We start from the raw sequence: 144,179 nt of genomic DNA on the forward strand, positions 1-144,179 counted from the left end.
AAATAAGCAGCCTTCTTTTTTCCAGGTTTCTAAGGAGGACTACAATATTTGAACCTGAACCATAAGTAAAAGTGATAGTAGAAAAGGGGTTCTTAATCTAAAGGTCAGTGACCACCAATGGGCAAATGGATAAATTTCAGGAGATCCTATGAACTTTGCTGAAAAGAAAAAAAAATTACTAAACTTCAGTTTCTAAAATAATCCCATTTATTTTATAATTTTCATTTGAAAAAAATTCTGTTAAGGAGTTCTTAGGCTTTACTAGAATGTCTAAAATATCCATGACACAAAATATAAAAGTCTTGTACAAGATTAATAGGATTGATAGTTACTTTGTGGGTATTTTTGGTTCAATCAGATTAATACAATTATACCCACTCTCCTTGCTTGATTACGTTTTACTATACATTAATTATAGATCCACAGAATCATAGCTGTGGAAAAGATCTCCATAGCCACCTAGTCCACCATGTTCTCCCACAAATAACCAACTTCAACAGATATAATAAGTGGCATGGTAACTTTCCTTGTTATCTTCCAGTGAAAAGAAATCCATTTTCTTAATTTTTCCATAATTTGATAACATTTGTCTTCATTTAATGCCTAGATTTCTTAAATTCACAAACAAATTTTAGAGTTCATTTTCATTTGTTTTCCTTTCTAGAAATATAGTTCTAGCCTGCTGCTTGGAAAGTAGATGGAAATATTTGCTTTCCTACTCAACTGCTTGTCTTACTACATTGACTAAATCTAATGATTGCTGAATGACATGTTGTTCCAGTCTAACTCATCAAACTTTTATTTTTGAAGGTTGATAGCATGAAAATGTTCACTGTTTTACATTCTTAAAACCCTTTGCTTTTTCTGGTCTGGGTCAGTCACTCCCTAGAGTTTTGTTTCTTTGCCTTAAGTAATTTGTAGAGGAAATGACTGAGAGGCTGGAGGGAAAGAACTAAGGGACATTGGTCCTTGCTCACAAACCTACAGGGTCATTTTGCTGTCTCACTACTGATAATAGCTATTCAAGCTCAATCTCTGGGTTCTTTCCATTCCAAGCTTTCATATATAAATCTATTTCAGAGAAGGAAGTGGCAGTCTCAATGTGAGAGAAATATTAGAAAGTATGATCTTGGTCTGTAGACACCACTAATATTTCATCTTGTTGGACAAGTATCTGGCCTATGAATAATGCAAAAATCACTGGTTGGCAAATAAAGGAAGAGTAAAACCACTGGGAAATAAAATGCATGTGTGGATTGGTGAAGGAATCTTTTTTTTTAAATATTGGCTGAGAAAAATTCAAATGAAAAATGACTTTTTAAAAATTCTTAGAAAATCACATGAAATTCTACTTGAAAGAGTAGGAAGAAGGAGGATTTATAGTATTAGTGTGAAAAAGAATATCAGATAAAGTTTTTGTTTGAAGAATAGAAACCAGTTAAAATTCCTCATTGCCTGGAATACTTAAAACTATGTCTAGAGTTCTCCCAACTATCCATATACTCTGTATTGTGTGTTGCTAAAATTTATGCATAAGACATTTGTGCTTAAGATGGAAAAAACCTAAATAGGAAAACTTAATAATGATAATTAAGTTTCCAAAACATATTTTATTTCATGCTATTAGTGGAGAGTATGCTTAAAAAAAGTTTGACTGACTGTAACCAGGCAGAAAAATGATCAACTTTTGGTTCAACTCCACAGTTTAATTGTATCCTTTTAAACCCCAAATCTTTATTTACTCTTAAACTTATATTTTTAATAAAATACACATGAATGAATAGGGATTTTAGAATTCCTTCATGCTGGGAAAATGGAAATGTTGGCTATAGAAATAAGACCATTAATGACCAGGGTTGAGATCTAACAAGAGTTGTGATGTTGCTGCTAATGCTCACATGATTCATTCTTCTTGGAGAGGATTTGGCAATCACTATTTGTGGCCCAGGGATTGTTGAGAAGCAGGATAGTTTGGTAGAAAGCTTTGGAGTCTAGAGACATAGATCTGCCTCTGGAGCTTCCACCCTGATGGTAGGTCATCATTGTGAGATTCAGTTTCTTTATCTGTAAAATGAGAATGAGAATAATAATGGTAATTCTTATAGGGTATATTTGTTTTTAGTAACATTCTTTGTAAACTTTAAATTCTTCAGTGGATATAGTCAATGGATAGATGATTTCATCATCTCTTGAAATGTTGAAGATCAAAACCTATCAACAATATCTCATCTTGTGTGATTTCTGTCCATGTTTTCTCGTATATACTAAAGAAGATCAATGAAATGCATTGAAGTACATTCCTCTCAATCTTTTACCTTTCCACAAGCATCAATATAACACTAAGTTATATTCTTTTTTCACACCACATGATTGGCCTATCTTCTTTTCATGATTATTGTTTCCTGAATTTTATTTTTATATAAAAGTGTGGATGGAATAATTTAACAATAACTTTTCATAATGATGCATTCAACTGTTAAACAATACCAAAAATCTTTGATATATTTACATAGGGAATTGATAGTCTCATATTGAAAATGCCTTAGTAGTTCCCAACCCCTCATTTTACATATGAAGAGAATTAGTTCCAGGAAAGTTAAGGCAATTTACCTAATTCACACAGGTAGGAAAAGTCATAAATGCAGTTTGAATGATGCTCCTTTGCCTCCATAGTCAACTATATTTTCATTGTTTCATTGCCTTCCTTCTTGTAGTATTGGTTATGAGCTGTAGGCAATGCAATAATTTCAATAAATCTCTAAAATTATTATCATTTATACATGATAGCATCAGCAATAGACTTGTGGTATTAAAAATACAGGTGTTTGTGTCAGGTTGCCATTGTTGAAAGTACTATCAGTTATATCACCCCACCAATTTTATTTAAGTCAGGCCTAGTGCAATGACTAACTGCAGAACCTGGGCAAGATCCTCTTCCAGTTGCTTTGTTATCAGATGGATGGGGACTTTTCAGTCATGCAGTTGTCCCAATGTAGATTCTTAACTGCATAATCTCCCTTTGTTTAACTTAGTCTGACTCTGTCTCCTTGCCCTATCATTAGCATGCTTTGGATCTCATTAAGGAAGTTTTAAAATATTGAGTTAGATTGATCTGAAGAAATTGCTCTTTCATTGATTACAAGGTGCACATGAAACAAATTCATTCTTTCATATGAATATTTCAATTTTTTGCAATAGGGTAATGTGTGAAACATATGAAGAATTTAAGATAAATACCTCAGAGAAAATCAATGAAAATGCACAATTTGGAAGTGAGCAGGCTATAATTTTATAACTAACAAAGAATTCTGAAGAAGAGAAGTAAAGGATGTCACCAAGAAATAATGGCTAGACTAACAAAAATGGACTGCTCACAAAGAAAAAAAAGTAAAAATAGCAAATAAATAGCCAAGAGTGCTCCAATGATATTTTTATATTATCTGGATAAAGTGATTAAAGGCTTCCAACATTTTTGGGTGGACTTTCTGTGGAATTTGTGGAAGGACAAAGATGAAAGTCATACAAGATGGACAGGTGCAGATGGATCCCTAACTGTATAGTAAGAGAGAATTCTTGAATCAATAATATCATGGTTTGACTTTAACATATCTCAGGGCTTGAGGGACTAGACATAGCATTATCAAGAAGCAGTGATTAATAGAGAATTTTTCAACTACATTGGCAAATATCTATGGTGAACCTGACTTCCTATTTTATACTTGATGATATTGATAATTAGAGTACTATTGAGCAGAATGGTTCTAATTATTTCAAAGATTCATAAATGATATTTAATCTATCAAAGGGCCATCTTCAAAGAGAGCTTTAACTTTCCATTTTTTATACAAGTTCATTTTTTATAATTTAAAATATTCATTATGAAACAGCAATGTGTAATACAACACCCATTCCTACTAAAAATAACAGAATATAGGAATAAATGAACTGTTCCTTAGAATGATAAGCAGTATCTATCTGAAAGTATCAACAGGCATTGTGCAGTGGGGATAAGCTAGAGGCATTTCCAATAAGATCAGGGGTGTGAAAAAGGATGCCCATTATCACCCCTATTATTCAATATTGTATTAGAAATGTTAGTTCCAGCAATAAGAAAAGAAAAAGAAATTGAATGAATTAGAACTGGGAAGGAAGAAGCAAAACTTTCACTCTTTGCAGATGACATGATGGTTTCCTAGAGAACCCTAAAAATCATCTTAAAAATTACTAGAAACAATTAGTAATTTTAGCAAAGTCATAGGATCGAAAATAAACTCACATAAATCCTCAGCATTTCCATATATTACTAGCAAGATACAACAGCAAGAGCTAAAAAGAGAAATCTCATTTAAAATAACTTCAGAGAATATAAAATGGGTATCTACCTGCCAAGGTGAACTCAGAAACTTTATGAAAAAAATTTCTTTTTTCACAGAAATTAAATCAGATTTAAATAACTGGGCATATATCAGCTGTTTGTGGATAGGCTGAGCTAATATAGTAAAAATGACAATTCTGCCTAAATTAACCTCCTTATTTAGTCCCTTACCAAACTTCTAAAAAATTAATGAGCTAGACAAATTAACTAAATTCATATGGAGAAACAAAAAGTCAAGAGAATCAAGGGATTTAATGAAAAAAATGCAAAAGAAAGTGACTTAGCCTTACCAGACCTAAAATTATATTATAAAGAATCAGTCATCAAAACTGTTTAATACCAGCTAGGAAATAGAATGGTGGATCAGTGGAATAGATTAGGTGCAAAAGGGACAGCAGGAAATGATTATACTAACCTGTTGTTTGATAAACCCAAAGAGTCCGGTTTCTGGGATAAGAACTCTTTGATAAAAAACAGACAAAAAAACTGTTGGGAAAATTGAAATTCAGTGGCAGAAACTTGGATTAGACCAACATCTCACAGCCTATACCAAGATAAGATCAAAATGGGTGCAGGATTTAGACATAAAAGACAATATTATAATAAAACTGGGAGAACAAGGAACAATTTACCTGTCAGGTCTATGGAAAGGGAAGCAGTTTTTGACCAAGGAAGATATGGAGAACATCTTTAAAAACAAACTAGATCATTTTGATTACGTTAAGTTAAAAGGCTTTGGCATAAACAAAATCACTGTAACCAAAATCAAAAGAAATGTTTAGTAAATTGGGAAACATTTTTACAACTAACATTTCTCACAAAAGACTCATTTCTAAAATATATAGAGAACTGAGTCAAATTTATAAAAACATGAGCCATTCCCCAATTGACAAATTGTCAAATGATATGCAAAGGTGATTTGCAGATGAGGAAATCAAAACTATCCATAGTCATATGAAAAATTTCCTTAATTATTGATAAGATAAATGCAAATTAAAGCATCTCTGAGGTATCATCTCACACCTCTCAGATTGGCCAATATGACCAGAAAGGACAATGATCATTGTTGGAAGGGATGTGGAAAATCTGAGACACTGATGCATTGTTGGTGGAGCTCTGAATTCATCCAACCTTTCTGGAGAGCAATTTGGAATTATGCCCAATGGGCAATAAAAATGTGGATCCCTTTTGATTCAACAATACCTCTACCACCTACTTTTGCACTTTTTTCATTAAATCCCTTGATATTCTTTTTGTTTCTCTATTATGAATTTATTTGCAATTTTTTTCCTATCTCATTAAAGTAATTTCTTGTAAGTTTGATTGGTAAAGCACTATTAGCTCAAACTATCCATGAGCAGTCGATACTTGCCCTGTTGTGATACCCTGAAGAGATCATGAAAAAGGGTAAAAACATCACTTGGACAAAAATATTCATAGCAGCCCTGTTTGTGGTAGCAAAGAATTGTAAATTGAGGGGATGTCCATCAAATGGGGAATGGCTGAACAAATTGAGGTATATGTATGTGATGGAACACTACTGTTTTATTAGAAACCAAGAGGGATGGGTTTTCAGAGAAACCTGCAAAGACCTTCATGAACTGATGCTGAGTGAGATGAGCAGAACCAGAAGAACACTGTACACCCTAACAGCAACATGAGCATGATGATCAACCTTAATGGACTTGCTCATTCCATCAGTGCAATGTAAAAATTACAGGCAATTTTAGGGTATCTGCCATGGAGAATAATACCCTCTATATCTGGAGAAAGAACAGTGGAGTTTAAATAAAGACCAAAGACTATTACCTTCAATTAAAAATTAAGTCTTATGTACTATATACCTTTGTTATATCTAATATTTTATTTTTTCCTCAAGAGTATGATTTTTTTTTCTCTTAACGCATTCAATTTTGATTCATGCATATCATCAAACAATGCAAAGACTATCAGATTGACTTCTCGGTGGGTAGGGGGGAAAGGAATGGAGAGTGGAGGCAAAAGTTTAAAATTAAAAAACCAAAAAATGATAGATAGAAACTTCTATTGTATATAATTGGAAAACAAAATATTTATATAATAAAAAATAATTTGATTTTTGCAAGTTGGTAAATATGTGTTGGGTATTGATGTTGCTTCATTCTCTATGGTGCCTTTTGGCAAAATATCGCTTTCCTGCTTATGATATTTGATTAATCTGTTTAATCTTTTGCATAGTCTGATATCATGGTTGCCCCCACAGCTTTTTTAAAAAAACTTCAGCTGAAGTATAATAAATTCTGCTCTTAAAAAAACAGAAATGTTCTGCTTTGCACATTTTGAGTATTTTTTCTATTTATACAATTATTTTTCTGTTATAGAAAATAATTCGTAAAAGTTGCCTATTCTCTCCTCATATTTTTTTCCTCTAAGGCATTCTTGATACATGAATAGATCATTCTCATCAAATCATCACAATAATGAAAAGTTAGCAACTTGGATCAATAGTTAATATTTATGTTCCCTTAATCATCTTGCTTCTAGAAAGAACCCATATGTGGGTTCTTTCCCCTCCAGTTGCATAGTATCTTCTCTCTCATACAAGTATGAATTATAGTAGATAATTTCAAAGGTTACATCAAACTAAAACTGCATTTTAATTTACAACTGCAAAAGTTCTTCAAATCCCCTACAGAATTGTATTATGTAAAGGTGACTGAATTTCACAATTGACTCATGATGATGCAGCCAAGTGTTAAACAATAGCAAATGTCTACACTGCTCTTTGATAAATTTACATAGGGAATTGATAATCCCATATTGAAAATGCCTTGGAAGTATATGTTGAATAAAAATAATTAGCTCAGGATCTTTTAATGTGATTTTCTTATGAAATCCTAGAATCAATTTACCTTGCTGCCATTTTTAGATAAATTTCAATCCTCATGCAGATCATTTTTAGTTTATTTAGTTTTGTGGGGTAGATTACATATCAAATGGAAAGCCATAGAAATACTGTGGAATTACTAGCTAAAATCTACTATCCTAGAGATTTATGATGAAATCTTTGTGCATCACAATGGAAAGATTTAGAAAGAATTTAAATTGTCACATTGTCTGCTCCTCAAAAGAAGTAAACTAACAAATAACTAGCTCCGCTTTGAACTTAGCCTGTAGGAAGATGCCAGAAATTTTTTTTTTTCCTGCGATCAGAGGGAAGAAAAATGTGTCCGAGTACTTAATTTGGAAATAAACTGGTTTCAGTTTTTGACTGTTAATTATAATCAGTATTTCTTTGGATAAATTGAATACTGTCTATGACTCCAGTTACTTTATAAAATTAGGAATTTGTATATGATAATCTGCAAGATCTCTTATTCAAATACTCAATGAATCTATGGTCATATCACAATAATATGAGTGTTACCTTCAGTAATGTAAATAACAACTTATTCTGCTTGCTTCTCCTGTAAGATTTGCTCTTACCATCAACTAAAGATTTAGAGTCCTCTAGTTCAGTCATATCTTTTTCAGAAGTGAAGATGATAGGTTCAGAGAGATACTATAATTTGCTGAATTCACACTGATAATACTTAAGCAACAAAAGAAAGTTTTGAACTAACATCCTCCATCTCCAAATCTATTTCTTTTTTTTTCCTTTACTTGGTTCTGTCTTGTTTGCACTTCTGTTTTATAAATTACCTCCTGGTCCTAGAAAAGTACAACACACATATTCATTATTTAAATAATATTTTTCAAAACCTTTTGTCACCTTGCATAATGTCTCTAATAAAAGGGAGATCATTTTATATTTAATTTTAAGTGTTATATTCATGGGTTGATTAAGACATGTTCTTACCTTATTATAATATCAGAACATATTATCATTTCCTTTCAATGGGATGGGTACTGATTTAAATGGAAGATGATTTGAGATGATCAAGGAAACATATCCATACTCTCTGGGTCTTCTTTTAAAAAGTATCATACTTTAAAAGTATTCTATTCAAGGATTTTGTAGAAATTCATATTATATTGAATTTTGTATTCTGATTGATAATATAAAGTAGCAAATGAGAATAGTGCATTCTAGCTACCTGGATCTAGAAAGATGGAAGCATTTTTATCTCTCTATATTCCATCATACCTCCATCATCTTTGGACTTTGGACTTGGCTAGAGGGGGGGACCATGTGTACTTCAGAATTTTCATGAATATTCCTCCTTTTCATCAACATTCTAGGCAGTTTTCCAGGAATAACTGTCAGTCTGTCTGCATAGGAGCTAAAGGTCAGCACAGATATTCATCAGTTAGACCATGGCTAAATGGTACTTTCTGAGTAACTCCCAAAGGAGAACTAAAGATTTACAAGAAATGAATTAGTTATCCCTTTGCCATATGCTTTATTGAGACTGGAATTTTTCTTGTCTTTGTGTGTGAATGTCCATGGACTTCTTTTTGGGGGGGGGGTGAGGGATTTTTTTTTTATTTAAGGCAATGGAGTTAAGTGACTGCTGAAAGTCATGCAGCTGGACAATTATTAAATGTTTGAGGTCAGATTTGAACTTGTGGGCCTCATGACTCCAAGGCCGTTGCTTTATCCACTGAGCCATGTAGCTGCCCCAGGGAGAGGTATTTTTTTCATTATAACTTTAGAAAATAACTTTTTCCAAGAGATATTTAAGAATGATTGATTAAATGATTCTCAACTTGTGGGGACACAACACAGGTAGAAACCAGTGAGATATAGCACTTGAAAAAAGATCTCTCAACTTCAAATGAAGGCATGATGATGATAGTGATATTTGTATGTCATTCTTAAAACCATGCTATCAGGGAGATGATGCCATGATAAAAACATGAATTTGAGTGGGGGGGGGTGCTGTACTAAATCACCACCCTCACTTTCTTCTCTGGAGCCATCTGAGTCAAGTGACCAGATATGAAACTGGATGTGAGCAAATCAAGGTTAAATGATTTGCCCAAGGTCACACAGCTAGTAAGTGTCTGAAGCTGGATTTCAGCCCAAGTCCTCTTGACTTTGGGATCAGTACTGAATCCAAATCATTAAAGCAATAAGAGTCTCAGATCACGAACTGAAAAGAAAAGGAAGTAGTGCTATAATAAAAATGTCCTAAAAATTATTAAAGGTTGGACATATGGATTCAATTAAAACATAAATGAATTCATGTCAATCTAATTCATATTAGACATATGTGGAATACAAAACCATTTAGGAAAATTATACCATGACATAAACATTACTGCAATGCCATTATAAAAATAGGATATGTCAGGGAATGGTCTACAATTTTGACTGTGTTGCATCTCTTACTTTTTCCTCAATTGTCCTTGTCAATACAGTGGCAGAAAAATGACAAAGCTTCATGTGACTATGAATTCTCAGATTTCTTAGAATATTTTAGTGAGCTCTAGAGGCTGGAAGCCCACAAGCTGAGTATACCTTTCATAACAATTTATTTTTAGTATTATCTTTTTTTATAAGTTTTGAGTTTTAAGTTATCATCTTCCCTCCCCTGCTGTATCCCCTGAGAAGGCAAAAAATCAATTACACATATGAAATCTTATAAAACAATCCTTTGGAATTGTCTTGGAGGTGTTTAGAGGAGTTAAGTTGTTCAAAGTTGATCAGCATTATAACATTGCTGGTACTGTGTACAATGATCTTAGTTCTTATTTCAGTTTTCATCCCTTCATATATGTCATGCACTTTTTTTCTGAAATCACCCCATCATTTTTTATAGCACAATAAACTCTGTCAGAATCATATGACATACTTTTTAAATCATTCTCCATCAATAAATATCCCCTCAATTTCCAGTTCTTTGATACCACAGCTGTTATAAATATTTTATATGTAAAGGTCCTTTTCCTTTTTCTTCTGATCTATTTAGGATAATAGAATCATAGAAATATTTCTGGGTTAAGGGATATACAGAGTTTTGCATCCCTATGAGTATAGTTCAAAATTGTTCCCCAGAATAGCTGGATCAGTTCACTATTTCATTAACAATTCATTTGTATACCTCTTTTTTCTTAGTCCCTCCAGATTTTGTCATTTTTGATAGGTGTGAGGTAGTAACTGAGTTATTTTAATGTACTGAATTCCTTCCGATTTCTCTTTGTTATCTTGTGATGCTTTTCTTGAGTTTTGTATTTGAAAGTAATTTTGTAAAAAATCAGCTCTAGTCTTTTCATTAGGATTGCCTCATTAAATGTATATTTTTCTTCTGAAGGATTAATTCTCAGTTTATCTAGATAGGTAATTCTTGGTTTGTTATTCCAACTTCTTTGCCTTTCAGAATATCATATTTCAAGACCTCCAGTCCCCTAATGTGGAAGCTGCTTTATCTTTTGTTATCCTGACTGTATCTTCAATATATTTAAATTACTTCTTTCTGACTTCTGACATATTTTCTTCTTGACCTGGAAGTTCAGGAAATTTGACTATAATATTCTAATGAATTTTCATTTTTGAATTCCTTTCAGGAGGTGATTGGTAGATTTTTTTCAATTTCTATTTTGCCTATGATATCAGGATAATTTTTTCTGTGAGTATTTCTTGGAAAATGAAGTCTAAACACTGTTTTAAAATAATTTTCAAGTAGTCTAATAATTATCAAGTTGTTTTGCCATGATCTATATTCCAGTTTTATCAAGGAATTATTTTACATTTTCTTCTGTAATTGTGTCATTCATTCTATCATATCTTCATGGTTCATTAAATCATTATCTTCTAGTTGTCCAATTAGGGTCTTATTGTCAGCTCTGAATTTTTGTAGCTCTTCTTTCCATTTGTTCACTTCTTTTTAAAGAATTCTTCAATTCAGTTGATCTTCATGTGTCTTTAACCATTTGGTCAGCTGTTTTTAAAGTGTTTTTTTTTCTCAGGGATTTTGCGTGTCTTTTAGAACTGCTTTCATTTTCTTTTCATAATTTCATATATTTTCTTGTATTACTTTCCCCATTTTTTCGATTCTTATATCTATTTTTTAAAATCATTTCCAGGAATTTTGTTGGCTTTGTGTCCAAAGAGCATTTTTTCCTTTAAGATTTTGGTTGCAGCTGTTTTCACTTTAATACCTTCTCAGTGTGTGTCTTTCTCATCTCTTTGACAGAAGTAGCTTTTTTATCAGAAGATTTTTTTTTGTATTTGCTTATTTTTCAAGTCTATATCTTGACTTTGAACTTTATGCTAAACTTGGTCTCTGCTCACCTGAGTGTCCCAAGGTTTAAGTTTTATTTTGTTTGTTTTGCTGCTTTCAGAGCTAGTTCTGAGGGTATGAAAGTTTTGGGAGTTTACAATGTGGGGTGGTTTTGGAAAAAAAAACTCACCACTGTTCTCCTGGTCTGCACTCTTAAACAGGAAGGGCTTCTGTTTTGTTGTAGCCACAAACACTGAAGGTCATCGTGGTCCTGGATCTGACTCAGAATTACTATGGCCAATAGGGTTTACAGTTGGTGTTAGTTCCACTCTGTGCCAGGAAAAAAAAAAAGCAATTACTATTTTGACCATTGTCAAATTTTTACCATTTAATGCCTCTAGACTGAGATCCTCGAAAAGTACTTTTGTTGCTGCTATCATGTACCTATGTCACAGACAGACCTTCACCCCATTGTTAACAGTTTCCATAATCCTTCTAATTCTTCTTAGGCTGAAAAAAATGTCTCATCATGATCTTTTGTTGACTTTGATACTGCAAACTCTAATTTTGGGCATTAATTTAAAATTATTTGGAGGGAAATGTGAGAATTCAGCCGAGTTACTTCATTTAATCCAATATCTTGACTGTATTTCTGACTTATATTTCAAGCAAGTGTCTTCATACATTAGTTAGCATTCTATGAGTCAATGGAGAGAGAGAGAGAGAGAGAGAGAGAGAGAGAGAGAGAGAGAGAGAGAGAGAGAGAGAAATGGGGCTTTCCTCAAAGTCAAAATTCAAACATGAAATATAATCAAAATTATCTGTGAGAATATAGAAAGAGAAAAAAAATTATAAATAGTGATAACCATAGTCCAAGTTCTGAAACAGGTGATATATTAAAATAAAGTAACATATAATTAAAATCAAGAACTGAGCCAACAGTAAATTAGTATTTTAATGATATTTCAAAATCTTTAATTTTATTGGTGTGAGTTCAGTAAGCACTACCACAACAATATAGATTGAAACTCCTGTATGCCTTCTTATATGAACTTCAAGAACTGTTGTGATTTAAAGAAAATAAAATATTACCTTTGTTCAACCTAGTTAAAACACTCTTTGAATTTAACCAAACTGACCTTCAGACAACAGTCAAACTAACCACAAATAGAACCATAATTAAAACCTTCCCAACTTGGTTGAAGATGTTCTAGGTCCTCTACAAGTATCAATGACAAAATATGAAAGTAGGACTTTTGTTCAACTTATCAACAATACTTAATCAGTAATAGCAACAGAAGGAACAATTGCAATAAATAATATTAATAACTCATTTATTATACTATATTCAATTATAGATTCATTGTCTACAAAATGTTTTTCATTTTCATTATTTCATTTGTCACATTGTTTCTTTTTTATATTTTATATACCCTCTATTTAGAGTTTCATATTGGTCAGATTAACTTTCATATAGTCATAGTAAATTGTATTAATCATTATTTATAAACTTCAGGGACTTGTAATTGCCAAAAGACTAACGTCCAAACTCTTTATCTTTGCATTAAAAGCATCAACAGCTTATCTTCAAAGTTCCATTTTGCTTATTGTACAATCAGCATGATGCTGTCAAGAGAATACTGCTCTAACACTCAGAATACTGTGGCCAAAATTCCCACTCCTAATCCTACTAGCCTTTTTTAAACCATTGCTAAGTCATTTATCCTCTTCCATCCTTACTTTACTCATGAGTAATGATGTATGAGTAATATATATGAGTAATAATTATGTATGATGTATGAAGTAATATACATATACATACATAATAATTATCTGTAATTCAAGTTACAATTGGGAGCAAAAGAATTTTTGTAACTATTGCACCAGTTCCCATAATGTATTTTATGATCCAGTCAAAATTACCTGACTCCAAGAATTACCTTTCCAGCCTTTGTTCCTTTGTTTATAATATTCCTTGCGCCCGGAATGATCTATAACATTCTAGACAAGGAGAAATACTATTCCATCTTCACAATTTAAATCAGACTATTACATACAGGACACATACACTCACATAATTTGTTAACTCTAGATTAGGAATTCCAGAAAGAAAATGCTTTTCATAGGACTAAGAGACTGAGAACTGGAAGGAAACTTAGATTATATAGTTTATCCATACCATTTCATTTTATAGATGAGAAGACAGAGATTTATAAGGAAAACTGTCCAAAGGTCATGTGTTCACATGAGTAGGAAAATCTCTTTCTCCTCACAACTATTCAAGTAATTCATAGTACTCATTTTAAAGATGAAGTGGGGAGTGAGGCTTGTACTTTCACAAATTTAAAGAATTCTGGTTATGGACATTTATACCCCTGATGAAAATTAGCAACTGATCTGTAATTTATATTTTTAGCTGGATAGAGACCTGACTTCACCACCTAAACAGTGAAACTATGTGAGAAGCTGTGCTTACTCCTAGTACTTAAAAATTCCAAGCCTGACAGAGATTCTATCTCCCATACCATGCCTTCTCTTTTTTTTCTTTAATTTTTGAATGTATAGATTAATGTATATTTTGTATTTGTATAGCTGTCTTATTTCCCAAGATCATTCTACTAACAGAATAGATATGAGATCTGGAGAACAGACTCTAATTTATCTTTGCTCTCACTATACTAAGGGATCCTTACCTATGATTGAGGGCAGAAAAATTTTAATTTTCAGTGAGGTAATTATTCTAAGGCAGATAGTTTAATTCAAAGTAAATTTGAAATAGCAGGTCCTGGTAAATAAAGGGAGAAGAAATGGAAGTAGTATGAGATTTGATAGTCTTGTGTTTAAAGGTAAGAACAGAGAGCATATACAGCCATGAAATTAAAAGGCACATGATCCTTGGAATGAAAATTATGAAAATCTGGGTAGCATACTAAAAAGCAGAAATATACCTGTCAATAAATGTCAACAGTCAAAACTATGCTTGTTATGACTGTGAAATTTGAAAAGTAAGGAAAACTAAGCTCTCAAAATTAGTACTTTCAAACTGTGGTGATTTTTTTCTTTTTTCTTTTTTAAAATTAATTTGTTTTCATCTTTATGCACATGTATATTTTTAAATTACAAAATTTCCTTCCACCCTCAGATGCAAATAGTCAAGTTAACATTGTATATACATATTTTGATAAACATGTTTGCAAATTGGTAATTTTCGGTATGAGGAATAAGGATTAAGAGAAGGAGATATATGATATAATTTTTATAAAGTGTTCATCAGATTCTGAAGGGTTGTTTTATGTTTGTTTCTTTTGTTTTTTATCCTCTGAATGGGGACAACATAATCCATAGCCTGACCAATACACTTGTCCTAGCTCTCTGGATTGCTGAAAGGGGCTGCTCCTTTCAAGGTTGCTCATCTCACAATGTTGTTGTTGATGTGTACAATGTCCTCTTGGTTCTATTTCCTTTGTTCAGTATCAGCTCCTGAAAGTCATTCCATGATTCTCTAGAATCCCACCATTTATGGTTTCTTCTAGCACAATAGTATTCCATAGTATTCATGAACTATAACTTGTTTAGCCATTCCCCAATTGATGGGCATCCCCTCAATTTCCAATTCTTTGACACTACAAAAAGAACTTCTATTAATATTTTGGCATATGTAGGACTTTTCCCATTTTTTATAATTTCTTCTGGATATCAACCTAGAATCGGAATTGCTGGGTCAAAGCATATTAATTGTTTTGTTGTTCTTTGGCCATAGCTCCATATTGCTCTCCAGAAAGGCTGGACCCATTCATGACTCCACCAGCAATGAATTAATGTCCAATCTTCCCACAACCTCTCCAACATTGATCATCTTCCCATTTTCTCATCTTGGTAAATGTAATAGGTATGAGATGGTACCTCATCATTGTTTTAATTTGCATTTCTCTAATCAATAATGATTTGGAGCATTTTTCTTCATTTGAAAGCTGTCCATATCTTTTGACCATTTATTGATTGGAAAATCACTTGTGACCTTATAAATTTGATGCAATTCTCTTTATATGTTAGAAATGAAACCTTTATCAGAACTCCCGTTGTGAAGATTGTTTACCAGCTTTCTGCTTTTCTTCTAATTTTGGCAGCATTGATTTTACTAGTGTAAAACCTTTTTAATTTAATATAGTCAAAATCATACATTTTGTAATTTATAATGTGCTCTGATTCCTGTTTGATCATAAATTTATCCCCTTTCCATAGATCTGATAGAGTATTTCTTGATCTATTAATTTATCTATGGTATCATTCTTTATGTCTAAAGGCAGTACCCATTTTAACCTTACAGGGTGTGAGATGTTGATCTATTATATGCCTAGTTTTTGCCATATTACTCTCCGATTTTCCCAACAATTTTTGTCAAATAGTGAGTTCTTATCTCAGAAAGTGATGTCTTTGGGTTCTTCAAATACTGGATTTCTGTAGTCATTTCCTGCAATTTCCTTTGGACCTATCCTAGTCCACTGATCCATTACTATTTCTTAATCAGTACCAGGTAGTTTTGATGACTGCTGCTTTATAGTATAGTTTGACATCTGGTGTGGTGAAAATTCTTGACAGTCCTTTTCCATAGCAAGGAAATAGATCAGTCATATTTAAAGAAAACATACTCAGACTTCAATTTGGAAACTCAAATACCAAAGCTGAAGTTTAAACACTGAGGGACAATTGTAAAAGACATTCATGTTGAGAAAGATTGAAAGCAAGAGGTGGAAGGGGTGGAAGGAGGATGAGATGAGTTGTTATTGAACATGGTGTAGGAAAGACTTTGGAAGATAGTAGAGTATAAAATGGTCTGGAATACTTTGATCAGTGGGGTTATGAATCATCAGACACTACTGCATGAATGAAAACCAAAATGTGGATAATAGAACAAAGTGAATAATTATGAGTCTGCTTTTGAAATTCTTTGTAAAACTATAAGCAGATGACAAATGAACCCAAGAGCCAAATTTTATCCCTTACCCCTTACTTTCTATTCCCAAGTTTTTGATGGGTTATATTGAATGGGAAATCAGATAAAGTTTGATTGAAATAATTATGATAGTTTTTTGTTTTATTGATATGTTTAATTTTATATCACAAAAAAATTTATAGATAAGCCTTACACAGGAAGAATTATAGCATGGTAAATTAAAAAAAGACTTATAATATAGTGACTTCATTCTGCTCCCTAAACCGATTACTGCTCTGTCAGGAGTGAAGTATTTCACTGATTCATCTATTCATGAATTTCATTCATTTGGGTTCCTGGATGATTATTATTTAACTTACATGTCTCTAATAAATAATGAATTAGAGTATTTTTATATGACTCTTCATAGATTTGGGACAATTAGATGGAGCAGTGGACAGACACCTGGCCTGGAGTTAAAAAGACTCTTCTTCCTGAGATATTTATTAGCTGTGTGCCTATGGTCAAGTCACTTAATTTTGGTTACCTTGGTTTCTTCATTTGTAAAATTAGTTGAATAAGAAAATGGAAAACTCACTCTATTATCCCTTATCAAGATAACTTCAAATAGTCACAAATAATCAGACATAACAAAAAATCTGAACAACAACATCAAAGGCTTGATTTATTCTTCTGAAAATTGACTGTTCTTATCCTTTGATAATTTTTCACTGGGAAATGGGTTAGGTCTTTTAATATAAATTTGGCTAAGTTCTCTATATATTTGAGAAATGAGATCTTTATCAGGTAAATTACTGTATTTTTTTCTATTTCCAGTTTTTCTTTGAATTTCAATTTTGTTTGTACAAAAGTTTTTTAATTTGCATAATCAAACATCCATTTTACCCACAATTTTCTCTTGTTTTCTAATAAACTATTCCATTATTAAAATATTTGACATACTTTTTTCATGCTCCTCTAGTTTACTTACTAATTATTTTTTTCCTAATTAATTTATCCATTTTGACCTTAACATGGCAAATATTGTGAAATGTTCTTTATGGCTAGTCTCTTCCAAGTTGTTTTCCAAATTTACCAGTAATTTTTACCAGTCAGTTCTTATGACAAATCCTTGTATTTTGAAGTTTTTCAACTATTAGAATATTATGATCATTTACTACCTTTCATTGTGTCCCTAATTTAGTCCACTGATCTACCACTCCATTCCTTAGGTAGCATTAAACTATTTTCATAATTACTATTTGGAATATAGTTTGACATTTGATACTTCCAAGCTACCTTCCATACTATACTATTTATCTATACTATAAACTTAATGACTTTGGCTTGAAAAACAGACTCCTGAATTTTATAGTCTCCAGTTATTTTAAATGGAATTTTATTTTGTTCTTACTTAATTTGTTGACAATATAAAAAAGTTAATAATTTTTTTCTGTTTATTTTGTATGGTGTAATTTTTTTCACGATTTTAGTCATTTTGACTATTTTTTTAGTTGATTCTTTAAGGTTTTCTAAGCACACCATAATACCATATACAAAGACATATACAAAAATCCATTCATTGCATATTCTTATTCCAGCAACTGCTATAGCTAAAATTTTTCATTATAATATTGAATAATCATGAACTCCAAGGCTATAATTATTGCAGCAAAGTTAAGTTAAAGGAAGCACTTAGGTGAATTCTCAAAACTTTCCCCTTTAATTAGGTCAAAAGAAAAACAAACATTTTAGTGGAGAAATGAAAGACGAGAGAGAGAGAGAGAGAGAGAGAGAGAGAGAGAGAGAGAGAGAGGAAGGAGAAGAAGAAGAAGGAGGAAGAGGAAGAGAAGGAGGAGGAGGAAGAGGTGAAAGTGGAGGAGAGGGGAGAGAATGGAGTAAAATATATAGAGTTAGCAATCTGAACTGTGAATGTAAATGGGATGCATTTACCAATTAAAATGGAGGCAAATAGCAAAATAGATTAGAAAACAGAATCCAACAATTCATTCTTTGCAAAAAAAATTCTTGAAACAGAGAGATAGAAGTAAGAGATTAAGTAAGAGATCAAATAAAAAAACTGCAATCAATCATGATCTCTGACAAAGCAAAAGCAAAAATAGTTCTAATTTAAAGGGATTAATGGAAAAACTACATTTTGCCAAATATAATTATGGGCACTGAAATAATATTAATATTAGCATTAAATTAATTAAATTAATATTAGCACTAATCATTAATTAATATAAACACTAAATGGCATAGCATCCAAATTATTTTTCTTTTGTTTGTTTGTTTTTTTTGCAAGACAATGGGGTTAAGTGGCTTGCCCAAGGCCACACAGCTAGGTAATTATTAAGTGTCTTGAGGCCAGATTTGAATTCAGGTACTCCTGACTCCAAGGCCAATGCTCTATTCACTGTGCCACCTAGTTGCTAACCATAGTTTCCAAATTCTTAAAAGAAAAGATGAATTACAAGAAAGCAAAAATCAATACTGTTCAGGAGTCTCAACTTTCTCCTCTCAGAACTAAAATCTAATAAAAAATAAGAAGTTAACAAAATAAATAGAATCTTGAAAAAGTTAAATGCGATAGAACACTGGAAAAAAAATGAAAATAGATAAACACTTTTTTTCTCAAGTTTACGTAGCATCTGCATAAAAACTTTTCATGTGTGTCCTAGCTTAATAACCTCAAAAATGTAAAGAAATAGGAAAATTCAGTGCACCATAATGCGATGAAATTACTTTTAATGTAGGATTGTTAAAACATAGATTAGAAATTAACTGGAGAGGCAGCTAGGTGGCGCAATGGATAGAGGACTGGCCCTGGAGTCAGGAGGACTTGAATTAAAATCGGGCCTCAGACACTTAATAATTGCCTAGCTGTGTGACCTTGGGCAAGTCACTTAATCCCATTGCCTTAAATAAAAAAAAAAACTGGAATCTAATTTCACTAAGGAATGAATGATTCAAAGAACAAATAATAGATAATTTTAAATTATTTTTTTCTTCTTCCACCCTCTCTTCCCACTCCCCTCCCCTCAACAATGAATAGTTAGATTAGTGTTGTACATACATATTTTTGATAAACATTTTTTCAGATTAGTTTTTTCTGAATGGGGAATTAGGATTAAGAGAAAGATATACGAAAGATAATTGTTATAAAGTGTTCATCAGATTCTGAAAGGTTTTTGTTTTTTTTTTTTTTTTTGCTTTGATTTGTTATGTTTTTCTACCTCTGGTTGGGGATAACATTGTTCTTAACCAGTCTAATAGGGTTGTCCTAGCTCTCTGAACTGCTGAGAGGAGCTGCATCCATCAAAATTGATCATCTCACAATGTTATTGATGTGTACATTGTTCTCTTGGTTCTGTTCCCTTCATTCAGCATCAGATCGCATAAGTCATTCCATGCTTATCTGGAATCCGACCATTTATGGTTTCTTATAGAACAATGATATTTCATAGTATTTTCATGTAGCATAACTTATTTAATCATTCCCCAATTGATGGGCATCCCCTCAATTTCCAATTCTTTGCCACTACAAAAAGAGCTGCTATGAATATTTTGGAATTATTTCTTCTGGATATAGGCCTAGAATTGGAATTGCTGTATCAAAGGGAATGAACAAATAGATATTCAATAATGTCATTAAAGAAAATGACAAAATGAGAAAGCATACCAAAATTTGTGATTTGAAGTTGGAGCAAAAATAGAGAAAAATTTATATTTTTATATCAAAGGTGAAATGAAGATGTTCATTATCAGTAAAATTATTCAATTTTTAGGCTAGAAATATCAACCATTCTAAGTCTTTTAAATTCGTTAAAATCTCTTTTCTCTTTCACTTCCACCCTGTTTGGAGTAAAAAGAAAAAAATTTTGCCAGAATTCCAGCCCAGATGGTGGAGAGAAGACAGCAACAGTTCTAAAATCTCCTAATCTTCCCCTATATATGATATGACACAAATCTCTTAAGAGAAACATAATCAACAAAACCCAGAAAAAAAGTAAGGAGAAAGAACATCTACCTCAGGATTTGTCTTCTGCAATCATGGGTGAGTCCAGGCACAAAGGGTGGACTCTGTGGGGAGCAGGGACCAGGGAGAGCCTGTGAGCCTGGATTAGCCACAGATTAGCCTGATTAGCTGCAGGGCTGGAGCCTGGAAGCCTGAGGGCCCTGCAGTGTGCTTGATCAGCAGTGGGGCTAGAGCCTGGTTGGAAGCAGGGGCTCAGGCCAACTAGGGAGCAGAGATATTGGTTGTGGTACTGAACTTCTGGAGCTTGCCGGCAGGGCTAGAGGGAGGGTTCTAGTGCAGGAGAGCTGAAGACATCATCCCTGGGTTCCTCTGGTGGAATGAACTCTTGAGTCCATGCTTCCATTTTCACTGAAACCTCTCCCCAGAACAAACACAATTAGAGACTACCTCTGCCCCAGGCTAAGGCCAAGCAGCAGAACCAGCTCAACTGTGAATAGGGAGAGTGATCACCTCATCCCAGGGTTTAGCCCACCATTGATCAAAGACAAAAGTATTTAACAGCTTTAACAACTCCTTCCAGGCCAAGGGAAATGGCTGCACTCAAGGGCACAGACACTCCAGAGAAAGCAACCAGCACCCCCATACTGGCCAGCTGGAGATATTACACTTGGTGAGAAAATCATCTAGAATCACTGCCTGGCCAGTGGGAGATATTGTACTCAGTGAGTAAAGTCTCTAGGGATCCCAACTTCAAACCTCTGTGAACCAGACACTTCCCAACATGAAGTCTTAGGATAATGAAGAAAGGCCAGTGAAAATCCAGAAAAACCAGACACTAACTCAGAGAGATGGAGAACCTCTGAGGAGAATATGACCTGCTCTCCAGCATAAAAGACTTCTTTGAAGATATATGGAAGGACTTTAAAAATCAACTGGATAATTTGCAAGAGAAAATTAACACCTTGCAACAAGAAAACAATTCTCTCAAAACCTCAATTGGTTAAATGGAAAACTCTTATAAAAAAAGAATTGACCAATTGGAAAAGGAGTTGTAAAAGGTAAATGAAGAAAATTCTCTTCTAAAAAAATAATGGAGTTTGTGGAAACTAATGACTTCATAAGACAGTAAGAGTCCATTAAAACCAAAAAATAAAAAAAAAATAGAAGAAAATGTAAAATACCTCATCAGCAAAACCACTGACATGAAGAATAGATCAAGAAGGGAAAACCTGAGAATTATAGGACATCCTGAAAACATGGAAGAGGAAAAAAGCCTGGACTTAATATTACAGTATTTAATGATGGAAAATTTCCCTGATATCATGGAACCAGAGAGCAAAATAGTTATTGAAAGAATACATCCATCACCTCTGGAAAGAGATCTTAAAATGAAAACACCAAGGAATGTTGTGGCCAAATTCCAGAACTATCAGATAAAAAAGAAAATCCTGTAAGCAGCCAGAAAGAAACAATTCAAATACCAAGGAGCCACAGTAAGGATTTTGGAGGACCTGACTGAATCAACATTAAGGGATCAAAGGGCCTGGAATGAGATATTCCAAAGAGCAAGGTAACTTGGAATTCAGCTAGGAACCCTGGCAAAGTTGAGCCTTGTCTTCCAGGGAAAAGATGGTCATTTAATAAATGGGAAACTTCCAATAATTCCTGATGAAAAGACCAAAACTAGAGAAAATTTGAACATAAAACAGGAGACTCAAGAGGCACATAAAAAGGTTAAAAAGGAGGGGGAGTAAAGGAAAAAACCTGCTATCCAATAAGATGAAACTGGCTTTATCCCAGCATGGGAAAAATATTCTCATAACTATTGAGAATTGTAACTCTATCAGAGAGAATATATTTAGACAGTAGTGATGGATACTCATGATTTTATGTGACCCAGATAAAATGATTTAAAAACACACCCTCTTTAAAAAGGGGGACAGGAAGGAGATGGGAGGATGGAGGGGATTGAATAGGATAATGCTCATTACAGTAAGAGGTACAAAAAACCTGTGGTAATAGAGGGGAAGAAAGGAGGAGATGAGAAACACCTGCCTCTTCCTCTCATTAGGCTTAAAATTTACTTACACACACACACACACACACACACACACACAGACACATAACGCAGCTTAAGAAACATTTTACCTTTCAAGAACTAAAGGGGAAAGGGGAGGGGAGGACAGAGAAAGGGAGAGGTAGAAAAACGGGGAAAGAAAAGGAAAGGCAAAGGAAAAAGGCAAAAAAAGAAAGGGAAAAGAAAGGGGAGAGGGGTGGATATAGGAGGGCAAACACTGAAAGTGGTGGTATTCAGAAACAAAATACTGGGGAATGTGGACAATGTGAAAAATGGGGAAAATACAATCAGAGGGGAAGATAGCATGGGAGACAAATAAAGAGTTAGTAATTATAATTCTGAATGCAAATGGGATAAATTCTCCCTTAAAACAAAAGAGAATAGCAGAGGGAATAAAAACCATAAAACTACAATATGCTGCTTACAAGAAACTCATTTGAAACAGAGAGATACATATAGAGTAAAGGTATAAGGTTGGCACAAAATATATTTTGTTTCAGCTGAAGTGAAATAACCAGGAGTAGCAATCCTTATCTCTGACAAAGCAGCTGTATAAATAGATAATGTCAAAAGACATAAGGAAGGAAACTATATCTTGCTAAATGGTATCATAGTCCATAAAGTGATTTCAATACTGATTATGTATGTAAGAGGAGAAGCTAAAAGAAGTACAGGAAGACAGAGACAGCAAAATTCTACTAGTGGGAGACCTCAACCTCCTGCTTCCAGATTTAGATAAATCAAATCATAAAATAAACAAGAAAGAAATTAAGGAGGTAAATAGATTTTTAGAAAACCTAGATATGATAGACTTATAGAAGAAAATGAATGGGGAGAGAAAGGAATATACATTTTTTTTCTTGCAGTCCATGGCACTTACACAAAAATTGACCATGTATTAGGGCATTAAAAACCTAAGGATCAATTGCAGAAAGATGGAAATAGTGAATACATTTTTTCTCAGATCATAATGCACTAAAAGTCATATACAATATTGGGCCAGAGAGATATAGACCCCAAACTAATTGGAAACTAAATAAACTCATCTTTAAAAATGAGTGGATCAAGCAACAAATTACAAATTATAGAAAGAATTGTTTCATCCTAGATAATGACAATAATGAAACTATACTAAAACCTATGGGATCCACTCAAAGCAGCTGTCAGAGGTCATATCTTTAAATGCTTACATGAATAAATTAGAAAAAGAGAAAATCAATGTACTAAATATGCAAGTAAAAAAAGAGAAATAACATTAAAAAGCCCCAATTAAATAACAAATTAGAAATTCTAAAATTAAAGGAGTAATTAATAAAAGCAAAAGCAAAAAAAAACTATTGAATTAATAACCAAGAATTGGTATTATGAAAAAATAAATAAAATTGAAAAATAAAGAAAAAACCAAATTGCTTGTATCATAAATGAAAAGGTAAACTCACCACTAATGAGGAGGAAATTAATAATTTGGAATTATTTTGCCCAACTCTACACCAATAAATTTGACAATCTAAGTGAAATAGATGAATATTTACAAAAAATAATTTGCCCAGGTTAAATGAAGAGGAGATTAAATACCTAAACAACCCTATCCTGGAAAAAGAAATTCAACAAGCCATCATGGAACTGCCTAAGAAAAAAACTCCAGGGCCTGATGGATTCACAAGTGAATTCTATCAAACATTTATGGAACAATTGTTTCCAATTCTATATAAACTCTTTGGAAAAATAGGAGAAGACGGAACTCAGCCTAACTCTTTCTATGACATCAATATGGTGCTGATACCTAAACTAGGAAGAGTTAAAACAGAGAAAGAAAATTATAGACTTAGATCACTAATTAATATAGATGCAAAAATCTTAAATAAAATCTTAGCAAAATGATTACAACAAATTCTCACTAGGATAATACATTATGATCAAGAAGGATTTATCCTAGGAAGGCAGGGTTGATTAAATAATATGAAAACTGTTAGAGTTACCTATCAGAAATCATATGATTATATCAAAAGAGTTTGAAAAAGTTTTTGAAAAAATACAGCACCCATTCCTACTAAAAAACACTAAAGAATGTAGGAATAAATGGACTATTCCTTAGAATAATAAGGAGCATCTATCTGAAACCATAAATAAGAATTATATTCAATGGAGAGAGGCTAGGGGCATTCCCAATAAGATCATGAGTGAAACAAGGATGCCCATTAATACCACTACTATTCAATATTATGTTAGAAATGTTCACTTCAGCAATAAGAGAAGAAAAAGAAATTGAAATAATTAGAATTAGGAAGGAAGAGACAGATGAGATGATGGTACACATAGAGAATCCCCCAAAACATGTAAAAAACTACTGGAAACAACAACTTTAGCAAAATGGCAGGATATAAGATAAATCCTCATAAATCCTCAACATTTCTATATATGACTAGCAAGATACAGCAGGAAGAGCTAGAAAGGTAAATTCCATTTAAAGTAACCTCAGACTATATAAAATACCTGGGAGTCTATTTACCAAAGCAGACTCAGAAACTCTTTGAAAACAATTACAAAACACTTCTTACACAAATAAAATCAGATTTAAATAATTGGGCAAATATCAACTCTCATGGATAGGTCAAGCTAATATAATAAAAATGACAATTCTACCAAAAATAAATTATCTATTTAGTGCCCTGCCAATCAAAATTCCAAAAAATTAATGAGTTAGGAAAGGTAAGTAAATTAATAAGGAGAAATAAAAAGTCAAGTATTTCCAGGGATTCGATGAAAAGTACAAAAGAAGGTGGCTTAGCCTTACCTGATCTAAAATTATAAGGCATCAGTCATAAAAGTGTCTGGTATTGGCTAAGAAATAGAGTGGTGGACCAGTGGAATAGACTAGGTGCAATAGAGGGGAAACAATTATAGTAATCTCCTGTTTGATAAACCCAAAGAGTCCAGCTCTTGAGATAAAAATTCTCTCTCCTACAAAAACTGCTGGGAAAATTGGAAGTTAGTATGGAAGAAACTTAGATTAGACCAACACCTCACACCCTTTACCAAGATAAGATCCAAATGGATACAGGATTTAGACATAAAAAAACAATATTATAAGCAAACTAGATGATCAAGGAGTAGTTTACCTGTCAGATCTATGGAAAGGGAAGCAGTTTATGATCAAGGAAGAGAGGGAGAACATCACTAAAAACAAACTAGATGATTTTGATTACATTAAATTTAAAAGGTCTTGCACAGCCAAAACCCACTGCAAACAACATCAAAAGAAATGTATTAAACTGGGAAACAATCTTTACAACTAGTATTTCTGACAAAGGACTCATTTTTAAAGTATACAGAGAACTGAGTCAAATTAAAAAAAAAAACAAGCCATTCCCCAATTAATAAACAGTCAAAAGATATGCAAGGGCAATTTACAGATGAGGAAATCAAAGTGAGCCATAGTGATATCAATGTTGGAAGGGATGTGGGAAATCTGGTACACTAATACATTGTTGGTGGAGCTGTGAACTCATCCAACCTTTCTGGAGAACAATATGGAATTATGCCCAAAGGGCAACAAAAATGTGCATACCCTTTGATCCAGCAATACTACTACCCTGAAGAGATGATGATGTCTTTTTTTGTCTCTGAAATCATCTCATTTCTTGTCATGTGGTAGTATTCTATTTCTAAATTCATTGACCACAACTTATTCAACTCCACCTCAACTGATGGACTACCTGATGATTTCCAGGTTATTTCCTAACAGTCACAAAAAGTTGTTTTAAATATTTTTGTACATATGGCTCTTTTTCCTGCTCATTTTTTTCTGTTTTATGTATAATTCTAGACATGACAACAATTTTTAGTAGCAATAATAATGACTGTAACTTAATGTAAAATTATAGATAGTATTTTTATAGTTCTTAAATTTTGCTAAGCACTTTACAACTATTGTCTCATTTTTATGCTTGCAGCACTCTTGGGAGGTAGGTGCTATTCTAAGTTCCATTTTACGATGAATAAAATTAAGCAGAGGTTTATCCTAAACCAGATGTTTTAGAAGTGTCTGAGATTTTGTATGAATTCATGTCTTCTTTGCATCCTGTTTTTCACAGAAACAGATGAAAGGTTCATTATTCTTTTTATTTGTATAAGTCCCAATTTCTTTCCAGAATGATCTCACATATTCATAGGCTCACCAGCATGGTATACATGTATCTGTTTTCTCACAGCAAGTCTAATATTAAATAATTTCCTTTCTTTGTCCCCTTTGACAGTCTGATGTGTTTGAGATGGAATTTCAGAACTGACCTAATTTATATTGTAGAATAATTTTTCTTCTCACTATCCATTAAACTCTAAAAAAAATCTCAAATTTTTTTTTGCCAGTAGAAGCAAGTAAGAAAGTCATTGGCAGGTGGACAGGGAAATATTGACAAGAGAAAATAAGACTAGTTCAGATTATGTATGTATAGGATAGAAAATACATGAAATCATGTGAAAGTCATTGGGTGCTTTCTGATTACTGAGATGATTTTTATTTTTCTGTTGTTTTAATTTATTCCTTTTCAAACATCAAGTTAAATTAGCATTTACTTACATAAAGAAGAAAGAAAAAAAGATTGTACTTAAAACAGCACATCTCTACTAAGTGCAATTTTACTTTTCATGATACAGTAGACATACATACATGCATTTGTACATGTTTTGTACATTCACATATGTATGTATGTACATCTATCCATTTATATATTTAGATCTATCAATATTTTCATCTCTCTCTCTCTCTCTCTCTCTCTCTCTCTCTCTCTCTCTCTCTCTCTTTCTCTCTTTCTTTGTTTCTTTCCACTTGAATTTAGGACTAATACTCTATCCAATATGCCATCTAAATTCATTGAGGGAAGGATTCGTGACTCATTCAAAGTCATAAATCCAGACTGTGTCAGATGAAGAATATGTATTCTTATATTCCTTACTCTTAAGTTTTATACTCACTATGATGTCTTTATGGTAAGGATAAATGTAGGAAAATATGCTTGAAGAATATATGGAATGGGAATTAGAATCAATATGGCATTCAATATCAGAGAATTTACATAGATGATTGAGGGAGGAACAATCTACTTATGTCCAAAATGGTTCCAAAAAATAGATTAAAAAGGAATACATGTCCCTTGTGTGGAAAATCTTTTTTATCCAGGAAAAATATAATGGGGAGGGAGAAGGAAAAATGATAGATTTAAAAACAACTGTGAATCTCTGAACTTCTAACTCCAAGCATCTTTATACAGACAAGATGTATATGATAGTAAATGGGAAAATTGGACAAAGAACCGTGAATATTTGCTCTGCGAATTCCACTACCAAATTCATTTCTGAGTCACCAAAAAGATTATAGAGTCAGGTGAGAAGAAAAGATGAATCAATTTTGTATTTCTAAAACTGTGCTGTGAATTGTAATAGGGTAGACAACTCAAGCAAATGATGTATGAGAACAACTGTGGAAATTTTTTTAAAAATGGGGGAAAAAGTCTCATGAGAATCATTCCATGTTGGCATTTTATTCATAAAACAAATCAGATCCCTCCATTGCTGGGTGTTTTTAATCAATGTAACACTGGGGACTTGAATGAATAATCAAACTATAGTTTGTCTATTTATCCAACCAGAGGACCCAAATAGTTTTCATATAATTTTGTTTTATTTTAATATCTTGCTGGATCATGTCAACTCACATAGAAGCAATCACAAATGAAATTATCCTTGAACCACATCTAACTAATATTATTTATTTACAATGTGATTGCTATTCTATTGGAATTTATTAATTCTCAGAATACAATATGGTAATTTTATTGGAGGGAATATGCATAAAATTAAATTTTCAAGTCATGCTAGAGATTCAGTTAGCAAATGGGCTTTGTAACTGGATGTACAGCTACAAATCTGTCTTACTCTGACTTTAACTGGGGACATCTCTAGGGCAGTTAAGAATGATGATGGTTTATGATATCTATCATCTATATTGAATTAGATTGCTCATTCTGCTTATTTTGCCTGTGAATTCTGACTTTAGGCTTAAATGTTTGAAACCCAGGTACATTTAAACTTTAGAACAGGAAACAATCTTAGAATACATTTATATAAACTTCCTGATTTTAGAAAAGAATGTACCAAGGCTCAGAAGATAGATATAGCTGATTAACTTTATACCTAGAAGTCAAACTCAAGACTCTTGACTCAGTCAATGCCCTTTCCTGTTAAAATGTACTGCCTTGAAAAGGGGAAAAAAGAAAAAAAACTTTCTGCTATCCTCAAGTTAAAACTTTTCTGATGATTGGCATATATAGCCCACATCAATTACATAGTTCAATTCACTTATTTAATTCTTTGTACCTAAGTCTGATAAATTTAGAGAACATTGGAGCTGAAAGGGTCATTATCAATGACCTCTATTCCTCCCACATGAGGAAATTTTACTAAAGATAAAAGCAAGGGCATGGAACAGAGTATGAATACAAAAATATAGCACAGTTATAAAGGATTGTGTTGGAATTACTGAAACTCGGTGAGCCAAGGATAGCTAGGGACAATATTTTAAGCAAAAAGTCATATGAAAGTGAAAAAAGAAAGAGCATAAATAAAAGCCTTGGTATGCTGCTGGAGATCCATGGGACAATGATATCTGAGAACATTGAAAAGGCAAAGTTGCTGAATACTTATTTTTTTTTCCTGTTAAGAAGAATGAACTTTGGATTGATGAGGAATGAGGAATGGTTAATAGAGGGATAATCCCTAAAGTAATAAGAAGTTAATAAGAGGATATTTATCTTTCCTTGATTTAAGTGACTGAAATCAGCTAAATCAGCTCAAATAACTGAGCCCAAATGAACTTTTTTTTTTGGTCTTTAAAGAACTCACAAATGTGATTTCTAGGCACTGAAATCTTGCAGAATAGGAGAGAAATGTAAGAATAGTAAGAAACAAATAGAAGAAAAATGGGAGGAAAAAAAAGTGATTTTCCAAAGTATACTATGTGTTAACTTTATTTTCTGGCAAAATGGTAGAAAGTATTATTAAAAAGATAGGGGACAACTTTAAAATGAAATGAAAATCATAATAATCTTCCATTAGGCTGTTAGCTCCTTAAGGGTAGAGATGGTGTTTTTATCTTTTTTTTTTAATCTTCTCCCCACCCAATAAAAACAGTACACAATACCTTATATATAAGTTCTTAATATTTGCTGACTAATGAGTTAACATGGTATCAACAAGAATCAGTAAGGCTAGAATAACTTTCTTTCCCTTTTAAAGTGGGTTATTAAAGTCATAGGTCAGGTAAACTCAGTAGATAAGTTTATCTAAATTTAAGCATCATATCTGAAAAAAAAAGTCTCTGAGTCTATTTGTTGTGGAGAAGGTAGAGAAGCATCAGCTAGATTGTCAGAATATTGCTTTCCTCTGCCATTTCTTCACAGTGTTCAAGCACTACAGACTCTTGGAGATTGCCATACCCCATCCAGGCACTCTCCATATCTCCTCCTTCCCTTTTCCATTGTTAATGTTGTCATTTCAGTCATGTCTGAATCTTTGTGACTCCATCTGGGATTGCTTAGCAAAGAAATTGAAGTGATTTACCATTTCCTTCTCCAGTTCATTTTTAAAGATGATGAAGTTGAGGTAAACAGGGTTGAATGACTTGACCAAGGTCATATAGCTAGTAAGTGCTTAAGGACAGATGTGAACTCAATTGATTCCAGGACCAATCTTATATCTACTGTGATTCCTAACTGCCCTTGCCTGCAATTCTGGATTGAATACATTGCACCATAAACAAACAAATGAAGAACCAACTGAATTTATTTCCTAATGATTGACATAGTTCCATCCAATCATGCTTATTGATCAAAGTGAGGCTGAAATCTTAGTTACCATTGTTCAAACTTAATTCTTCATCTGTTATTGATCTTCTGAACTCACCATTCTATTCCAATTTTTTTGTTATTAAAATAATCCAACCCTTGTCTTCTGCTTTCTAGAGTACCTTTTCAAAAGATAATTAATCTTTGGATTTTAAATCTTTTTCTACATTAAATCTCCAATTATATTTCACTCTGAAACCCATATCTCTAAACCCACTTTTTAGAGTCCCTCCTTCCTTCCTTGCTTCCTTCCTTCCTTCCTTCCTTCCTTCCTTCCTTCCTTCCTTCCTTCCTTCCTTCCTTCCTTCTTTCCTTCCTTCCTCTCTTCTGTTCATATGACATCAACATGTGTATTCATACTCTCTCAAATACCCTGACCTCCCAATTTCTTCACTTGCTCATTTTATTTTTCTTTTATTTATTATTATTATTTGAGTTTTACAATTTTCCCCCAAATCTTACTCCCCCCCCAGAAAGCAATCTGTCAGTTTTTACTTTGTTTCCATGTTGTACATTGATCCCTGTTTGTGGTGGCAAAGAATTGGAAATCAAGTAAATGTCCTTCAATGGGGGGATAGCTTAGCAAACTGTGGTATATGTATGTCATGGAACACTATTGTTCTATTAGAAACCAGAAGGGATGGGAATTCAGGGAAGCCTGGAGGGATTTGCATGAGCTGATGCTGAGTGAGATGAGCAGAACCAGGAAAAACACTCACTCATTTTCTATGACTGACTCCTTCAGTCTATCACAACTAAACATAAAGGTTTGTATTCTTGACCTTTTCATAACTCACAAGTAATAAACTTTCATGAATTCCAAAATGCTTATGGTTTAACCTCTTTGCATTCTACCTCTTCCTCTGCGTTGCCACTCCAACATTGCCCTCTAATTTCTTCTGTGTCCCTAAATTGTTTCCAAGGCCATAATTCTTGTATTAGCTACACTGCTTTTTTTCTCATCTTGGTTCCTTCTATGAAGGAACACTTTTGTCTCTGCTCAACTCTCCAGGCCCTTGGCTTTTTACCCCTTCAAGGATCTTGCCCTGCCATTACATTTGTGAGCTCTTTGAGAGCAAGGACATTTTTAAACCTTTTTTTAGCATCCCGAGCACTTCACATATTGTTTGGAACATAATAGATATTCAATAAATGCCAACTGACTGAATGATAGAAACAAAAAATTTGAATGACTTAACCATACCATGGATAGATAGAGGTCTTCAGAACTAAGCTCTGTGAATCTGATGTTGTATCAATGATGTGTGGCATAGATACAGTCTTCTGGTTCCACACTTGAGACTCTTGAATTTAAAAATAAAAGACCCATTAGCAGAACATGTGTGGAGTTGTTCCTTTCTTTTTCATTGAACAAATGTTCACTGACTGCCTAATATATATTGGATCTTGATCACTTCAGTTTTCTTTTCAGGTTTTCTTTCACTCTGTGTATATGTCTGTCTTTAGACCAATATGGTATTTAAATAATTATTTTGAAAATTCTATCAAATAGTTGTGCAACCATCCAAGTGATATTACTTAATTTAGGTATCCTGACACAGCAGGAATCTGCAGACACTATTATAAAAATAGCAAGAATGATTGATGTATTTTCTTTTAAAAACATGGTCATCCATATGTTCAAAGTGTTCTACCACATACGGTTTATCATTCTATATATTCTTAGATGTTTCTTTAAAGCAAATACAATAGAATTTTATTGCATTGAGAACCCTAAAGTCTGCCTTGGAGAAATCTTGCCATATTACTCTAGGTATCATGAAAAATTAATATGGTTTTCAGGTTAAAAGAATAAAAGTATGTATCACTAGAGATGAACTGAAAATAAGGAATTTTATCAAGTCAAAATGATAATCAGCTTTCAGTGCACTGAGAAGAACAAGGATTGTCATTTTCCATTTAATGAAGGGTATTTCTACTTGTGGATTTATGAGGATGAAATGCAAATACTCATTTAACTTCATTAAATTTGATTATTTAATAATAGAATGAAAGGAAGGAGATAAGTTGATTGGGGAGGGCAGGTTCATGCCACATTACTTAAGAAAAAATCTATTCAGCCTATGCCTTACAAAATCTATATCATTGCATGATACATCTAATATGGAGAGACAAGGATGATAGCTAGCAGATACATGATATTTTTAGTTTTCACAGCCCTTTAAAATATTATCTCAGGGAAAAAGCAAAAGAACCTATATGTTCAATAATATTTATAGAAGCTCTCTTTGTGGTAGTAAAGACTGGAAATTGCAGGGATGCCAATTGCTTGGGGAATGGCTGAACAAGTTGTGGTACATGAATGTCATGTAATACCACTCTGCGATAAGAGATGATAAGCTCAATGATTTTAGAAAAGTATGGAAAGACTTAAGAGTGAAGTGGTCAGAGACAGGAGAACATTATATACAGCAATAGCAATATTGTTTTAAGAACAATTTTAAGCAATTAAGTTATTTTGCCAACTATAAATGCCATTAACTATAAAAGGTATATGAAAAAAACACTATCTGCATTTGATTTTCATAAAAAACCTAAAGATAAATACTGTTAGTATCCCCATTTTATAGATAAGGAAACTGAGGCATACAGGGGTTAATGACTTAGCCAGAGTTAAATAGCTAATAGTGTCTGTTTTAATTAGGACTTTCTTGGTTGCAATTCCAATGCCATTTACACTGCTTCTGAACAGGGAGAAATACTTTGTTCTGGAAAGCTACATTAGTGATGAATGGAATAGACGAACACATCCTTTCTAGAAGCATTGACAAAGTTAAGCTGATCATGATTTCAGGAATAGAACAGGGAGGAGTACAAGGATATTTGTAAGGAAGAAAGATGACTAGCAAGAAGGATGGTAGCATGTTGGAATGAAGTGACATAAAGCATTACTGTGATCTGCCCCAAATAGTGGTTCAGGTGAAGCATTCACCTCTCCAGACAGGTGAAGGATAAGGCTAATTTTCTCTTCACTGTTATTTGTGTCCATCTATTCACAACTCCATAGACCATAGTATTCCGAGTCCAACTAGTCTCTACTATCTCTCAAAGTCTGTCCAAAATCATATCGTGTCATGTCAAATTTTCCATGATATTCTCTATCCATCTCATCCTCTGACATACTATTTTCCTTTTGCCTTCAATCTTTCCCATTATCAGGGGCTTTTCCAAAGTATTCTGTCTTCTCATCATGAGGCCAAAGCATTTAAATTTGTTTCATATTTGACCGAGTGAATAGTCTGAATTATCTTAAATATTGACTAATGTGATTTCCTTATTGTTCAAGCAACTCTCAAAAATCTTTTCCAAATACAATTTGAAAATCTTATTTCTGCAGCACTCTGCTTTCCTTAGAATTCAACTCTGGAATTTTGACTATGAGGAACTTGGTCAGCAAGGTAATGATTCTGCCTTTTTAATATGTTGTCCAAATTTGCTATAGTTATCCTTTCAGGAAGTAATCTTTTAATTTCATGTCTGTAATCACTGTCTACTGTGATCTTTGATCCCCCAAATATGAAATTTGACACTGCTTTTTCATTTCTTCTCTCTTTGTTTTCCAGGAAGTGTTAGATCTATTGCCACAATCTTAGTTTTTTGGGTTTTTTGTATTAAGTTTCAAACTAGCTTTTACAATGTCTTTTTCCCTCCTTCATCACAATATTGCTTACATCTTTGTTACTGCCATCAAAGTGGTAGCATCTGCATATGTGAGACTATTGATATTTCTCCTGGCCACCTAAATTCTGGTTTTTGATTCATCCATCCTGGAATTTTGCATGATGAATTTTGAATATGTTAAATAAATAAGGTGAAAAGATGCAAAGTGACAAGATCATTTTAAACCAATCAATGTTTGATTCTAACTGCTGCTACTTAGCTACAAACAGGCTCTTCAGAAGATGAGCAAGATGATCTGATACTGACATCTTCTATCTCTTTAATTTCTTCTTTATTTCTTTGATTATAGTGCATTTTGGTCCTTTATATATTTTTTCCTTTTACTCACAACTAAAACCAAATAAGCAAAAAAAAAAATCTAATGCTTGTGTTATACTAGAGAAACCTGCAGTAATTGATTTATTTTTTAAATATTTTCTTTCTTATTTTTACTGATTTATCTATCTTGTGTTATTTATTTGGAGCTTTTTGTAATTTCAAGTATCTATTTCCTAGAATATCTAAGAAACCCTAAAAGCTCTTTCTAAGCAAAGTTTTTTGTTGATCACTATATTCAAACCTTTTAGTCCATGTGTCTGTGTAGTAACTTAGACTTGTCTTTTGATAGATTATATCATATTATACATTCTTCACTAATTTCTTATAGTTACATAGTAGGTTATTTGAATTAATTACTGTTTATTAGAGAGGAAGGCCTTTCTCTGTGATACATGTCAAATTTGTTTGCCATTGCAATAATCTTGCAACAAAACTTTTTCCCCATCCTGGTCCATGTTTCTCAGTTATCAAGTTGATCTTTCTTTCTATCCTGAGGTTACTGAGTAAGGTGAAAAACTCAAGAACCATAATAGGACTCTGTTTTTGTTTGTTTTGTTTTGTTTTTGTTTTTTTCAAGGTGATTGGGTTAAGTGACTTACCAATATCACACAACTAGGGAATTAAGTGTCTGAAGCTGGATTTGAACTCAGGTCCTTCTGACCCCAAGGCCAGTGCTCTTTCCACTGTGCCACCTAACTGCCCCCATAATAGGACTCTAAAACGGGCATGTTTGTCTGCTTTTTCAATTGGAACTGAGATCTGAGGTCATGTGGAATTGAGATTTGAATGCTGCCTCAGAGATATTGAATAATGGTATAACCAGGATTTTTTTCTGAATTTCTGCTTCCTCATTCATAAAGTGAGGCTAATAAAGTCAAAAGGTATTACCTCATAACTTCATAAGATTGTGTGTGTATATATTAAATTACATATAATTCACATGCTATATGTAAAATGCAATGTACATTATGCTCTTCACATATATTTACATACATAAAATATATACATTTTATATATGATTTATACAGCATATTTTAAAATGCATAATACATATATATTCATATATATATATATATACACACACAGAAATAGAGCTGCACACACACATATGAGGGTCATTGGCAGAAATATAAATAAATAGGCAAGTCATTTATCTGATCTTAGACTAGCACTTATACAGGATACTTCACAGTGTTAAACATATAAGAAAACTAAAAAGAAAAAAGGGAAATTTAAAATGACCTATCCCATGACATGGACATTTGGGCAAGCTTTTTCTCCCTTCTTTTCTTTAAATAGAATAAGGAGCATTAGGAGTTATGGAGGACCACAAAATGCTCCCTGGTTTTTATTTCAGTAAGATGTAATGCTTGAGAAGTATTTGAAGTTATTGAAAGAATGGGCTATTTAACTGGTGTCCCAATTAAAGCTTTCTGGTGGCAAAAAAAAAAAGTTAAATAAAAAAAATCTCAGAGAAGCTGCTGGAGAAATCATGAAAAATTAAATAAGGTTACAAAAGCTCAGAAAATATTCCATTGGCACAGATGTGTTATTTAGCTGAGCTTATGTGTTTTCAATCCTAATAGAATTTAATGGCCTAACAAGGTCAGCCAGTGATATATTCTTCCTCTCTCTGCTTCTTTGTTTGCATTTATGAGACCCAATTATACTAAAAATACCATAGACTGGATGGCAGAAGCATTTGTATTACCAATAAATCTAAATAGTTTTCTGTTAATTAGAGGACCAGACACCTTGCCCCCTATTTTTAACAGCCTGACCATGGCAGAGAAAATGCACAATATAAATCTGACCATGATAATGTTTTTATTTTTATAGTTTTTCTTGTAACTGTTGCCAAAATGACTGCCTTTAGATATATTTGTCAAATTAATAAGAAGTGATGTTTAGTCTTCTTATAGTTTTATAAACAGACTTCAATGGCAAACATGACATATTCCCTTGCACTTGTAAATGATGGTCAATGTTGCATTTTTCATAACATTTACATAGTGATTTGAAGTCAGTGAAGCAATTTATTTCAGAAAAAAAATTTGTGAGCCAAGTGCAATCTCCATTTTACCCAAACTGGGGGGTAAATGAATTTTCTACGTTTACCCAAAAGTTAAGGGTCTGAGGCAGGTTTCTAACACAGAACTTTGGGTCTCCAGGTTCCACTAATATATACTTTTAAGTGAAGACCCTGCTGTCAGTTTTCATGATAAATGGGAAGAATTGGGATTGCAATTGTTAACAGAACTTCCTGATCATAACTATCATTTTTTTTCTGTGAAATGAAATCTAACCTCAGAAACTTTCCAGTTGTATGACCCCTAGTCCACTCACTTGACTGCTGTGTGCCTCAGTTTCTTCATTTTTAAAATGGGGATAATAAAAGCACCTATCTCCTCAGGGTTGTGAGCATCAAAGAAGAAACTATTTGTAAAGTATTTTGCAAAACTTACAAGTACTTTGTAAATTCTATCTACTTTTTAGAAATAATATGTAATGATACAAACTTTTTAATGAATATACAATTATATAGCTATTTATGTGATATGTCAAGCCTCACTTCTTCCCCACCAACTCCTTCGTCTTTCCTCCATTCTTCCAATTTATCAGTCAAAATTTAGAGAAAATAATTTAGCATTTGGAAAACACAAAGAACAATGCCTTTTTCTTAAAATGGAAAATGACTATTCTTTATCCTGTCAAAGTTTTGAGAGCCTGATCAGGCTATTTGTTACTGAAAAGGTTGGCAAGAAGAGGTCTGTAATCTATGACACAGAGGGCAATGTTAGGATACAATGGCGGGGGGGGGTGGTCCTGGGGGTGGTCCTGACTTCTAGAGTTGGAATATTAAAGAGAAATAGAATGACAAAAACAAAAGGGGTAGGAAGTAGGAAAAAAAGGTGTATCAAATCTCCCCCCCACCAGAGAATCAGTGGTAGCCAGGCTGCACATACAAGATCTATGTCAATGGATATTCCCTATGTTCCTTTTGCAAGCAGTTCTGAAACATAAATTGTTCACATTAGTGAAAGTTCACAGATTTCAGCCTAAGTTCTAGTATCCCAGCTGGCAATAAATCAGATTCTTCCTGGCTCACTAATTTCTAATAGTCTCACCAAACATTGCAGGATCAATCACTGGGGAGACAAACCAGTTCTTAGCATTTAGGTTCCTTTGCCTTTCAATAGCTGTACTGATGCATTCTTTATGTAATGAATAACTTTTTAACATTTTTTATCATTGCGGATAGTCTTTCTTGGCATGAATAAACCACTTTTGGATTCTAATATAATTACAACTTTTCCTGAGCATTTGAAATTTTATTTTTAAATAATATGAAATTCAGCAAGTTTATTTTGCTTATTTTACCTCTAATAACCTGTCATAATAATCTGACAGTACTTGATCAAGTTGTTCCCTCATCCTGGGTCCCTATTTCCTTACTTAGCAAAGAAGGTCTTTGAACTGAATGTCTTCTAAGTTCCCTTAGAGAGTACTGTTTGTGATTCTATATTGTCAACTGCAGATATTCCAATTCCCCTTTTAATCTATGTTTCAGTTGTAGACCAAATAACAGGAAAATATGGGAAGAAAATCAGATGCAACTATAACTAACTTCATATATTAGAGGCATTCCTGAGGAGTTGAGTTTTAAATTTAACAAAGTTATTGAATTTTATTTTTGCTAGGGATTTATATATAATAGGATTGCATTTCCACAAGAAAGGCACAATACTATGGAACATAATGATATCATGGATCACAAATTCTGAAACTTTTAAACATAACTGATTTAAATGAAAAATTCTAATCTTTTAAAACACTAATAATTCTAAAATTATTTTTTTCGCTTTTACAGACCCATGATTTCATTTCTCTGAATATTCCTTGAACTCATGTGGATTAGTAATATTCTTATAATTTGTTAGGTCTGCTATAGACCTTGTCCCTTTAATACCTTTAAGATATCAATGTATATTATCACATATTCTTATCTCATGGTCAGTCTTCCATACTATTTATATACTTGATGATGAGTTTTACATTAGTTCTTTTGAACATTAGTTTTGGAAACACATTTCAGTCTAATTTTGCCCTTTCCATTATGATTTTCATAATTATAATTTAATTCATCTAAGGTGATTTTGAATGAGTTTGGCTTATATGGTATTATAGGAACAATATAAATTTTATATCACCAGACTACTATGACAGCAAGAATTTGAGAAATACTGAACATATTACAAAGTTTATTAAATGCAATTGATTGTTATTTATGCCCCCTACTGTATTCTGGGACTTGCAATCTGCCTATCTATAATTCCATTCTCGAGTCAATCACAGTGAGAACTTAATTTTACAAGGTATTCATTTAACTAGGTATAGTATTTAAATAGACAAGAGTCTGGAGTTTATACATTTTTCATTCATTTTTGCTTTCTAATATCAATAATTAGATAACTATTTTTCATTTTTCTGAGTTCTAGGTATGCTGTGAATGCCACAGAATTTCTAAGTATTCCACTTTTCAATATCCTTAAACTAGATATCACTATTATGAGGCCATCTGCAAAGAAGACCATTTAGAATAACATGACATTAATAATCATTTATCATTTATATTTTATGCATATAATTTCTTTCATGATATTTAAAAGAACTCATGGGTAACACTTGCTTTTTATGTCACTACTTAATTTCAGATGTTTCCATTTATACAAAAATGGAGGTTTATGTATTTTAAAGAATTAATTTCTTAAGTTATTATTAACTTAAAAATGGAATGATTTGCTACCAGAAAAACTGTGTACTAGCCCTGTCTCTATTGCTTAACAAGTCTGATGATATAAGGGGTCTCACAACCTCTTTGAGATCAGTTTTCATTTCTGTGGAACTGGCATGTTAATCTTTGTTGTGCCTTCCTTACAGAATTTTTATGAAAATCAAGATAATAATCTGTAAATATTTTACGAATGACAAATATCTTTAAGACTAGATTATACTACAGGAATTACCTACTATGCCTCTCTTCATTCCTCCTTTCTCCATTGTTGTTCTTTTTTCTCCTCCTCTGTCTCCTCCGCCTTCTTCTTCATATTACTCAATATTATTATGGATTTAAATTTTTTTATATTGGGCTTCCCTAAAATAGTTTATGAGTATGTATAAGTGTCTATTCATCAATGTCTGTATATATATATGTATGCATACATGTTTAATTATACCACATAGTCTTTCATACTCATGCCTATATGAAGACACATATTCAAACTTTTTGATACTTTCTTACTATAGAGAGAGAAGAAGAGAAGAAGAAGAAGAAAAAGAGAAGAAGAAAGAAGAATTCATGACAATGCTTTTTGGAATACAAATTTAAAATTTCTTTCTTCAGTGCTTCATGTTCTTGAAAAATGTGATATAATATTCACACACACATATATGTATATATAACGAGATGAGAAAGATTAGTCTATACCAGTAGAGTCAGAATATATGTGTTCAAAGCTGACCCCTATCACCTAGTAATTATGATCTAAAATTCTAGAGCAAGTCAATTCTCTCTTCTCTGGGTCTCAGTTTCCTCATATGTAAAGTGAATGGTTTGAATTATCTACATTCTAAAGTAATATCCTGTTCTAAATCTACAATCCAATGTGTATTTTTTTTAAATAAATGGAATTTCCTGAGAGCTGGTGCTTATATTTTTAATTTTATTTTCCATAAAAGTTTCCATTTTGAGGCTTAAACATTTTTGACTAGTAAAAAGCCAAAGAAGGCAATTGCTTTGACTCGGTCTGCTCACATCTTTTTCTCTAACTAGTAGCATTAGTGGTGTGGATAGCTTTGTTCTGCAAAACATTAGTTGGGAGGGTAACAGATAAAGAGAGGCCACAAGGAATAAGACAGTAGAATCCTCCATAAAGAATTCTCCAATACCCATTCCAATTAAGAACCAGTAGCATTAATTTCATTCTTTTTAGGTTTTTCTTTTTTTGCAAGGCAGTGTGGTTAAGTGGCTTGCCCAAGACCACACAGTTAGGTCATTATTAAGTGTCTGAGGCTGGATTTGAATTCAGGTACTCCTGACTCCAGGGCCAGTGCTCTATCCACTGTGCTACCTAGCCACCCCAATTTCATTCCTTTTTATGTCCCCCAAAGGGTAGTTGTTTCAAAACAGCAAAAATAAACAAACAAGTGAAAAAGAATAAAAGACAGGAGGTCTTTATTAGTCATTTTCTAAATGCACACATAAAAATAAACACAAATATGCTTGTCTCTATATGAGTATTTATTTGTACATATATATGTCTATAAATGCATATTTATGCATATTTAAAAATAATTCTAACAAAGGAACCATAAACATCAATAGATTGTCAGTTTCATGACACATAGATCTAATGTTCCATCCACTATGTCACACCTTACTTTATTATCTAATGTGACATATCTTAGCATGGGATGAAAGATCAGGAATCAGTCTCAGAGACAGGAAGATTCAAATTCAAGCCTTGCTTCTCACACAAATTAGCTGCATGACCATGACCAAATTCTTTAATCTCTCAGTGTCTCTGGCAACTCTTAGTCTCTAAAATTGAGTTGTTAAAAATTCTATTCCAGAGTTCCATGTTCATGTTGAACATCCAGAAGGCTGTGCAATAAAACTAAGCTAATTCAAATGGAAATCAAAAAGGCAAAATCCTGAATAGTCCTTGCCCTGATGGAGATTACATTTCACTGGATATAAAGTGACAAATGTGTGTATATGTGATTTTTTAAGGAAAGAGATAAAAAACAAGAAATGCAAAAATACTTTGTTTTGGATATGGACATGCAACAAGATATAAAAATCCATTTAACTGTAATAAAGGAAAAGAGAATGCTAGTGAAATTGAGTCTTGCCCTTGACCTCCTCATTATTTCCATATTAGATGGCATATTCAACACAACCTGGTAACCTATTTTAGACCTTTCAAATGAATGACTCCTCCAAAAATTTAAGATAACTTCTGTTATTATATGCATAATATCCTTTCACTGTTTTTCATATATTCCTCCACTTCTTTAAGGAATGAAATTAACATTTTCTTTCCTTTTTTTTCTCCTTAGGAAGAGACAAATGGATGACACTTCAGAATGGAGAATTTTCTTTTGACTTTAGTAAGTGACTTAATATGCATTTAAACATATTCTTAAAATGCTTTAACTTAGAGTCTTCATTTCATTGATTGACAGGGAGGAATCAGAAAAAAGCATTTCTGTGTGACTATCCAGTCAGAGGCAAGTGTTCTGAACCCCTCCATTTGGGTAGATTGGAGAACCAATGTAGACATTTAAATCAGTAATGAATGCAGTGATTACCTAATGAGAAGTACAGGTTTGGATCTCAAAAAAATATTTCAAAAGGTGACAAATGAAATGGAAGAATTTTTAGATTTGTCTTTTTTTGTCTGTTTTCTGCAGCAATGATATGTACTCTTTCCCACTACCTTATTGCTTGCTCTAAAATGGTGCTTGCATTAGCTTTCTTTTGGAATTTTAGGAGTTTTTTTTTTTTTAGCTCTTTCCTGTTCGTTCAGTCTTGTTTGATTTGGAGGATGTTTCTTAATTATGGAACACAAAACCGTCCCCTACATGCTCTTTAGGAGTGGAACAGGGATCTGATCCAATGATATTTACAAGCAGATTCCAAAAATCAGACTTGGAAAATGAGTTTATCATCACTGGGGCTGCCAAAATCAGTTATGGCGATAAACTAATCATGGGGAGAGTGATTACTATGATAGTGCAAATAGATATGACACTGTGTTTTATCTGGAGATTATTTCAAACTGAACCTAAGGGGAAAATACAACAGGAAGTAAACAAAGATAAGATAGTGTTAATTTCTTCTTGGAATTTTGTGTAAAGTTTACACAATGAATTCAATAAAAGCGAGACTGATAATATGCCTCCAAAACAAATGCTATTGCAATTTATTTTTTTTTTTTAGAAAATCTCCATGACCTGCTAGAGCCACAACTAGTTATTTTTGGAGCTAAAGAAAGCAGAACTAACAGATGCTAAGGTTTTAAGGGAGACTTCTGGACTGGGGGTGAAGGATCCTGATTTTCTGAAGGGAATAGCTCACCTGAGATGTTAATTGCTAAAACGAGGAGACTTTTGGGAGGTTTCCTTCCTACTAAATGATTGTAACTACTTGCATCTTGGTTTCTCTTTGTTTTTGCCCTCTTCTGATACCTGCTTTACTTATTTTAAGTATATAAGATTTAGTTATCATGGACCTCAATTAACCTCAGTAAATTAAGGTTGAAATATTCACATCATTTTTCTTAGTTTCTAAATCATTATTCCTTCAAGGCAGTGCAGAAGATAGGTAAATTTAAAACAACAAAAATTATCTAAAATTTTGCTTCAGATAAATTGTCCTTTTCTACATTCAGTGGGTGGCAGAGTAGGATGGTAGATAGAAGACTGACCACAAAGACAGGAAGAATTTGTCAAATCCTTCTTTTGAAGCACACTAGCTGTGCAACCTTGAATAACCATTATTTAACCCCTTCAACACTTTAGGCAGCTCTCCAAGACAGTGAGTGGCACAGAAGGTACTGACCTGCATTTCTTATATGTGAATTTCCTATAACCATTAAAAATCATAAGTCTAGTACATATCCCTAATCAAAATCTAATTTTAAAAAAATGAAAATATATCTAATACCTAGTCTTTATAAAGTCCTTCAGAGTCTATAAAACACTTTATAAATATAAATCTCATCTCCACAATAAACTTGGGAGGTAGGTGTTTTTATTTTTATAGATTAGGAAACAAAGGTATGAAGAAGTTGAGTGACTTACCCGGTGTCACATAGATTATAAATCTCTGAATCCTTATTTGAACACAGTTCTTCCTGACTTAATGTCCTAGGACTCTATTGACTTTGCCAGACAGGAGAGGGAGTGATTAAGGTCACTTAACTGGCAGAGATAGAATTTGAAATTCTTGCTTTAAATCCAATACTGTTTCCATCACAACAATTTGACAAATTTATTACTTTGTGAATATAAATTTTAGTTATAGGTTCTCAGCAAGGAGAGTTTTTAACTGGAATTGGACAACAAGAATTCTAAGACTCTACCACTAATCTTTCATTCACTACCTTCAAACTTACTGAAGGTCTTCAAGGCACTTGCTTTTTAAAAAATACTATATTTCTCTTTGTTATTTTCTATTCTTATCAAATTGCTCAAAATTGATCATTATTACTAGATTAATATATTTTCCATACCTTATTAATTTTTAAATATGTAACTTTGCCATTGAACAGTATATTTTAACAAAGAACTTGTTGGGAATATTTAAGTAAGGATTACTTACTCAAGTAAAACCCAAGGGATAATAGAATCTAAACCTCTTATTCTTCAGCTGAGGTAATTGAGACCAACAATGGTGAATTAATTTGCTCATCAATAGAAGCATAGTCATGTGAAGTTTTGAACCTCTGACTTCTCACTCCAGATACAGAGTTCTTTGACTATCTTAAGCTGAAAAATCATTTTTCAACCAAAGTTTTATATTTTAAAAAAAGCATCTTGCATGCTCGCATTCAATATCTTTAGAGATGCTTAAGAATTGCCCTCATTCTCACTGGAAATATCAATGTCTCAGAATTTTCAAATTCTATCTTGCTTGTGACTTCATACCTCAGAGTAACATTTTCCTTTTTGACCTCCTAAGATCCCATTTTCTGTTCTTTTCAAATTGCTTGAAGTTGATCATTTTTAAAATGTTAATGATATCTTTTTCTATACCATATTCAGTTCTAAACATTGCATTTTGTCTATTGAACAAGCAATATCTTTCAACAAAGAAAAAAAATTTAAAAAGTTAATTGGCAAAAATATCATGTCTGACAGAATAATAAGCTTTCTTCATACCTCTCTATTGAGTGGTGAGAATTGGGCTCATGTTCTGTGAAAGTGATGTTAAATAAAAATTGTTCCTTGTAGTCTCTCTATTGAATTAGAAAAGCATAGGTTAATAGTATCTATACTGTATTATATATTTTTTGAAAAAAAACTCTTATTAAACATTTCTCAATGATATTTTAGCTAGTTCATGCAAACTGGAAATTTTTCGGGTCACTCTATTTATGATGATCATTTATGTTTGACTGCATTTTAGGCTTGGCTTTGTTTATATCCTTTCACTTATGGTGTCTATTCTAGTTGATCTGCTCTTTTCGCTTCTTAACATTTATGAATGCTTCAATATAATTCTTTGGAATTTAATCTCTATCATTTATTGCATTGTATGATAATATTCTATGTATAGGCCATATTTTTTCAGTAATTCCCCAGTCAATAGACACAATTTTGATTCCATATTTATAAATAAAAAATGTCTACTACAAACATTTTGTCACTTTTGAAACATTTTTCTTATTCTTTTACCTTCTTAATATATGCTTAGTTAGAGGGCATATGAAATAGGAAGACACTATTTTTAATGTGTACCCCTTAATGACTTAAAATTTCAAGATTTCCTTTATTTCCATCCAAACCATACATCACACCAATAGAAAAAACAAATATACTGTTAACAACAAGCTATCAGTATATTTGGCTTCCCTTGGTTTCTAGGTTTTTAATACATCAAGTATTTTCATTTTTTTATAATTTTTTACCAGTTTGATGGTGATGAGGTTAACACTTACAATGCTCAGAGTTGTGTTATTGCTTTTATATTCAGAATCTATTGACTCACTGGACAGAGGATATGCTAGTCTTTCTAGGTCAATGTAGCAAGAGGTTTTCCATAGTAACCTAAGTATCTGTGTTTCGTCTTGGGTGATTCAAATTTCTACCAGTGTCTCATTTTGAACAAATTTGCAGTTAAAAAAATGCTGGTTTGGATAATAGATACTTGAAACAACAGAGTCAGCACTAGATAAATCTAATAATATGCCATGTAACAGGATTAAAGGTAAAGTCTTAAACTCCAATATAAAAAATAAAAATCATTAGGGAAAATAGAAGGGTTATCTTTATACAATAGTTGTTCTGAAAATATTCAAAGTTTTTAATGAAATGAAAACTCAATGTGTCAGTCTTTTGATATGACAGTCAAAAATGTTCAGTCCAAGCTTGGACTAAAATAAGAGTCAGATTTTCCAAGAAACAAATTGAGGTGGGAGTATTCCCAATTTCTTCTATATTCTTCTGACCTGTTCTAAGTATAGGTTTCAATCCTGAGCACATAAATTTAAGAGGGACTTTGCCCTCTTATGGGCATTCTCAAGCATTTTAGAATTCTGAAGAGCTTTGAGTCCATGCCATATGAAATTTGGTTGCAAAACTTTTCAATGTTTCCCTTGAAGATGAAAAATAATTGAAGTATTATAAAGGGGATAATTAAGCATGCTGCCTTGACTATAGGGGGAAAAGAAGAGGGAATAATGAGAGTTAGAAAGAGGCAAATTTAATTTAAATATCAGGAGAGAATGTACTAAAAATTAGAATTGTCTAAAATTGGAATCAGTTGCAGGAAAAATGGCAAGTTCCTTCCTTGAAGATATGCAAGGAGAAGATCGATGATCACTTATTAGATGTGGAATATTGGAGATTCCTTTTGGAGATGGATTAGACTTGACAACCTGATGGAGTCTCTTCTAACTCATGAATTGTGCCCTCCCTAGTACACTTTTGTCTTCTCTGGTATGGCCACCATTATAGTGCATCCTAATCTCATACTTTGATTATTACAATAGTGTACTGAAGGGACTGCCTACCTCAAGTCCCTTCCCACTCCAATTCATTCTCATTTCGATCATTAAAGTGATTGTTCTAAAACATAGGTCTGATCACATCACAGGCCCACCCATTCAACAAATTCCAGTGGTTTCCCAGTAAATTAAGAAGCAAATTTGGAATTCTCTATCTGGCATTTAATGGCCTTGATATCCTAGGACCTCCTATCTTTCCAATGTTCTTACACCTTAGCTCCCTACCTAATATTGCTGACTTCCTGACTGTTCCACAAAGAAGTTAAGCTGTATCTTGGTTCTAGATCTTTCCTTTGGTACTGTGGGCCTGGAAAACTCTCCCTCCTTTACTTTACTTTACTGACTTCTATGGTTTCCTTTAAGACCCTGCTAAAATTCTATCATCTACAGGAAGCCTTCCCCAACCTTACTCACTTCTAGTACAGCATTCCCTCTTTTAATCATTTCCTACTTATCCTCTAAGTAGTTTTCTCTATGTGTGTATGTATACCATATACATACACACATACACAGAGGAGTATGATACGTAGTACAAATTTAATAAATATTTATTGATTGAATTAACAATTGATTCTATTATTAGTTATTTGAATATTTTTCTATATTTTATACTATAAATTGATTTAATTTTCAAATGCAGTGCAATAAAATAATCCTTCCACGTGTAGCTATAAATCTAACATGTATATTTTGCTATTCCCTCAAAATATATTTTATTAGCTTATTCTTCCTCTAAATATCAATATTTGTTTCCATTCTTTTTCTACCAGTAAATTAGAGAAATGTAAAATTGTTTTAGCATCTTTGCAAAACCAAAATAAAACAAATGGGGTCATAATGAGATGGACACAACTGAAATAACTGAACAACAGATTAAGAAGTCTTTCTTGGTCTTACAAATTGATGTCAGTTCTTTAACTCGGTTAGTATTAGACCTTAAGCACTTACATTTCATGTTTTTCAAATTGATTTTTCATCTTCTAATTTTACATATATTATTTGCTCAAGCAAAACATTTTAAATATTACAAATCTGAGATGATATAATTTTCTTTTATTACTCCTAATGTTCTTACTGTGATTTATATGTTTCACTGCTAGTGTCCTATTGTGAAGATATTATGCTTCATTGATATTTATATAAATGTATAGATGTGTCTAAACTCATATTTTTGCTTGCTTATTCATTTTTTTGCAATACTAGACGTGCTATCTTAGCCAAGCTGGAAATGCAATAGTTTCTCATTGTCTTGATCTCATTGTTGTTTAATACAGTAGTTTTGATGTGCTGTATTTCAACTTGGGTCTGTTTGACATTATTTAGACAACTCAGTGACTCCCCCACTCCAATCATAGTGAAACTAGACTTAGTGTAGATACTTAATACAGTAAGAAGTAACATAGCACAAAACTCCCTTACTCGAGTATTCCATTAACCTTGGTCTGCTCTGGGACAGGAATGAGCATGCAGCATATTTTTATTAGCTTATCCACAGTTTTGTTATATGTGATGTCATGGATATACAGAGGAAATAATATTCCCAGTCTTCCACAAAATGAATGTACTATTGCAACATAGGCTAAATGTTCCATATTACATGAGACTTGAGTTTTATATTGTTATTATATATGATTTTGGTATATTTGCTTTTCATGGTTTAGCTTCCCAGATTCCTCTTCCAAACCTTTGCCTTTTATAAAGGAGGAATTCATTCTAGAAGTTTATCACTAAAAATTTATTATGGAAACATAGTTTATTCATGGGGTAGAAAAATAATAAATCATCACAAAAATCACTAATACCATCCCTTCCTTCATCCATTCAAGAAATACATAAAATTTCATGACCCTTAACACACACCAAAAGCTTGGACAACAATAGCTGTTTGGAGAATCAAAGAAAAACTTAAGTGACAGGTTTCAGCCTTGAAGAAAGAGAATTGAGTTTGAGGCAGTAAAAAAAAAAGAAAAAAAAACCTTGGATCACTCTCAAAGAAGCATTTATTTACTTCTTTTAAAAGAAAGATTCAATTTTTAAGATTAAATAGTCTAAGATTTTCACACTGAGGTAAAGAGAGTCCTAGAATATGAATCAAGGTAGAGAACAGTCTTTCAAGAAACAATGCACTGTGTTCATGATTGACTGAATAATAATAAAATTTAGTTAGCGATTATTTGTTAAAATTTGCTGTATAGTTTACATGTGCACCACATTTACCCATTTTTGTATTTCATAGCAACCTGATGTGGTAGGTACAATTATTATTCCTATTGCATAGATTAGGAAACTGAGACTTAATTAGGTTGCTAGTTAACCACGGTCACACAGCTAATAACCTATTCTGGATTTGAACTCATCTCCTCTGGCTCCAAGCAGAGTACTCTATTTCCTTGACCAAGAGGAAATCCTTGCTGCTGTCAAAGAACTTTTAATCTTTTTAAATAGTATGCTAAAATCAGAAAAAGAACTTATATTCGAAGTAATGGAAGTTGTGAAATTAGGTTATTGCAACCTAACAAGGTTGGATATCACTGCTGGAGGGAACAGAGAGATGCTGCCAAAGTTTAATATGCTCAATGACAGGGAGTTCCGCCAGGAATAACTACCAGCAATTCCCTCTTGGAACATTGTGATTGTTTACCTGAAAGTAATCAATAATATCTTCCCTTGATAAATGAGATGTTTTCCCTGAAATATATTGCTGGATCAGCCCACTTCTACTAACTTGTACCAAAGAGTTTCTCTTATAAAGACATTGGCAAAGGCTGAATGAATCAGCAAATGCATTTTTAAACAAAAAGAGAAAGGCTGTGGGATTTGTTTACAAAATTCATTAATCCAATGTCATGTGACTTCCTTGTAAGTCTATATTTTAGTGATGAATAATTTATATTAATGTCCTATCTATCATTTCCATTTCAGTGATCAAATTGTACATTAACTTAAAGTAATCTGTTAAACCAGCAATGTTTTAACAATGTCTTTATCACAGTAATCTATTGAAGCTTGTCCCAGGCAATAAAGGTTGTGGGGTTTTTTGGTATTCTTTTGCCAGAGTATGTCACTCATGTTTTCGAAAATAATATAGTAGGCATTTAAAATGCCTATTTAGTAATTGCCTATTTAATAAGCAATTACTAAAGTGTTTCTAAATTAATGCAAGGATGAATTAAAGAGGAAAATAACATTGAATACAAAGCATCTGGGGACATGGATGTTGGCATTAAAGCCTACTCTGATAAGTATATGGATTTTATGCCAACCTTAATATGACTTATCAGCAATCTAGGAATGGTCTTTGAGTCACACCTGTTGTTTTCTACAAAATGATGCTATGCAACATTCCACATTGTCCTTTCTTTTGTTTACATTTTGACTTTATAATTGGTGATATGTAAGTTTATGAAAAGGACTGGAAAAAGAAATTCTTACTAGTAAATGAATTAATCTTCCATAATATGTAACAGCGTTATTATGTCTTATATGAAAGTAACTGTTATAATTCTTTGCAAAAACTGCAAACATGTGGTTGAAGTTATGGTAATCAATAGATATTTGTAAAAGAAATGTGTAAATACATTCTGGTATTTTTATAAATGCATTAAACTGATATTACCTAAGGAAATGGTTAAGTGATATGGAATAAGAGAATAAAAAATAGATTTATCTTTATTGGAGAGGTTGAAGACTATAGATGGGGATTGTCATATTCAGACAGAGAATATTTGTGTTGGTTTGTTTTGATGAAGAGTTTTTATTTTTCCTTTAAAAATCTTTATTGAGGTAGAGTCAAGGTAAAGGCAGGAACTCTTCTGAGCTCTTCCAACCCCTTCCAAATACTTTCAAATAATGAATATTAACAAATTCTAGCCTGGTAGAACCCACAAAAAGATGGATTAAAACAATTTTCCAGCTCAAGACAACTTAGAAGGTCAGCAAGAAATGTCTGTTGCCCAGGGTGAGAGAGGAACACAGATCAGCCCCCAGCAATCCATGAACATGCAGTAGGGGCGACTGGATCAGTGGCATCAATGGTAGTTTCCAGACCTCTTAGTCCATGGATGCCAAAGATAGATCAGTAGATTGGCAAGGATGGTCTAGAGTTTAGGGCAGAACCAGCCCCTGTAAACCTGAGCAGACCTTGGGAGCAGCTGCTCCTGGAGCTCTCAGCCTATGGATGGTAAGCCCAGAGGCAAAATTCTGTTGCTTTGTTTATACTTGGATCTGAGTTTCAGTCCTGTGTTGCAGTCCCAGGAAAAGGAAGAACATTAACACAAAAGAGTGGGCTGCCACAGTTGGAGCAGGGGCACCCCGCATAGTTCCAGGATAGAAAAGAGAAATTGTGGCCACTCACAGACCAGGAGAGAAATAAACACCTCTCTTCAGGTCATACCCCTTTGGAAGAACTGAAAACTTGTATGTCCCTAGAAATATCTCTGAAAACAGTTGCATAAAACCCCTGAAGTTTGTGACAGTGCACTCCCCCCCCCCCACCCTGGAAGCAGATTTTTACTGTAAGAAAGAGTAAAAATCAAGTCATATTTTGTGAAAATGAGAAAAATAGAAGGGTTAAAAATTCTGACTATAGAAAGTTACTCTGTGAATAGGAAGATCCACACATACTCAGAAGATAATAAAGTAAAAGGTCCTAAATCCAAAATCTCCAGGAAGAATATGAATTGGTTTTAGGCAAATAGAAGAACTCAAAAAGAATTTCAAAAATTAATTAGGAGAGGTAGAGGAAAAATTGGGAAAAGAAATGAGATTGATGAGAGTTTAGTAAAGGAGACACCAAAAATATCAGAAAGTAACTTAAAAATCAAACTAGGTCAAATTGCAAAAGTGATACAAAAAGACAATGGGGAGAAGATGGCTTAGAAAACAGAACTAGCCAAATGAAAAACGGAGGTACAAAAGTTGACAGAAAAAAAAATATTCCTTAAAATTTAGAATTTAGCAAAAGAAGCTAATGACTTTATAAGAAATCAAAAACAATGAAAGAAAAATTAAAATAATAAAAAATAGAAGTCAATGTGATATATCTCATTTCCAATGAGATATCCAAAAAGAATCTGAAAATGACATTTTCATGTGAGTTTATCAATGCTATCTATAGCCATATTTAAAAAAAAATTGAAGATTTCCTAGATGAAGCCAAGATAATGAGATGAAGCTTGGAAATTTCCAGAGCTTTATTCAAACTAAATTTAAATGATGATTCTAAACAGACCCTAAAGTGATAACACAAAACAATTTCTGACCTTAAGATATCATGGAGGAAATTCAGAAAAAGACTGTCTCATGAGATTCAAAGGGGAGTGTAGCTCGGTTTAGACAGGTGAGCTGGGAAACCAGGAGGAAGGTCTTAGCCAAGCTCAGGTCTCACTTCAGCAGACTAGCAATGAAGATACCAAATCCTAGCTCAGAAGGCAAAGTTTGAGTCCCAGAATACTGGGACTCACCCTAACACAAGGAATAAACATAGTTTGCCCAAACTCAGAGCAGAAAGCCAGTGATCAGACTACCAGTACAAAAGGTTTAGTAGTACTCCAAAAAAGTGTACAAAATGAAACAGAACGAAATAACAAGAGCATTAACCTTAGAAAGCTATTATTCTGACAGGAATGATTAAAAACTACATCTCAGAAGAAGAAAGCAGTGATAAAATGCTTTTATTGAACCCTCAAAGTAGTTTATGAGTTGAACTCAAATTCAAAAAGAGCTTTTGGAAGAGCTCAAAAAGAATTTTCAAACTTAACAAAGAGAGGAAGAAGGAATCTGGAGAAAAGAAATGAGAGTCAATAGTAAAAAAATTGACTGAAGTAAACAGTATCTGTTGCAAAATTGTTAAATGGAAAATGAAAAAAAAATATACTTGAACAGTAAAATTGACCAACTGTAAAAGGAAAATTACTCCTTTAAAAATAAGATTGACCAGCTAGAAAAAAAGAAAACAGCTCATCAAAAAGTAAAATTAACCAACTGAAAAGGAAAACAACTCATCTAAAAGAAATATTAACTAACTGGAAAAAAACAAGAGATAATCAAACCCTAAAAATTAGACTTGGATATATGGACACTAATGACTCTGTGAGATACCAAGATTCTATCAAACAAAACCAAAAGGCTGATTAAGAACTAGATGAAAATGCAAATTATCTCTTAGAGAAAATGACAGATACAGAAAATAGATACAGGAGAGATATTTTACAAATTATTGGCCTAAATGAAAGCCATGATCAGAAAAATACCCTGGGCAATACCTTTTAGGAAATTATCATGAAAAACTGCCTTAATAGCTTAGAATAATAAGAAAAAAATACTTCTTGAAAGAATTCACTGATTACCCCCAGAAAGAGATTGCAAAATAAAAATTCCACGTAATATAGTAGCCAAATTTCAGAATTATCACTTATAGAAGAAAATAATGTGAGATGTTTCAGGATCATACAGGACTTATTAGCTTCAATATTAATAGACCAGACCTGTAATATTATATTCCAGAATGCAAAGGAATTTGGATTACAATCAAGAATCTACTACTTGGCAAACTTCATCATATTCTTTTAGGGGAAAAGTTGTATTTTTAATGAAAGAGAGGACTATCGAAATCTGACAAAAAGAGAATTGATCTTCAAATAAAATACTCAAGAGATTGCTATTCAATAAAACAAAACTGTTGACATCCCTACATGGCACTTTATTACATGCAAAATTTATTAAATCATGATCTAAAAAGGATACATTTTGTGTTGTCTTTCTGTATTTGTTAGGAGGATTTTATGCCCTAATGTATGTTTAATTTTTGTGCAGGTGGCATATATCACTGAGAAAATTTCCTTACTATTCCCATTCAATTTCCTCCATGAGGTCTATCATATCTACTTTTTAAAAATTCTATTCCCCTTCTTATCTTCCTTCTGGTTTGTTTTGTGGTTAGTATTACTTAATTCTTTGAGAGGAAAGTTGAGTTCCCCCAATAATACAGTTTGTCTGTTTATGTTCCTGTTACTCACGAAGTTTCTCCTCTATGAATTTGAGTGACACAATATGCATTTAATATTGATATTACTTCATTTCCTATGTTATCTTGTAGTAAGATGTAGACTCCTTTCCTATCCCTATTAATTAAAGCTAATTTTGCTTTTGCTTTTTCTGAGATTAGGATTGCTACTCCCAGTCTTTTTTAACTTCAGATGAAGCATAATCACTTCTACTCCAGCCTTTTACATTTACTTTGTGTATACTTCTCTGCTTCAAATGTGTTTCTTGTAAACAATATACTGCAAGATTCTATATGTCTGTGTTCTGACAGAAGTACAATTCTCGATGGTTGCAACCATCATCACATCATCATTAATTCATACCCTCACCCTCTGTCTAGGAATATTCCCTACAATAACCCCAATAGAAATACAACCCTCATGAGCACTGGAGAGCATAGGAATAAATGGAGTTTTCCTTAAATCAATAAGCAGTATTTATCTACAACCATCTACAACCATATTATTACATTATATGTAATGGAGATGACTTAGAGGCATTCCCAAAAAGATCGAGGGTGAAACAATGATGCCTAGTATCATCAATATTGTAATTGAAAGGTTAGGTTTAGTAATAAGAGGAGAAAAAGAAATTTTAAGGAATTATAATTGGTAATGAGAAACAAAACTCTCACTCTTTTTAGATGATGATAGTTCACTTAGAGAACCCCAGAAAATCAACTTAAAAAGATATTAGAAACAATAAAAAACTTTAACGAAAAAGCAGTATATAAAATAAACCCACATAAACCATCATCAATCATTATTGATTAGAGAAACACAAATTCAAAAACCTCTGTGTTAGGTACCTCTTCATGCTTATCAGAGTGACCAAAATGACAAGAAAAGAAAATGATAAATGTTGGTTAGGATGTGGGAACATTAGGACACTAATGCATTTTTGGTGGAATTATGAACTGATCCAGTTGTTCTGGAGAGCAATTTGGAACTATCCACAAAGGTCAATAAAGCTTAAAGCTTCATGTCCTTTGATCCAGCAATGTTATTACTGTTTTGGAAGAAATCAAGACTTTAGAAAATCCTGTAAAGACTTTAATGAATTGTTGCTATGTGGAGTGAACAGAACAAGGAGAACATTGTACACATTATAGCAACATTGGGAGATGATTAACGATGAGGCTCACAACTTCTCTTCGTAGTTTAGTGGTTAAGGACAACCTGAGAGACCTGTTATGGAAAATGCTATACACATTCAGAGGAAAAAAAAACTATAGAGTCTCAATGTAGAGCAAAGCAAATTATGTTCACCTTTTTTAAAAAAAATTATGCTTTTTTTCCCTTAGTTCTAATTACTCTTTCACAACATGACTAACATGGAAATATTTTAAACATGATTATACATGAACAATTTGCATCAGATTGTTTGCTTCCATGGGGAGGGGAGAGGGAGGGACAATTAGTAGACAAATGTGGAACTCAAAGGCTTGCAAAAGGTTGAATGTTGACAATTATCTTTGCATGTAATTAAAAAAATGAAATTTAAAAAGTTCTAAGTCATTATAGATTGAAAATGCAAATTAAAATAATTCTGAGATACTACTAATGCCTATTAGATCAGTTAGTAGAATAGAACAAGGAAATGATAAATGTTGGATGGGATATAGAGGAAATGAAACATTATTGCACTCTTGTGAACTGACTTAACTAATTTATAGAATAATTTGGAGCTATGTCTATCCTTTTACATAGCAATACCACTTCCAAGTATGCATCCCGACAGAGATGGAAAAACAAAAAGAAAAGGACCTATATGTACAAGGATGCCTTAAAGCAACTCTTTGGATGGCAAATAATTGGAAATTAAGGGGCTGGCTATCTATCAGATGGAGATTGACTGAAAAAATTGTGGTATGTTATTTTGATGAAAAGATAATCTGCTATAAGAAATGATGAGAATATTTTCATAAAACCTAAAAGACTTATATGAGTTGATGTAAAGTGAAATGTATTGTGTACATAGTACTACCAATATTTTAGGATGATCATCTGTGAACGACTTAGCTTTTCTCAACAATATTGTGACCCAAGATGACTCAGACTGTGATAAAGTATGTTATTCATCTCTAGAGACAGAGCTGACGTTATTAATATTCAGTGAAGCATGCATTTATATAAATTTTATTTTTCTCGAGATTTCTTCTTTGAGGGAGCCCTCTATGTTTTCTTTAATAACATGATTATTATTGAAATGTTTTTTATTTGTACACATTTATAGCTATATCAAATTGTTTGCTTTCTCAATGTTGGGGGAACCGCACAGGAGGAAGGGCAAGAAGTTTGAATTCAAAGTTTTAAAAATGAATGCTAAGATTTGTTTACATGTAACAGATAAATAAAATACTAAGTTAAAAATGTTTTAAAACTTTGTTACAAACAGAGCAAATAACTATTTCAAAATGAATGTAATTTAAAAATAATTGCTTACTGTGTGAACAACAGTGCTAAGTTCTGGGATAAAAATAATAACGTAAGTCTGTGCTCTTAAGGAGCATGTATTCTAACAGATGGGAAACAAAATATAACATAGAATATTTCAGATAAAAATGGCCCATAGTTCCTGGGAATCAGCATCAAAGTAGGTGATCATTCATAACTCACTTTTTAGTGACATTTTCTCTAATAAAAGGATAAATTTGTTTTTTTAAATTAATTTATTTTTTTCCATCCATATGCACATGTATATATTAAGTTAAAAGGTTTCCTTCCATCCTCCCTTCCCACCCCCATCCCCTTAATGGCAAACAGTCAGGTTAACATTATACATGCATATTTTTGATAAATATCTGTACAGGTTAGTCATTTTCAATATGAGAAATTAGGATCAAGGGAGATACATAAGGGATAGTTTTTATAAAGTGTTCATCAGATTCTGAAGGTTGGGTTTTTTTTTGTTTTATTTTATTTTGTTTTGCTTTGTTTTCTTTCCTCTGGATGGGGATAACATTGTCCATAGTTAGTCTAATACGGTTGTCTTAGCTCTCTGAACTTTTGAAAGGTGCTGCATCCATCAAGGTTATTCATCTCACAATATTGTTAATGATATGTACATTGTTCTCCTGATTCTACTCCCTTCACTAAGCATCAGATCCTATAACTCATTCCATGATGCTAAAATTCCATAGTATTCATGTGCCATCCTCTCAATTTACAATTCTTTGCCACAACAAAAAAAGAGCTACTATGAATATTTTGGAACATACGGGACTTTTCTCATTTTTTATAGTTTCTGCTGGATATAGATCTGGAATTGGAATTCCTGGGTCAAAGGATATGAATAAATTTTATTGCTCACAACTCCACCAGCAAAGCATTAATGTTCCAATCTTCCCACAACCTTTTCAACATTGATCGTTTTCCCTTTTATTCATCTTGACCAATCTGATATGTGTGAGGTGATATCTCATTATTATTTTTATTTGCATTTCTCTAATCAATAATGATTTGGAATATATGATTATATAGTTTTAATTTCTTCATTTGAAAACTGTCCATTCATATCCTTTGACCATTTATCAATTGGGGAATGACCTATAACCTTTTTTAATAATAGAAAGATTTTATTTATTTTGAATTTTATAATTTCCCCCTAATTTTGCTTCCATCCCCCCACCCCCTCAGAAGGCAGTCTATTAGTCTTTACATTGTGTCCATGGTATACATTGATCTAAGTTGAATGTGATGAAAAAGAAATCATATCCTAAAGAAAGAAAAATAAAGTATAAGAGATAGCAAAATTACTTAGTAAGATATTATATTAAAGGTAATATTTATATTAAAGGTAATAGTCTTTGATCTTTGTTTAAACTCCACAATTCTTTCTCTGGATACAGATGGTATTCTCCATCGCAGATACTCCAAAATTGTTCCTGATTGTTGCACTGATGGAATGAGCAAGTCCATTAAGGTTGATCATCACTCCCATGTTGCTGTTAGGGTGTACAATGTTTTCCTGGTTCTTCTCATCTCGCTCAGCATCAGTTCACACAAATCCTTCCAGGCTTCCCTGAAATCCCATCCGTCCTGGTTTCTAATAGAACAATAATGTTCCATCACATGCATATACCACAGTTTATTAAGCCATTCCCCAATTGATGGACATTCATTTTATTTCCAATTCTTTGCCACCATAAACAGGACTGCTATGAATATTTTTGTACAAGTGATGTTTTTACCCTTTATCCGCATCTCTTCAGGGTATAGACCCAATAGTGATATTGCTGGGTCAAAGTGCATGCACATTTTTGTTGCCCTTTAGGTATAATTCCAAATTGCTCTCCAGAAAGGTTGAATGAGTTCACAGTTCTCCCAACAATGTATGTGTCCCAGGTTTCCCATATCCCTTCCAACATTGATTGCTGAACGGTTTTGGTCATGTTGGCCAGTGTAAGGTGGTACCACAGAGATTCTTTAGTTTGCATTTCTCTAATAAGTAATCATTTAGAGCAATTTTTCATATAACTATGAATCATTTTGATTTCCTCATCTGTAAATTGCCTTTGCATATCTTTGATCATTGAATAATTTGTAACCTTATAAATTTGATGAAATTATCTCTATATTTTAGAAATGAGAGCTTTATCAGAAATCCTAGTTATGAAGATTGTTTCATAGTACTCTGCTTCCCTTCTAATTTGGCAGCATTCATTTTATTAGTGTAAAACTTTTTAATTAAATATAGTAAGAATCATTCATTTTGCAGTTTATAATGTACTCTAATCCCATTATGTATAAATCCTGTACCCATTTTAACCTTATTTTAGTATAGGGTATGAGATGTGTGCTTACGCCTAGTTTTTGCCGTAGCATTTTCCAGTATTCTCAACAATTTTTGTCAAATAGTGAGTTCTTATCCTAGGAGCTGATGTCTTTGGCTTTTTCGAATAGTAGATTGCTGTAGTCATTTACTGTGATTTCTTTTGAATTTATCCTAATCCACTGATCCATTACTCTATTTTTTTAGCCAGTACCAGGTAGTTTGATGACTGTCACTTTATAGTATAGTTATTATCTGGTAGAGCTAGGCTACCTTACTTTTCATTTTTAAAAAATCTGTTCCCTTGCTATTTTTGGCCTTTTGTTGCTCCAGGTGAATCTTATTATTTTTTATAACTCATAAAATGATATATTGCTAATGTTGAAAATGTGACTGTCTCAAAGCGATATAAAAACAAGTAATTATTGTTAATGGTAATACCATTATGTAAATACATATATGTATATATAAATTTATATATATATTCAAAGAAATACATTTCATGCATTGGGTGAGACAATAGAAAGATCAAGGTAGCGCGGATTTAATATACAAGCTAATTATGTGGCAACTTATAACATATGATTGTTGTGACCTTCCGATTATCTGATCTTTCCAAAATTAATCACTGTTTTGATTGAAAACATTGAAGACAACTTGAAAAATAAAATAAATTTTATGTGCAAAAATAATCCATTGAGCATTCAAGCAAAGCCCTAGGATTAAAAAAAATGGTGCAAAATATGTAATGAATAAAAGATGAAGTATTCTAAAATAAGTAGAGCTGAAGTTGAGGATGCAACAATGCTTAGGTGCTCTGTAGTTATAGAAGCAGTAATCAGAAGTAAAATAGTCATCTGAGGAAGGAATGGGATTAAAAAAAAGCAATAGGTTAAACAGAAGAAAACAGAGTGGAAAAAATAAATGTTAGAACTTTTTTTATTTTAAAGGCAATGGTGTTAAGTGACTTGCCCAAGGTCAAATAGCTAGTAAGTATCAAGTGTCTGAGGTCATATTTGAACTCAGATCCTCTTCACTCCAGGATTGGTGCTCCATCCACTGTACTACCAAGCTGAATAAATTGAGGAGCTCTTAATAGTAATATTATGAACATATCCCCAAAGTGGAATTGGATAGAAAAATAGATTAAAATCAGAATAGGACAATATACTGTTTATGAGAATTACACTTGAAATAGAAAGACACAGAGTTAAAATTAATGTTTCAAAAACAAAATCTTTTGTGTTTTAGCTAAAGTTAAAAAAAATCAGAGGTAGAAATAATGATATTAGACAAACCTCAAAAACAAAGAGAAAAGTAGTAATTTAAATATATCCATTAAAACCTTAATTTGATAAAAAGTAATTGGAACCTAAATAATGTAATACACAAAATGGAATAAAAGAAAAAAAAATCATAGAAATGATAAACAATTTAATTCAAGATAATTAAAACAATGAGACAATATATCAAGATTTTTTTTACAGTCAAAGCAAAAGATTTCATCTAACATCAATAAAAAAAGACATGGGAATACAAATAAAAAATCAAACTAGAAAAAAAAATCTAAATAAACACCAAAATAAATATCTTGAAAATCAAAGGAGAGATAAAAATAAAAGTAACATGGTTACCAAGTAGAAGTAAGGTTAAGGTGCTGACTTTTTTCATAGCAGATTATACAGATAGAACTTGGGCAAGTAGATATCTTTAACTTTGGTTTCTAAAAGTATCAGAGAGGTGTGTTATGATATATTCTAAGGCAGTTATGACTTCAAGAAAATATTCTAATCTATAATTATGATTAATTGTAACTATAATATTGTTTGTTTTGAGAAGAGAGAAGATAAGTAATATTTGTAAAAGATTATTATAAGCAATTTGAAGAGAAACAGATTCTCAGATAAAATTTTAGAAGAAACGCATGAAGTTCTAAGGACCAGAAAGAGAAATGACCTAGAAAAAGACCTATTTGAAGTCATAATATTTTACAGAACAACAACTGCAGGGAACTTTGATCCAACTTCTTATTTATTTGTGACTATTTTTAGAGTTTTAAAGGCCAAAATTCAGAAATAGTAAATCAAGTACTACACTGGTATCCTTATTATGTTAAGAGAAAATGATAAAATGTCAAAAAAACATGATGTGGATACATGTCCTAGGTTTAGATGTGTTTCAGTCTATATCAAGAGTGAGAATATTGATTCTGATGTGCTCACAAGTTCATTTTTATATTTAATATCAAATCATTATTGGTAATTCTGACATTTGTGATATAATAATATATATTTTTTCAATAATAGAATTCATCAGTTGAGCTACTAGAAAGGATTATTCTAATACTAATAAAATCATTTTAAAGTAAAAGTACATATCAGCTCAAAACAATTATATCATCAAATAAGAGTCATAATTTTCTCATGATACTAAAACAGCTACTTGATTGACAATTTATAACTTATTATTTGAGAGCACATCAATATCGATATTTGCAAGCCTGTTATAGACGGGAACCCATCCATGCCTACAGACATATTTACATATCTTTCCATAAGCTTAACCCAATAACACATATAGTGGTATTTCACCATTTTCTCTTAACATAATAAAAACATAAAGTAGTATTTAAATTTCACAATACAAATAGTGCAGCTTCCTATTTTTCATTTTTGCTTCACAATAATAACTTGTATTTTATACTACATTTCTTTTTTTTTTAGAGTTTGGTCTGCACTGCATTATAGTCTTATGTGCGTCTTTCTTTTGACCTCTGAGTAATACATATTTTTAATTGTTTGGAAGATTTATTATTTCATGACTTGAGCTACATGCAATACTGACTGAAAATTGTTATTGAAAGGATGGGTCATTGCGTCAAGGAGATTTGTCACTGAAGCTTTAAAATTTCACAAAGACATTATTGTCCACATTCCTCCTTCCTTGGCAGCTATTGTGAATTTAGTGGAAAAGGAATTTCATCATATTTTTATATGCATTTTGGAACATTATGCTGTAACACCAACATCATTTTGCTGAAAATGAAGTTTTCTTCTTTCCTTCCATCTTCATCCTATACCATATGTATAAAGTTTGGATTAATGAATTATGCAGAAAATCTTGAATCCAAATGAAGCATTTATTCCTAATTTCTAGGCTTTGTTGTAACCATTATTTAGCCACATGCAGTTGCCATTGACATCTGCTCCTCAGTGAATTCTCAAAATTCCATTAATTTTAATTACTTTATCAAGCTTTGTGAACAATTTAAATAAATTCTGAGTGATGAATAAAGCAAGTTTATTAATAGTATTATAATTCAAAGAGATTTAAAAGACATTGCATTTGTTTTTGAAATTTCCATACTGTATTGTCAAACTTAAATCAAAGTAAATAGTCCATAGAACCAATAAGTAATTAGCTTGAGAAATGTTCTAATGATAATTTATGAATGTATCTTTGAAGGTGAGGAAACTTTCTAAATAATTAGTTCAATGTTAATATGATCACTTTACCCATGATGGTATTCCTGTTGATTTCAGATGCCTACTTGCTTGTGAAAGAATTTATGTATTATTATTCATTGATATTCTGTAAGAAATAGGGTATAAGAGGACACTGAGGGACTTCAGTGAGAGTCCGGGGTTTGGATGTGACCTTTCTGTTCTTTTTCTATCCCTTTCAAGATCTATGACTCTGGCAAAGTCCTAATACTTCTCTCTGTTTCTTCATTTGTAAAGTGAAGAAGAAAATACTTACCTAAAGACCCTGCTATTTTCCTGTTCTACCTAGATTCAAAAGAATGCTGCTTAACAGATTTTGTGATAGTGAGTTAAGATATGTATGCATGTGTCCAGGATCACAAACTAGATAAAGCAATGTGAATGTGACCTTCCCAGTGGAGGTGTCTATGAAGCAAAACCATAAGGTTTTTAATTTTGCAAAAATTATTGTCTGTAGAATTGTTGCAGCAGTCTGTTTAAAAACAATTATTTATTTTTATGTAGTGCTAAAAGACTTCAGAAGTGAGTGGCACTAATCTATCCTCATTTTACAGTTGAAGAAAATCAGGTTCTTAGAAGTTGCATTCTAACTTATCTCACATAGATATTAAGTGTGATATTAAGTAATCCTGACAGTACAAAAGCAAAGTCTCAGGTTAGAAAACAAGGTCAAAAAGCAAGTTCAAAGAGGAGATATCCAGCCACAAAGACAAAGAACAATTAAATTCCTCCTTAAAGCATTCAAAGATCTCCACTCTACTATTTACTTTTACATTGCCCTTGGGTGATGCTTCTCACTTCTTCATAGACACAAATTCTCAAAAATTTGTAGTCAAATAATATCTCTGAAATTTTGGCATTAAGAATATGTACCTTTGTTTCAGGGAGAAAATTAGAATCATTAAAAGAAATTTATGGAATGGATATATATCCAAATGCCTATGGATATTGTAATCCATGAGTTTATGGAACATTACTGCAACAAAAAATAAAGAACATTATCAATAAAGAAGAGAATTTGGAGACATATTTGCATATTTATTGATAAAAAGTTAAGAAAACAGGTATTTCTAAAGTGGATCCCAGATGGCAGCACAAAGCCAGGAAGCTCTGAGAACTTTTCCTGAAGTCTCTAAATGAAGCCTTTAAATGGACCCTACAGAAATAGAACTCACAAAAAATAGGATGAAACAAGTCCTCAACTTAAAATATTATGGAAGAACTTCAGTAAAAGTCTGTATCATGGGGGTTAAAGGAGAGTAGAGTCCAATATAAGTGAGAGAGCTGGAAAGCCAACAGAAGGTTTTAACCACAGAATAGTTCCGGTGTTGGAGCAGGCCAGGAGTTAGGACCCCAAACCCAAGTTGAGAGATATATTGTGAGCCCCAGAAATCCTGAGGCAACAGGAGGGACTGGGTTGGGCTACCCTTATGCAAACTGTTAGCACCTGAAACACCACAGGCAATGCCATGGGTAAAAGTGGAAAACCAAGGACCAAACCCAATGACTCAACACAAAAGACATAGAAATGTGCCTCATGAACCCCCAAATAAGTAAAAAACAAAAATAAATGTGTGAACCATGAAAACCTTCTATTCTGAGAGGAATGATAAAAACACCATCTCAGAAAAGGAAAGTAGTAACAAAATGCCTACATGTGAAATCTTAAAAGGGATTACCAATTGATTTCTTAGATTTTTGAACTTTGAATTTGAGCTCTTGGAAGAGGTTCAAAAGGATTTTAAAAACCAAAGAGGAAGAGGAAGAAGAGAAATGGAGTAGAGAAATGAGAGTCATTAAGTTATGGTATATGACTGTTATGGAATATTATTGTTCTATAAGAAACCCTGAATGGTCAAACCTTAGAGAAACGTAGTGAATTACAGGAACTGATGCTGGACAAAGGGAGCAGAACCAAGAGAACAACGTGCACATTAAGAACAACATTGTGGGGGGCAGCTAGGTGGCATAGTGGATAAAGCACCAGCCCTGGAGTCAGGAGTACCTGGGTTCAAATCCTGTCTCAGACACTTCATAATTACCTAGCTGTGTGGCCTTGGGAAAGCCACTTAACCCCCTTTGCCTTTCAAAAAAAAAACCTAAGGAAAAAAAACAACACTGTGTGTTGATCAACCTTGATGGATGCAGCTCCTTTCAGCAGTTCAGAAATCTAGGACAACCCAGGAAGACCTGTTATAGACAATGTTATTCACATCCAGAAGAAGAAAAACAAAGCAAAACCCAAAAAACTCTACAGAAACTGAATGAACACTACATTCACTTTTTTTTTAAGGTAATTTGAATTTTCTTTTTTTAAAAATTTTGTTTCAAAGGTTGTTTTTAACATTCATTCTTTTGTTTAATATTTTATTTGTTTTCCAATTATATACAATAATATTTTCTACCTATCATTTTCTGTAAGGTTTTGAATTTTACAATCTTTCCTCCACCCTCCCTTCCCTTACCCACCCCCTGACAGAAGGCAGTGTGGTAACCTTTACATTGTTTCCATGCTATACATTGATTGAAATTGAATGTGTTGGGAGAAAAATCATATCCTTGAGGAGAAAATAAAATATTAGAGATAGTACATAATATACTTTTTTATAACAAATAATTGAAGGTAATAGACTTTGGTCTTTGTTTAAACTCCACAGTTCTTTTACAGGGTATAGATGGTATTCTCTATTGCAGGTGCTTTAAAATTGTCCTGATTATGGCCTTGATGAAATGTGTAAGTCTAATAAGATTGATCATCACCTGCATTTTGCCATTAGATTGTACAGTGGTTTTTTGGCTCTGTTCATCTCACTCAGCATCAGTTCATGCAAGTCTTTCCAGGCTTCTCTGAATTGCCATCCCTCTTGGTTTCTAATAGGACAACATTATTCCATAACATACATAATATAACAAGTTTTTACAATCATTCCCTGATTGATGGACATTCACTTGATTTTTCAATATATTACTAACAGAAGCAGGGCTACTATGAATACTTATGTACAAATGGTATTTTTATCCTTTTTCATAATCTCTTGAGGGTATAGACCCAGTAGTGGTATTGCTGGATCAAAGGGTATGCACATTTTTATTGCCTTTGGGCATAATTTCAGATTGCTCTCCAGAAAGGTTGGATGAGTTCCCAGCTTCACCCACAAAGTGTTAGTTTCCCAGATTCCACATCCCTTCTAACACTGAACATAGTCCTTTCTGGTCATATTGGTCAATCTTGTTATATTGGTCAATTGAGATGGAACCTCAGAACTGCTTTAATTTTCATTTAGTAATTTAATAATTAATTTGCATTTAGCAATGATTTAGAGCAATTTTTTTGTATGACTATGGATAGCTTTCATTTCCTCATCTATAAATTGCCTTTGTGTGGGCTTTGACCATAATGTCAATTGGGGAATGTCTTTTTTTATGAATTTGACTCAGTTTACTGTATATTTTTAGAAAGGAGAACTTTGTCATAATACTAGATGTAAAAATTGTTTCCCAATTTACTACATTTCTTTTGACCTTGGTTACAATGGTTTTGTTTGTGCAAAAGCTTTTCAATTTAATGTAATCAAAATTATTGAATTTGTTTGTAATGATGTTCTCCAACTCTTCCTTGGTCATAAAGTGCTTCCCTTTCCATAGATCTAACAAGTAAACTATCCCTTGATCTCCTAGTTTGCTTATTATATTGTCTTTTATGTCTAAATACTATACAAAGTTTGAGCTAATCTTGGTATGGGGTGAAAATGTTGGTCTAATCCAAGTTTCTGCCAAACTAAATTCCAATTTTCCCAAAGTTTTTATCAAAGAGAGAGTTCTTATACCAGAAGCTGGACTCTTTGGGTTTATCAAACAGTTGATTATTATAATCATTTCTTAGTTTCTTTTATACATAATGTATTACATTGATGCACCATCCTATTTCTTAGCCAATATCAGACAGTCTTGATGATTGATGCTTTAGAGTATAATTTTAAATCTGGTAAGACTAAGCAATCTTCTTCACTGTTTTTCATAAAATCCCTGGAAAACCTTGACTTTTATTTCTCCATATAAATTTAATTATAATTTTTTCTAGTTCATTAAAGTAATTTTTTTGGATTGGTAAGACACTAAATAATCAGATTTACTTAGATAGAATTGTCATTTTCATTATATTAGCTCAGTTTATCCATGAGCATTTGATATTTCCCCAGATATTTAAATCTGATTTTAATTGTGTGTAGAGTGTTTTATTGTCTACATAGTGTTTCTGAGTCTGCCTTGGCAGGTAGACTCCCAAGTATTTTATATTGTTTGATGTTACTTTAAATGGAATTTCTCTTTCTAACTCTTGCTTCTGTATCTTGTAGTTAATATAAAGAAGTGCTGAAGATGTATGGTTTATTTTATATCCTGTGACTTTGCTAAAGTTGCTAATTGTTTCTAGTAGTTCTTTAGATGATGAGGTATATCATCATGTCATCTGCAAAGAGTGAAAGTTTTGTTTCTTCTTTCCCATTTCTAATTCCTTCAATTTCTTTTTCTTCTATTATTACTGAAGCTAACATTTCTAACACAATATTGTATAGTAGTGGTGATAATGGGCATCCTAGTTTCACCCCTGACCTTATTGCAATGATTCTAGCTTATCCTCATTGCATATAATGCTTGATAATAGTTTCTGATAGATATTGCTAATCATTCTAAAGAATAATCCATTTACTACCACACTCTCTAGTGTTTTAAGTAGGAAGAGGAACTGTATTTTGTCAAAGGCTTTTTCAGTGAGTATTGAGATAATCATATGATTTCTGATAGGTTTGTTGTTGATATAGTCAATTATACTGACAGGTTTCCTAATATGGAAGCAACCCTACATTCCTGGGATAAATCCTTCTCAGTCACACTGTGTTATCTTAGTAATTGCAACAATTGTTTTACTGAAATTTTATTTAAGATTGTTGCATCCATATTCATTAAATGTCCATCTTTTCTCCAGGAAGAGAAGCCTCAGTTTTGCAGGACAGTGAATTCTTGACTGTATTCCAAGCTCTCCAGAATATCATATTCCAGGCCCTTCAATCCTTTAATGTTGATGCAGCCAGGTCCTGTGTAATCCTTACTATGGTTCTTTCATCTCTAAATTGTTCCTTTCTGGCATCTAGCATCTAGGAGGATATATTTGTTCACAATATTCCTTGGTGTTTTCATTTTGGGATCCTTTTCAGGAGGGGATTGATGCATTCTTTCAATACCTATTTTGCCTTCTGGTTCCATGGCATCAGGGCAATTTACCTTCCAAAGATGTTGAAATATTGAGTCTGGGCTTTTTTATCCTCAGTGTGTTCAGGAAGCCCAATGATTCATAAGCTCTCTATCCTGGATCTATTCTCTATGTTTGTAGCTTTGTTGATGAGGTATTTTACATTTTCTTCTATTTTTCCAATTTTTTTATTTTATTTAACAAATTCTTGTTGTCTCATTAAGTCATTGGTTTCCACAGATTCCATTTTTTTCTCTTTTTTTAGTTTTTTTTTTTTTTGCAAGGCAAATGGGGTTAAGTGGCTTGCCCAAGGCCACATAGCTAGGTAATTATTAAGTGTCTGAGACCGGATTTGAACCCAGGTACTCCTGACTCCAGGGCTGGTGCTTTATCTACTATGCCACCTAGCTGCCCCATTCTTTTTTTTTTCAAAGAAGAATTTTCTTCATTTACTTTTTGTAACTCCTTTTCAAATTGTTCAATTCTATTTTTGAAAGAGTTTTCCATTTGCCCAATTGTGGTTTTTTTTTTAAGGTTTTTTTCAAGGCAAATGGGGTTAAGTGGCTTGCCCAAGGCCACACAGCTAGGTAATTATTAAGTGTCTGAGGCCAGATTTGAACCCAGGTACTCCTGACTCCAAGTCCAGTGCTCTATCTACTGCACCACCTAGCTGCCCTTCAATTGTGGTTTTGAGAGAATCATTTTCTTATTTTAAGATGTTAATTTTCTCTTGTGTTTCATTTCCCAATTTTTCTAATTGATTTTTATCCTTCCTGATCTCTTCTAAGAAGTCTTTCTGGGCTAGAGACAAATTTATATTCTCCTCAGAAGTTCTAGCTCTCTTCTCTCTTTGAGTTGGGTCTTTGGCTTCAAGGTAGTTTTTAATGGACCCCCTTTTTCTGCTGTTTTTTTTCTTCATTTTCTTAGGATCTTGTATTGGTGGAGGGGCTGGTTCACAGACCTTTGGTTGTGAAAATGATAGATGCTTTTCTCACTTGGGTTTAGTAATTCCAAGTGGGCCAGCCACTAGGGGGTTCTAGGGGTTTCCTCTGGAGTTGAAATCAGGTGAATATTGTTCATACACATTTGTGTTTAGCCTCTTTACTGGTTACTCATTAGGATTAAGGGGAAAGAAATAAAACTATGAGATAGGAAAAAAATACATGAGATTTTTTTTTTTTAAAGAGAATGGAGTGGAGCCAAGATGTCAGCAAGAGAACACCCATTCTTAGGAACTCTCTCCAAAATATTTCAAAAACCTGGAATTATGACTCTAACTAAATTGTTGACAAACAGAACCCACAGAAAGATCCAGTGAGGCAATTCTACAGCCTAAGGTAACCTGAGAAATAGTGTATAGGCTCTGTTCCACGAGGTTGGAGGGGGTGGAAATGGATTTGAGCAAAGGAGCTCCATCCTTCTGGGAACAGTCCCAGGGTGCCTAGATGCCTCAGTCCCTGGGAGCCCCAGTTCCTGGCAAAAGAAGCAGTTTCTTGACATGCAACCCCAAGGAGCACCAATCAAATCTTAGAAGATCAACAGGGAGACCTCTGCCAGAGTGAGCATGGAGCCCAGGGTAGCATGGCCCTCCTCAGCAGGCCTTTGGCCTCAGCACTGCCCAGATCCCAGGAAACAGAAGCAGGTCTGTGGAGTTGTACAGCAGATGCTATCAGGCAGCTGCTCTCAGTCTAAGGAAGGTAAGGGAGTGCAGGAAGACTGCTGAGGTCTCTTCTCTGTCCCTGGGACAGGACTCTGGAGCTTTGACCATATTCAGACTCTGGTTGCAGTCTGGGAGCCCCCCCATACTGTCATAGAGCAGAAACACCTCCTCACAGCTCCAGGGCAGAGGGGAATGCTTGTGGTCATCCAGAGACCAGGAAAGCAGTCAGAGCCTCCCATTTGACCTTGAAGGAACTGAAGTCCTTGCAGAGGTGTCCCAATAATAGTCAACAGTTCAGGAAGCACTCCAAAACCAGGGTACAGGCTGAAGAATTGAGTAAACAGAAAAAAAGAAAGCTGGCAATTATTTTGGTCCCATAGAGGACCAAAACACAGATCTGAATATACGAAAGTCAAACTTCTGCATCTAAATGCTCCAAGAAATATAGAAGTTTGGGCTGAAGCTATGACAGAATTCAAAAAAGATTTTGAAAACCAAGCAAGGAGGTAGAAGAAAAATTGGGAAGAGAAATGAGAGAGATGCAGGAAAAAAAACATGAAAACCAAGTCAGCAGCTTAGTCAAGGAGATCCAAAAAATGCTGAAGAAAATGATGTATTAAAAACCAGTTTAGGGTCAAATGGATAAAACAGTTAAAAAAAATTAATGAGGGGAAGAATTATTTAAAAAATAGGATTGTCCAGATGTAAAAGGAAAAAAAGAAAGCTCTCCAAGCAAACCAAATCCTTCAAATGTAGAATGGAGCTAAAGGAAGCTAATGACTTTGCAAGAAATAAGACACAATAAAACAATATCAAAAGAATGAAAAACTGGAAGAAAACAGGAAATATGTCATTGAAAAAAATAACTGACCTGGAAAAAAGATCCAGAAGAGATAATTCAAAAATTATTGGGTTACCTGAAAGTCAAGATCAGGAAAAGGGCCTTGACCTCATTTTTAAAGAATTTCTTTCTTTTTTTTTTTAAGGTTTTTGCAAGGCAATGGGGGCAAGTGTCTTGCCGAAGGCCACACAGCTAGGTAATTATTAAGTGTCTGAGGCTGGATTTGAACTCAAGTAATCCTGACTCCAGGGGTAGTGCTCTATCCACTGTGTCACCTAGTCACCCCCTTAAAGAATTTTTACAGGAAAAAATTGCCCTGATATCCTAGAAACAGAGGGTAACATAGAAATTGAGAGGATCCACCAATCACCTCCTGTAAGAGATCCAAAAAAACCTTACCCTCAGGAATATTATAGTCAAGATATAGAACTACCCCAAGTCAAAGAGAAAATTTTACAAGCAGCCAGAAAAACATAATCCAAATATTGAGGAGCTAAATCAAGATCACATAGGACTTTAGCAGCATCCACATTAAGGACTCGTAAGGCTTGGGATATAATATTCTAGAAGGCAAAAATAGCTTGGAATGCAACTGAGAATAATCTACCCAGCAAAACTGAACATCCTCTTCCAAAGGAAAACATGGACTTTCAGTGAAACAGAGCAATTCAAATATTTCTGTTGAAATGGCTGGAGCTGAACAGAAAGTTTGACCTTCAGGAACAGGATTCAGGTGAAGCATGGAGAAAGTAGAAGAGAAGGGTAAATTATGAGGAATTTAATGATGATTAACTACATGTATTCCTGAATGGGAAGGTGATACTGATGATACTCATATGAACATTCTCATTCAATAGAGCAGGTAGAAGGAACTTTTATAGATGAGGCACAGGAGAGAGAGCAGAATTTGAAGGTATAATATATTATAAAAATTGAGTCAGTGGGTGAAAGGGAAATGTACCTGGAGAAAGAGAAAGGAGAGGTAGAATAGGGTAACATATTTCATACAAGTCAAAAAATACATTTTGCAATGGTATGAGGTAGGGGAAGGTGAGTGGGAATGAGGGAGCTTCATTCTCATCAGAAATGACTCAGAGAGTAAACAGCATGCATAGTCAATTGGCTATATAAATCTAGAAGAAAAAGTAGGGAAGGGGGACAAAAGGAGGTGAGGGGGGAATGTGGGTGATAAAGCAGAGGGTAGATTATGGGAGAGGGTATTCAGATATAACCCATTTTCTTTTTTACTTTTTGTGAGGTGGTGGGATTGGGTGGCCTGTCTGGGACCACAGGGCTTGGTGGTTGCTGGGTCTCTGGGGTGGAATGTAGGCTTGGAGCCTCCTGGACCCAGGGCCAGTGCTCTGCCTGCTTTGTCACTGGGATATCACACAGCACATTTCTGAAGAGGGACAAAGTGAAAGGAAAGAGAAAATATAACAGATGGTGGTGGGGAGGAATGGATGGAGGGAATTAAAATCAGCAACAGGAACTGTGGGAAAAATTGGAAGTAATTTCTATGATGGAATTATGATAAAGAATATGAGCCACCTGAGACAGAGCTGATATATCAGAACACAGACTGAAATACATTTTTTCCTCTTGCTTTCACTTTAGTTCTCATGAGGCTTTATATTTTTGTGGGGGAGGGGTGATTATGTTTATTCTTACAACAAGAATATTTTAGCAATGTATAAATAAATTAAAGAAAAATTAAAAAATTAAAAATAAACAAACAAAAAGTGAATGTAATTTTCATTCAGATTTTGTAGAAATATTTTTGTTTGTATTTTGTTTTGCTTTAATTCCTCTGGATGTGGATAGCATTTCCCACAGCTGTTCTAGGGTTTTCCTAGCTCTCTGAACGGCTGAGAGGAGCTGCATCAACTATGGTTGATCAACTTCCAATGTTGTTGTTAATGTGCGCAATGTTCTCTTGGTTCTTTTCCCTTCTTTCACCATCAGTTCCTATAATTTGTTCCATGCTTCTCTAGAGTCCAACTATTTATGGTTTCTTACAGCACAATAGGACTCCGTAAACATTCATATATCATAACTTGTCTAGTCATTCCCCAATTGATGGGCATCCCCTCAATTTTGAATTCTTTACCACTGTAAAAAGAGTCGCTATGAATACTTTGGAACATGTGAGACTGTTCCCATTTTGTATGATTTCTTTTGGATATCCTAATATTGGTATTGCTTGGCAAAAGGATATGATCATTTTCATTGCTCTTTGGACATAATTCCATATTAATACTGGAAATTATTATGGAAAACTTCCCTAATCTATTTTTTATTTATTTTCATCCATATACACACACATGCATATTTTTAAGTTATAAAATTTTCTTCCACCCTCCCTTCCCACCCCGCCCCCAGCAGTGAACAGTTAGGTTAGCATTGTACATACATACTGTACATATTGGTTCTGCCTTCTCCCTTCACTCAGCATCAGATCCTGTAAGTCATTCTATTCTTCTCTAGAGTCCACCCATTTATGGTTTCTTAGAGAACAATAGTAAGTATTCCATAGTAGTCATGCACCATACATTTTTTATACATTCCCCAATTGATGGCCACTGCCCTAATCTCTTGCAAAAGAAGATAAAATAGTCCTTGAAAGAATCTATTGATCACCCTTAGAAAGAAATTCCAAAATAAAAACCCCAGGCACTATTGTAGCCAAATTTTAGAATTCTGAGCTAAAGGAGAAAATGCTGCAAGCTTCCAAAAAAGCAGTTTATATGCCAGGGAGCCACAGCTTCAGTTAATCAGTTTCAATATTAAAAGAACTGTGGGCCTGGAATATGATGTTCCAGAGATTTAAGAAGCTTGGATTACAACCAAGAATCAACTATCCTACAAAATTCAGCATATCGTTTCAGGGGAAAAGGCAGATTTTTAATGAAATAAAGAATTTTCAAACTAATCTTACAAAAAGACCAGAACTGAACAGAAAATTTGATCTTCAAATCGAAGACTCAAGAGATGTGTAAAAAGGTAAGCAAAGAAAAATACTTTAATCAAGACTAAGAAGACAGAATGTTAGTCAATAAGACTAAATGAGAAGATAATATCTGTAACTGTTGAGAATTGTATTTCTATTAGTACATTTGAAGGGGACATAATTAGACAGAGGAAATGGGTTTTTCTATTGAGACAACTGGAGGGAGACTCATACAGAGAGTGTGTTTAAATTGACCAAGATGTGATGGTACTTTAGCTCATGAAGTTTATATTTCTATTGGGACAGCTGGAGGGAGGAGACTCAGACAGAGGGTATGGGTTTAAATTGATTATGGTTTGATGATGTTTATGGTTCTTGAGAATTAGACTTCTATCAGGATAGTTGAAAGGCATATACTTTTTTAAAAAAATATTTATTATTTGTTTGTTTATTTAGTCTTCCAACTATGTCCAAAAATAGTTTCAACATTCGTTTTTGATAAGGTTTTGAGTTTCACATTTTTTTCCTCCTTCTTCTTCCCTTAACACAAGGATCTAATATAATTTATACATATGTTAAACATATTTCCATATTGATCATATTGTGAAAAAAGGATCAGAACAAAAAGAAAAATAATATGAGAGGGAAAAAGCATTAAATAAATTTTAAAAATTGAAAATACAAAACTTTGGTCTGCATTCAGACTCCATCTCTCCAATCTCTGGATGTGGATTGCATTTTTCATCACAAGTCCCTTAGACTTCTCTTTGATCACTTCACTGTTGAGATGAGTAAACCCATCATAGTTGATCCTCATACAGGGTGGCTGCTTCTGCTCACTTCACTCAGTATCAGTGCAAGTAAGTGAAAAGGACTATACTTTGACAGAAGGTTTGGGTATAAGATAAGTATAAAAACAAAACTTAAAAAGGAATTATACTGGGAGAAGATGGTGGGGGCATTAGAGAATAATTATACCACAAGAAGAGGCACAAAGGACCTATTATAATACAGGAAATGTTTTACATTCCCAATTAGGTTTAGAAATTTATCCTACCATACAGGAATCTAGGAGGGAACAAGGAAAATGACAGTTTGAGGAAGGCAGAAGTAAAAAGAAAATTATTGCTAAAGAGGGATAAGGGAAATGAGAAAGAAAGTACAAATGGGGGAAGATAGGATGGAGGGAAAGACAAAAGTTTTATACAAATAAAACCAATGCAACCAAGATTAGAAGGAATGCAAGAAGCTGAGAAAAATTTTCAGAGTTAGTGTTTCTGTAAGAAATAATTAGTAGGGACAGCTATGTGGTGTAATGGTTAGAGCACTGGCCTTGGAGTCAGGGTGATCTGAGTTCAAATGTAGACTCAGTCACTTAATAATTATGTAGTTATATGACCTTGGGCAAGTCACTTAACCCCATTGCCTTGCAAAAAATAAAAATAAAAAATGAGCAGATGGACTTTGGAAAAGCATGAACTGATGCTGAGTCAAATGAGTAGAATCAGGAGAACAATGCACACCTTAACAACAACATTGTGAGATGATCAACTATGATAGATGTACTTCCCCTTGGCAGTTCAATGACCAAGGACAATTCTGAGAGATATGCTATGGAAAATGCCAACCACATCCAGAAAAAAAAAAATATGGATGCTAAATGCAGAAAAAAGGTACTATGTTCACCTTTTAAAACTTCTTTATGTTGTTTGTTTCTCTCCAGTGATCTTTCCCCTTTCATTTTAGTGTGAATTCTTCTTTCACAACATGCCTAATCTGGAAATATGTTAAATATGAATGTTCATATACAACCTAATTTAGATTATTTAATATCCTGGGGAGGGGGGAAAGGGAAGAGATGGATAATAAAAATGTAGAACTCAATAGTTTTCCAAAGGGGAGATTTTGAAAACTTATTTTGCATATATTGAAAAAAATAAAATAGAGGAAAAAGAATAAAAGTAAAATGCAAAATAAAAAAAGATGTTTCTCAGAAAAAAAAAAACTGAAGAAAACAGAACAAGGGAAAACAATATACCAATTTGCTACAATATGGAAATGAAAACAGTAAATCTACTGTAACTTTGATAAGAAATTATTTATCCCTAAGGAATAAATCTGGGAAGAAAATGATCTCTGTCTTTTTGAAGACATAGGAATTAAAAAAGAGGTGCCACTGTTTATATCAGCAATGGACCTTTTCAATTGTTTAATCAAGCTTTTTTTTTCTTTTTCAGTTCTTTTTTTAGAAAGATTTTATGTTGAGTTTTACAATTTTTCCCCTAATCTTACTTCCCCACCACCACCACAGAAGGCAATTTGTCAGTCTTTACAGAGTTTCCATGGTATACTTTGATCCAAATTGAATGTGATGAGAGAGAAATCATATCCTTAAGGAAGAAACATAAAGTATAAGAGATAGCAAGATCAGACAATAAGATAACAGTTTTCTTTCTAAATTTAAGGTAATAGACCTTGGTCTTTGTTCAAACTCCACAGTTGTTTCTCTGGATGCAGATGGTATTCTCCATTGTAGGGAGCCCAAAATTATCCCTGATTATTGCACTGATGGAATGAATGAGCAAGTCCAACACGGTTGATCATCACCCCCATGTTGCTGTTAGGGTGTACAGTGTTGTTCTGGTTCTGCTCATCTCACTCAACATCAATTCATGCATATCATTCCATGCTTCCCTGCATTCCCATCCCTCCCGGTTTCTAATACAACAATGGTGTTCCATGACATACATATATCACAATTTGTTAGGCCATTCCCCAATTGAAGAACATTCACTTAATTTCCAATTCTTTGCTTCCACAAACAGAGATGCTATAAATATTTTTGTACAAGTGTTGTTTTTAACCTTTTTCATAATCTCTTCAGTATTGTTGGATCAAAGGGTAGGCACATTTTTGTTGTCATTTTGGCGTAATTCCAAATTGCTCTCCAGGAAGGTGGGATGAGTTCCCAGCTCCACCAACAATGCATTGGTATACCAGATTTCCCACATCCCTTCCAACATTTATCATTGTCCTTTCTGGTCATATTGGCCAGTCTGAGAAGTGTGAGGTGGTACCTCAGAAATGCTTTAATTTATATTTCTCTAATAAATAGTGTTTTAGAGTAATTTTCATATGACTATGTATCATTTTGATTTCCTCAGTTGTAAATTGCCTTTGCATATTGACCATTTTTCAATGGCTTCTTTTTTTTAAATTTGACTCAGTTCTCTGTATATTTTAGAAATGAGTCCTTTGTCAGAAATACTACTTGTAAAGATTGTTTCCCAGTTTATTACATTTCTTTTGATATTGGTTAAAGTGGTTTTGTCTGTGTAAAACCTTTTTAATTTAATGTAATCAAAATCATCTAGTTTGTTTTTAGTGTTGTTCTCCAACTCTTCCTTAGTCATAAATTGCTTCCCTTTCCATAGATCTGATAGGTAAACTAGTCCTTGTTCTTCTAGTTTGCTTATAATATTGTTTTTTATATCTAAATCCTGTATCCATTTGGATTTTATCTTGGAATAGGGAGTGAGGTGTTGGTCTAATATAAGTTTCTTCCATACTAAATTCCAATTTTCCCAACTTTTTTTGTTGAAGAAAGAGTTTTTATCCCAATAGCTGGACTCTTTGGGTTTATCAAACAGCAGATTCCTAATAATCATTTCCTGCTATTGCACCTAGTCTATTCCACTGATCCACCACTCTATTTTTTAGCCAATATCAGACAGTTTCGATGACTGATGCTTTATCATGTTATTTTAGATCTGTTAAGACTTCTTTTGCACATTTTTCATTTTATCTCTGGAAATTTTTGACTTTTAATTTCTCCATATGAATTTACTTAGAATTTTCTCTAACTCAGTAAAATATTTTTTTAGAATTTTGATTGTTAGGGAAGTAAACAAGTAGTTTAGCTTTGATAGTTTTGTCATTTTTATTATATTAAATTGACTTAATCATGAGCATTTGATGTTTGCCCAGTTATTTATATATGATTTTATTTGTGTGAGAAGGGTTTTGTAATGTTTTACAAAAAATTTTTGTTTCTGCTTTGGCAGGTAGACTCCCAGGTATTTGAAATTGTCTGAGGTTACTTTGAATGGGATTTCTCTTTCTAGCTCTTTCTGCTTCATCTTGCTAGTCATATATAGACGTGTTGAGGATTTATGAGGGTTTATTTTATATCCTGAGACTTTGCTAAAGTGGATAATTATTTCTAGTAGTTGTTTAGATGATTTTTTTGGGATTCTCTAAGTATACCATCATGTCAGCTGCAAAGAGTGAGAGTTTTGCCTCTTCATTTTCTATTCTAATTGTTTCAATTTCTTTTTCTTCTCTTATTGTTGAAGCTAACATTTCTACTACAATATTGAATAGTAGTAGTAGTGATAATGGGCATCCTTGTTTCAACCCTAATCTTATTTGGAATGACTCTAGCCTATCCCTGTTGCATATAATACTTTCTGATGGTTTCAGATAGATATTGCTTATTATTCTAAGGAACAATCCATTGATTCCTACATTCTAGTGTTTTTAGTAGGAATTTGTGATGTATCTTGTCAAAAACTTTTTCAGCATCTATTGATATAATCATATGATTTCTAATAGGTTTGTTATTGATATAATTAATTATAATAACAGTTTCCTAATATTGAACCAACCTTGCATTCCTGAGATAAATCTTACTTGATCATAAGGTATTATCCTAGTGATAACTTGTTGTAATCATTTTGCTAAGATTTTAGGGTTTTTGCATCTATATTACTCATGGAAATAGGTCTATAATTTTCTTTCTCTGTTTTAACTCTTCCTGGTTTAGTTATCTGAAATATATTTGTGTCACAGAAAGAGGCAGAATTCTATCTTTACCTGTTTTTACAGAGTTTGTATAGAATTGGAATGAATTGTTCCTTAAATGTTTGATAGAATATACATGTAAATCTTATCTGGCCCTGTAGATTTTTTCTTAGGGAGTTCAATAATGGCTTGTTGAATTCCTTTTCCTGAGATTAGGTTATGTAGGTATTAAATTTCCTCTTCATTTAATCTGGTCTAGGAAACATAGTTTTGTAAGTGTTTATTGATTTCACTTAGATTGTCAAATTTATTGGCATAAAGTTGGGCAAAATAATTCTGAATTATTACTTTAATTTCCTCACTGGTAGTGACTTCACCTTTTTTATTTATGATATTAGCAATTTGTTATTCTTCTTTCTTTTTTTAAATTAAATTGACCAGAGGGTACTGTCTTATTCATTAATCCAAGTCTTAGTTTTATTTATTAATTCAATAGTTGCCTTGCTTTTGATTTTATTAATTTCTCATTTAATTTTTAGAATTTCTAATTTGTATTTAATTGGGGGATTTTAATTTGTTCTTTCCTCTAATTTTTTTTACTTGTATATTTATTTCATTGATTTCCTTTTTCTCTTTTCTTTATATAAGCATTTAAAGATATAATATATCCCATGATAGGTGCCTTAAGTTTATCCCATAAGTTTTGTTATGTTGTCTCATTTTTGTCATTATCTAGGATGAAATAATTCTTTCTATAATTTGTTGCTTGAACCGCTCAATCTTTAAAATGAGGTTATTTAGTTTCCAGTTAGTTTTGGGTTTTTTTCTTCCTGGTCCAATATTGCATGTGATTTTTAATGGATTATGATCTGAGAAAGATGTACTGTCAATTTCTGCCTTTCTACAATTGATCATCAGGTTTTTGTGCCTTAGTACATGGTCAATTTTTGTGTAAGTGCCATGTATTTCAGAAAAAAAAGTATATTCCTTTCTATCACCATTGAGTTCCCTACATAAGTCTATTATATCTAGGTTTTTCTAACAATCTATTTACCTCCTTACCTTCCTTCTTGTTTATTTTATGATTAGATTTATGTAAATCTGAGAGCAGGAGGTAGAGGTCTCCCACTAGTAGAGTTCTGATGTCTATGTCTTCCTGTAGTTCTTTCAACTTCTTCTCTAAGAATTTGGACGCTATATCATTAGGTGAATATATATTTAGTATTGAAATTACTTAATTGTCTATAAGCAAACTAGAAGATCAAGAAATAGGTTACCTGTCAGATCTATGGAAAGGGAAGCAGTTTATGACTAAGGAAGAGATGAAGAACATCACTAAAAACAAACTAGTTGATTTTGAAACAACTATAACCAAGATCAAAAGAAATGTAGTAAACTGGGAAACAATCTTTACAACTATTTTTTCTGACAACGGACATATTTCTAAAATATACAGAGAACTGGGTCAATTAAAAATAAAAGCCATTCCCCAGTTGACAAATGGTCAAAGGATATGCAAAGTCAATTTACTGATCTGGAGATCAAAGCAATCCATAGTCAAATGAAAAATTGCTCTAAATCATTACTTATTAGAGAAATGCAAAACAAAGCTTCTTTGAGTTACCACCTCACACCTCTCAGACTAGCCAATATGACCAGAAAGAACAATAACCATTGTTAGAAGGGTTGTGGTAAATCTGGGATTCTATTTCATTGGTGGAGCTGTAAACTCATCCAACCTTTCTGGAGAGCAATTTGGAGCTATACCGAGAGCGTAACAAAAATGTGTATACCCTTTGATCCAACAATGCCACTACTGGTTCTATACACTGAGGAGATGAGGAAAAAGGATTAAAACATCACTTGAACAAAAATGTTCATAGCAGCCCTGTTTGTGGTGGCAAAGAATTGGAAATCAAGTAAATGTCCTTCAATTGGGGAATGGCTTAGCAAACTGTGGTATATGTATGTCATGGAACACTATTGTTTTATTAGAAACCAGGAGGGTTGGTAATTCAGGGATGCCTGGAGGGATTTGCATGAACTGATGCTGAGTGAGATGAACAGAACAAGAAAAACAATGTACACACTAGCAGAATAATGGGGGCAATGATCAACCTTGATGGGCTCACTCATTTCATCAGTGCAATAATCAGGGACAATTTGGAGCTATCTGCAGTGGAGAATACTATTTGAATCCAAAGAAAGAACAGAACTGTGGAGTTTGGACAAAGACCAAGGACTATTACTTTAAATTCTGAAAAAAAAACCTGATATCTTATTGTATGATGTTGCTATCTCTTATACGTTATGTTTCTTCCTTAAGGATATGATTTCTTTCTCATCACATTCAATTTGGCTCAGTGTATACCATGGAAACAATGTAAATACTGGCAAATTTCCTTCTGTGTGGGGTGGGCAGAGGGAAATATGATTAGGGGAAAAATTGTAAAACTCAAAACAAATAAAATCTTTTTAAAAAATTAAAAAAAGAAATTTTATTGTCTATTGTACATGTTATAAGGATATAGTTTCCTTCCTAATCTCTTTTAAGGCTATATATTTTTGCAGTTCCTTTGTCTGAGATAAGGATTTATATCACTGATACTTTCATTTCAGCTGTAGCAAAATATATTTTGCTCTAACCATTTACTTTTTCTCTATATGTATCTTTCTCTGTTTCAAATGAGTTTCTTGTAAGCAGCATATTGTAGGATTCTGGTTTTCAGTCTCCTCTGCTATTTGCTTGTGTTTTAAGGGACAATTTATCATATCACTTTCTTTTTTTTAACATTTTATCATTTTATTTGTTTTCCAATTATATACAATATTAATATTTTTGCAAGGCTCTGAATTCTACAATTTTCCTCCCTCCTCCCTCCCCTCCCCCCAGAAGGCTGTTTGACAGTCACTACATTGTTTCCATGCCATACATTGATGTAAATTCAATGGTGTAAGAGTAAACATAAGAATAAACAACATAACCCCTCTAGAAACCTCAAGAATAGAGAGAGAGAAAAAAAATTGTACTTCAGTATGTGTTCAGATTTCAATGACTCTGTCTCTGGGGTGAGATCATTTCTTTATCATAAGTCCACCAGAGAAGTTGCTTCAATATTTTTTCCACAGTTGCTATTACTAGCTGTGCCTGTACTCTATTTCTCCCCACTCTCATTTATTCTATCTCTCCTTTCATTCGGGTCATGTCCAAAAGTATGTTGAATCTGAGTACCCTCTCCCTCAATTTGCCCTCTCTTCCATCAACTATTCCCCCCTTCCCTCCCCCCATTCCCCCTTATCCTGTCCCTTTCCTCCCCTCCTTCTCCAGGGCAAGATTGATTTCCTCACCCTTATTAAATGTGTATGTCATTTCCTGAGCCATTTCATATGAGAATGAAGGCTCACTCATTCCCCCTTGTCTTCCCCCCCACTCCATTGAAATAGCTTTTTCTTGACTCTTATGTGAAATCTCTCAGCTTCTTCTTCATCTCCTTTTCCTTCCTCCCAGTATTTTCCCCATCTCCCATTGACTCCATCCCTTTACCACATCATACCATTATATTCTGCTCCTTCCTATGTCCTGTCTATATATGCTCCTTCTAACACCTATTATGAATTAGAAAGTTCATATGAGTTATCAGTATCTTCTTCTCATGCAGGAATACAAACAGTTCAACATCATTAAGTTCCTCATAATCAGTCCTTCTCTTCCAGCCCCTCTATGGTTCACCAGAGTCCTGTACTTGGAGATCAAACTTTCTGTTCATCTCTGGTCCCCTCAATAGGAAAGTTTGAAAGCCCCTGTTCCATGGAAAGTCCATCTTTTCCCCTGAAAGAGCATGTTCAGTTTTGCTTGGTAGTTGATTCTCAGTTGTAAGCCAAGATCGTTTGCCTTCCAGAATATCATATTCCAATCCCTACCAGCCAGTAATGTAGATGCTGCCAGATACTATGTAATCCTGACTATGGAGTCTCTGTAGTTGAATTGGCTGTTTCTGGCAGCTTTGAGAATTTTCCCTTTGATTTTGGAGTTTTGGAATTTGGCTATAATATTCCTGGAAATATTTCTTTTGGGATCTCTTTCAGGGGTGACCAGTGAATTCTCTTGATTTCTATTTCACCCTCAGCTTCTAGGATCTCAGGGTAATTTTGCTGTATTATTTCTTGAAAAATGAAGTCTAGGCTCTTCTCCTGGTTTTGGCATTCAGATAGCCCAATAATTTTTAAATTATTTCTTCTATATCTATTTTCAAGGTAGGTTGTTTTCCCAATGATATATTTCACATCTTCCTCTAATTTTTGGCTTTTTTTTGGCAGAGTTTTATTTCTTCCTGCTTTCTTGCAAAGTCATTAGCTTCCTTTAGTTCCATTTTGCATTTGAAGGAGTTATTTTCTTCAGAGAACTTTTTGTCTCCTTTTCCAGCTGTCCAATTCCTCTTGTTAAAGCATTCTTCTCCTCATTTGCCTTTTGTTTTGCTGTTTCCATTAGGCCTAAACTCATTTTTAACATTATTTTCTTCAGTATTTTTTTTTGTATATCTTGCACCAAGTTTTTGATTTGGTTTTCATGATTTTTTCTGCATCACTCTCATTTCTCCTCCCAATTTTTTCCCCACTTCCGTTAAGTGCATTTCAAAGTCTTTTTTGAGCTCATCCATAGTCTGAATCCATTTTCTATTTCTCGTGGAGGTTTTGGATATGGAAGCTTTGACTTTGTCATCATCTGAGTATGTATTTTGATCTTCCATGGGACTAAAGTAATTCTCTATGTTCAGATTCTTCTTTTTCTGTTGTTTACTCATTTCCTCTGCCGAAGAATAATTTACATCACTTCCAAGGCTTTGGGATTTGCTTTTTTGGAGTTTTCAGGGTTGGAGTTTCCCAGAAATGCTGCCTTCACGCTGCCATCTTGGCTCCACCCCCATCCCATTCATTTTTTTTTTTTAGGTTTTTGCACTGCAAATGGGGTTAAATGGCTTGCCCAAGGCTACACAGCTAGGTCATTATTAATTGTCTGAGACCGGATTTGAACCCAGGTACTCCTGACGCCAAGGCCAGTGCTGTATCCACTACACCACTTAGCCGCTCCCCGTTCATTTTTAAAGTTATAATTCCTAACTCTATATTGCCCTCCATGTTATCTTCCCTCAGTTTGTATTTCCCCCTTTTCCCCTTTATCCATATTCCCCTTTATCCTTTTCCCCTTTATCCATATCCATGCTTCTGAATACTACCACTTTCAGTGTGTTTGCCCTCTTATATCAATCCTCCTCCCTTTCTTTCCCCTTTCCCTTTTTCCCCTTCTTCCTTCCCTTCCTTCTGCTAGTTCCCATTTTTCTCCCCTCCCCTGTCCCCTGCTCCCCTTTTCCCCCCTTTTAATATTTGAAAGATAAGTTTCTTAACTGAGTGTAAGTTAACTTTAAGCCAAGTCTGATGAGATGAAGATTCAGGTGGTTCTCACCTCCTCCCTTTTTCCCCTCGATTACAATAAGTTTTTTTGTACCTCTTAATGTAATGAGATTTACCCCCATTCAATTTTCTCCATCCTCCTGTCTCCTTACTGTCCCCTTTTTTAAAGAGGTATTGTTTTTAAATCATTGTATGTGAATCACAGAAATGTCATGAATGTCCATCACTTCTGGCTAAGTATATTCTCTCTAATAGAGTTACAGTTCTCAAGAGTTATGAGAATCCTTCTCCCATTTGGAGATCTAGCTAGTTTCATCAATAGCAGTTTTTTTCTTTACCTTTTCTTTACCTTTTCATGTGTCTCTTGAGCCTCCTATTTGATGTCAAAATTTTTTATTTATCTCTGGTATTTTCATCAGAAAATGTTGAAAGTCTTCCATTTTTGTTAAATGTTCATCTTTTCCCTGGAAGACAAGGCTTGGCTTTGCTGGATGGTGGATTCTTGGCTGCATTCCAAGCTCCAATGCTCTTCTGAATATATCATTCCAGGCCTTTGGATCCCTTAAGTTGATGCAGCCAGGTTATGCAAAATCCTTACTGTGGCTCCTTGGTATCTAAATTGTTTCTTTCTGGCTGCTTGCATGATTTTCTCTTTTACCTGATAGTTCTGGAATTTGGTCACAACATTTCTTGGTGTTTTCATTTTTGGATCTCTTTCCAGAGGGGGATCGATGTATTCTTTCAATAACTATTTTGCCCTTGGTTCCATAATATCAGGGCAATTTTCCATCACTAAATCCTATAATATTAGGTTTGCTTTTGAAAACCCTAGAGATTTTGTTCACTTGGTTTAGCAATTCCAAGGGTGGGCCAGTAGGGGATGTCGGTTTCTTTCTCCAGAGTGTTTGAGGCCTTTAGCAGCAGGGTCTGAATTGAACTTGAACAATGGACTGGGTCCTGGGGGAGGGAGTTAATCTCCCTTTCAGCTGAGTGAACTCTTGCTGAGGTTACTGTTCCTTCTGGGAAGAGAACTCTGCTCTGCTGAAAGTATGAAAGTATTGCAAATAGTTCCCTTACCCAGTGGGTTGTTTTCCAGGTGTTCTCTGAGAGGTCACCCTTCCTTCAATTGGGCATCATCAGAGTTCTTCTCCTCCCGGCCAGCTAAAGCTGGTTCTTGGACCCACCACTCTCCAAAACCTCTGCAGCTAAGGCTGGTCCTCCAGTTCCTCCCCCCCATTACCACTGCTGTCCCTGCACTGGCCTGCTCTTGTCTTCCGGTTCACCCATTGTCCAGTGAGACAGACCTTTTTGGTAGATGATCTTCTTCTAGCTTTTCTTTCTGGGTTTTGTCGATTGAATTTCTGTTAAGAGGTTTCTTTCATGTTATTTTTTGAGGGGAACCAGGAGCACTTAGAAAGTGCCTGTCTTCTCTCCACCATCTTGGCAGGAAGTCCCTATTTTAGTGTTTTTTTTAATAAGAAAATTTAAAGAATTTGAAAACCTTAAAGTACTATGTAAGGTAGCATTTTGACTTTTTTCTCTTAATTTTGGGGAAACCTCTTTTTTTTTTTAAGTTGTTGTAAGGCAATGGGGTTAAGTGGCTTGCCCAACACCACACAGCTAGGTAATTAAGTGTCTGAGGCCGGATTTGAACTCAGATACTCCTGACTCCAGGGCCGGTGTTCTATCTACTGTGCCACCTATCTGTCCCCTTGGAGAAACCTCTTTCAGCGAAGATGGAGGAAAATAAAGAGGAAAAATGTGTACAATAAAAATTGCATCAATGAAATTTTCTATTTAAAACTGAATTGTGCAATATTTTCAAAATCTTCTTCTTTAATTTTAGGTGCAGTCCTCATAATTCCTTTGCAGTTGGCTTGAAAATTTTGTTGTGTTGCTTATTTAGTCATATTTTTCACTCATGTCTGACTCTTGATGACCACTTTTTAGTGTTTTCTTTACAAATATATTAGAGTGCTTTGCCATTTCCTTATCCAGCTCATTTTACAGATGAGGAAACTGAGACAAACAGGATTAAGGGGCTTTCTTTGCGTTGTTGCACTAATAAATGTCTGTGGTTAGATCTGAAATGAAGGCTTCTTTACTTCAGGCTCCACATTCTATGCTCTTTACTCCAGACATCAGGTGAAATACTATAAAGAAAAGGGTTTTTTCCAGTTTTAACCTTGAAGTGTTGTGTAACTATAAGTCATTATTTTTCACTACTATGAATGAATACAAAACTCTAAGAGAAGCAAATGGGATTGTTTTAATTCATTTGAATAGTCACCTAATTCTCCCAGCTCTTTTCAGTATTTGTATAGTTCCTACAATTTGTTGTTTATTGTTTAAACATTTCAATCATCTCTGGCTCTCTGTGATCACCTTTTGGGTTTTCTTCACAAAGATATTGGTTTGATTTACTATTTCCTTCTTCTACTCATTTTTTTCACAAATGAAGAACTGAGGTAATTAGGATCAAGTGACTTACCAGGGACACAAAGCTAGGAACTATTTTAGGCCAAATTTGTACTCATAAAGATGAATCTTCCTGATTCCAAACCCACTACACCACCTGTTAACCAGCATTTATTAAAAATCTGTTATGTTCCACTTACTATGCTAATCTCTGCTCATACAAGAAGGCAAAAAAGAAAATTAAATTATTCCCTTTTTTCAAGGTGTTCACTATCTAATAGGAGAGTCACAAAGAGGTGTGTCTCTATACAAATGTAAAGATATATTTCAAATGCATTTCTTGTTATATAAATACATGCACATATATCCTGTTTATTTCCAATTTATCATCTATATCCATATCTATATGAAATTAACTATATAATAAATTGAAGATCATTTTAGAGGGAAGGTACTAATACCAAAGAGGATTGGGAATGTGGTCTTATAAAAACAGGATTCTGATAACGAGTTGAAGGAATCCCGGGAGAGCAGCAGAAAAAAAGGAAGAAAGTGAGAATTGCAGGCTTAAGAAACAGCCAGCAAAAATGTGCAGAGATCAGAAATGGAGAGTTTCATACAAGAAACAGCAGGGAAGATTATCACTTGAATAAGATCATATGTGGATGGAGAGACAGCTATTAGAAGTCTGGAAAAGGTAGAAAAGAGACCAAATTATGAAATATAAATGGTGGTGGATTTTATATTAATCTAGGTGGTAATAGATAGTCACTGAGATTTGCTGAATAGGGGTATACCACGGTCAAACTTGCAGTTTTGGAAGATCAACTTGACACCTGAGTGGAGGAACAATTTGTGCAAAGAGAATCAGGGCAGAAAAACCAATCAACAGGCTCTTTCAATGGTCCAAGTGTCCACTAATGAGGATCTATAGTAGGTTGGTGGCAGTGTCAAAATTAGGAGGGGCCATATAAAAGGGCTTTAATCAAAAGGAATTGGCCACAGGTTGAATATGGCCAGCAGGGTGAGATAAAATGAGGAATCAAAAAATGATATCCTGATTGTGCAACTGGGGAAAATGGTGGGGGTCTTGCAAAGTAAAAAGGAAGAGGGAAGGATTTGGCATAGGGAGGTAGCGATAATGAATTATGGGTAAGTAGAATGTACTTAATAAATACTGATGTACTGAAAAATCTATATATCATGCTGAATATCTGGCTCATAAGTTAGGAAATCAAAACCTGTGGGACAAGGGTGCTCATCTGATTTTAATATGGAAAGAAAATAAATGTATGTGTGTCTCTGCGTGTGTGTGTGTGTGTGTGTGTGTGTAGATACACACACACATCTACAAGTGTGTATTTAATATGTATATATCAGTAAAATTTTATTTAAAATGCTAAAAAAAAGGCTAAATATTAAAGCAGTCAGAGTCAGATATGCCCCCTGGATTATATTTTGTCAAGCTCAGGTCTCATGATGATAGCAAGAATAGTTTAAACATTTTGTGAGTCTTTCTTATATGAAGAAATTGGTTTTTAAAGTAATTAAAGGAAGTTGGATCCAAAGGATTATGTTTAGCGTGAAATCTTGATTTTATCTTTCCAAGACTAGGAGTGTTTTCATTTCTCCAAAAATGTAACAAAATAAAACAAAGCAAAAACATGAAATCAAGCTTATTTACCCTAAAGCAATGTCAATACAAATACTGAGTGAATATGTGAGATGTCTGAAGAGTATGGCAATAAGGCACATTGCTCTGCATCCCTTGAACTACAACATTGTAATTGAAAGCAAGTAAAAGCAACTTTAGTGGTATTAAAAGACATTAGATTGAATGAGGGAAAAGTAATTATACAGACTCTCCCTATATTTAAACTCTCATAACTGAGATGGGTTTCAAGGGGTATCTGACAATTTCCCAAGAACAAAATAATTGAAGTGTATATCTATTGACCTGAGGCAAGAGGATTATCTACCTTACAGAGCTACTGGTGGGTCAAGAACTCTTTAATGGGAATAGTTTTCTTCTTATACATAACAATTGCAAACTCTTCATATGTGTGATGTTGATGGACCAAACACAAATAGTGCTAGCTTTATAATTGAAGGGGAAAAAATGACTATAGTCAATGCTTCCATTTACTGAATTAAGATTATTTTGCTTATAGCAGAGATTTCTTTCAAGCATCTTTTAAAATTACTTGCCTATATTTGACTTGTATTTTAATTACTGAGACAATGATTCATTTTGTGATAGGAGCAGGAAAAAAAGAGGTATTTATACATGTATTAGTTTTTTTATGTTTATTTTTAAATTGTGCTACCCAGGAAGGCCATTTTATCATTTTCATATTAATCTTCTCACCCCCAAATTCCTAATTCTATCAATGTAATATGTTGATGAATAGTAGGACTATAAATCTGGATCTTGCACAGCAGGGGTTATATAGTCAAACTTGTTCACTTTATGGACAAGAAAATTGGGATATAGAAAGTTTGTAACATGTCTAATATTGCATAAAATGAGTGAAAGAACATAGATTCAAATTTAGTACTTCTGATTCCAAATGCAATGCTATTTCTGTTGTCCAAGGTGCCTCCATGCCAACTATTATAAAATCAGATGTAATCATTGACTAAAAACATAGAGCCTGTGGCCAAAGGTTCAAGGTTTTGGACTTGAACTGGGTCTAATTTTAGAATTATCTGTCAAAACTTATTTCACTTGTCCACTTTGTTCCCTTCTAGATTGTTTTGGGAAAATGTAGGATTAGTGAACATCTTGAAAAGAGTTCTGTGGTGATCAGAAAGACATTTTCTGGGTAATTTGATCATTTTATTAATAAGACCAGAATGTTATTAACAAAAAGATGGCCATTTGACTGTCTCTCTCAAAGACAATAATGACAGTAGAATCAGAGTAAGAAGATAAGCTATATAAAATGAAGGGTTGCGCATGAACTGATGCTTAGTGAAGTGAGGAGAACCAGGAAAACATTGTATACCTTAAAAGCAGCATTGTGTGATGATCAACTCTGATGAACTCAGCTCCTCTCATTCTAAAAGACTTGGGGTGGAAAATGCTATCTATATCCAGAGGGAGGGAAACAACTATGGAGTCTGAATGCAAACCAATGTATACTTTTTGGAGGGTTTTTTATGTTTTTACTCATTTTCCTCCCCTTTACTCTTTATTATTCTTTTTACAACATGATGAATATAAAAATATATTAAGCATGATTGAGCATGCATAATCTATATCAAATTACTTATTGTCATGAGGAAAGGGGAGAGGAGGGAGAGAAGCAGAAAGATATGGAAGTCAAAATTTCATAAGCACATGAATGTTAAAAGTTTAGTATTCAAAGGCAACCCTGAGAGACCTATTATGGAAAATGACATCCACATCAAAAACCATCCCAAATCTATGGAGTCTGAATGCAAGCAAAGAAAACTATTTTCACGTTTTAATATTTCTTTTATGTTTTGTTTTCTTTATTTCTAATGCTTTTCCTTAGTTCTAATTCTTCTTTCATAAGATAACTAATATGGTAATATATTAAATACATTTCTACATGTACAATTTTTAACAGGTTGTTAGCTTCCATGGGGGGGGAATGAAGAGAGGGTGGTAGATAAATGTGGAACTCATAAATTTGCAAATAGATGAACCTGAAAACTACCTTTGCATATAATCAGAAAAAAAGTAAAATTAAAAATTAAAAAACCCCAAAAGATGAATTTTGAAAACTATCTTTGCATGCAATTAAAATAACATTAAAAATAAATAAAATGAGGGACTGAGAGTGACATTGTGTCACCCTTGTACTGAAGAACTACATCTATACTCAGACCACCCCTAATCTTCAGCTATCAGGACAAAAGGATCTTATCTGTCTCTACCCAAGTTTGATTGAATGGAATTCACCAGAGACTGAAGATTTCTTGTAGGGTTGATGTGTTTCAGATAGAGGAGAGAGGGTTGTAATGTCCTTAAAGAGACTGAACTTTTAAAATCAGGACTTTAGAAAAGAGGGGAAAGAAAACTCCCTGAATCATTAGTAATAACATTTCTCTCAGTCATAATTAACATGGTTTCATAAAGAATATCTAATCTTGAACCCCACTTTTTGGTAGGAGGTGTTTGTGAATTTGCAGATATGATTTGCCTAGATTTAAACAAACATTTGATAAATTATATCTTGTTGCTTCTGTGAGAAAAATTTTAACTAGGTTATATTACTATTATCTATGAAACTCCTCTTTTAGACCTGATTAAAATGTAATTGGAAAGGGTTCAGCCAAATAAAGATAGCAGAATGTATGATGCTACTTTCTCATTTTGTAAGTCATTATTTTGCTATAGAGATGCCTTTTTATAAAACATGAACACAATTAGATGGATCAACAAATTATGTGTACATATATATATATGTGTGTGTACATATATCTATATGTGTACATATATCTATATGTGTACATATATATGTGTACATATATCTATATGTGTACATATATCTATATGTGTACGTATATATATATATATATATATATATATATAAATATATATATATATATCTATTCTCTCTCTCTCTCTCTCTCTGATAGACAGAGAGAGAGAGAGAGAGAGAATAGATTTAATTTATTTAGCCTTTGGAAGTAAAATATAAGATTGTGTGGAGTTTTCAGAGGGTGAAAATTTTGCCTCAATAAAACAAAAATCACTTAGTAATAGATCAAAGAGGGTTCCTAAATAATAATAATGATGTTCCCAACTCTAGAGGTCATGAAATTTTTCCAGGAATTCCAACAAGAGATTGAATTAGATGATTTTTAGCCTCTTTCCAGCTCTGTTTTTCTGATTTCATAATTTAAATATGACATCATAATACAAACCATTATTGATTTAAGATAGTTTATTGATTCAATAAATATTTATTAGGTGAATATCATGGATCAGATATTGATTGCATTAACCAATAAAATTACAAAACCAAATCAAACTAGTTCTTTCTTAATGTTTGTACTCTATGGAAAAACAGCATGCACCCAGAATAATATAAATGATAAATTTTGTTTGGGATAAGAAACTCACAACTATTTTGGAAGCTCTTCAAGGGCAGGGCAAACTAGAACATATTTAAGTGCCATAATATACCTGCCTGCCATAAGGCACTCAATAAATGTTAATTGACAATCATATTTCTGATAACTAAAACATAGCTCTGGGACTAGGGGGTATCATCATACCTACAAAGAATGCCACCAGATGGTAAAAAAATCAGCTTTGAGGTCAATTGAAAGGGCTAATCAAAGACAAGGCAAACTATAAAAACTTTCAAAGATACATTTGTCTATAGATATGTACTTCCTGCTGTCTAAGGTCAAGAAGTATTTTATGGGCTACAGAAATATTTCCAGTAGTGAATATATGACTTATTAAATTGGCATATTCTAAAAGTAGGTATGGGTCTTTACTTGTAGACTATCTAGTGTTTTAAACCTTTAGAACTGATTAGGAGTTAACTCTTCCTATCCAATATCCAATATTTGAAATTAATATCTATTTGCTCACACTGCATGAGGAAGCAATGATATCTGACATTTTTACCAGCTTTAAAGTCTTTGGTTTTAATAAATCACTCTCAAAGCTATACTTCTCAATGTTTTTATTATCTCCTATCTCAACGACTTTCAAATTATGTTTCATCTTGGACAGTTGGCACATAGTTTTATACCCCAGAATTAGAAAGCCTATCACGCCTTTCATTCAGGTCGATAATTACAGAAAATGTGGGTGAATGAACTCATGTATATATGTACACATGTATGTGAGCTGAGACCTCCAACAAACACATTTTCTTTAGCACTTGAATAAGTTAATAGCAATCTTCTGCTGCTATTTTGCATATATGAAACCTGACATAGTAGATGGAAAATAGCTTTGAGTTTCAACTACAAATCTGATACCTTTTTGTCACTCCCTCAAATTATCACTAACACAACTCTTGAATGGTGATTGAAAGGAGGTGAGTAAATGGCAAGGTATAGTCTTTTGAAAACTGTAGTAAAATATTGCCATTGATGGTGATTCTTTTCATCTTTTTATTTTCCCCAGATTTCATTGTTCTTCCACTGGATTTCGTTCTGCATATGAAACTAGAAGATCTTGGGTGAGATGAGATTTTTCATTATGCTAATCTTTCATGATGATGACTTGATAGGGGTTATAAAGTTTAGCATCCTACATTCCACAGCTCCAACTCCTACTTATCCCTATTTCCACAAAGATATATTTGTAGATGATGCTGGGAAACCATGAGACATAACCTAATAAATCACCAACTTCTTTTAAATCCACAAAGTTGTCAGGGAATAGCAGATCATGAATTTAGAACTGTACAGCAGCTTGAAGGTTGTCTAGTCTTATGTCTGCAAATTATGAATACTCTCTAAGTGTCATCAAGTTCCTACTTTAGCACCTCAAATGAAGGGAAAGTCATTATCTTCAGACAATCAATTCCATTTTGTTGCAAGTCTGACTGTTGAGAAAAATTTCATTGTGCTGAAATGAAGTCTGCTCAAGAAAAATGGCTCTAAAATTTCTACGAAGAACCCTCCAAATATCTGAAACAATTTTCATTATCTCTCTATCCCAATCACATCCATCCTTCTCCAGGATAAATATTTTAAGAGCTTAACCTAATCTAAATTCTAACTGATCAATATATTAATTGTTCTCACTGTACTGATCCTTCTTTGAAAATATGCAAGCTTGTTCATGTGAGGATCAGTTAAGTGGTAGAGTGAATAGAGAAATGGAGTTGGACTTACTAAGACCTGAATTCAGATTCAGTCAGAAGTATTTACAAGTTATGTGACCTTGGCCAATCATTTAACCACTGGCTCAATTTTCAAATCAGTAGAATGAAGGTAGCAATAGCACTTACTTAAAGCAATAAAAATTGTAAAATGCATTGTACAGCATATAGTAAGTGATATATATATATATATATATATATATATATATATAAAATTATTCTTGTCTCTTCTAAAATGCTAAACCCAGAATTTAACATAATATTCTATATGTGAGATAATCATGGAAAAGTTTTGCAGGTCAATTTCTTCTTTTAGACAGGATAATTTTTCTTTTCATGCAATATAATATCATATTGGTTTTTATGATATTTATATTTATATTCAACCAGATATTTAGCACTATGCCCATTCAAATGGATCAATTGAATCTTTGGAATATATGTGCAGGATTTAAAAATCATTTTCATTACATTTCTCACTAAAATTAATCTCCTAGGGAACAATTCAGTTTTTGTCTGTATTCTCAGCACTTTGCAAAATGCCTTACAAATAATTGCTGCTTTGTAAATATCTGTTAAATATGAACTAAATCATGTTAACTTTACTAAATCTGCTCCGAATATACAAGTCTTTTTTTTGATCCTTATTCTGTCATTATGTATACTTCCCAGTCTAATGTTATTCAAATATTTGGTCAAAATGACTTCATCCAATTTGTGGATTCAAAAAAAATTGACTAGGATAGAAGGATGGAAAAGTAGAAGTAAGAATCACCTGCCTTGATATCAATCAATATTCATTAAAAAATTAAAAGAAATAAAACCACCCTCAAGGTGGTTCTTTTAAATGTTATAAAGTACCTCCTGGTATTTTATTCAGATCACCTTGACTGTCTTCTACTGCAAAGCACATTCAACATGTTCTGTTATCTTGAGAATCTGACCTACAGAGAACAACAAAGGGACTATATTTTCCTTATGTTGGAAATTAGATTGAATTATTTTAAGGGTCCTTATAACTCTTAAATTCTATAATTATATGTAAATAATATGTAAACATCAAGCTATGTTGTTTTTCAATTTTTATTCCTTGATTTTACTTAGAATATTTTCCATACACATATCTTTGCTTTCAATAGGCTATTATATTTTTTAATCTTTTAAAGTATTTCATGCTCTTAATTTTCCAGAGAATTCAAAAGAGGAAGAGTTTTTTTTTTCTGGAGATTGCAGATTTTTTGTGCATTTTTGTGCATTTTGTAAAGCAATTTTAGGGGTCAACTGATCTTTAATGTTTACCAGAAACAATGTGAAACCAAAATTGATGGTCCTCAAATTGCTGTATTCTATCAGTCAGTGTGATTCTAGCCAAAACTGCTGCATTTGGTCTAGTGCTCGGATAGGCTAGAGTTCAAGTCACACTCAAATTCATAATTCTCCCACCTCTTTGAGGGAATATAGTATAGTATTTCATCTGTTTCAACTATTTCAAAGCTGTTTTTTTATTTTTTCCTTCAATCCTAATTTCCTCCTGTGTAGTGCTTCTGGCAATGGTGACATTAGTCACTCTTAATACTAAATATATAAAGCCTTTAAAAATGGCGGCAATGTGGGGCTAGATAATCCTAAAGGTAAATGACATATGTAACTGCAAAGAGGATATGATTTAAAGGGTACTATTAAAAACCATTCTCACACAAACAACCCCTACTCTCTACCAATCCTATGTTGCTAAAATTGCATCATTATTGGTTTAATTGAGCCATTTCTTTGGTGTAAGATAGTTCCATTTGAATTGTTAAAATAAAAACTTTACACTTACAGAAAATATGTTGATGTAAAAAGTAATGAGAAACTTGACTCTCTATAATAAACTAAATAAAATATCTGGAAAGGAACACAGAAATATCAGAGACAAAGAAACATAAGTAGAGGCAGAAGTAAAGATATGAGAAATACCAATGACACCACCATTAATGTCTATAACTGATCTAGAAACTAATAGAAGCAATGACTAGAGTTGAAAAAGCAAAGCCATGGTAAGCGCTCACAAATAAACAGCAGCCTCAAAGTTAGCATTAAATACAATAATTGAGACTTTGAAATCAGAACATGAATGTGACCTGTTAGAACATGAGCCAGAGACAGGGCCCACTAGTGAATAAAGCACTGTGAGGTACAAAGGGGCATATGATATATCAGTTCCTTAGTAAAAGTGCAAAGTGGGCTCTGCAAAGGACCAGAGACCAACATGAGCTATAAAATCCCACCAGAGCCATAAAAAAGATGGAATTGGCATTGAGGATGACAAAATTAGAATTGAGGATTGTGGTTAAAAAAAGAAATAAACTGGCTCATCGTGAGGCATAGATAAAAGTAAGAGATTGAAGCAGTGCTTGGATAATCATTAAGAGAATTCACTATTATTTTTCCCTTTCTCCTTGGAAGGAAGGACCTTGGGTCTCAATACCTTCAATACATTTTTATTCTAAGGACTTAGTGGGAGACTTATACAAAAGGCACTTTTTCCCCCTTTCAAACAAAAGGGGAGAAAAAAATTCTTTATTTCCAACTTAAATGGTAAGGTTAAAGTAATGAGGTTGCATGTATAAACAATCACTGTTGTATTAACTAAATTTGCAATAGGTTTATGCATTATTCATTTCTGCTTGTAATGGATGACCTTTCATAAGTCACTCATGGTTTGCTATGCTTCAACACTCATGAGTTATAAGGTCATCAATAAGTCATTTGGAATAAATAATGTATTCACATTCAATATCTTTATACTAGATAGTGATCTCCTTCAGATTCTAGCACAATTGTGGTCTTAGAGTGTCTCCTATGGTAATTCTATGGGATAATTCTGATTAATATGATTTTTATCAATTTCTTGACTTTAAGGAAGCAATGTCTCAATTAAATAAATTGACCTTGTCTAACATGTGAATAAATAAGGGACTTGAAGAAGGCAATGGATAGCTTCCATTAGATGGCTCACACTGCTATACTGTGAGGGATTACCCTTTTAGCATTCTAGTTTCTGGTATTTACAAGTCATATTCTTTTCAACCCTGAAGAACCAAGAAATTCAATTCAATAGACCAAACTATTGTAGTGGAAAAGAGTTTAGAATAGATTCACAATTATTGGAATACAGAATAGGTCAAATCATCTTGATTTTTATCAGTATGGCCATTTCAGGCATTATTATAACTGACACGAAGATTCAAGAGAATCTCAGGTCTTAGGCAGTAGGTTTGATGTTTTTCAGATTGCAGCAGAAGAATGGGGATTAATGATTCTATGAGAGGCACTCATGTTTGTACCATACTCTTATCATTTTCCATTTGGAATGGGGTACTTGATTGTTTGGCTTCCCCCCCCCAAATATTGGTGCTATTTAGCAATTCAAGTGAAGAACCTAGTGTTCGTGAGAAATATTTGATTTTTTTTTTACTTTGGGTGGATCAATCTGGGATATACCAGGAATTAGTTAATGAGACTCAATTGAGTACAATAAAAGTTTAGTGTTTTCAACAGAAAAAATGCCACCATGAACAACTCCAAGTTGAGAGAGATCCAGAAAAGGGTGAGAGAAGAGATGATAGTCAGGAAGGTGTGGGTAGGGTTAGAAATGATAATTTTGCATAACCCATGGAGGTTGTATCCAAATGGCTCTTGGCAGAAAAAAAGATTTCCACCTCTAGTGTAGATCAAAGTAAGTCTGTTGTATATGACTATTATAATTTCATAATCACAAAAAGATATAGCAAGAAATCTTTTAAAATAATTTTAATGATATTTTGTTTTTGTATCACTGATCTTAGCCTATGCATCCATCCCCTATAATAATCTTAAATCAAATAAAAAAAAGAAAAAGAAGAGAAAAAGTTTTCAACAAAATTCAGTCAAATATTGAAAAAAATCATGTTATATACACTATATCCCACATTTATACTATTCCACTTTTTCAAAGAAGCTTGGGGACATAATGTTTAATATTTTTGCTTAACATCCAGGCATTATAATTATAATTTCCTATTTAAAAAATCATAGAATTCTAAATTTAGGGATGGAAGGGATCTTAAAAGTAATTCATAATGATATTCTCATTTTAGTGGTAAAATGACCTTCCCAATTCATATAGATTTTGTTCTGTTGTTATACTCATGTTCCAATTTAGTTATGATCTAATTTGGAATTTTCTTGGCAGAGATACTGAATATTTTGCCATTTCCTTTTCCAGCTCATTTTATAGATGAGTAAACTGAGGCAAACTAAATTTTTGACTGGGGTCATACAGCTGGGAAATATCTGAGGGGTGGATTTGAATTAAGGTCCTCCTTACTTTAGGCCAGGTGTTCTACCCATTGGGTCATTTAGCTATTGTAAGTCATTTAGATATTATGTAGGGTAAGATTAGAATCCAGGTATCTCTAAATTCAATGCTCTACCCACTTTTCCAAACTTCTTCATGTGATTCTAGCCACCTCAACCTTCAAATGTCAATATCAGCATGATCAACTTTTCTTGAAGAACTATTCCTGCTGAAGGAAGGTACTCAAATAACAAAATGCTCAACCAAGGGACCTCTATCTGTTGAAACTATGTGAGCTAATCTACAGTTTCCAGAGCTTTGGGGACTGAAAGTCATATCCAGACAATGATGAGGACTTCAAGAAGGAATTTATATGGAGCAACAATTGAAATAATAAACTAAAATCAGTTACATGCTACTGAACCAATATTGTATTTTGATGTCCATCTTCTGACTGTAGTTAATTATAATAATAGAGCAAGGAAATCATTATGAGAAGTCAAAATTGTGTTTAAACAAGAACACATTGGTCTGTAATGAAGGAACCTATTGAAAAGTCAGCTTTTAATCAGTTACTAGAATTGCTAAGAAAAGGATCATTTGGTAAAGACTGATCTTTGATTTAGGTGGAATTAAGCATAACAAAAGAGTCCTCCAGCAGTCACCCACTTTGGAAATTATCCCATCATAGAAGTTCCAATCTCTCTGTTCTACCCAGCCTCAACTCCTTCCCATTAAGGGAGGAAACCAAATATTTAATTATCCCCCAAAATGTTTTACTTTAATTTCTTATGTTCTTTCTACAAGTTTCACCTAGGGAAAGCTATCATAGTAGAGAGAAAGAAAGAGACCTCTATACTCAGATCTGCCTGAATGAGCTCATTATAGTTGACTCTAGAATGTGTGTGAATGAATGTGTGAATATACTGTTTATGCATGCGAGGATGATGAAGCCCTTTAGTTAAAAGCCTCTTCCAGGGTTAATAAATCTTTGGTAATTTGAGGTCTGTGTCTGTTACTTTGTCCTCAATAACTCCTTCCTCTAGACTTGTGTACTTAGTGTCACTGACATAATTAAGGAAGACATTGGCTGTATAATGAAGGAAAATCTTATATAGTCTGCAGCACTATGAGAGGGGATCAAGCATGCAGATGATACAAAATTAATTTATTATATTAAGTTTTAAAATTCATCATGCATTTTAAAAATGTTTGGTTTAGAATATTATAAAAATGGGTTTCCCTATAATAAGTCAATAGATCATAGAGGAATATGACTCATAATGACAACAATGACAGAAGCTAGTTAACCTTGAGTTAGCTTTTAGTAGGTGATCTACAAAGTTGATAATTCACAGGCAGTTAATTGGGATATTAATTTGCTATATGAAATTATATTTTTAATACTATGTTTATCTTCAGGTCTCTAAAAAGCAGTAGGATATAATGGCAAAAACTCATCAGAAGACACAATTCAACAATTCTTGTCTCCTTATTGTGTGTTGCTGCAAATTCCAAAAATTTTTACAGGTTGCTCCTCATGCTTGGGATTGCCTCTTTTTCCAACTTCTACCTTCCCTGGTTTTCTCAAAGTCTCAGCTAAAGCCTTTCTTATGGCCAGAAGCCTTTCCCAGATTTTAATGTTAGTAGCCTATCCTATGAGATTATCTCCAATTTAAAATGTACATATCCTTTTTGTGCATTTTGTCTTTCCATCAGAATGAGAGAGTAGGGTTTTTTGTGCTTTTTTTGTATCTCTAGCATTAACCACAATACCCATGTGGTATGGATTTAATAAAAGCTTGTTATCAGGATATGACTTTGAGTATTTGATTACATCTTTAGAATGCAAACTTAATTTTTCTTTATTTATAGAGAAAAGGTTCAAGAAAATCTTTATTATATAGTTGTGAAGCATAAGTGTGATATTGAATGGCAAAATGTTTCATAAACTATAAAATATTATTTAAATATAAGATTTTTATTTTTTTTCTAGACCCATGGCCCTGATAAATCCAAAAACTTTATTTGGTGCTAGAGGTTCTATTTCAGATTCAGAAACCACTATAGTTTGAAGGTACAGGGGTTTCAGGAGCCCTATGGACAGTTTCCTCCTTATGGTTCTGTAGAGCAGAGCAAGGGGAGATACCTTGCTTAATCTATACATGAGAAAGTAGGAGGGTGGAGCACATTTCAATGAATAGTGTAGATCCACAAAGACTTCAAGAAAAGGTGATTTCCTTGAAAATAAGAACTTAAATCAAGATTCAAGTAGCCACAAATTAAAGAAAAAATAGGATTTCCCTTTAAACCTTGAGACATGCAGAGATCCAAGGATTAGTAATAAAGAGACAAACTGGGGAGGTCTGTTCCAGTTCAGGAGGTAAGATATAGTGAGTGGTGGATAGCTGACTATCTGCCCCCTCCCCCATGTGAATTAATGTCTTTGACCTATGTTGACCTGTCAGTGTGGCCACTGGTCACACTAAAATGATTTAGAAGCTGACAGAATACATGGCAGGTTTAAAACTTTATAGCCCTTAACTTTATCTGGCATATGTAGATGCCTTCTATATTGAACTGAAAGTGCAGAAAATATAATAGCATTGGGAATCTGAATGGATACCTCTTAAAACAATTACTATATCGAAAAAAATTGTCCTGCCTGACCAACTCAGCTTTAATCTTGTGAAGAGTAATAGACTCATTTGAGGAGGTCTGCAAAACAGTAAGTCTACAACTTGTGATTTTCATCTATCTCCAGAGTATTCAATTTAGAATATTAAGACCTTAGATTGTAGTGTTGGTTGAATTTGTTTTGGGGCATATACCCAAATTCATAATCAATGAGCATTTGTTTTTTTTATTTTCTCTCTCTCTCTTTTTTTTTTTTTTTTTGCTAAGGCCACACTAGGCAATTATTAAGTGTCTGAGGCCAGAGTTGAACTCAGCTACTCCTGACTCCAGGGCCAATGCTCTATTCCCTGTGCCACCTAGCTGTCCCACCCCTTTTTTCATTCTTAAGAAAGATTTTATTTATTCTGAGTTTTACGATTTTTGCCCTGTTTGTCTTTACATTGTTTCCATGGTATGGATGTGATGAGAGAGAAATCATATCCTTAAGGAAGAAAAATAAAGTATAAGAGATAGAAAAATTACATAATAAGATAATTTTTTTTTTCTAAATTGAAGGTAATAGTCCTTGGTCTTTGTTCAAACTCCACAATTCTTTCTCTGGATACAGATGGTATTCTCCATCACACATAGCCCAGAAATGTCCCTGATTGCTGCACTGATGGAATGATCAAGTCCATCAAGGTTGATCATCACCCCCATGTTGCTATTAGGGTGTACAATGTTTCTCTGGTTCTGCCCATTTCATTCAGCATCAGTCCATGCAAATCCTTTCAGGCTTCCCTGAATTCCCATTCCTTCTGGTTTCTAAGAGAACAATAATATTTCATGACATACATGTACCAGAGTTTGTTAAGCCATTCCCCAAATGAAAGGCATTCACTTAATTTCCAATTCTTTGCCACTACAAACAGGGCTGCTATGAATATTTTTGTACAAGTGATGTTTTTACCATTTTTCATAATCTCTTCAGGGTATAGACACAGTAATGATATTGCTGAATCAAAGGGTATGCAAATTTTGTTGCCCTTTGGGCATAATTTCAAATTGCACTCCAGAAAGTTTGAATGCATTCACAAGTCCAGCAACAATGTATTAGTGTCCCAGATGTCCCACATCCCAACCAAAAATGATCATTGTTCTTTCCAGTCATATTGAGAAGTGTCAGGTGGTACCTCAGAGATGCTTTAATCTGCATTTCTCTAATAAGTAATTATTTAGGGCAACTTTTCACATGATTATGGGGCATTGTAATTTCCTCAACTGTGAATTGCCATTGCATCTTCTTTGATCATTTGTCAAATGGGAAATGGCTTGCTTTTTTGAAAATTTGACTCAGTTCTCTGTATATTTTAGAAATGAGTCCTTTGTCAGAAATAATAGTAGTAAAAATTGTTTCTCAATTTGCTACATTTTTTTTTGATCTTGGTTACAGTGGATTTGTCTGTGCAAAAGCTTTTCAATTTAATGTAATAAAAATCATCTAGTTTGTTTTTAATGATGTTCTCCATCTGTTCCTTGGTCATAAACTGCTCCCCTTTCCATAGATCTGACAGGTAAACTACTCCTTGATCTTCCAGTTTGCTTACAAAATTTTTTTAATGTCTAAACCATTTTGATCTTATCTTGGAATAGGATGTGAGGTGCTGGTCTAATCTAAGTTTCTTCTATACTAACTTCTAATTTTACCAACAGTTTTAAATTGAAGAGAGTTTTTATCCCAATAGCTGTATTCTTTGGGTTTATCCAACAGCAGATTACTATAATCCTTTCCTGTTATTAAACTTAGTCTATCCCACTGATCCACCACTCTATTTCTTAGCCAATACCAGCCAGTTTTGATGACTGATGCTTTATAATATAATTTTACATCTGGTGAGACTAAGCCACCTTCTTTTTCATTTTTTTCCACTGAATACCTAGAAATTCTTGACTTTTTATTTATCCATATGAATTTACTTACAACTTTTTCTCTAAATCATTTAAGAAAATTTTCTGGAATTTTGATTGGTAAGGCACTAAACAAGTAGTTTAGTTTTGGTAGAATTGTCATTTTTATTATATTAGCTCGACCTATGCATGAACAGTTTATGTTTGCCAAGTTATTTAAGTCTGATTTTATTTATGTGAAAAGTATTTTGTAATTGTTTTCAGAAAATCTTTGAGTCTGCCTTGCCAGGTAGACTCTCAGGTATTTTATATTGTCTGAAGTTCTTTATGCTGCATCTTGCTAGTCACATAGAAATGTTGAGAATATTTGAGGGTTTATTTCATATCCTGTAAATTTTCTAAAGTTGCTAATTATTTCTAGTAGGTTTTTAGATGATTTTTTGGGATTTTCTAGGTATACCATCACATCATCTGCAAAGAGTGAGAGTTTTTTATCTTCCTTTCTTATCCTTGTTCCTTCAATTTCTTTTTCTTCTCTCATTGCTGAAGCTAACATTTCTAATACAATATTGAATAGTGGTGGTGATAATGGGCATCCTTGTTTCACTCCTGATCTTATTGACAATGCCTCTAGCCTATCCTCTTTGGAAATAATGCTTGTTGATGGTTTCAGATAAATACTGCCTATTATTCTAAGGAAAAGTCCATTTATTGTTATACTCTGTAGTATTTTTAGTAAGAAATGGGTGCTGTATTTTGTCAAAAGCTTTTTCAGCATCTAGTGATATGATCATATAATTTCTGATAGGTGTGTTATTGATATAATTAATTATGCTAACAGTTTTCCTAATATTGAACCAACCCTCCACTCCTGGGATAAAGCCTAGTTGATCATAACATATTATCTTAGTGATAACATGTAATTATTTTGCTAAGATTTTATTTAAGATTTTTGCATCCATATTCCTCAGGAAGATAGGTCTATAATTTTCTTTCACTGTTTTAACTCTTCCTGATTTAGGTATCAGCACCATATTGGTGCCATAAAAAGAGTTAGGCAGAGTCCATGTTCACTTATTTTTCCAAAGTGTTTCTATAGAATTTGAACCAATTGTTCCTTAAATATTTGATAGAATTCACTTCTGTATCTATCTGGCCCTGGAGATTTTTTCTTAGGGAGTACAATAATGGCTTGTTGAATTTCTTTTTTTTCTGAGATAGGGTTATTTAGGTTTTTAATTTCCTCTTTATTTAATCTGGGTAAGGTGTATTTTTATAAATATTCATCCATTTTACTTAGGTTATCAAATTTATTGGCATGCAGTTGGGCAAAATAATTTTGAATTATTACTTTAATTTCTTCATTGGTGGTGAGTTCACATCTTTCATTGATGATACTATCAAATTGCCTTTCTTCTTTCATTTCTTTTAAATCAAATTGACCAAAGATTTATCAATTTTATTTTCTTTTTATAAAAAACCACCTCTTGGTTTTATTTGTCAGTTCAATAGTATTCTTGATTTTCATTTTATTAATTTACCCCTTTTATTTTTAGAATTTCTAATTTGGGATTTAATTGGGAGTTTTTAATTTGTTTTCCTCTAATTTTTTAAATATCATATTTAGTTGATTGATTTCCTCTTTCTCTAACTTATACATGTAAGTATGTAAGATATAATATATTTACTGACAGACACTTTGCCTGTATCCCATAGGTTTTGGTATGTTGTTTCTTTATTGTCATTATCTAGAATGAAATAATTCTTTCTATAATTTGTTGCTTGATCCACTCATTTTCTAAATGAAGTTATTTAGTTTCCAATTAGCTCTGGGTCTATATCTCCCTGACCCAATATTTCACATGAATTTTATTGCATTATGACCTGAGAAAGATGAATTCACTATTTCTGCAATTGAAAATTAGGTTTTTTATGCCCTAGTACATGGTCAGATTTTGTGTAAGTGCCATGTCCTGCAGGAAAAAAAAGTATATTCCTTTCTATCTGCATTCAATTCCCTCCATAAGTGTATAATAACTAGGTTTTATAACAATCTATTTACCTCCTTACCTTCCTTCTTGTTTATTTTATGATTAGATTTATCTAAATCTGAGAGTGAGAGGTTGAGGTCTCTCAGTAGTAGATTATTGCTGTCTATGTCTTTCTGTAGCTCTTTCAACTTCTCCTCTAAGAATCTGGATGCTATATCATTGGATGCATACATATTAAGTATTGAAATTACTTTATTGTCTACGGTACCTTTTAGGAGGATATAGTTTGCTTCTTTATCTTTTTTAATGCTATCTATTTTTGTGGCTGCTTGTCTGAGATAAGGATTGCTACCCCTGCTTTTTCACTTTACCTGAAGCAAAATATATTTAGCTCCAACCTTTCACCTTTACTCTACATGTATCTCTCTCTGCTTCAAATGAGTTTCTTGTAAGCAGCATATTGTAGGATTCTGGTTTTTAATCTACTTTGCTATTCACTTACATTTTAAGGAAGTGTTCATTTCATTCACATTCAAAGTTATAATTACCAACTTTTTATTGCCCTCCATGCTATCTTCCCTCTGTTTGTATTTTTCCCATTTTCCCCCCTTATCCATATTCCCCAATATTTTGTTTCTGAATACCACCATCTTCAGTGTGTTTGTGTATATCAACTGCCCTCCCCCTTTTCCCCCTTTCCCTTTAAGCCTTCTTCCCCTCCTTCAGTTAGTTCCTCCTTTTCTCCCCTTCCCTGTCCCTAGCTCCCCTTTTCCCCTTTTAATACTTGAAAAGTAAGAGAAGTTTCTTAACTGAGTGTGTGTAAGTTAACTTTAAGTCAAGTCTGATGAGATGAAGATTCAGGTGGTTCTCATCTCCTCCCTTCTTGCCCTCTATTACAATAGGTCTTTTGTACCTCTTGATTTAATGAGATTTACCCCATTCTATCTCCTTCATCTTCCCATCTCCTTACTGTCCCCCTTTTTAAGGAGGTATTGTTTATAAATTATTCTATCTGAGTCACAGAAATGTCATGAGTGTCCATCACTTCTGGCTAGGTATATTCTCTCTAATAGAGTTACAATTCACAAGGTTTATGATAATCTTTCCCCTAAATGTGGATATAGACAGTTTTATCTCATTAGATAGCAGTTTTTTCTTTACCTTTTTAAAAATCTTTTCATGTGTCTCTTGAGCCTCCTGTTCTATTTCCAAATTTTATATTTAGCTCTTTTCATCAGGAAATGTTGGATGTCTCCCATTTTCTTAGATGTCCATCCTCTCCCCTGGAAGAAAAGGCTCAACTTTGCCACAGAGTGGATTCTTGGTTGCATTCCAAGCTCCTTTGCTTTTTGGAATATTTCTATCCAGGCTCATTGATTCCTTAATGTTGATGCAGCCAGGTCTTGAAAAATCTTCACTGTGACTTCTTGGTGTTTAAATTATTTCTTTCTTGCTGCTTATAGGATTTTCTCTTTTATCTGATAGTCCTGAAATTTGGTCACAACATTTCTTGGTGTTTTCATTTTAGGATGTCTTTCTGGAGGGGATTAATGTATTCTTTCAATAACTATCTTTGCCTTCTGGTTCCATGATATCAGGGAAATTTTCCATCACTAAATCCTGTAATTACAAGTCTAGGCTTCTTTTCTCTTAAGTGTTTTCAGGAATGCCTATAATTCTCAGGTTGTCCCTTCTTGATCTGTTCTCCAAGTCAGTGGTTTTGCTGATGAGGTATTTTACATTTTCATCTATTTTTTTTATCTTTTGGTTGTCTCATGAAGTCATTAATTTCCACCACTTTGATTCTATTTTTAGAGATGAATTTTCTTCATTTTCCCTTTGCAACTCCTTTTTCAATTGGTCAATTCTATTTTTGAAGGAATTTTCCATCTGCCAAGTGTAGTTTTGAAAGGATCATTTTCTTTTTGCATTTGCCCAGTTGAGGATCTGAGAGAATTATTCTCACTTTGTAGTTGTACAATTTTATTTTCCAAGGATTTGTTTTCTTGTTTTGAGATGTCAATTTTCTCTTGAGTTTCTTTTTTTAAATTTATTTTTTATTCTCATTTTGTACAAATGTTTTTTTTTATATTAATGAAATATTCTTGTTTACAAGTAAACCAAATACCTCTCCCCCCATGGATATAGATAGACTTGCTTGGGCGAAAAAAGTAACGGGGAGAGAAAAAAAATTAAAATTAAAAAAATAATAGGAATAATTGTAGGTATGGACAGGTGGCACAATGGACGAAGCACCAGGCCTGGAGCCACAAGCACCCAAGTCCATATCCAGCCTTGTAAACCCAACAATCACCCAGCCATGTGACATGTAAGCCTCCCGATCCCCACTGGCCAACAAAAACCAAAAAGAAGGAAAAAAAAGACCCAAAATAAAATAAAATAGTAGGGGTGGCTGGGTGGCAGCCAGAGCATTGGCCTTTGAGCCAGGAGAACCTGGGCCCAAATCTGGCCTCAGACACCCAAAGATCACCCTGATATGTGGCCCCAGGCAGGCCACCCAGCCCCACTTGCCCTACACCCTCCCCCCAAATAATAATAACAAAAAATATGCTTCAGTCTTTGTTACAACACCAACAACTCTGTCACGGGTGGATCACATTCTTTATGATAAGTCCATCACAAAAGTTACTTCCATATTTTTGCAGTGTTGCCATTGCTGATCATAACTCCCTCCTTTCTTATTTCTCTACTACCATGTACTATATTTTCTCTCTCCTTTCACGCTGACTCTGCTGTAGGGTTGCTGAGTGGCACAGCAGACAGATCCCTTGTCCTGGGGCCAAGAAGCCCTGAGCCCCCATACCATCCCTTAGGCCCAGAATCCACCTGGCCCTATGGTCCTGGGAAGGCCTTCCAATCCCAGCCCCTTGCAAGAAGTAAAAAAGAAAATGTGTTATATCTGACCACTCTTCCCCCATCTGACCACATCCCCACCCCTTCCCCCTGCTCCCCCCTCCTTCTTACTCCGGATGACTATACCCCATTGAGTATATTTGCTGTTTCCTCTTCTAGCCATCTCTGATGAGAGCAAAGGTTCCCTCATTTCCCCTTGCCTCCCCCTTCCATATCATTGCAATAGCTCATTGTAATAAAAAAAAATCTTATTATGTGAAATATTTTAGACTATTCTCCCTCTCCTTTTTCTTTCTCCCATTCCATTTCCCTTTTTTTCTATTGACTCCATTTTTACACCATATTTTATCTTCGAATTCAGCTTTCTCCTGTGCTTCAACTATAAAAGCTCCCTCTACCTGCTCTATTAACTGAGAAGGTTCATATGAATATTATCAGTATCATTTTTCTATACATGCAGTTCATCCTCATTAAGTCCCTCATATTTCCCCCCTCTCCTCCAATCTCTATGCTTCACCTGAGTCCTGTATCTGAAGATCAAACCTTCTGTTCAGCTCTGGCCATTCCAAAAGGAACCTTTGAAATTCCCTGGTTCATTGAAAGTCCATCTTTTTCCCTGGAAGAGGACATTCAGCCTTGTTGGGTAGTTCATTCTTGGCTGCATTCTAAGATCTTTTGCCTTCTGGTATATTGTATTCCAAGCCCTACAAGCCTCCAATGTAGTTGCTGCTAAGTTCTGTGTGATCCTGACTGCAACTCCACGAAATTTGAACTTTGTCCTTCTGGCTGTTTGTAATATTTTGTCTTTGACTTGGGAGTTCTGGAACTTGGCTATAATATTCTTAGGGGTTGGTTTTGTGGGATGTCTTTCTTGGGGGGATCTCTTAATTCTCTCCATTTCAATTTTGCCCTCTGCTTGTAGAATATCAGGGCAATTTTCCTGTAGTAATTCTTAGAAAATGATGTCAAGGCTCTTTCCCTGATCATGACATTCAGGTATTCCAATAATTTTTATCTTTTTCTAAGTCTATTTTCCATATCAGTTGTTTTGTCAATGAGATATTTCACATTTTGTTCTTTTTGGTTTTGAAGTATTGATTCCTGATTTCTGGTAAATTCATCAATCTCCCTGAATTCTATTCTTTGTCTGAAGGATTTGTTCTCCTCACAGTTTTCTTATCTCTTTTTCCATCTGGCCAATTTTGCTTTTTAAAGCATTCTTCTCCTCAATAACTTTTTGAACAGTTTTATCCATTTGACCTAAGCTGGTTTTTAGCATGCTATTTTCTTCAGCATTTTTTGGATTTCCTTGACTAAGCTGCTGACTTCATTTTCATGTTTTTCGTGCATCTCTCTCCTTTCTTTTCCCAGTTTTTCTTCCATCTCCCTCATTTGATTTTCAAAGTCTTTTTTGAGGTCTATCATAGCCTGAGCCCAATTTCTGTTTTTCTTGGTGTCTTTAGATGCAGGAGCTTGTGCTTCCTCATCTTCAGACTGAGTATTTTGATCCTTCTTGGGCTCATTTGCAAAATATTTCTCAATAGTCTTCCTCTTATTTCTCTGCTTGCTCATTTTCCCAGCCTGGTCCTGGTTTGGGGGTGCTTCCTGAGCTTTTGGGACACTCCCAAAAGGGTCTCAGTGTGTGAGGCTCTGTCATCCCTCCTGGTCTGTGAATGACCATAAGTGCCCCCTCTGCCATGGGCCGAGGTGGGGGGGGCCCTGTTGTTCTATTGGGGGGCCTAGACTGCGATCACAATCATGATCTGAATGCGGTCAGAGCTCCAGAGTCCTGTTCCAGAGGCAGAGGACAGAGCTTAGCAGTCTGTCTTCACTCCTCTCCTTCAGCTCAATGGGCTCATGCCCTGGGGCCTCCTGCTTACCGGCTCTGCCTGCTTCTGTTTCTGGGTCTGGGCTGGGGAAAGACCAAGCTGCTGGCTGTGTGCCCTGAGGACTGGGCTCCACGTGCTTGTTCTGGCAGAGGTCCCGCGCTGTTCTCCCACTTTGTAGCCAGTGCTCCCCGGGGTGCAGCTCAGGAGACTCCCCAGCTGCTGTGAGCTGCAGCTTCCAGTGCCCTGGGGCTGCCTCTGGGAGGCTGAAGTTCTTTCGCTCTGGTGGGCCACCCCTCCAATGGGCTGCCCCTCCGACCCTGGGGAGCAGAGCCTTTCTGCTCTTTTCCAGGTTACCTTGAGTAGGAGAACTGCCTCACTGGGTCCCTTTATGGGTTCTGTCTCTTGAAAGTTTGTTGAGTTTCTTTTCCCAATTTTCCCAATTGATTTTTAAACTCCATGGGGCAGCTAGGTGGCACAGTGGCTAGAACACCGGCTCTGGAGTCAGGAGTACCTGAGTTCAAATCCAGCCTCAGACACTTAATAATTACCTAGCTGTGTAGCCTTGGGCAAGCCATTTAACCCCCATTGCCTTGAAAAACTGAAAAAGCAAAACAAAACAAACAAAAAAAAACTCCTTCCTGATTTCTTCAAGGAAGTCTTTCTGGGCTGGAAACCAATTCATATTCTTCTCAGAAGTGCTATATCTCTCTGGGTTACATTCTCTTTCTTCTAAGTATTTCTCCATGGGCCTCCCCTTCACTATGGCCTTTCTTCATATTTCTGGGATCTTGTGTTGGGGGAGGGGCTGCCTATCAGAGGTTTGAAGATCCTAGAGGCTTTGTTTACTTGGCCAAGTAATTCCAAGGGCTGGCCAGTAGGGGACACTGGTTGCTTTCTCTGGAGTGTTTGGGACCATAGGCAGCAGGGACTGAGTTGACCTTGAACATTGGACTGAGCCCTGGGGGAGGGAGTTAATCTCCTTTTCAGTTGAATGAACTCTGTTGTTCACAGCTGAGTGGGCGGGGGTTGTTTATTGTTTGTTCTGGGAAAAGGGCTCACTGAAAGTACGGAGCTCAGGTCCCCCACTCAGCTGGTTGTTCACCAGGGTTGCTCTGAAACTCTCTGTTCTGGAACTCAACCTCCTGTAGCTCCCCACCCCCCACCCCCCAAAGATACTGCCACTCACCAAATCTCTGGGACTGAGGCTGGTCTTCTGGCCTTCCCCAGCTGCTGTCCCTGCACTGATCCTCTGCTCTTTTCTCCCTATTGACCCAAGGCCCCTAAGACAGACCTTTTTAGTAGGTGTTCTTCTCCTAGCTTCTCTTTCTGGGTTTTGTCGATCAAATTTCAATTAAGAGGTTTCTCTCATGTTGTTTTTGTGGAGACACTTCTCTTCTTTTTTTAAGTTTTTTTGCAGGGCAATGGGGATTAAGTGGCTTGCCCAAAGCCACACAGCTAGGTAATTACTAAGTGACTGAGGCCGGATTTGAACTCAGGAACTCCTGACTCCAGGGCTGGTGCTCTGTCCATTGTGCCACCTAGCTGCCCCTCTCATGTTGTTTTTGAAGGGAACCAGGAGCACTTAACACAATGCCTGTTTTCTCTATGCCATCTTGGCTGGAAGTCTCTCATTCAGTATTTGTTAAGTGACACTTATTGTCAAACATGCTGCTAGTTATGAGAAAAGAAAGACCAAAATGGAATGGTCTCTTCATCTCAAAGAACCTTCATAAGAACCATATGTGATAGATGTCTAGGAAGAAAAAGGCTCATTGTTCTTGACATCCAAATTTGAGAAAAGGTTGATGTTTATACATAAGATTGTTAAGATCATTACTTTAGAACTGGAAAAGATCTTAGAGACCTTATAGACTAATTTTAAAGATTAGGAAACAGGCTCAGAGAGAGCAAAAGACTTGTTCAAAGACATAGAGGCAGCATAAGGGGGTGAAATTTAAACCTAAGTCCCCTGTACACCAACATCTAAGTTGTGTTTTCACTTTGTTAGTTTTGTCTGAAACAAAAAGGATATCTAGATTTGGGGGGAAAGGTAGAAGGGAAAAACATCTTGGCCCTTAGACTACTTGAAATTTTAGCTACTTTTCTTGTCTAGGACAGGAAGAGTGAGAAAGAGAAGACATTAAGACCTGGGAATGGCACATGAAGACTTGATGGAAAAGAGGATCATCTCAGGTATTACTGTTACAAGGAAAGTTCATAAAAGGAAGAAATCTATACTTTGAAATTAAATCTAGTTATAAGCTAAAATATTGGAATTAGATTAAGACATTGTTTAGGCAAGCCCTAAGAACAATCTAAATCTTCAAATAAATAGCCTTCTTAAGAAAAAATTTATAACAAGAAGATCTGGAGAAGTGTACATAAAAAATACATGTCTGAAAATATGAATGATAACAATGTTAAAAGATTTTTTGAAATTATAAGCATTTCTAAACATTACCAACAAGACATAGCAGAAAGAGATAAAAGATATAAAACACTTAAAATAAATAGCATAAAATACAGCAAAAAAATTGAGAGTCTACCTGCCAAAGCAAATTCAGAAACTTTATGAAAACATCAATAAAACTCTTTTCACACAAATAAAAGCAGATATATATATAATGGGGTAAATGTCAATTAAATGCTCATGGGTAGGCTGAATTAACCTAATAAAAATTATAATTCTACCTAAATTAAATTACTTATTCAGTGCCATACCAAGCATCCCAAATATTAATTTTCAGAATTAGAAAAATAGTAACTAAATTTAAATGGAAGAACAAAAGGTCAAGAATATCAATAGAATTAATGAAAAAAAGAAAAGAAAAAGGAGATCGGTCTAACCATAGCAGATCTAAAATTATATTATAAATCAGCAGTCATCAAAATGTTGGGGTTACTAAAAAAATAGCGTGATGGATTAGTGGAATAGATTAGGTACAAAAGAAGCATTAATCTGCTCTTTGATAAACCCAAAAGCCTCCAGTTTCTAAACTAAGAACTCACTCTCTCATAAAACTTCTAGGAAAACCTGGAAGAAACTTGTCATAGACTAATAGACTAATATCTCCCATGCAAAACCAAGATAAGGTCGAAATGGATGCAGGACATAGACATAAAAGATGATTCCATAAGCCAATTAGGAGAAAAATGACTAGTTATCTGTCATATCTATGGAAAGACAATAGTTTATGATGAAAGAAGAGATACACCACATCATAAAATGTAAAATGACTCCTATAGATTACATTAAATTAAAACATTTTCACACAAATAAAATCAATACAACCAAGACTAAAAAGGAATGCAGTAAATTGGGAAACAATTATTAAACTTCTTTTTCTGGTAAAGCACTCATAAAATTATAGAGAACTGAGTCAAATGTTTAGAATAAAAATCATTCCTCACATGATAAATGGCCAAGGCACATGAACAGGATGTTGTCAGATGAAGAAATTAAAATTACTCTTAGTTATATGGAAAAAAAAACCCTCTAAACATCATTTATTAGATGAATGCAAATTAAAACAACTGTTAGGTACTATCTCATGCCTTCAGAAAGGGCAATATAAAAAAAAGGAAAATGATCAATGTTGGAGGGAATGTGGGAAAACTGAAACATTAATGCATTGTTGGTGGAGTTGTAAACTGATCAAATAGTTCTGAAGAACTATTTGGATTATGCCTAAAAGGCAATAAAACTGTGGATACTGTTGGATCCAGTAATACCTCTACTAGGTCTGCAATCCAAGAGATCACAAAAAAGGGCAAAACCCTACATATATACAATATTTATAGCAGCTCTTTTCATAGTGACAAAGAATTGGATATTGAGGGGATGCCCATCAATTGAGGAATGACTGAACAAATTGTGATATATCAATATAATGGAGTATTATTGTTCTATAAAATATCACGAGGCACAGAACTTCAGAAAATTCTGAAAACATTTGCATGAACTGATAATGAGTAAAGGGAGCAGAACCAGAAGAACAGTGTACATGCTAACTAGTCATGAATGACAATCACTGAATGATCAACTGTGATGGTCTTGATCTCAACAATACAAGAGTCAAAGACAATTCTAAAGAACTTATGATGGAAAATAACATTCAAATGCAGACCTGAGCTTATTAGTTTATATTTTTAAAATCTGATTCATGTATTATGACTTTTTTCCCTTTCATAGTTTTTTCTTCCCTTTTTTATTCTTCTTTTATAATATGATTAATGTGGATATATGGATACATGTAGAAACTATATTAGATTATTTTCTGTCAGGATGAGGGAGAGGGAAAGGGAGGGAGAGAGAAAAATGAAACTCAAAGTCTGAAAAAAATGATTGTTCAAAGCTATCTTTGCATGTAATGGGAAAATAAATAAATAAAATATTTAAAATACATTAAAATATTTTCTGTGGGTTATCTCAAGCTTCACAGACCCTATGATGCAAGAACCTTATAGTGCTTAGGTTGACTCTTTCTCCTTGTAAGAACAATTACAGGCTTTCTTACCTGGATTGAAAGTAGATAGGAATTAAAAAAACTCCTTTATTTGCTTATTTCTTAAACTGTCTGAAATATCCTCTCCAATTTTCAAGATAAGATCAAAATGGGTGCAGGATTTAGACATAAAAAACAATATTATAAGAAAAATAGGAAATCAAAGAAGAGTTTACCTGTCAGATATATGGAAAGGGAAGCAGTGTATGACCAAGGAAGAGATGGGGATCATCATTAAAAACAAACTACATAATATTGATTTCATTAAGTTAAAAAGATTTTGCACAAGCAAAACCACTGTAACCAAGATCAAAAGCAATGTATTAAATTGGGAAACAATTGGGAAACAAACACACACACACACACTAGTATTTCTGACAAAGAACTCATTTATAAAATATAGAGAGAACTGAGTCATATTTATAAAAAAAATCGAGCCATTGACAAATGATCAAAGGACATGCAAAGGCACTTTACAGATGAGGAAATCAAAGCTATTCATAGTCATATGAAAAATTGCTCCAAATCATTACTGATTAGAGAAATGCAAATTAAAGCATCTTGGAGGTACCACCTCTCATATTGACCAATATAACCAGAAAAGATAATGATCAGTGTTGGAAGGGGTGTGTTAAATCTGGAGCACTAATGCATTGTTGGTAGAGTTGTGAACTCATCCAATCTTTCTGGAGAGCAATCTGGAATTATGCCCAAAGGGCAATAAAAATGTGCATATCCTTTGATACAGCAATACCATCACTAGGTCTAAACCCTAAGAAGATCATGAAAAAGGATAAAAACATCACTTGTACAAAAATATTCATAGCAACTATGTTTGTAGTGGCAAAGAATTGGAAATCCAGTGAATGTCTATCAATTGGAGAATGGCTTAGCCAACTGTGTGTATGTTATGGAACCCTATTGTTCTTTTAGAAACCAGGAGGGATAGGAATTCAGGAAAGCCTGGAGGGATTTGCATGAACTGATGCTGAGTGAGATGAACAGAACTAGAATAACATTGTACACCCTAACAGCAAAATGATGATCAATCTTAATGCTCATTTCATCAGTGCAACAATCAGGGACAATTTTAGTGTATTTGTGACGGAGAATACCATCTGTATCCAAAGAAAGAATCGTGGAGTTTAAACAAAAACCAAAGACTACAAACTTCATTTTTTTTAAAAAAGTTATCTTATATCCTCATAATTTTACTATTCTAATAATTTATTTTTTCCTCAAGGATATTATTTTTCTCTCAACATTCAATGTTGATCAGTATATAGCATGGAAACAATGTAGAGATTATCAGACTGCTTTCCGTGAGGTGAGGGAATGGGAGGTGTGGGGGAAATTGTAAAATTCAAAACTTTACAAAAAAATGACAGGTAGAAACTACTATTTTATATAATTGGAAAACAAATTAAAAAAATATTCTCTACAGTTTTCCTAACCTTAAAACATACAGGCAAGATCTGAGGGAAGAAAAATAACTAATCTTTAATATAGTTTATATAATATATCCCAAATGTCTTATGGCAATTTTAAGCTTTCTTGGTTTAAAACTGGCCTAAGACTTATGAGACACCTTATTTATATAGAGTCAAGACATTGTGAGAGCTATTTATTCTATTTTGTTAAGAAAAAGTATTTTCTACAAACATTCACCTTTGTTTTCAGAATTATCTAAAATTTAGTTCAATTAAACTCTATTTTTGGAATGCAAGCTTTGATAGGATCAGAAAATGATAGATTTGGAAATGGAAGAGAACACAGGAGTTCAAATAAAGCCCATATAATTATAGAATCAAAAAGCATTGAATCTGAAAAATTGAAATTAGTCATCAAGTTCAGTCTTTATTCAAATTGTTAAAGTTATACAAAAGGGAATCTCTTTTATAATCAACCAAACAAGTGGATATACAACCTTTGCCAGAACTCAGATGAGGAGGAAATTAAGCAAGAAGTTTATTCTCTGACAGTAGAGCCTAAAAAGAGTCTAGTTTTTGCTCAGCATCTCCATTATATAGTTTTTACTTCTTTTCTTGGGGGAGGGGTGCACTACAGACACACACACATACACACACACATACACACACACACACACACACACACATACACACACACACACACACACACACACGCACACAAACACACAGACACACAAACAAACCCCAACCCTTCATCTCCTAATACTCTCCATTTCTCTTGCTCAGATTAAAAACTCCCAAACCTCCACAGCATTGAGAGGACCCCTACCTAACTAGTATTCATCATAAAGGCTGCAGTCAAAAAAAAAAAAAAAACCTATATTCAGTCTGAGAAGGGTTTGGCATTTGAGTATCTTTTATTCCTGGTATCTCTTCTCATCTAACCTAAAATCACATTTCTTTTCTTGAATTGAGATAAAGCATATTTAACACAAACCTGTATTTGAATTTAAAAAAGTATCCCCAAAATTTTTAAAATGAACTACTGTCCAGTCTTTCCTCTTTTTTTAACGTATCAAATTTATTTTTTTACTCAAGTATATGTTATAGTTTTCATCATCCCTATATCATTTAATCTAATTTCATTTGCCTGAGAATTCTATCTTGTCAATATTTTAAATCCTGACTTTGTCATTCAGTTTATTGACTTTATCTTCTATCTTTGAGTGATTTTCAAATATCATATGAGAGAAAACTAAACTTTTAACCATATAAAGTAATATTATGTATATATCATATATGATATATAGTAATATTAGTTATATTAATATCTGAAGCATTAATGGAATCTTTAAAGAAATTATAACTGCTGAAATCGCTTCAGAGGTGATATGTATGCATACATATTTAAGAACAAATATGTATGTATAAATATTTGCATAAATAATTATAGATATTATACATAATTCACATATATACACATTAGCATATGGATGTATGTACTCACATTGTACTTTTGTGTAGCTACATGTTTATGTATATATATGCATTTATAAAAAATATAAATGTGTACGTACGTACCCAGATTCTGAAGTCTCAGTCACATAGTTTATTCATCATTTGAATGTCAAGTACGTTGAAGTTGAAAGTTGATTTAACCTATTATTTCTTCATGGATTTAATTATTTATTCTAATCTTTTTTGAAATTGTAGCAGCATCTGAAGGTTCATTCTGCTTAGCTTCTATTACCAGAGAAAGCCATTTTTTTGTTTTTGTTTTTAGAAAATAAAATTGCAATTATTGAAATTGCAATTCACCATTTTTGGATAATCAAATGAAATACTTCTAATATATACATGTATATATATATATATATATATATATATATATATGTACACACACACACACACACACACACACACACACATATATATATATATATATATATATATATATATATATAGTCATATTTACTCCATATACCCTAAACAGAATTTCATACTGTTACCATGATAAAGAATTCATGGAAATTAACCCATAAGATAGAAAGGAAGCAGGTGTTACTAGTAACCTTAACCAACTCCTCTATTCTGAAGTAAATAAAAGCAAAAATCTGCAATGGTATTATCTTTTTAATTGGCCCCCGTACTGTAGAGTTGATTGAATTGTTAAGAAGATCAACAAGAGAAACAGGTTCTGCAATTAAGTTCTGGGAAATCTGTTTACATATATGACATTTTATTTTATATTTATACTTTCCTGTATTGTATCTCCCTCTATGAAGTATTTTAAGCAGTAGATATACTTTATAAACTTCCTTAAGAAATAGCAAAAAAGAAGTTTGACATTATCACACTTTGTCACAAGGTAGAAACTACTGGATCAAATCAAATTAGATTAAATATACAGGGATGACTAAAGCCCTATCATAAAGATGAGTAAAAAAAATAAACTTGATGAATTAATAAGAGAACAAAGACTGGGCAGCAGCTCATTTAAAAAAAAAGACTTTTTTTAAATTCAAGTACAATTATGTGTTAAATATGTTTTATCTGAATCCAGAAAGTTAATGTGACTTGTGGAATTTCTTCTTGAGAATCCTTCCCTAATATCTTAGAGGCCTCTTCTCTGCTGGGGATCATGAATCCTCTGCCCTCAGAGGTTCTGGAACTCTGAGACCGAATTCCCTTCAGCATACAAGTGGGCAGTCTTTCCTTGGGCAAGTTTATTTGTACTTTAATTATTAATAGGTATGGCTAATGCAATTAAGCAATTAACCTCATTTACCAAGTGGGTCTGTTAAACAAGTTATTACCTGTTAAAAATTTTATTCAGAATCATTCAATTTTGTACCATCAAAAGAAAACAAGAGACTCTAATAACTCAATCATTTCATTTCATTTTATATGTCAGCTGAAATAATTAAGGCCTAGAATGTGGCTTGCTGTAAATACCGCAAATTTATAGCAACTCTGAAATTGGAAGTCATTTCAACATTTTTCTAATTATACAGCTAGATGTTTCCAGGGTATCACTTTGTTGCTTTGTTGTTGGTTTTTTTTTGGGAGGGGGGTGGCTCTAAGATGATATCAGAGAAACATTTCCTTCCACTTTGAGTAAACTATTTGGCCAGGATGTGAATAGGAATTTCTCTTAATCATAGTTGTCAGCTTCACTGGACATAGAGCCCTTATTGGCACATTCACTTAGTAATGGTTATACAATCAAATCAGACAGACAGTCTTAATATGGGTCTGGAAGAAGCTACTTAGCAAGAAGTTGATATTTATCTAAGTCAGATTTGGCAAGATGCCGACTTTGTTCTAGGCCTCCATAGGTGTCCAAGACCAAGTGAACAATGAGAAGCAGGCAACAGGCAGTGGACAGCAGACCATGCGGGACAGACAGGGAAGGGTGGACATGGAGAGGACCGGACAAGGGGGAGAAGTGGACTAGCAACTTGGGGAACTGATCGGCAACCTTGGGCTATGCATATAGCTTTAAGTGAGTTCTTGACCCTGCAGCCTACCCCCACCAAGGTATAAATCTCTCCAAGCCTCCTCAGTGTTCTTTTGGTCTCTCTGAATAAAAACCTGAAAGTCACAAGGATGGAATTTGCCTGAAACATCTTATTTCCCTCTATGAGAGAATGACTTTCATTTGGCGTAGAAATTTTGCTAGAATTCAATCTGACTTACATTTGACTCCAGTCAGCAGGATTGTCTTGATTTACAATTTCATAAATAGACATTGTACCACAACTAATTTTTTTTTATATGGCAACAGTTTGCCTCAATTTTTTTTGTACAAATAGATTATTATCTTACAACTTCTAGGGGCCATGGAAGTCATCTTGTTCAGTACATTATTCTTACAGATAAAGAAACTCGGTCCAAGAGAGGTAAAATGACTTGTCCAAGACAATCCAAGCTACTAAATGGCAGAAGCAGGAGCAGAACCCATGTCTTTTATTTCCAATTGCGATGAGTGGTTCCATTGTACCATCATCTTCACAACACTGACTAGTTTACATGGATTAGGCATGCATCTGATCCTGATAATTCTCTATTCCAAATGGTTCCAAGCCTTCCATTGCCTACTGAGTAAATTTTGACTTCTGTTAAGTCAGGTTCAAAACCTCTACAATATGTCACTATCTCAAAAGAGTTCACACTAAATGATTAACAAGGTCTCACAGACACATATACAAATATACATAAATACACACACACACACACACACACAAACACACACTTTTTGAATTTAACCTGTTTTTAACATACCTTCCAACAATTTCTTACTGCTAAACAATCAGCAAAATAGTATATCAATCCCTACTTAGTATTGTTTACCATTTTCTGAGGTTTAAATGCTTATACTATACTTTTAACAATTGTTCTCACAAGCTAGTTTGAGTTGGCTCTACTATAGCTCTGAGCTTGCTTTCCAATTCAACAGTCTTAATTCATACTTCTCAAAGGATCAAGGTGTCAAGTTTTTGGAATGGCAAGGAAATTAGGAGGTCTTCAAGTTCAATCTTCTTTTGAGGAGACTAAAGGACCAAGAAATTAAATGACGTGTTCAATGTCTTCATTACACACTCTTCAGTTCCAGGATAATTCACCCTTCCCTATAAATACCCTTTATTTTAATACCTTTAGCCATCTGTTCATTATCTATTATTACTTAGGTTAGCCCCTCATTGAATCTATTGCCATTTGTTAAATTCCTACTTATCCAGTGAAATCAAATTTTATCATAGCTTCTTGCAGAAGCCTGTTCCTCTCGTATCCCTAGTAGGTAAACATCTTGCATTCTTGGAAATCAAATGACAATTTGAGCCTTATCTTACAATCGTGTCAGTTTGTATTCTAGCTATTTGTAACTGCGCCATATCATCTTTCTTGAATTTAAGCTCCCTGAGGACAGTTATATAAAAATTACAAAAAATTATGTACTTTCCCCCCACCCTTAAGAACCTAGTAAAATTTGAGCAGCTAGAGCAGCTAGTATTGATTAAGTTTTTTTTTTCTATTTGAATTATTGGACATACTGTGAAACTTGGCAATGTAACTTGCCCATGTAGAATGTCTAGAGTGAGGCACCTCTGATTATTCTTTGCAACGTAAATGGCATAATACATGGAAATTAGGATGAAACAGACATCTGTACCCTTACCTACATAGATAATAAAGAACATCCTTTTTATATGCAGGAGTGAGATTTGGTTGAAGTCAGAGAAAGAGGCAAAGGAAAAATAATCTAATTCACAGGCAACATAATCACTGTGAAGAATACTATCTTATTTTCTTTCAGAAACCTTGCTGCTATCTTTAAAAAGTGCTTGTATAAGGCCAAGCAGCTCATTAAAATTCATAAGGGTTTAACTTACCTGACTCTGTCACCAACAATCAAGTTCTTTTTATCTGTCACCCTTGCCACAATCTCATTTTCACATGAAATAGGTTACTTTTGAAGGTGGCAAATATGAAAATGATGTCAATTTGATTTCTCTATCCTCTGTTAATCTCATTCTTTGTCAATCACACTTTCATGTTTTCCCTCCAATAGCTCTATTGATGTTCTTGCTTGGTTCCAGTTTTTTTTGCTTTTATCTTCTAGGGATTCTTTCTCCCCAGCTGTCAATGGCTTAGATTACCATGTTCTGATAAATGAATGGGACATCTCATATGTCAAGGCTCTATATTCTCTACATAGGTCCTTAGTATAATTAATAAGAGAAAATAAATTTTATCTTTCTTGAATATATATTTATATAATTTTGTTATTTCTATTCCTATTACAACTTAAAATGTGAGTGAGACTATTATTATTATAATTTTTAAATTTTATGTTTCCATTTTAATCTTTGCAGTGGTCATGGATGGGGAGACTTTTACAAAGTGAGAAAAAATTGTGCTGTCTTAAGTTAAATAAATGCTTTTTTCCTTGAGCTGAAATTATGTAGCTTTCCATATTTGACCTGAGAAAGAAGATAACAGGAAGCTATGTATTAGATTAATTTCATAGTGCATTTTAAAGTTCATATTTATTAGTTTTACCTTCTTCAATTTCCCAAATATCACAGAACTTTAGAGTCAGAACTAGGATTGTAAGCTACTTGAGGAAAGGGTAGTTTCTATGTTTTCATTATATCCTCAATACTTAACCCAATGCTAAGACAAATTAAGTATTTATTAATTCTTGACAGTCAGTTGTTGATTGGCTAACTATACAGGAAGTAGTAAGGATACAATACTTCAGTAAAATTTTGATGAGCTGATAGAAACAAAAAAAATAATAAATTGACCCAAACAAGAGTAATTTCTTCTAGAATAAACAATTATTGAGCTTTCTATAAGTTCCTCCTATGGGCTTTTCTTTGAACTATCTTTGCATATCCCAATGAAGGAAGTTAATCTATTTCATGTAGCTTAATTCTGAAATATTTCTTCTATGGTTAAGGAAAAATAAAGAAAAATTTGAGTCATCAAATTTCGCTTGAAATTTTTGTTCCCTGGTTTCTTTTTTCTATTTTTGTAAAAAAATATTAAAAAATCTGAAACAATAATGCAATTGTAAGGGAAAACTGATTGGGCAAAAGACTAGTGAGAATCCACCCTGACAAATACAAGTATTATATTATGGTTTCAGTAACTTAATTAATGAATGATATAATTAGGGAAAAATATCTATTTGTCTTTCTGTCAAGAAAATTATGTAAAAAACCAGACATTATTTATTTTTAATCATAGCTTTCCTTAAGTTGATAAGATAGGCATAATAAAAATGAATAATTTGGTATGGAGACTGGGAAAAAATATTTGTTTATCCTTTCCATTCATCAATTGCTTTTTTATGACAACTATTACACTATTTTTCAAGAAATGCATTTTCCTTGTCTCTTGATAATTTTGTCTTCTTTTCCAATGCTAAATTAGGATCCTTATTTTGAGGTTTGGAAATTGGATAAAGTAAAAATAATCAATATGCAAGTAGTGTGTTTTAAATTTTGTTTGCTAACCCCATTGCCTTATAAAACAACAAAAAATAAATTTTGTTTGCTAGAAGTCTTCTGTAATAGCTATTGAATGAATTACCTACCCCCAAAACCCTAAACTACATTTTAATCTTCACAATAATGACTTGTTTTTCCAACAATAATTTCATGTTGAAGGAATAACAGCAATCATTAGGAAATAAAAACATACTAAGATGCTTGTCAAGTAAACACCATTTTTCAAAGCAAAGTTGGAGAATTTAAGTCATAATAATGATGTAAATATTTCTAATTATTATCGGCTATAAAAAGATGGGGAAGAAAACATATGCTTTTGCAAAACTATTCAGACTCTCAGACAGAGAAAATCTGGCATGATCTTATGAATATATATTCAGGAAAGCTATCAAAAGACTTTGAAAAATAGCAATATTTCTCAATAGACCAAAAAAAACTTCATGAAGGTGGGTTTTCCATTTCATCTTTCTAGTAGCTTTCTGTGAGTTTTTTGTCAAGCTTATTAGAAGAGATATATTAGCAGTAAGCATATGGTGGAGGAGATCAGCTGAATCTGGGTGTTAAGGATGATTATCATTTATACCATCCAGATGTAAGTGGTATTTAAATCAGTTTTGCCCTTCCATGAGAGAATGCTTAGAGCCCCCCATTAGACAAACCCAACCCTTGTAAAATTCCTACATAACATGAAAGAGAAAGGATTTTGATGACTTTTTAAGGTTTCAAATATTTCCCATTGATTTCTTTGTAGTGGTTAGAAGTTTTTCCCTTCTATATTCATTGATATGTTTTGAATGCTCTTTTCCCCCAATCCACCCCCTCCAGCTTCTGAAGAGTAATCAGTTAATGAAGAAAATACTTATTTCTCTTGTAATCGTACATGTAATATGGTTGGGTACAATACTTCTTGTAACCAGGACAGAAAATATAATGATACGTGAAGGGGAGAAGTGAATGTGTCCTGTACATTTGACCTCAAAGATGTGCATCTGATCTTTTATGTTTGAACATTACCCCTATCAGTGAAGAAGATTGCTTTTCAATGTTTCTTTTTTACAGGCTAAATCATCAAGTATCTAGTCATATAGATATTTGTATTATCAGATATTAAGATACTACTTATCACCCTCATAATCATACATTATCTCTGTTCATTTATTCAAGATCTCACTGGACTTCAACAATATAATATTTAAAAGCAATGTACTCCTCTGTGATTATACCAGGATTTTCTCTCAGGTGACATAATGGGCACTGAAATGGTTACAAAATTACAGAAATGAATTAATTCATGAATATTGCACACACATATAAAGATGAGAGACCATGGATTATTTTATAAATGAAGAAGTTAAGGCATAGAAAATTCTAATAGAACTTAGGGAAAAGAGAAGGAATCAGAATATGGACTGCAATTTGAATAATTAGATTTTTCCAAAACATAAGACCACTGATTAATGGCAGTTTGTCAACTTGAAGAAATTCTCTAATAACATCACAGAAGGCTCTTTTCTTCACTATGTCCTATTCAGCATTTATTAGTGACTGCTATAGGGACACAGATAGTATCCTCATCAAGTCTGGCAGTAACATGTGCTATGTTGAATGACAGAATCACAAACAAGATGACCTGGGGTAAAGCAAGAGTTATGGACCAAGTCAAGAAGACATAATTCAACAGAAATAAATGCATAATCAATTTTGCATGACCATGATAGAGAAGGCCTGATATGTTAACAGACAACAGAAAGCAAGGAGTTTCTGTGGCAAGGAGTTTATATAGCTCAACAAATGAAAAATCTTAGTTCCACAAGCATGCTCCAAATAAGTAATACTTACATTATTGCAAATGAAAGCAGCTCTAAGTTTGCATGTCATATCTGTCATTTTGACAAAGTTGACCAAAAACTGAAAAATGATCTGTGGGAGGGGTTGCAGGAAAATAGGCATATAAATATACTGTTTGTAGAATTGTGTCTAGGTATTCTAGGCAGTAAATTGGAACCATGACTCCAAAGTTATTAAACTACATGTCCATCAACCTACATTACTACCACTTGGCTTATGACCCAGAGATGAATGACCCACATATATGAAAATATTTAGAACAAACTTTTTTTCCTGAGAGAAAGAACTAGAAACTAAAGGAACTGCCAACCTTTGATGAATGACTAAAAATCATTACACGAATATAATGAATATTATTGTGCTATAAGAAACAATAAGGAGGATAATTTCAGAGAAATTTTAAAGACAAGGATGAATGGATACAATGAGCAGAAATGGGAGAATAATTTACATTATAGGAAGCATTTAGAACAAACAACATTAAAATCTTATTTATGCAAAGATCAAATATGTTTCTATAGTACTAATGATGGAGCATACTTCCCATCTCTTGACAGAGATGTGATAAATTAAATATTCAGAAAGATATATTTATTTTGGGATATGGTCAATAAAGTGAATTGCTTTGTTTGAATATTCATATTCATTACAAAGTTTGGTTTTCTTTTTCTTCAGCTGGGGGCATGAAGGTGAGAAGATGAAACAAATTATTATATGTTAAAATAAATTTTAATTAAAATGATTGTGTAGTTATTAGATTTATAGTATACAGAATGAAAGAGGTAATTATTCTTGGTGCTTTGCTCTAGTTTCAAAAATTTACATTAGTCTAATATTTTAGATGCCACATTTAAAATGTGGCAATTCAAACCTACAAAAAGGCAATTGGAATAATAAGTTATTGAAGCCATGTGACATTAATGTTACTACACTAAAATACTTCAAAGCAATTCAGCATATACTAAAATGAGCTATGACTTTTTATTCTACTAATAACACAGAAATTCAATCTATATGTCATTAAACTAATGTAGATTATAATTATGCTAATTAAGGAAATTGCAGTATGATCTATTTTAAAACATACTGTTAACTTATAGAAACAGATCATTGATAAAAGTTCAGTGTCAATACTACTTTATCTGTTGCAGCAGAGTGCTAAAGCCCTTGGTAGAGTGAACAGTGTGAGATTAAATTTCTATTTATTTTTCTGAAAAAAAAGGTATGTGATATTTCCTAGGATTGAAATAACCAACACAGAAAATATAAGTGTAGCATATATATATATATATATATATGATGGAATACTTTTTTATTATTTACCAATTTGATTTTCAATATGTACATTGCCCCAAGGGCTTTTGTTACAGCTATATAAAACAAATCTCAAACTTCAAGCACTAGCAACTAAGCCCTCTTGTCAAACCTAGTTTTTTTTCTGGTATGAATGACTTTAAAATCTTTACATGAATATAGTGAATATTATTGTGCTATAAGAAACAATAAGAGGGGCGTCTAGGTGGCGTAAGGGGTGGCTAGGTGGCGTAGTGGATAAAGCACAGGCCTTGGAGTCAGTAGTACCTGGGTTCAAATCCGGTCTCAGACACTTAATAATTGCCTAGCTGTGTGGCCTTGGGCAAGCCACTTAACCCCATTTGCCTTGCAAAAACCTTAAAAAAAACAATAAGGAAGATAATTTCAGAGAAATTTTAAAGACAAGGATGAATGGATACAGTGAGCAGAAAGAGGAGAATAATTTTCAGTATAGGAAAGAATTTAGAACAAACAACTTTGAAAGATTATTTAAAGTTAAGTACCTTATATGTGTAGCTCTTGCCTTCTTTTAAAAGGAAATGAACTAGTGGGATTTGGAACATCTGTGAATCAATTCTAACCATGAAATTATCTGAGAGCAAGCAATGAATCCAGATCAAAGTTGGGAAATTGACAAACTACTTAGACTTTTTCCATATTATTTAGTGAGAAAAACGATTTGATGCCCATCAAATGACCAATTTGATCATCTTCCTACCCTTCCTTTGACAAGTGGAACAAAATAAGAGAATGCCAGAGTTCAAAGGACATGCAGAAGTCATGTAAGTTCAAACAGTACTTGAAAAACAAATGTAGGGAAGCTACATGGCACAGTGGATAGACCACTATCTGTGGAATGGGAAAAAACCGAGTTCAAATCTGTCCTCAGACATTTGATACCTACTAGCTGCATGACCCTGTGCAAGTCATTTAACTCTCAATGCCTCATCAAAAGAACAAACAAAAACTTTATGAATCCAAAGAGAATAGGTCAATGGTTATTTCATATGACGGCATCTCAAAAATGGGAAGGCAGTTATACTATTTTCCATTTTTCTTCTTCAAGTTAACTTTCTTCAAGTTTTTCTTCTTCCATGAACACTCTGATTGTATTAATTTGTGGCCCTTCACCATCCCTGGTTAAAATCCCCAGAAACAATGCAAAAAGTACTGCTTATGGAGACAGATCAACTGGATTCATACCAAATGTATAAGCTTAAATAAGTCATTTTTACTTCCCTAGATTTCCACATCAATAAAGTGTGCAGAAAGATTATTTAACCTTTAAGATTCCTTCCATCTCAAAATCAATGGTGACAAGTGCCAGTGTATCAATGTCCTTCAGAAAATGTGGCGCACACATTTAAACCATGATTCCAGATATGACATATAGAACAGGGAACTATCATTTTCCTAGTTCTAGATTAGAGGCCTCTATAATAGGCCTATAGTTACTTTATATCTACATTCTTGGTTGTGTTACACATTTTTGGATCATAAGGAGTTTGTAATCTACTAAGGAAGCCAAGTATTTTCATAACTACTTTAAGCAGACCTCTCCCATCTTATATTTGTGAAGTAGATTTTGTACCAAATATAGTAAGATAAAATTGAATGGAAAAAAATTATGCTTAACCTTGGATGAAACAAAAATGAAATGTCTAGCTAAAATCTAGATAAATAATATCTGCAGTATTCTTCATATCCTCCAGTCTGTCAGAAAAGTAGATGAAGCCATATTGTCATTTTGTTTTCTTTTGTATATGTTCATTAACCATCTCTTTAATAATATTTCAAAATTTTACCAAGAAATAAAATTTATTTGCTCCCAAATTGAAGGCATTATTCTCTTATTTTTAAATCAGAATAAAGCTTGTCCTTCTAAAACCCTTTGAACTATATTTAAATTATTATATTGATTTTTTTCCTACAGTTTTTTAATGGTATGTTTGTGAATACTACTACAAACCTATAAATATCCATATATTATGTCTTTACTCTTGCTTCATGACCAGCTCACCTTCATTTCAGAGCAGCATATTTTTACTGACATCTTTTATGATCTTTCTCGAGTATATGTCTTTGTTAATAATATTGATTTGTTTGATTATGTGCAGAACTTTTATTGCATGAATCTTCTATGGAAGATTTATAGAAAGATAATCATAAGAATCTCACAGAAGCATGGACAGTAAATCAGATTAGCAAATAGCTAACATGGTGATAAGACCACATAACTGTTGACTTAAGTAAACTCAAGTAATACAAATTGCCAATTAAATAAAAAGAGAACTTATTAATTTTAGGACAAAAAAGAAAAGAAAAACCAATCTTTTGGTTTGATTGAATTTTTGACTTGCAAACTTTTATCACTTTTTTTTGAAACTTAATTGGATGATAAACAATAGGGACCCTGCAAGAGTAAGTAAAGTATATAAAAATGACCCTGTCTCTTTCAATTTAGTTTTTTTGAAATCTTGAATATAGATCTGCCAAAGTTGTTCTTGACAGAATACTATGATTTCCAAAAATATTTTTTTTAAAAATTCATAAATCTGAATGTGATTAGTTGCCATAGTCTGTTCCTCAAAGGAGAAAAAAAGAGATAAATGTCACTTTTACAGGGTGTGAAAGTTAGATGTATAACTGGATGTGACTGCTAGATTTATGTGTTTATTTATATTTGCATTTATGTGTACATACACAAATGAAGAGAAAGAATGGGGAGACAGACAGACAGACAGAAACAGAGAGAGAGAGAGAGAGAGAGAGAGAGAGAGAGAGAGAGAGAGAGAGAGAGAGAGAGAGAAATTGTTTTTGACAAAGTGAAAAACAATTTTTATGACACCCCAAAACTACCTGAACAGTGTCTTTTTAAAGTAAATGTTCTTATGGTGTTGTTGTATAGTCATGAGACATGGAATATTAGAAGATTATTAATGCTTAGAAGAATTATTAATAAGGATCATCCAGAGAGTAATACAGAGGAACATGAGAAATGTGGGCAGGCTACAAAGTATAATAAACAAGAAATATATGTTCAGAAAATAAGACAGCCTGGTCATATGGCAAAAGTATGAGATCCATCAAGGACAGATTGCATACTTTAGTAGTATCCTTTTAAAAAAATTCTATTTAATATTTCATTTTCTTCCAAAATTACATGTAAATTGTATTGTAAAAAACGTTTTGCATGTAAAAACAATTTTAACAGTCATTTTTTTCAAGTTTTAAGTTCCAAAGTCTCCTTCTCTCTCCCTTACCCCATTAAGAAGGCAAAATAATCGTCACTGGTTATACACATGTAGTTATGAAAACCGCATTTCCAGGTAAGATATTTTGTGAAAGTAAACAGAGAACTTCCTGGGTTGAACCAAGTTAACAGCACAAAGTTAGAAAGCTCCTGGAACTTTTCCTGAAAAAATTTTAAATGAGACCTCTAAAAAGACCCTAAAGTGACAGAAACCAAACACACACACACACACACACACACACACACACACACAAAACAGAGTAAAGCAACTTAACAATTCAATATAACTTGGAAAAACTTCAGAAAAGTCTGCCTCACATGACCAAAAGGGTTAGGACACTCAAATTCTTAGGCACAGTGCAGCTCATGTCCAGGCTCAGCAGACCAGAAGCCAGGCTCCCAAAACCAATTTGGAAGGCATTGTTAGTGTCCAGGTGAGACTGGGTTGGCTACCCTAATGCAGGGAAGAAGTCATGAACATATGCGATGCAAAAGGAAACCAGGGTTAAGTGATTTGCCCAAGGTCACACAGCAAGTAAGAGTCACCTGTCTGAGACTGGATTAGAATTTCTGACTCCAAGAGCAAAGCTCTAACCACTGGACAACCTGGCTGCTTTGTCAGATCTATGTAGAAGGGAGTTTATGACTAAACAAGAAATAAGAAACATTATAAATTGCAAAATGAATGATTTCAACTACATTGAATTAAAAAGTTTTTGCACAAATAAAATCAATGCAGCCAAGATAAGAAGGAATACAGAAAGTTGAGAAATAATTTTTATCATTTATAAATTTATATACAGAACAAAGTCAAATATATCATTATGTAAGTGCTTCCCCAACTGATAAATGTTTTCAGATGAAGAAATTAAAGCTATCCATAGTCATTTATAAAATGTTCCCAATCCTTTTTTATTAGAGAAGTGCAAATTAAAATAACTCCGAAGTACCACCACACACTTATCAAAATGACTAAAATGACAAAAAAGGATGATGTAGAAAAATTGGACCACAGCTGTATTGTTGATGGAGTTGTGAACTGATCCAACCATTCTGGAGACCAATTTGAAACTATACTTGAAGTTCAATAAAATTGCGCAGGAATACCACTACTAGGTCTATGTCAAAGATAGTATAAAATGTAGGAAGAGATCTACATGAGCAAAAATATTTATAGCATTCTGAAGTGAGTAATAATTGGAAATTGAGAGTATGTCCATCAATTGGCAAATGGCTAAACAAGCTCTGGTATATAAATGTTATGGAGTACTATTGTTCTGTAAGAAATCATGAGCGGCTGGACTTTACAAAAGCCTGGAAAGACTTGCAAGATATACTGAGACAAGTGAGTAGAACCAAGACAACATTGTATACATTAAGGGCATCACTGTGAGATAATCAAGTTCGATGGATGCAGTTCCTCAGCAGTTCGGTGATCAAGGTCAATTCTGAGAGAGATCTATTATGGAAAATGCCATCTATATCAAGAGATTCTGATGGGGTCTGATATTAGGTTCACTATGTTCATTATGTTCACTATGGAGTCTGATATGTTCATTTTTTTCAATCTTCTTTTACATTTTTCTCCTTCTTATAATTTTGACCCCTTGGTTCTAATTCTTCTTTTGCAATGTAACTAATACATATATATGATAAACATGACTGTACATGTGCAACTAGACCAGATTGCTCCCATGGGGATGGGGGAAGGAAGGGAGGGTGGTAGAAAAAGATGAAACTCAAAATCCTGGAAAAGGATGAATGTTGAAAACTATCTTTGTATGTATTTGAAAAAAATAGAGAGAAAGAAAATGACTAAAAACCCATGAAAAATAAAGGAAAGGAAAAAAATCTGCGTTTAGACTACCAGTTTTTTTTTCTTTTTCCACTTGACACCTTTCACCATAACTTCTATAGAATTGTCTTGGATCATTGTATTGCTGAGAATAACTTAGTTATTCATAGCAGATCCCCATACAATACTGCTGTTACCCTGGAGAATGTCCTCTTGATTCTACGCATTTTACTTTGCATCAGTTCATGTAAGTCTTTCCATGTTTTTCTTAAACCATTCTTCTTATCATTTCTTAAATTGCAATAATATTCTATTGGAATCATTTACAACTTGTTCAGCAATTCCCCAGTTGATAGACATATCTTCTATTTACATTTCTGGCCATCATTAAAATAGGTATAATAAATATTTTGAATAATTATGTACATATGTCATTTTCCTTTTTTATTTGCAACTACTACACCAATTTTGCATATGTTTGCATGTCCTTTTCCTTTTTAAAATTTTTTATCTCTTTTGGATGCAGATTCAGTAGCGATATTATTTGGTCAAATTGCATGGTTTTATAATCCTTTGGGCTATACTTTGGGCATACTTCCAAATTGCTCTCCTTTTTATATAACATCTCTTTTTCTCTCATCACATTACCTTCCGACTATCCTGTATGGCAAGAAATATTTCTACAACCAAATGAGTGTTCATGTTATTGCCTCTTTGAACAAATTTGTATGAGAATAAAATACATGTGATTCCCTCCCTACTTCCTCCATTTTCCCACTTTATTATAAAATCTCTTTGAGTCCTCTTTTATGTCAGATATTTTATCCCATTGTATCTCTTTCTCTTTCCCCTTTCCCAAGTGTATTCTTGTTGCTTATTACTTAATTTTATCTTTTTTAGATTTATACCATCATATTCAAGTCATACTATTTTCTGTTTATGTATATGTCTTCTACGTGCTCTAATAATGAAAAAAACTTTAGAAGTTTATGTCATTTTCTCATGCTGGAATATATGCCATTTAACTTTATTGGATCATTTATCCTTTCTCTTTCCTCTTTACCTTTTTATGCTTTGTTAGCATCTTGCATTTCAAGTCAAATTTTTCTATTGAGCTCTGAATTTTTTCATCAGGAATGCTTGAAAGATTACTATTTCATTGAATGTTGATTTCCCTACAAAAAGGCTATACTCAGTTTTGTCTGGTAGTTGATTATTGGTTGTAATCCTAGTTTTTTTGTCTTCCAGAATACCATTTTCCAAGTGGAAGTTGCTTGATCTTGTGTTTTTCTGCCTGTGGTTCCATGTTATTGTTCTTTGTATGTTGTTGTTTGTTTTTGCTATTTTTTTATTTTTACAGTATTTTCCCTTTGATATGTAAGATCTGGAATTTGGCCATAATATTCCTTTGAGTTTTCATTTTGGGATTTCTTTCGGGGGTGGTAGTCAGTGGATTCTTTCAGTTTCTAATTTACCCTCTGGTACTAGTATGTCAGAGCAATTTTCTTGGATAATTTTTTGAAAGATGAAGGCTAGGCTCTTTTTATACCATGATTTTCAGGTCATTCAATAGTTCTTAAATTATCTCTCCTGGGTTTATTTTTCTAGGTCAATTGTATTTGCAATGATATAGTTCACATTTTCTTCTATTTTTTACATTTTTGATTCCTTCTTGTATCTCATAATCATTGACTTTCACTTGCCCAAATACAATTTTTAAGCAATAATTTTCTTTTTTGAGCTTTTATATCTCCTTTTCTATTTGGTCAATTCTGCTTTTCAAGGCATTTTTTTCTTCATTAAATTTTTGTGCCTTTTTTGCCTTTCTCCTATTTTTAAGGCATTATTTTCTTCATTATTCCCCCTCTTTTACCAAGTTGCTGAATTTTTCCATGATTTTCTAGCATCACTTCATTTTTCCTTATTAGTTTTTTCTCTTCCTCACTTTGTTTTTCAAAATTATTTTTGAGCTCTTCCTGAGAACAATTAAGTTTTTCTTTGAGAGTTTGAATGAAGGGCTTTTGACTTCACTAGCTCCTTCTGTTTGTGTATTTTGATATTCCTTGTCATCATAGTAACTTTATATGGTCAGAATATTTTTCTGGTATTTGATCATTTTTCAGTCTACTTATTTTAGTTTTAATGCTATGATAAAGTAGGGTTCTTATTCCTAAGAGGAACTGGCACTGACCCAGGATTCAGGTTTTTTGTGTAGCTGTATCTAGAGGTAGTCTGGGGACCTTTAAGGTTTGGACTCTTCCAGGGTGGTATTATCTGGTGGAGATGTCTCTTTATTCATCTCCTCTTTTGTTCACTAGTTTATGAGTCACCATAAATGCTCTTCTTAACCCTGGAACTATAACCAGGGTTCCTGCTCATGTGCAGCCAGAGATTTGCAGTGCTAGTGCTCCTACTCATACTTAGTCTAAGACCTATGGTCCAGGTTACATTACAGACCTATGACCCAGAGCCAGTTACAGAGACCTGGACATGATGTCAGCTCGTAAATATCCTTCTGACCTATTCTGGGATTCCCTTATTATCTTTGAGTTGAGAAGCCTGCAAACCACTGCTGATGTCTTTGATATAATTTTCTTGAAGCCTACTGGTTTGCTGGGGATGGTTTACACTGGAGCAATTGCACTGGGCTGTACAATTCTATCCTGGTGCAACAGACTTTTTATGAAAATTTTCTAAGTTATCTTGACCTGGATAATTATTTTACACTTTTTTTAGGTTCTTTAACACTAGAACTGGTTTAGAATCATTAAAATGATTTTATTGGGCTTAATGGAGAGTTCAAGTGAGTTGCTGCATTACTCTGTCTTCATGTCTTAGTAGTATCCTCTTCACTTCTATACAAAGGAAAGGAGGTTCGTAGTGTATTGGGTGGAACACCTGGAGTTAAGAGAAGATATGGATAATAGTTGTACTGCTTGAGTATTCAGGGATAATTTATCATTGGGATTACTTGAGTAAGTAGCCAAACTGATTAGATGATCATCAGTTTATCTTAGTATATGAGAAGGTGCTGGACCAACATAATGAAAAAGAAAACACACACACACACACACACACACACACACAGACACACACACACACACACACACACACACACACACACACACACACACAAAGACACTATTTAGTGATAAATGCACTATAGTAAATATAGTTGATCTTTTATTCCCCAGTCAATCATTCAATGAGCAATTATAAATTGAGCACCAATTCTCTAATGTTTTAATTTGCATTTCTTTAAACAATAATGTTTGGAACATTTTTTCATATGAATATATATATATATATATATATATATATATATATATATAGCTTATTTTCTTCATTTGAAAACTGTCTATTCATCTTTTGACCATTTATCAACTGGGGAATGACTTAAGCTTTTAATCTTTCAAAAAAATACTTATGGAGAGATGATGTGCATACAGTCCATTATTGGTCTGTGCTTTTCACTCGAGTGTTACTATGAGAATCACTAATATTCCATTGAAAAGTAAGCCATAGGATTTTAAGCATGAAACTCTGCACAGGCCTTAAAGCTACAGATTTAACCAAAAACAGTTCTTAACTCAAGATATCATGAAGATCTTCAGTAAAGGTCTGTCTCTTTGGGGGTAAATGGGAAGTATAGTTCAACTTACTGGGGTATATAGCAAAGCCAACAGGAGGTCCTTAGCCACAGTTCAACTCAAGTCCTAGTTCAGTAAACAAACTTGATAGCTGGTCAGCAGGGAAGATTCCAACTAAGTCTGAGCCCTGGCAAACTGTGACAACAGAAAGGACAGGGTTGGGAACAAATAACTGCGTAGACCAAATACTGGGCATAAAGAAGGAAATAATCTTGTTGTACAAGCAACACCTCGACAAGCAATAAGTTAGGGATAGATCTAAATCATAGCACAAAAAGTTTGGGAGTATACTCCCTGTACCACAGGGGCAGAGTTCAAATATCAAATTGAGCAAAGACTCCATGAAAAGAGTACTAAACGTAGAAAGCTACTTTTCAAATATGGATGATAAAAATGCAATCTCAGAAGAAGAAAGCAGTGACAAATTGCTACAAACAAAGCATCAAAGGTGTTTATGAATTGGCCTCAAATTCAAAACCTCTTGGAAAAATTTAAAAATAAATTTAAAACCAAAGGGAAAAAGAAGGAAAAAATGAAAAAAAAAAAGAAATGAGAGTCAAGCAGGATAAGTAAGAAAAATTGACTGAAAAGATCAACTCCTTTAAATGTAAAAATGACCAGCTGAAAAAAAATGTAACTCATCAAAAAGAATATCAGCCAATTGGAAATGAAATTCAACTCATCAAAATGTATAATTAAACAACTCTTTTAAAAGTAAAATAAATTAACTGGAAAAGAAAATACAAAATGTCACTAAAGAAAGTAAAACTCTAAAATTGGACAAATTGAAAATAATGATTCCATAAGATTCCATCAAATGAAGCCAAAAGGCTGAAAAAATAGCAGCAAATGTAAAGTATATGTTAGGGGAAAAGCAAACAACCTAGAAAATAGAACCAGGTGAAATAATTAATGTATTATTGATCTACCTGAAAGCCTTGGAAAAAAGGGAACCTGGAAAATATCTTTTAGGAAATTATCTTGGAAAACTGCCCTAATATCTTAGATATAGAAAACAAAATAGTCCTTGAAAGAATTCACAGAATACCTCCAGAAGAGACTCCATAATAAAATTTCAAGTAATATCATAATCAAATTGCAGAATTCATAACCAAAGGAGAAAATACTGTAAGCAGCCAAAGAGAAGCAATTTAAACACCAAGGAAGCACAATCAGAAATACACTGGACGTATCAACTTCAGTGTTGGCCTGGAATATGATATTCTGGAGCCCAAAGGACCTTGAATTGAAACCAAGAGCTAATTACCCTGCAAAATTCAGCATATTCTTACAGGGGGAAAGATAAATTTTCAGTGAAATAAAGGACTTCCAAAATTTTCTCATAAAAACTTCAGAAAGCTCAATCTTCAAATACAGACCTCAAGAAATGAATAAAAACGTTAAAGGAAAAGGAAGGAAAATGCTAGTCAAAAAGATTAAACTAGTTACATCCTTAGGAAGATTATTCTTGCAACTCTTCAGAATTATATTTCTCTTAGGATAGTTAAAAGAAATATCCTTAGAGAGAAGGTATGGGTATAGGATGACTAGGAGAGAGTTGAGCATTTAACAAATACCTTAGCTCTTGAGCACAGAATGTAGTTGCTGAGATTGTACTTAGATGATATGGGTATAAATTAATCATGAAGCAATATTGATTACAACAAGCAATGTTGTATTTTCTTTTGGGATGGGGGGGAGAGTACTTAGAGAGTCCATTCATAATTAAATCATGAATCTTTGCTAGATACTTTATTTAAGGAGTACAATAGGGACAGAATGTATTTTGAAGGATTGGACATAAATAGATAATGAAGCTATCTTGTATAGGAATAGAGGGAGAGAGTGTGCCCAATACTTTAGCTGGTGAGGATCGTAGCACTATAGAAGAAGTACTATAGGGAGACATAGACAGAAAATCTATAAAAGTAGGGTCCTCAACTTCCCTCTCTCAGGATTAGATAAATCTAACCACAAAATAAACAAGAAGAAAATTCAGAAGAATAAAATAAAAAAAAACACTTAGATGTAATGTACCTCTGGAGAAAACTGAATGGGGAAAGGAAAGAATATACCTTTTTCTCTCTGGCATCTCTAATAAAATTGACCATGTACTAAATCATAAAAAGAAACAACTTTCCAATCAAATGCAGAAAGTCAGAAATAATAGATACGTTCTTTTGAGATCAGGATGAAATGAAAATTACATGTAATAAAGGATCATGGAAAGATAAACAAAAAATAATTAGAAACTAAATAACTCATTTGGGACTCTACCTCCCAAGACAAACCCAGAAACTGTATGAACAAAATTATAAAGCACTTCTCATCCAAATAAAGTAAGATCTAAATCATTAGAAAAATGTCAAATGGTTAGTTCAAGGTAATATAATAAATATGACAGTTCTACCCAAATTCAATTACTTATTTAGTGACATACCAATCAAACTACTGAGCTAGAAAAAAATAGTACAAAATAGTACAAAAAATAGTACAAAATTCATCTGGAGTAACAAAAGGGCAAGAATAGCAAGGAAACTGATGAAAAAAATTTAAAGGAAGATGGATTAGCACTACCAGACCTAAAACTATACTATAAAGTTGCAGTCCTCAAAGCTGCCTAGTACTGGTTAAGAAATAGAGTAATGGATCAGTAGATTAGGATAGGTTCAAAAGAAGTTGCAGTAATTGACTACAGCTGTTTCACAAATTCAAAGACATCAGCTTCAGGGATAAGAACTATTTGACAAAAATTCTTGAGAAAACTGGTCAAAATGGGTATTGGATTTAGACATAAAGAGTGATGCTGTGGATAATTTTATAGACCAAGAAATTATCTACCAGATATGTGCAAAGTGGAAATATTTATGACCAAACAAGAATTAGAGGACATTATAAACTACAAAATGAATGATTTTGACTATATTAAATTAAAACATTTTGTGTTAATACACTCAATGCTGCCAAAATTATAAGGAAAGCAGAAATCTGGTAAACAATCTTCAGAACTAGGAGTTCTAATAAAGTCTGGTTACTTGTGTTTTCTTATAGAAGAATAGTATTCCAGATGATTTATATAGCATAATATGTTTGGCTATTCCCCAATTGATAGGCATCCCCTCAATTTCTAATTCTTTACCATTTCAAAAAGAGCAACTATAAATAGTTTTTAAAAGTGGTACTTTACTCATTTTTAGGGTTTCTTTTGGATATAGAACAAGTATTGGGATTGTTGTATCAATGGGCATAATTAGGGTTTTTTTTTGCTCTTTGGGCATAGTTTCAGAGAAAGCCATTGATCTTGTAAATAAAACTAAGCACTGTATTTATGGAAAAAATAAAATAGGTAAACCTTTGGATAATGATTTTAAAAAAACAAATTACCAGCATCAAAAATGAAAAAAAAGTGAACTCTCCACCAAATGACGAGGAAATTAAAATTGTAATTCAATGCTCTTTTGCCCCAAAATATGCCAAATTTGACAATCTTAGTGAAATGGATAAACATATATAAAATATAGGTTACTGAGATTAACAGATGAGGAAATAAAGTGCTTAATAAATAACCCCATTTCAAAAAAGAAATTGAAGTAACCGTTGATAAACTCCCTAAGGAAAAAAAAAATTCTAGACTTAGAAGGATTTACAAATGACTTTTACCAAATATTTAATGAACAATTCATTCCAATTCAATATGACATTTTTTATTGTTTTTATTTTTTTTTTTTATTTTTGCAAGGCAATGGGGTTAAGTGGCTTTCCCAAAGCCACACAACTAGATAATTATGACGTGTCTGACGCTGGATTTGAACTCAGGTACTCCTAGCTCCAGGGCCAGTGCTCTATCCACTGTGCCACCTAGCTGCCCCAATATAAGATATTTTTTTAAAAATAGTTCTGTCAAATTCTTTTTTATGCCACCAGTATGGTGCCCAATAACTAAACCAATAAAAGTTAAATTAGACAAAGAAAATTATAGATTAAGTTTCCTAAAGAACATTGATGAAAAAAATCTTAAATAAAATTTTAGAAAAGAGTTTGCATCAAGTTATTACTGGGATAATATACCATAGCAGGTAGGATTTATATCAGGTGGGTAAGGATGTTTCAATATTGGGAAAACAATCAGCATACCTGAACATATCTGTAACAAAATCAACAGAAATCCTATGCCAATCTCAGTGGATGCTGAAAAAATTCCAAAATACAATACCCATTCCTATTAGAAACACAAAAGAGTCTAGGACTAAATGGAATTATCCTTAAAATAATAAGCATATCTATCTAAAAATCTTCAATAAATATTATATGTAATGAGATATATTAGAAACATTTTCAAGAAGATCAGGGGTGAAAATACTATTCAATATAGTATTAGAAATGTTGGTTTTAGCAACAAGAAAAGAAAAAATTGAAGGAATTAGAATTGGCAATGATTAAGCAAACTTTCATTCTTTCCCTTTGGAGAAACCTAGAAAATCAACTTAAAAAACTACTTCAAAGAAATAACAACTTCAGCAAAGTGGCAGGATATAAAATAAATCCACATACATCATCACCATTTCTATATATATGAAGGTGAGCCAAGACTATAAAAATAATTCCCATCAACCTACAAGAAACTTCCATTACTCCGGTCATCTTTCTGACAGTTCTCCCATAGTTCATAAAATCTTCAAGTTTTAGATTTGTGTTAATCAGATATAAAGTGTCCATAACTAATTATCATGATAGTCTATAAAAATGATAATTCTGAGAAATAGACAGTACTGACCATGGGAGAATGGTACATTTAAAGAATCTATAAGACTTTGATTTGGAGTCATGAATAAGTGATTAGGAAGTAAAGGCTGTGATATTAGAATATATTCTTTTTCTCAGGACATTGATATTTAAAGGGGAGGAAAGAGATAGTATTGATGTACAAGAGATTATTAAATTTTTTTTGGTGACCTGAATGCATTTGCAGGCTGAGAGACTGAATTTAGTTAAGAGAAGAACATTTAAAATTCATGATAGAGAAGGAATTATTCGTTTAAGAAAGTCATATTAGAAATAAAGGGGTGCATAAAGAGAAGAATTAGCATTGGAAAGCAAGATAGCTACCTCTTCCTCTAAGACATCAGGGAAGAAAGAAAGGTAAGTTATTTATTTAAAAAAGTTATCCATCAATTCATTTCAATAAGCCTTCTTAAGGGTCTACAATGAACCAGTTATTATTCTAGGAACTGGAGATAAAAAGACAAAAATAATGTTAATGATTTCTTGATTGTTATGTTCAATGACTTCATTTTAACTGTCAATTTTGGTTTTGGTTTTTCCCCCTGAGGCGATTTTTAATAAAGTTGGAAAAAAAAGTACTGTTGGGGCAAAGTAACTTAACAGGAAGGACTGGGAGAGGGGCACTAATTCAAATTGATCTGTCTTTATCAATCTGCTGGGTCACAGTTCTGAGTGGTATGGCCTTTTCCTTAGGGACAAGGAAGAAAAGCCCATCCCCTTAAAAGTGGAGTATTCCATCACATTCTGACTTGATCACATCCAAGCATGTCTGGAGCATTACTCCTGAAAATATAAAAATAAAATAAGAGTGGAAATCAAGCTGCTCTAATTAAAGGAAGATCCCCAACTCTGGATGAATTTCAATAATCAACTCATTTCAATGCAACTAAGGTAAACATTATCAGAGGCTAACGCCTGGGTTCCTCTGCCTGGCACTCCACACCTTGGTGGATGGCACTGGATCACTTACACTGAACTGTCAATACCCATGTATGTCCTTTTTCCTGTGGGTCAAGCACGGGGCTCTGGGCTCACTTCCTCCTCAAAGGACCTTCAGTTTGCTCAGCTGTACAGGAGAAGCCCCCATGTCCACTTGCAAATCCTAACAGCTACTTCACAGGTTGTGACATGAATCAAAGGAAAGATGTGATTGAAAAGGTGATGGTGAACTCTAGGAAAACCATTGCAAGTAGTCAGCTACTCAACTGTGAACTCAGTCTACCAGAAAATGGGAGCAAAGATTTAAGTTCTGGGTGGACAAGAGGCTCATAAAGTCAGAACATGCATACACCCATACACTTACCCAAACTCAGACTCCCAGGGGCGGCTAGGTGGCATAGTGGATAAAGTACTGGCCCTGGAGTCAGGAGTACCTGGGTTCAAATCCAGCCTCAGACACTTAATAATTACCTAACTGTGTGGCCTTGAGCAAGCCACTTAACCCTGTTTCCCTTGCAAAAAACAAAAAAAAACACCTAAAAAAATCAACCCCAAACACAGACTCCCATACATGCATACATGGACACACCCAAGCATGGACACATGCACACACACACACACACACACACACACACATGTATCAGAAATAACAGTAAGAAAACTCTCTCCTCAAGTTGGTGGAAGATTGAGCAGATGCTAGGAGCACACCCAAGGGGAGATCCTTCACCTTTGCAGACATAGCCCACCAGCTTCTTCCATGTTGCAGCCCTGTTCAGATTTCAGGATCTCCTCCAGCTGAAGGTAGCGGTTTTGATTCTCATCTGCCACTGCAATCATGTATATGTTTGACTTCTTTGAGAACACTGGACTCATTCATGGGGTCCATGTGCTCCTCTGGTTCTTCCATGGTGACAATTTTAGCACTGATTACTTTTTCAAATTCCTTCTTTGTCTTTCATCCAGTGATCATCAATGCCCTGGGTTTACTGGTTGTAATGCAATTTGTTTTATTTTATGAATTGAAAATCTTTATTGTGAGAAGGGTTGATAAGTTTCTGCAATCCAAAGGATCCATGATACAAATAAGGTTAAGAATTCTTATTCAAATTTATCTTGGCTCCATAATATTCTCTGAATAGTCATAAGGAGTCTTCTAAAATATGAAAACAAGATTTTTCAACCATCTTGGATTCACAGATAATATTATTATCCTCGGTTATCTTAACATTTAACTTTTGCTGTGACTGAATCAACTGAGATTTTATTTTATTTTATTTTGGTATAGATTACATGATATCAGAGTAGTTAAAAACTGGGAGTCTGATTCTATTGAGCTATCTTTCAATCAAACTCCTATCAATGTTTCCTGATTAACTTGTAGACACTTCTGAGTGGTAGTCTGATTATACTGTAAGTTCTCTTCCATTGAAGCTGACCTTATCTTGTTTTCCCATACTCTTTTCAAATTTTCATTTTTCAGGTTGAGAGTTTTCATATTAAAATCGTGATTTTGGTCTTCGTTTTTAGATCCTGTGATGATCCCTGAGAAGTCATTAGTCACACTTCTGTATCTGTCATGGTCCATTGCTGACAGTTTTCTAGGATGGAGACTTGCTGCCTATGTCTCTGCAAATAATTAAGTGGATAGCTAAGTACAGTGGCAGACACATTGTGATTGATATTTTCTTTGATTGATTGATTGAGGTTTTTATTATTTTTTGACAAATAATCATTTTACTGTTAGTACTTTATTTTATAGGGGCTATAACAAAAAGAGATAGACTATCAGGCTTGGAAATTGGCATCATACATGATATGTAACTAGGATTCTAAAAGTAAAATATACACTGTATGTTTGAGGAAAGTTTCAAGGTATTCTTTATTTTATTTTACCAATAAGGAGAGAAGTTTTGAGTTTCAAAAATTATAAATGGCCATCAAATTGGAAAATGTATCTATTCAAAACAATAATAGAGTATGTTCATATATTATATATATACATATTTGAAATAAATTAAGATTTGAAAAATTACATATATATATATATATATATATATATTTCTCCCAACAATTTAGTGAGGTATAGTATATTATTATATCTCAATTTTATAGATTATGAAACTGAGTTTAGGTGCCTTGCTCAATGTCATAAAAATATTAAGATAAAAAAGGTAGGATTCAATCTTACTTTTTCCTATTTCAATTGCAGCAGTCTACATACTGTAATACCTAGTAGTCAATAGATTCATAGATATACAGATTGATAGGTAGCTAGGTAGATAGAGAGAGAGGGAGAGAGATAGAAGATAGATAGATAGATAGATAGACAGACAGACAGAGACAGACAGGTAGATATAGATAGATAGATAGATAGATAGATAGATAGATAGATAGATAGATAGATAGATAGATAGATAGATAGATAGATAGATAGATAGATAGATAATATTGGAATAATTTCGATATCTAAAGGTGATGGAAGAGTAGCCTATTAGAGATTTATCATCTATCTATCTATCTATCTATCTATATCTACCTGTCTGTCTCTGTCTGTCTGTCTATCTATCTATCTCTCTCTTTCTCTCCTTCTCTCTCTATCTTTCTATCTATCTTTCTGTCTGTCTTTCTGTCTATCCCTCACTGTCTCACTGGCTGAGAGCTTCAGAAGTAGCTGTCACTGATTCAGTTAACATCAAGGTCTGTTTCTGGTTTGACATGCTTGGTTGCACCCTATTATTTCAATTGCAGCAGTCTACATACTGTAGCACCTAGTAGTCGATAGATACATAGATAAACAGAAAGATTGCTAGATAGGTAGCTAGGCAGATAGCTTAGGTTGAGAGTTTTCACAATAAAAGCATGATTTTTGTCTTCATTTTTAGCTATGCTTGGTTGGACTGTACTTTCAACCCAGTAAGACACATCTTTGCTGCCAAATTTGTAAGTTATATTGAGCTACAAAATTGTTTCACTTCATCCTTTTCTTCTGTATGTTCCTTTTAAGACTTCTTTAAAATGTTGTTTAGAAATGAATTTGGGAGACCTCCCTTGAATCTCTAGATTTACTCTGTCATCTTGGCTTTGCTTCCCTAGGGTATAGTATTTTGTCACTTATAAGAGAAGTATGATAATTATCTAGGCTGACCTCTACTTTTACATATGTACATAGAGAGATAATACATACTATATGTAAAGGAGATAGGATTGCAACCAAGAATAACCTAACCAGCAAAACTGATTGTAATCCTTCAGTGGGAAAGAACATATTCAATGAAATAGAGGACATTCAAGCATTCCTGATAAAAAGATCAGGGATAAATAGAAAATTTGACTTTCAAATATAAAATTCAAGAGAAACATAAAAATATAAAAAAGAAAGAGAAATCAGAAGGGATTCAATAAGAATAAACTGTTTACATTCCTCCATGGGAAAATGATCTTTGTGACTTCTAAGAGGATTATCATTATTAGGGAAGGAAAAGGAGTTAGAATGGGGTAAATTATCTCACATAAAAGAAGTGTGAAAGATCTTTTAACAGAGGGGAAGATGAGGGGGGGGGGTTGTCAGTCAGTGTGTGAACCTTACTCTCAAGAGCATTGACTCAAAGAAGGAATAATATATACAATCAATTGAGGATAGAAATTTATCTTATCCTACAGGGAAATGGAAGAGTAGTAGGATAAGGGGAAAATTAGAGGAGGAAATATCAGAAGTATAACACTTGAGGAGGACAGGGTAAAAGGAGAAAAGAATAAATGAGGCAGAGGGAGTAGAAGAGAGGGAAATTGATTGGTAATAACTGTGAATGTGAGTGTAATGAACTCATTGATAAAATGGAAAAGGATAGCAGAGTAGGTTGCATTAATTAGATATAAAGGGTGATACTGTAATCAAATTAGGGAAACATAGAATAGTTTACCTTTCAGATCTACAAACAAAGGAAGCATGCATAACCAAACAGGACATAAAGAGCATTATGGAATATAAAAATAGATATTAATTACATTAAATTAAAAAGATTTTTGCTCAATCAAAATTAATGCAGTTAAAATGAGAGGAAAAGCAGAAAACTGGGAGAAAAACAAATTTGTGTAACAAGTTTCTCTGATAAAAGCCTCATTTCTCAAAATATATAGACTGAATCAAATTTATAAGAATGAAAACCATTCCTCAACTGATAAGGAATCATAGAATATGAGTAGACAGTGTTCAGAAGACTTCAAAACTATCTATAGCCATTTGAAAAATGGCTCTAAAGCACTATTGAAAGAGAAATACAAATTAAAATAGCTATAATACTACCTCACACCTATTAGATTGAATAATATGAAAAAAAGAACATAACACATGTTGGAGGGAATGTGGGAAAATTAGTAAGGTAATGAATTATTGGTGGAGTTGTGAACTGATTTAAGTGCTCTGTAGAGCAATTTGTAACTATACCTAAGGGATTTTAAAATTTTGTGTACCCTTTGCAAGACTTTTTTTTTTTAATTTTACAAGGCAGTGGGGTTAAGTGGCTTGCCCAAGGCCACACAGCTAGGTAATTATTAAGTGTCTGAAGGCAGATTCGAACTCAGGTACTCCTGACTCCAGGGCTGGTGCTCTATCCACTGCACCACCTAGCTTCCCCAAGACTTTTTTTTAAGGGATAATAAGTGTTTTGAACAAACTATATCACTTTATTTTGTTGTTGTTGTTTAAACATATTTCATTCATGTCTTATGATTTTTGACCTTATTTAGGATTTTCTTGGTGAAGATGCTTAAGTGCTTTGTCACTTCCTTCTTCACCTCATTTTATAGATGAAGCAACCAGGGCAAACAGGGTTAAGTGACTTGTCCAGTGTAACAAGCTAATAATGTGTCGGAGGTCACATTTGAACTTGGGAAGATGAATCTTCTTGACTCCAGCCCTGGCACTCTAACCACTATGAGCTTATTTATCTGTAGTAGAAGACAAGGGAAATATGAATACAGGGAGGAAAGAGTGCCATATATATAATTAGAGAGTGAGAAGGAAAAATGAGGCTAATTCAATTTGGTGAGAAAAACAGTCATTAATGACAAAGAAAATTGATCATTAAAGTGGCATGGTTTCAGGAGACAGGTTGAAATGAATGAGAAATGAATGAGTGATAGGATAGAGAGACAGAGATTCTTGCCCCATGTTTCATATTGAAGCAGAGAAAGGAAGATGAAAAGAAAAATGATAGCTTCAGGAAATGGGAGGAACAAGGGTTTTCCCCTTTTAAAAATGTTACCAAAATCCCAAGTATACCTGTAGCTACATAGGATCTTAAGATTTTAGATGAGAAAAACAAACAAAACCCTTTGAGGTTGTTCCAAGCATCTCCTTTCATAGATGATTAAGCTGAAGCCTAGAGAGGGAGGGAGATTTGTCTTGATCACACATGTACTAAATAGCTGAATAAGAATCTGAATGCTATAAATGACTTGGTTTGCTGTGCTCCCTCAACCATATATCTCAGCGTGTACTCCCAAGAAGATCTAGCCCTGAGAACAAATCACATCTTGGGTCAAAATAGTGAATAGCTTTCTTAACTGGGTAGAAATATTAAATGGTCAAGAGATAGAGCCCACAAATCTAGGCCATACTGATCCTAAACATAAGATGAAAGATTAGGGCAGATTGAATGACTTGATTTGAAAAATAATAAAAATAAATCTCCATCCCCAGCTTGGACTAGCAATGATAATAAATTTAAGTGGCAGTTATGTACCCCAAACTTCTCAGGAGGTAAGGGGACAATGTTGACTATAGAGCATATGACTCAAAAAAATTTGGTGGAGTTTTTATTAAACATCTTTGATATAAGAATAAAATAAATTTCATTTTCTTTGAATCAATGCATTAAAATGACTTATTAGAAACAATGGTTTCATTTCTGACAGGTATTATAAGTGCATATATATGTAAGTATATATATATATATACACACATATACTTAGGCACACACATGTACATTTACAATGTACATTTACATGTTAATTTTGCATAGATAGCATGTGTGTGTGTGTGTGTGTGTGTGTCCCCTTACGTGCCTTGATGTTTTTGATTGTAGACAATTGATTTTTTGTGGGTTCACTATCCTGTATTCTTTTGCCATTCATTTTATTCATATGGTGATCTACAAAAAGTTGAGATATCATTAGCAGTCTTCTGTTGACTGTGCCTAAGCTTGAAAAAATGAAATTTTGTTCTGCATTTGATGTCAAGCTTAGCAATTCACTTCTAAAATCTTCCCAGGATGGTGAATTAATAATTGTCCTAGTCTGACAGATATGTATGTAACCTGAAAGTATATTCATTACATAGTACTTAAAACATTTTTTATTTTATGCCCAAGTATTCTCTAAAACTTGATATGAATAAAGGCAATTTC

The 144,179-nt window shown here is 33.5% G+C and overlaps 2 long non-coding RNA genes across 2 annotated transcripts in view; one reads left to right on the forward strand and one right to left on the reverse strand.

The window, feature by feature from the left end:
* The window catches only part of LOC141496116 (uncharacterized), a 120,256-nt gene extending 111,732 nt beyond the window's left edge, over positions 1–8,524 (reverse strand). Inside the window, exons 1-2 of the long non-coding RNA XR_012470938.1 lie at positions 8,214–8,524; positions 1,899–2,064 (exon numbers count right to left, since the gene is read on the reverse strand). This is a non-coding gene — a long non-coding RNA (uncharacterized LOC141496116). The remainder of the gene's footprint in view (positions 1–1,898; positions 2,065–8,213) is intronic.
* Positions 8,525–41,554: 33,030 nt separating this feature from the next.
* LOC141494943 (uncharacterized) lies at positions 41,555–96,392 on the forward strand. Its single transcript, XR_012470593.1, has 3 exons — positions 41,555–41,606; positions 90,996–91,050; positions 96,188–96,392. It is a non-coding gene; the product is annotated as an uncharacterized LOC141494943 (long non-coding RNA).
* The last annotated feature ends 47,787 nt before the right edge of the window (positions 96,393–144,179 follow it).

This window comes from Macrotis lagotis, chromosome 8 (genome assembly GCF_037893015.1).
Source record: "Macrotis lagotis isolate mMagLag1 chromosome 8, bilby.v1.9.chrom.fasta, whole genome shotgun sequence".
In the NCBI taxonomy this organism is placed as follows: domain Eukaryota; kingdom Metazoa; phylum Chordata; class Mammalia; order Peramelemorphia; family Peramelidae; genus Macrotis; species Macrotis lagotis.